Source organism: Scyliorhinus canicula, chromosome 6, assembly GCF_902713615.1.
Source record: "Scyliorhinus canicula chromosome 6, sScyCan1.1, whole genome shotgun sequence".
In the NCBI taxonomy this organism is placed as follows: domain Eukaryota; kingdom Metazoa; phylum Chordata; class Chondrichthyes; order Carcharhiniformes; family Scyliorhinidae; genus Scyliorhinus; species Scyliorhinus canicula.
In genome coordinates this window covers 161,394,141-161,538,319 of record NC_052151.1, presented here as the reverse complement: position 1 = coordinate 161,538,319, position 144,179 = coordinate 161,394,141, and the positions used below count along the sequence as shown (strand labels likewise).

Here is a 144,179-nt window from a genome sequence, read left to right as displayed (position 1 = left end):
TAATTTTATTGTCTCAGCAAATTGTGGGGCTCACGTGACCATAAGCACCAAGATAGGAGGATGTACTCTATGATGTGCATGGAAAACGTGTATGGGAAGTTAAACCTACAAGTGTCTAGTTGACAGCTGCAAAGGAGCCAAACATCGAAGGAAGATGTTTGTCTGCAAAGGGAAACCTTGCCAGAGGCAACATTTGGTTTAAGATGTAAGGCTGGAGGGAACAATAAAAGAGCACAACTGCTCTTTTTGATGAAGAGACCCTGAAGTACCTCATGCAATGTATCGCAAAGGAAAAAAAGCACTTACAGGGCCTCCTTACTGTAAGCCTTGCTCAAACTTCCTCAGCAACAGAAGACAGAGGGTGGTCTGTGAAGGAGAATCATCCTCTCCTCGAGATTTCCACTTCAAAGTATTCCCGGGGAACTATTTGGGACCTTTACACTTCTTGACATAGAGAAGTGACCTTCGCAACAAATTCAAAAACAGGATGTGACTATTTGCAGCTGATCATGTGGTTTACACATCAGAGAAAACTCAAGCTCATTTTAATTCTTCAGAAGATTATCTTCTGGAATTGCAGGAATGACACAACCAATTAAAGGTGACATTCCGTGCCATAAATGATATGTTATCATGTGCATCACCAAGAAAAAGGATCCACCAACAGATAGCTTTCAGTTCTGAAATCAAATTCTCCGACAAGTAAGGTAAGGTAAAGTCGCCATAGTCCCAGATGACCATAGGCTGCTTTCCCCTTTCAGGGGGTGAGCTGACTGGTGGTGATTCAACCTGAGGATCACCACACCTCAGGCGAGGGGCAAGATTGAGAAGGTGGGGTCTTCGTGAATAACCTCGGCCGGTAGAGGAATTGAACCAGCGCTTGTGGCGTTGCTCTGCATTATGAACCAGCTGTCTAAGCAAGTGAAATGAATTGGCCAGTAGGGGTGGCACGGTGGTACAGTGGTTAGCACTGCTACTTCACAGTACCAGTTCAATTTCGACCTTGGGTGACTTCTGTATTGCGTTTTCACATTCTCCCCGTGTCAGCGTGGATTTCCGCCGGGTGCGCCAGTTTCCTTCCACATACCAAAGGTATGCGGATTAGGTTGGGTTACAGGGTTTAGGGATAGGGCAGGGGAGTGGGTCTAGGTAGTGTGCTTTTTTGGAGGGTCAGTGCAGACTCGATGGGCCGAGTGGCCTCCTTGTGCATTGCAGGGATTCTATTATTCTATGATACAAACATATCTAGGAGTTCATCATAAAAATAGTCTTCAATAGGGATTCCACATGAATCAGATAACGCCCAAAGCAAACTCTGAGGAATTTTAGGTATCAGAGTTATAGCTTTTCAAACGTTTCTTCCTCCAGTCCTAGAGTATACAACTGATGTGTGAGGTTGTTACATGGTGAGAGATACAAATATGACACAAATATGATTGGAGCAATCCAAAAGTGTCCTGCTTAGTCCTGCTTGAATCAGGGAGGGGGGAGAAAGTTTGTGATGTGAGGGGCAGGGCCGTGGGGCTGCGGTGAGCCCCCCCCCCCACATGGGACTGGGTTGGCCCACGTGCCACAGGGAACCGCAACTCAGGGGAGGTCCCACTTTCTTCTCACGGCTGATCTCCACCCCAGCACCCTCCCATTCCTCTGGGCTGACGACCACGTTCAGGGCCTTCTGCTTCGCCATGGTGAGGAGCCGCAGGACAGCAGTCCCCCTCCAGTTTTTCCCTGGTCCCGGCGGTTATGGGGGGTCTTCTCCTGTGGGTGGGGGGGGGGGGGGGGGGGGGGGAACAGAAAGCAACAGTGTTAGGCAGTATGACGATGCATGCAGCCCAGGGGGTAGGTAGCTGGTAGCTTCAGTGGCCAGGGTACCAAGTCATGCCAGCAGGTATGGATGCCGACATGTGATGTAGGGTGCGGGTCCACCCACCCTCCAGATGGGGGGGGTGTGGATGGTAGGATTAAGGGTGTGTAGATGGGGATTAGTGCTAGGGTCCACTCACCCTGGCCGCCCTGAGGCGGTTGTGCTGTTTTTTCCAGCACTGCTCGCCGGTCCGGATAGTGTTGCTGGAGGCGCTGACTGCCTCTGCCACTTGCACCCATGCACGGTGAATGGCGGCAGCTGGCAGCCTCCTTCCCGGGCCGGGGGACAGGGTTGCCTGCCGCACCCAGCAGGGTATTCAGCTCGACGTCCGTAAATCGTCCACGAATACCGCGGCAGCGTCAACGCTTAGTTTCAGGAATGAAGAATCCCATCCAGAGTCTGACATCATAGGCTGGATTCTGCGATTTTGTGGCTAAGTACCGACGGCAGTGTGGAAACAGTGGCGCTTTACGACATCACAATCGGCGCTGGACCCTCGCCGATTCCGGGACCGGTGAGGGGTTAGCAGCGGTGCCGGGTAAAACTCCCAGCTCCCGTGCCAAAAACAGCTGGAGGATGGCCGGGTCCATGGCCATCCACGTGCAAGTCGATGACCTTCAGAGGTCGCGCTGTACAACATGGCTGACCGCGCGTGAACCCGACATGCCAGATAGTGCCTCGCTGAACCTTCGCACGCCACACCGGACCACCTCACACCAGTCCCCTCAGCCCTCCCGGAAGCTCCCCTGGCCAGTGACAAGGTTTCCCTTGACTGTGGCGGAGCTGGACAGAACCCGCAGCCACCACGCCAGTTTGACAAAGCTGAGAGCACAAATGATCCACGCTGTCATGACCTCGACCCATCAGGGGTGGAGCATCGGGGGAGGCTCTTCAGATGACCTCCTGAGGCCATCCTGATGGCGTTCGGCAGACTACTCGATGACGCTGTTCTGGAGGGGGCGGAGCATCTGAAAACAGGCAACGCCCCCGATTCGGTCATAAAGAGGGATTCTCCGCCCGATCGCCGATTACGATATTCTCGTCGGGCAAGAGAATCTTGCTAATAGTGATCCTGTCCTCAGGATTAGATTAACAATCAATAAAAGATTATTTGCAAGGCTCACAATTTGGATCAATCATGTTTGCAAGAAGGTACATGGATTCATCCACAGGGAACTTCCCTCTGCAGGCTAATGGAATTTGTCCGGACATTGTGCCTATCTTGAATAAACAAGAGCATGACCTGAAACTCAACTGGACTAGCCATATAAATATTGTGGCTCCATGAGCAGGTCAGAGGCTTGAACATCTGCAGCAAGTAACTCAGTTCTTAACTTCTCAAAGCCCGTCCATCATATTCAAGGGATAAGATATAGGAGCAGATTTAGCCCTTTGGTCCATTGGGTCTGCTCTGCCATTCGATCATGACTGATATGTTTCTCATCCCCATTTTCCTGCCTTCTTCCCATAACCCATTAATCAAGAACCATCTATCAGTGTGATGAAATATTCTTCACTTGCCACGATAAGTGCAGCTCCAACAAGACTTAAGAATCTTGACACCATCTAGGATAAAGCAGCCTGCTTGGTTGACACCTCATACACCACCCAATGGCTCTCTCTGCTTGACTGAATAGATCAGTATGAAAATGGACATATAGACCGGCCCTCCTTTAATTGGCATCAGTCACATCGATATACTGATCTGCTGCAGATTGGGAGATTCCACAGGTGATTCTATTAAGTTCCTGAACAGAACCAGAGGCTTAGAGGTTTAGTGCTACCGTGACCTTTACAGGCACTGCGTGACCACCAATACAATAGGGGCTCACCTCCTTTGCCATCATGGTCCATGTGATGGCCTCCATGGAGAGGCACTCTTAGACAACACTGCTGCTTGGACACCTGAAGGTGGCTTATCCTCTGATGGCAGATCTGGTCTCAAGGGTACCTTCTTCTGCATGCAAGAGGCTGCTCGCAGGCCTTTATGAACCAATCTCCTTCCTCCAAACCCAGGAGGTTTGTGCTCATGTTGGCCTTAAGGTTACTGCTGTGGCTGCAGCTCTCTCCCTCTCTGCTGCTCACCTGTGACGGTTCTGCCTCTTGAAGGCACAATGCCAGTAGCAGGTAGGCACTCCCGAGTTGACAGGGCCTGTTTCAGAGCTAACACTCTCACATCACACACTCCATGGCATTCCCTCTTCCTTCTCCTCATTTGAGCCACACAAGTGCCAGTTCCCAGGTGGTGCTCTGGCAGCACCTCCCACTGATTCGGCATCTTAACCCCCATTTCCAAACCCCATTCCTTTATTTTGGATTCAACCAATTTTATTTGTCAGTTACCCTTCTTAGACGATTCCAAAACGATACTAAATGATCCCAAGATTCTTAAGACTACCTGAGCCCATGGACTCAGTCTAGCTGCTAGTCGATTCTTTGAATCTCAATACCTCAGGGCCTTCGTCCGTGAAGATGGGTCTCGCTCGCTGCTTCATTCCGTCTCTGGTCGGTCGTCCAATCTTCTCTGCAAGGCTTCGCTCCTTAACCCCCCCATTCTTGATGTGCAATATCTGATTCCCTCACTGCTCTACTCCCACTCCCTGTTTCCAAGGCATGCTGGCATATTTGATGGCCATCAAGTGAAGCTAGCCCTCACCCCTCCTGCTTCTTTCCGCCTTCATTTAATCGCTTGGGCTCTGATGGCCTTGTAGACTTTTGTGCATATTTGGTAAGATTCAAACAAACAGGCAAGGTGCCAGAATGTGGCGATGAGGAGCTTTTCACAGTAACTTCACTGCAGTGTTAATACAAGCCTACTTGTGACAATTATTATTATTAACTTTGAGCTATGCGAGTGCGCCTTCTGTGGCTAACAGGTCCTGGAGTAAAATGGAAATGGAGGGCCTTCCCGTTCAGAAGTGGGACTGCTACCAATGGAGCCACTCTGGCTCTGTGAACCTTGACGATGATTGACAACAGACTATTCCTTCGGGGAACATCGTTCAAGCTGCAAATTAATTTACATTTCTTCCACGGTCACCTACAGGTTTTTAACGACACAACCCCAGTGGCGATTCTTCATGCAGTATGTATTGATGTGACATTTGGCTGTGTTGGGCACCATCTCAAATTCCGATGTTGTTCTCACCTAAAAATCTGTTGTCATTCGTCAATAATTAGAACAAGGAACTCTGACTGATTTTACCTCCCAACCCAGGAACACTGAAACCAATTTCAGCAAGCACTGTGTGAACCCCAAGTTGATGATTTAATGGACTGAATTAAGTCTACATTCTTCACATGCTAATGGCTGGAACATTTATTCCTTATCTTCAGGGCAGATGTGAATATAAATTAAAGTGCAGTGTTAACCCTGCAGCACGAGCTGATTATGTATTGAAAAAATGGGGAAATTGTGGTGTATGTTTGTAATCCAATGTTTCCACCTCCATGTCCTTTTGAGAAAAATGTTGTTGCAGTTTTCTCTGCTAGCCTTCTGCAGTTGCACCCTGATATTCAAATGTGGAGAAACAGTGCTAAAGGTAAATTTTTATGTTATTTGTGGCAAAATTACAAACATGTCCTTTATACTACTGCTGTCAGTTGTCGCACATTATTAAAATAAGAGGCAACTTTCCATAGAAACGTGGCAGTAGTTTCAGAAGCCTATTTGATTTCAGCTTTTTGACGTATCAGCAGGAAGCCTTCGTCTCAAAATCTAGTCGCAAAATAAATTGTGCACAACCAGTTTCACATCCGAATGACTAATCAAAGACTCTAACACAATTCAAAAGAAAATAAAACTCTCCTGCATTTCGAATGGAAGCAGCAGCTCTCAGATGACAGAATTTTCATCAATACTGCCTCATGCTTACAGGTAATAACTCTGCATATTTATTAAAGAGCTATATTTGTCTATCACAGTCAATTAGGTGTGAAATCTGACCTGACTTTATTTTGATGCACAACAAATTAACTTTGCAGCATTTACACACTGACCTTTATGCACGTTCTCTCAAATGATAGCACCACTCACAGTCAGCTCAAACACTTCACGCATGAGATAAATCAAGTTAAGGAACAAACAAATCATGATGAACATATTATTACTGCCGTTTAATCTGATCTGCAATGTTTACATTGAGACAAATCGTATTTTAATTTCATGCATTTTGAATCTGTTGCAAGTGATTAATATATTAGGGAATAAAGATTATAGGCAAGCTCATTTGATTTCATTACTTCGATACCTGGGCTCAATATAAAGCATTAGACAACTATGTCACCAGTTATTTACATTCACCACTGAATTGCCATCACCAATGTTCATACCTACATGATTTTCCTGTTTATTTGGATTCATTTCCATCAGTAGTAATTTAACATGTTTAGCAGTGGTCCAACATAACACCTGCCTGTAAGTTAATCAAGTCCAAGAGGACCTCCATTTCTTAAATACTGAAGAAATGGCCTGAATTCATTCAGTGGAACGAGGGTCCAGGAAGGCAATGTGCATCTTTTGAATGCAAGCTCTAAAAATATTTATTCCATTATCCAGGTCTCGGGATAGCAATCCCAAATGGACTTCCATGTGATACTCTTCAGCAAAGTTGTTTCCCATACAATAATAGCAAATCAAGGAAAGCTATTTTATCTTTGGAGCAGAAAGCATTATGAATGGGCATGCTTGCAATTTCTATGATCTCTGCAGCTCTGAAACAATTTTTTATTTCCTGTGGATCTCCTTCTATCCCTAAAATCATTAAAAAGTATATGAACATTGAACCTCATATCAGATATGTATGTTCTTCAACTGTTTTTTCTTTACATCAGTGTAGCCATTTGTTCTCCCAACTTCATCCAAAGCCCTTGTATTTTCAACAAGATGGTAAGCTTTGTGCTTTAGCCAAAATGGTGCTGGAGCCCTGAATCCTGAAACCCCATCCCTGTATCGGACAATCAGCGTTTTCACTGGGGGGGGGGGGGGTGGTTGGGGGGGGGGGGGGGGGGGGGGGGGGGGGGAATGGGTCCAGGACATATTTCATACATGCAAAGTTCACAGAGGCAGTAACAGACTTTAAAATGCAGCTGTTTTCCTGAAACATGATTTGCAAACTTTACAAATTTGAGCATAAGGCCAGAATGTACCAAAGTTCTTTGGTGAAGTTAAGTACCTTGTTAGAGAGGTCAGGCACCTTTTGGAACCTTTTTAAGAGTATATGTGAATGTGCACTAAACAGGGGGGCATGTTATGTGTAACTGTTGAGCTGCAAGTTATTTCAATCCCCTGTTCTTTAAAATTTGAAAAAGTCTGCTGTGCCCTCAGTTGAACAAAATAGTGCTTGCAATTGAATGGTTCTGTGTTTCTCTTTGTTGATATATGACTTAAGGCCATCATTATAGTATTAGTAATGCTTGACTGCTTCCACACTCATTACTATCATAATGGGGTGGGGTGGGGTGGTGGGGAACTGTAAGTTCCCAGTTTGATTGATAGCTCCAAGTGGTTATAAAGTGATTAGTTTATGTGGGAATGAGAATACAAATGTTTGTTTTTGCAAGGTATTAAGTACCTGACGGCATTTAGATGTATTGAGTGGGCTTATATATAATATATGAAATCAGTAATAGATGCTGAGAAATGCATTTTATTTTATCTCAGCATCACTCCCGGTGTCTGCCTATGGTAGTTACTGGATGAGTTGCCATGGAGATTTTAAGGGCAAAGAATGGTGGGTGGGTGCATGGTTTAGCACCTATTTGTCATAAGGGCTATAAGGGACCATGGGGTTGAGTTGGGGTGATGGGTTTGCATCGGGGCTGTGAAGGGTAGGTAGTGAGGCATAGATTGCCATTGAAGGTGGAGGGATCATGGGGTATGGTAGGGCATAGGTCAGCATGAGTTGGCATGGATGGTGTTTTGGAGGGGATGATAATAGTTGATAACAAGTGAAAGAGCAGAGGAGAATAAAAAGGAGGGTCTGTGATAGGGTGAAGGGCAAGAAAGATTAAATGAAAAATATTTTTTGATAATTGGTGAAGTAAAAAAACAAAAACTGTGGCCAAATGGTGTGAGAGTAACTGGATAGCAACAAAAGAAACAAGTAAAAAATAAATAAAGAAGACAAAATGGAGCAAAGATTAAGATGTTTAAAAAGTATTGAACTCCAGTATGGAGTCCAGAAGTTTGTAAAATGTAAAGTTGAAAACTTATCAGGTTGCCATGGGGAGAGAAATTCAAACCGAAACCCATTGAGGTTTCAGGTGCCAATTTTTCCACCCCTTTCATAATAACTTAAAAAATACTACTGCTGTGAAGAAGCAGATGCAAAGTTCTGTGTTACCAATCAAGCAGAATGCAAGAGGGAGTTTGTTTTTAAAAAAAAAATGGAGCACAACATATGGGGCTCCTGTAGGTCTAAGGAATAGACTGTCACCAAGGTGTACCTGGTTGGTGTTATCGTGTCTGGGAAATCCCGGACTGAGTGGAATAATTGTCAAAGAATAAGAGAAGTTTCTTGTGTGATGGGGAGAAATTAATCCGCTATAGCGCCGAGAGTGACTGAGAGACTGTTCTTGTAATGCGACATGTCTACCTGAAACACAACACACAGCAAAAGGTTTTTAAAGACCTACAAGGGTTATGTTAGTTCGTTAATGCAAAACTTACCTTTTTCTTTAGTTTGATGTATTAATTGCCTGTTAATTAATGTTTGATTTAAGTAGATTTTGTTTTGTTTGTTGCAGTGAAACTCTTATGAAATCCCATCCTCTGGTTCCTTGAACAACTGCTGGGATTTTTATCTTTTTCTAAAAGTTATTAGTCTCTACCGAACTGCATCAAAGCCATAGTAATAATAGTTACTACTGTAGCAAATGCACTGGCATCAAGGTGGAGCAGTGAATTGCATGACATCATCATTTTCAACCTCTTTTAAACTCATTACACCTGCCATTGATATAAAAATAAACTGGGCAAAATCAATACTGGAGTAAGAAAGTATAAAAGTTTTTACAAACAACCTGTTGAGTGTGATATTTTAAGTAGGAAACCTGCTGTGTCGAGTATAATGATGCCTAACTAATCATGCAGCTTTATGACTGGTAGATAATGTGTGTAAAATACTTTAAACCAATATACTAATGCATCTTGTAGCCTTTGCACCTCAAATTATACAGCAAAGCCTCCAAGAGAAATTCATTAAAGATTTATGATTTGTTTTATCTGCGATTATTCACAGTTACCTCTGTGAGCTGTTCATCACACTGAATTTTAATAATCTGTAACTAATGTATTCATAGTTTTGCATTTTTGATCTATCAGATTAATGGCATGAAATTAAATGTTGCCTGAGTTAAATCTATCACTGTTTGAAATAAGTAAACTGTTGAAAAGGAGATGGTTGTTCATTCTGTTATTCGATAGCTAAATATTTATGATGGTGACAATGAGAGCTTTTGACTATTCTATTTGTTTAGGTTTCAAAAGAAATGGTACAGTATGTTGTTTGATGTATTTTGTTGGAACAAATAAAATATGACATTAACTCTTAGCTCTATCTCCTAGCTATCTTGTTGCATATTTTAGTTTTTTATTGCACTCTCACAAAAATAGTTTAAAGTCTGCTTTCTGTAATACTTATGTTAACGCCAGAACTTATATTTCCAACCTGACTTGTGCCTTATTTATGCTGGAGAGGCTTTTGGGAGTTGCCCCAGCTCCTCACCTACTCTAGTTGCTAAGTCATTTGTGTAGCTGGTCAATGACTACCCTCTCAGATGGGTGACGCTGGGGGAGTCAGCGACGATATTCTCATTTTTGTCGAGAAGGGCAGGTTGTGCTTTATCTTGTATCATTATCTGACACTTGCACAGTGCAAATGGTATTTGTCACTTATCACCTCAAACTTGTCTAGGACATGTTGCAAGTGGCCATGGATTATCTGAGGAATTGAAACTGGACTTTAACGATCATTAGTGAACAGCGCCATGTCTGATCTTGGAATGCAGTGAAGGTTATTGATTTTCTGAAGATAGGTGCACGTAGTAATGTTCTTTGCTAAGATGATTGGCCTCTAACAAATAGAAGTAAAAGTAAAGTTGCCATAGTCCCTGATGACCATTGGCTGCTTTCCTCTTTGAGGCGAAGAGCTGACTGGTGGTGATTTAACTGAAGGATCACCACACCAGGCAAGGCTGAGGAGTCAGGCTCATGAATAACTCAAGCCAGTACAGGAATTGAACCTGAGCTGTTGGCCTTGCTCGGCATCACTGTCCAGCTAACTTGCGTAACCCGGTCCCCAGAACCACCTAAAAGAACAGTATTACAGGAACGAGGAGCTGGATTCTCCTTTTTGGGACTATGTCCTCACGCCGGCGTCAAAGCAGTGGAGTTTTACTCCTGAAAATCCTGGATTAAAGGGACACGAATTCCCAGCCCTGCAGGGGACTAGTAGGGAACCGAAGTATATCTCGCAGCTTTTGCTACAGATACAGGCCCCCGCACTTCCGAGTCGGAGGCCGCACATGCGTACAGTGGCCACGCCGTGCTCTATAATGGACTCGGACTGCGGAGATAAACCCACAAAGGAGGCCCCCCGATCAGCCGCGCGCCTGACCCTCAACACCCGCACGAACATTCCCCAGCTGCCTATTGTTGCTTGTTCTGGGTGAGTGTGCTTAACACTCAATTTGGCTCTGTTTCGTTACTTAGCTTTGGAGTCGCCAGGTATCGTTAAGATACCGCCACAAGTTTCAAGGTCAAGTTCAAAGCAATAAATCCATACACCAATTAGTAAATTCAAACAAGACACGTTTATTATATTACAATAATCTACTAATCATGCATATAAACTATAAGACGAGACTAATCCTACCACTACTAGGCCAAATACTTATCTGGATAAGGGACTGCCTGATCAGGGAACAACAGCTTCTAGCTTTGTCCTGGGTCCGCAGGCTTCCAGTGGTTATGGTCTAAAGGGGTCAGGAGTGTCTATTCCCGTAGCGTGCGTTGTGAATTACTTGCTGGCGGCTTCTGCTCAGACCTCTACTGCACAAGGTCCTTCTGCTGCAACGGTGTTCTGCTGGGAGAGCTAGCTGCTCAAGGAGAGGCTGACAGAGAGCTAGTCGAGGAGAGGCTGGCAGAGAGAGAGAGAGCTGGGGTCGCGTTCTCTGTCTTATACTCCTCTCAGGATCTTGCGCCCACCTGGGCGGACCCTCTATACTCTTGTAATCGATTGGGTCTCTTCCCAATTGATTGATTTGAATTCCCCAATAGCTGGGCAGTTGCTCGATCACTGGGGCGGTTCTTGGGGCTCATAGTTTTGGGCTTCTTTGGCGCCGAAAAGTCTGGCCTTCCATCCAATGTATTGATCAGTGTTAACTTGTGTCTTTTGTGCCTGGGGATCACCCGGTATCGCCTCATTAATATGCCAACTATTTCTTTTCATAGTGCTGTCAGGTTTCAGCAACAGCCAAACTGGTTTCTGCAGCAGTCCAAATATACAAGCACTCTGCAAGCTGCTTGCTTTTTACAACCTGTCCAATTTTCCCTGCATTCCTTGCAATCTTCCATTTTGTGTTTGGGCAGTGGTCACCCCAGGTGGCTACACTATAAGGCCCACCCTGGCCTCCAATCCGCCCACCCCCATCCAGGGCGGCCACGGTCTGAGTCCGCAGCTGCCACACGAGTATCCCTACCAGCTGGACCAGGTTAATTCCATGGCATCAGGACTTCGGGTGGTTGGTGGCAGAGGATTGTGTAGCCAGCTGGGTTGTCCACTTCCCGACTTTAAAATGGAGATTCGCTAAGAATGCAGGGAAATTCAGCCAAGGACAGAAAAACAAGCAGGTGCAAGGTTTCCTGTGTATTAAGACTTGCAGAACCCAGACAAAACCGAAACCAAAAGCCATCTACATATTAATGAGCAATCCCCAGGAATAATTAGATACATTGAAGTAATCATGACCAAACCTGACCCCTCGGCGCCAGCAGGAACCACGACAAAGGAAGGTCAACGGACACATAGGAACCGCCCAGCGATCGGGGAGCAGCTCCAGTATTGGAGAAATCGATCCAAGCGATCGGGACTTAGTCCAATCAATTGGAACCAGGGACGGGGTCCGCCCACAAGCGAATGAAACCCCTGGGGACTATAAAATAGAGTCCCCAAGTTCAGTTCATCCTTGGCAGGGTCTCCCAGCAGCTCGAAACAACCCTTGACAGAGACCTGCCTAGCAGCTGCACCAACAAGTAAGTGTCCAGTCAACGCACACTACGAGATAGGCGCTCCTAACCCTTAGTCCATACCAGCTGGAAGCCTGCAGTCTCAGGATCGAACGAGAGGCCAATTGCTCCCCTGACCTAGTGGATCCCTTTTCCAAAGCTAAGTATTGGCTTGTTAGTGTTAGTGATAGCCTAGGGAATAGTATTTTATGCATGAGTAGCGATTGACTGTGTATATAATAAATGTGTTTTGATTTGAACCTTACTAACTGGTGTATTGAGTTATTGATCAGCACTTGAACTTGAACCTCGTGGTGATATCATAAAGATACCTGGCGACTCTAGAGCAAGGTTATAAAACAGAGCAATTAAGTGTAAAGCACACTTAGCAACATTTAGCACCATTTAGCGGCGACTCTGCCGGGACTCGACTTAGAAGTGGCCCCCCCACTCCGAGAGAACCCAGAAATTTGAAATTAGAATCCAATTGGGAACAGAAATAACCACAAGTGTTCAAGCAGTTCTGACTCATAATTCGGAAGTGTGTTAATGCATGTGTAACTAACAGGGTTCTAAGGTAATACTGATAGATGTTGTTGCGAAAAACTGTCGGGAGTTTGTATTCCGGAAAAAAGTGAAAGCCGTACCCGTGTTCACAGCACCGCCTTAGTACCCCTCTTTCCAAATTTTAAAAGAGAGCATTCAGATAGGAAAAATGGCAACGAAGGCAATGGAACGCCTCATGAACCCTCAAGAATTCGTGGTCGCAGCGACCAGCAGCAGAGGAGGACAGTGTCCCGTTTGGAAAGTTGAGATTAGAAGGTACATCAAAGGGAAGGGATGGCCCCATTGGAGTGACTTTTGTTTAAATGAGGAAACAGGTCCCGGGAGTATAGGACATACTTGGTGGGAGAACCTGAGCGAAATCCATAAGAAGAGCTTAGGGAAAGCTCGTAAGCCGATGGCAATCGTGTCCTGTCTGGCACAATTGCGAGGCACAGAGTAGGTCGTTCGGACGCTCTGCAAAGAGTTAGAAGAGAGAAATCGAATGAGTAAAGTTGATGTTAGTGAGATAGAGAGAGAGAATATAGAATTGAGAAGGAAGTTAGCAGCAAAGGACGGAGAGGTGGATGATGCCAAGAGGGCACACCAGTCTTGTCTGGCGCACCTGAGCAGCTCCCAAACCCAATACGATAAGGCCTATCAGGACACACAATGTGCAGTCCTGGTAAGAGAAGAGACAGAGAAACAGGTAGAGGCATTGCAAAAGCAGTGCAGCGATCTAAAAGCAGTGTTAAGAGCACTCCATGCTGCCACCAGAGAGCAGAGACATAGCTCAGTGGATCATGCAAAATGCCGGAAGCAGATTGCAGAACTGCAGTCTTTGCTTTCAGTACAAAATGGTTTCAAAGCACCTTTGGATCCCAATTAGATGAAGAAGACGGCCCTTATTGGCAAGAGTTAAATGAAACAGCGCATAGATATGTGCAGGGAACATGTGCGCAAGGAAAGCCCCAAAAGAGAAAAGCACCCCAACCCCCCACAGAGCAGATAGATCAGGCACCCATGAATCCAGTCACCACCCACCGCACAGCCACAGCAGACGGAGAAGCGCAATTCCTGTACACGGCCCCCTTAACCATGACCCAATTACGTGACGCGTGTGACAAGATCACACCGTTCCTCCCCACCTCAGACCCCCACCAATTCTTTGCTAGAGTAAAGCAACAGGCGACCATGTACGGCCTGGATGAGAGAGAGCAAGTGAAGCTCACAGTGTTAAGTTTAGACCCTTCCGTTGTAGCAGCCCTTCCCGACCCACAGAACGTAGGAGGAAGCACCCTTGTAGAAATCCACATGGCAATCCTAGACGCAATCGGTTATAACAGAGGTGACCCAGTAGAAAGCCTGAATAAGTGCAGGCAGAAGAAAACTGAACACCCCACAGCGTTTGCTGGACGCCTCTGGATCCATTTTGCAGCAGTATTCGGAAACTTAAACCGTGCCCATTTGATCCCCGATGACACGGCCAAATGGACCCGCACCCTTATCCCCCATGCCACAGAGGCAGGAAAAAGAGCTTGTACTAATTATGACCCCTCAGAAGAATCACACAATGAGAAATGGGTTTGAAAAAGGTTGTCCCGCGCTTGGGAGCAATCTGTTCACAATAAACACGCGTTCAGAAAACCCGAGGAAGCACAGGCAGAGGCAGATATCCAAGCAGTTAGAGCGCACCAGAACCCCTCACGGGTGAATGAAGGCAGGAACAGCCCGCCCCAGAAACCACAGGAGTGTTACAACTGTGGACAATTAGGTCACTTTGCACGAGAGTGCAATGCCCCACAAAAAGCACAGAGAGCCCAACAGATAGGCACTCTAAATAGGAATAGGGTAAAGCCTATTCACAGTGTTAGCGCCCGTTCAGACCTGTCGGACATGAACGGAAAAGGCTGACGGTGTTCGGGCTCCCCCACTTGGGTCTGCGACACCCTTTGGGATAGATCCGGCCGACCGGTCGTTGCAGCGAAAATACGGGGACAGCCCATTGAATTTCTCTGGGATACAGGAGGGTCCTTCACCACAATTAATTCCTCCAACACGTTCCAAAAAGTACGAAGTCCCACCGTTCCTTCCCACCTGGGAATGTGAAAGCCGACGCATTGGCTAAAGCAGGTTCCAGGCAAGCAGGTTCCAGGCATGGTCATTTTTTGAACCCCCCTGAAAGCGCCCCAGTAACTGCAGTTCAGGTCTCACAGACAAATATCGAAGATTTAGTGCAGGCCCAGAAGCAAGATAGTAATCTCAGGGAGATTATAAAAGGAAAATTTCCAGCCCCATATGATAGGGCAGCACGGTAGCATGGTGGTTAGCATAAATGCTTCACAACTCCAGGGTCCCAGGTTCGGTTCCCGGCTGGGTCACTGTCTGTGCGGAGTCTGCACGTCCTCCCCGCGTGTGCGTGGGTTTCCTCCGGGTGCTCCGGTTTCCTCCCACAGTCCAAAGATGTGCGGGTTAGGTGGATTGGCCATGCTAAATTGCCAAGTGTCCTAAAAAGTAAGTTTCGGGGGGAGGGGGTTGTTGGGTTACGGGTATAGGGTGGATACGTGGGTTTGAGTAGGGTGATCATTGCTCGGCACAACATTGAGGGCCGAAGGGCCTGTTCTGTGCTGTACTGTTCTATGTTCTATGATAGGTTTAAAAATGCACTGACCACACATGACGGTGTGATCCTAAAAGACACCCTTTATGTGGTTCCTGAACAGGACAGGAATCAGCTTATTTGTTTGTTCCATGATAGTCATGGACATCAGGGAATTGACCCCACTACAGCCCACCTCAGGCAGCTCTGTTGGTGGCCGAATTTAAAGGAAGACGTCACGGACTATATAGAAAATTGCCTTATCTGTGCCCAAAACAATCCGGACAGATATGCGAAGAAAGCTCAGCTTAGCCACACCTGCCCCGTTAATGGCCCCTGGATTAACCTCCCGATTGATTTAAGGACCGGCAAAGGTCCTATATAGGACAGCAAAGACTACAGCTAAGATTTTAACCCACCACATCTTTACGAGATGGGAACTCCTCCGCAGCATTGAGTCCGACCAAGGTTCCCATTTTACGGGACGTGTCATGAAGAACGACCTCACGGTATTTGGCATCACCCAAAAATTCCACATCGCATTCCACCCCCAGTCAAGTGGTATCGTGGAGCGAATGAATCGGACCCTAAAAGCAACCCTCAGGAAAATGGAACAACAACATAACACCACTTGGGATTCAGTCCTCCCTTTTGCACTAATGTTTTTGCGTAATACTGTTTCAACTTCCACAGGATACACCCCACACACTCTCATGACCGGACGCCCCATGAAAGGCGCAGAAGTTTAATTAGGACTTGACTTGACCCGAAGTGACACCCCTCACCCACGAGAACGCAGTAAGACAGCTTGTTGAGAATGTAAAAACGGCTCAGCTATCAGCCGCAGTAAAATTGGGCACAAGAAAGAAACAGAGCAAGGCCTGTTTCGACAAGACAGTGCATGCGACTGAATTTGATGTAGGACAGCAGGTCATGCTATCCCTGTACAACCCCAGCACATTCCTGTCACCCAAGTATTCGGGTCCGTACTCAATTGCAGACAAAGTAAGCCCCTCAGTTTATAAGATTAAGTACCCCAACGGGAAGACTGCGTGGTTTCATATAAACCAGCTCAAGGCATATGGCTCGCAGTCTAACCACGCACACCGTGTCATGCTTGACGCAGCAGACCACGCCCCGTCCACAACCAACGTATCCCTACCCTCCCCCAACACGTCTAGCCCATCTACGGACTCGACCTCGACTCCGCCCCCCAACTCCAGACTCCGCCCCGGAATGCCCACAAGCAGCAGCAGCAGAGACAGCGACTGTGACACAGACTTCAGCCACAGCACACCTCCCTACTATCCCCACGCAACAGGCCCCACACCCGACGAATCTGAACGCAACTCGAGTGATCCCTTCCTGATCACATTCCTTAACAGCCCTCACCAAAGACCACTGCCCTACGATGACAACCCCGACTCTGTCTCCACAGAACTAGACACGACTATTTGGCACCGTGACACTTCGTACAGGCTCGTCCGGAACGATGAGATGGACCCTAAGTCACATCACGCAGCTTTGGCAACCCTTATCCATACGAGAGTATGGCATCCGGGAGAAGAGGATGACATTGAGTCTGACTCCCAACACGAGAATCCCTTTGCGACCCTGTTCGCAACAGATAACTGAGGTGTCCAGATGATGTTTTAAAAAGGAACCGCTTGAGAGAGAAACGGTGTCCCTTCTGATGGAACCTGCACGATATTCGTTGCATGTTTGTTTGTTTTGTGTTTGTATGTGTTCTTTGTTTCAGTTTCATCAGCTCCTATGGCCACACGCCCCATTTGTCCGCGGATACCTACGGGAACTTGGTGGCATGCTGATCAGCTGCAACCGCTGAGAGCTTGCCAGATCCCTACTCGTAACTGCTCTTCTGATTTGAGGATACACTTATCAGCAGAAACCACTGAGAGCTTGCCAGATCCCTATTCGTAACTGCTCTTCTGATTTGAGGATACACTTATCAGCAGAAACCACTGAGAGCTTGCCAGATCCCTATTCGTAACTGCTCTTCTGATTTGAGGATACACTTATCAGCAGAAACCACTGAGAGCTTGCCAGACCCCAGTTCATAACTGCTCTTCTGTTTGACGGTAGAATCTTTACAGGAACCCCCACGATGACTACATTCTTGCCCATTCTTGTCGGTTACTCAGGCAGTGGAGAAACGGCAGTGGTACCCGCCCTGTCTGAGGACCCCCCTCTGGTCAGCCAAGCTCGGGTAGTGCACAGCCCGCCCTACTCGGGGATTCCATCCAAATCTTACCCGTCGCGGCCCATACGCACCTCATTTCGGCACTCTTGGTTCAAAAAGTTTTGGTTTGTTTTCAAGTGACCCTTCGGTTGCCACCCCTCATGCTATTTACATCCTCAAACATTTGGATGGTAAATCGCACAGCCTGCGAGACGGCTCGCAATGGTTCAGTATTTTTGAGTATGTCTGGTCCTGAAATTCGTTTTTTTAACAAAACAAAATGAGGGAGTCACAGATGGTGACCAATTATAAAGGGAAATTGGCACTAAAGGACAGACATGCTAACGTACAAGATATTAAACAAGGCAGTAACAGACACTATGCTTGATCCACAGAATTCCAGAAGCTCCAGGAAGAGAACAGATGAAGAGAAGAGAGAAGACAACAATGAAGACATCTGCAATGTTTTTAGTTATTATATTTTATATGTGGTTGCGCACGAGCCCCCTCACCCCCTACTCCACCGGCCGTTAATGATTTACTTCCCCATAGCACCCAGAGCCCAGTGACAAGTAACAACACACCATCATGGCGTGATAGGTTTATAACATGGTACTCCTTTTCATACGTAATTGAATCCCTTCTAGCATTGGCGATACTCTGCAGCATCATGCAGACGATCCACATGAGGAAATGGCGAAGGAGAGCCTACCGCTCTCGCACCCCGGTATACAGGATGAGATCCCCTATTTTCGGTTTCCACCAGGCCCCCGAACCCCTTGAGATGTAATAAAGAACTTTGGTTTTGTTTGTGCATCATTTGTAAATAAAGAAACGTGTTTCGTTTGCGACTGTAAGATTGTACAACTCTGTGCTTGACTGCCAAGCCAGAGAAAAATGTGAATGCTGCCATTATTTTTGTACTGTTAGGAAGTTAGAATGTTGGATGATTTAAGTGAGAGTAGTTTATTGAGGATAGTTAGAGGTTCCATTCTTGTTCTGTAATGCATGTCCCTTATTTGACATAGCGCCACTTAGAATTGTCAGTTAAAATTTCTTGCATAGTTATGGTCAGTGTAGAGGCCATGGAAGAGTGCTCGCTGGGTCAGGGAATGAAGATGACACAGATACGTGTTCCTTCACGCTTCGCGTTAGGGATCACAAGGAGGGAGTGTAGCCACCTGGGTTGGCCACTTCCCGGCTTTAAAATGGAGATTCGCTAAGAATGCAGGGAAATTCAGCCAAGGACAGAAAAACAAGCAGGTGCAAAGTTTCCTGTGTATTAAGACTTGCAGAACCCAGACAGAACCGAAACCAAAAGCCATCTACATATTAATGAGCAATCCCCAGGAATAATTAGATACATTGAAGTAATAAAGACTAAACCTGACTCCTCGGCGCCAGCAGGAGCCAAGACAAAGGAAGGTCAATGGACACATAAAAACCACCCAGCGATCAGGGAGCAGCTCCAGTATTGGAGAAATCGATCCAAGCGATCGGGACATAGTCCAACCAATCGGAACCAGGTAGGGGACCGCCCACAAGGGCACAAGACCCCTGGGGACTATAAAATAGAGTCACCAAGTTCAGTTCGTCCTTCTTGGCAGGGTCTTCCAGCAGCTCGAAATAACCCTTGACAGAGACCTGCCTAGCAGCTGCACCAACAAGTAAGTGTCCAGTCAACGCACGCTATGAGATAGGCGCTCCTAACCATTAGTCCATACCAGCTGGAAACCTGCAGACTCAGGATCGAACTAGAGGCCAATTGTTCCCCTGACCTAGTGGGTCCCTTTTCCAAAGCTAAGTATTGGCCTGTTAGTGTTAGTGATAGCCTAGTGAATAGTATTTTATGCATGAGTAGCGATTGACTGTGTATATAATAAATGTGCTTTGATTTGAACCTTACTAACTGGTGTATTGAGTTATTGATCAGCACTTGAACTTGAACCTCGTGGTGGTATCATAAAGATACCTGGCGACTCTAGAGCAAGATTATAAAACAGAGCAATTAAGTGTAAAGCACACTTAGCAACATTTAGCAACAATTGCTGTGCGGGCCTCTGGCAATGGCCCCAGGTGGCATGGCATATTCACCGGTGATGCCACTTTTCAGTGCCCGGAGAGTCAGCGCTGGTCCCGATTTCTGTGTTAAACTGGATTCTCTGCCCCGGTGCCACCCGCGATTTTGGCATTGGGGTGCGGAGAATCCAGCCTGAGGTACAACAACTACTTGGGAATGTTTTTTCCACTGATTCCTATCGACTTTAATTATGCTAGGGCTCCTTGATACCAAACTGAATCAAATGATGCCTTGATATCCAGCAAACCTTATTTCAACTCTGGAATTCCATATTTGGACCAAAGGTATAATGATGTAAGCTGTTCTGATGTGAGTAAAATGCCTGCTTTTGTTGGAATGACCTACATTTGTTCCTATGTTTCTGTGTTTCACTTGGTAGCCCAGCTGCCTTCCATTACTGTGCCAATGATTAATAGCGGGCTGGTGGAGCAGCCATTAGCTAAGTTGGATTTGTCCTCAGTTTCATGGATAAATCATATGTGACTGATTTTTCTATATTTCTGGGTAAACGCCAAAAATAAGTTATATCAATATAGATTGACTGAGAGCATACTAGTTTACAAGTTGCTGTGACACCCTGGGTGAGTGTTCGGTCAATGTCAGCCCCACGAGTCCCAACACAAGTGAATTAATGAATAATTTGTGTATTTTCTTGCGATCTTTGACCCTTGACTGCTCCAATGAGTTACAGGCTTGTAAGCAAAATATTAATAAAACTGTTTACTAACAACAAGAGTAAAAGATTAACATCTAATGGTAAGAATGGAACAATGGTCTGCTAATCTAATTATTCCCAAAACTCCATCCGACCCTCCACCCAGATACAGGGCAAACATATGGTGAGGTAGGGAATGGATTGAAAATAACAGGGATTAAAAGACGTGAGGTGATTCTTTGCTGCTGAGGTAGTGGTCTTCGTGGCCAGCGATCTTCTAATGGTGGTCGTCAACACATACCTGCAGGCTGTAGAATGCTCTTGCTGGTAAGTCACTTTGACTTATAACAATTGGGTTCTTCACGCTGACAATTCCCCTCTGAGGTCTGTGCAATTCTATCTTGCGTCCACCAGATGGACTATCAGTCGCACTCTCAGCATGAGGGTTTTAAGTGGGCTTTCAGACAGACCCTGTCATTGCTCTGAACCCTCAGGAAGAATCCAACAGGGAAGAGAGAATTTGGAGCACTGACTTCACAGTTCTTAATCAGGATAGAAATGTCTACTTGCCTACAGCTCCTCTCATAGGTCACTTCCACAGACTAGCTGGAAGCGGTTAAATAGATAGGCCTTTCAAACAAAGTTTTACACTTTCACCAACGTGGTTGGAGAAATTCCCAACAGAAGTGACTTTCCCAGGCTGGCTGGAAGCATCCAAATTGCCAGGCCGAAAGCTGATAGATAGAGAGAGAGAGAGTGCATTTTGTTGTGCGCTGCTTTCCATGTCTGCACCCAACTGAGGACAAATTGGAACTGGCCTGGGTTTACAGAATCTGGGTTTACAGAATCTTACACCAACTCCGACAAGCATTACCAATCCCAAACAAGAACAGAAGATGTCCCACAATTTCAGAGGTATCTATTAGTGGTTGCCAAGTCCATCAAAATGACATCACGGGTGCTTCCACAGAGCATCAAGGGGAGATCTGGGCCAATAGGTTAAACCAGGTAATTTTTAGTTTGACGAAAGTCTGCAGTTTAAAGCAAAATGTGCAATGTTGCAGGACAAAAATGAAACACGGGACAGACAACGATTTAGCAAGTTTCTTATAAAGTGCAGAGATTCAGCTCAACAATCATGATGCTATCAGTCCCCGTAGCCTTTGCTGTGCTCAGTGCTCTCAGACATCTATTGATGACGCGTAGAATAAACTGAATTGGCTGACGATTGGCATCTAATACATTGGCTGTAGATTTATTTGTGTCTGTCTTTAGTCTACTACTTCTTTTGTGAAACATACAGTATGCAGTATGGTAGGGGCTGGTTTAGTACAGGGCTAAAGAGCTGACTTTTAAAGCAGACCAAGGCAGGCCAGCAGCACGATTCAATTCCCGTTCCAGCCTCCCCGAACAGGCGCCGGAATGTGGTGACTAGGGGCTTTTCACGGTAACTTCATTTGAAGCCTATTTGTGACAATAAGTGATTTTCATTTCATATCATTTCATTTTATGCTTCATTGGATCTTCACTATATTGTCTACTGGTGCTATTACTGGCATGATGTCTACACTTCTCATGGCCTGCTGTGACTGGGCTATGCTGAGGAGCGGCACTGCAATGTCCAGGTAGAAAGGGCAGCCCTGTCCTAGGCCTCGGCCACCAGCTGCACAGAATGCCCCAGGCCTGAGACACGCTGACCCATAGCCAAAACCATCACCGCCTCAACCGCGGATGCCAACCATGTGGTGTTGGCTGGGTGGCACGCTTGACCGGCCCCACCCCTGCTCCAGCACGCAGAAGGACTCCTCCACCTGTGCCTAAAGGTTCTAGACGCCCTCCGTCATCTTCTCTTGTGGTCTCTGGGTCTCTGACTGCATCTGCACTGTGGGTGGCACTGGACCGTCCAGTAGCCCGGGACCCGTCTCGTCGACAGTTGATTCCTGGAGCCTGTAGCCCCGAAGTTGGCCATTCCCTAAATACAAAATGGAGGAACGCAAAGCTTGCAGGTTAAAATGGACAATGTTTACAGCACAAGCAGGCTGTACCAAGCCAATGTGTATTCTGTCTGCTAAGAGAGCAGACAGCACCGAAACAAACATTCCGCATACTAATGAGGCAATCTCCGGGATAGTTAACATAGTAATGGAACAATCCCAGGGACAATTGACACAAATAGGGAAGTGATTGCAACAGTGTATGGGAAACCAGACACCTCGGCACCAGTGGGGTTTGAAAACAAAGCACCTGAAGGCTCGCCCAGTAGCCGAGAGATAGCCTCAGTATTGGGGGGATTCGGGGACTTCTGGTGGCGGCAATGAGGAGCTAAGCCGCACATTCGGCAGCTCCCGCTGAGAACGGACTTTGGGGCTCTTTTCAGGGCCCCCAACTGAGCTGTAGCGGCAAATCCCGACGTGGGAAGAGGTCAGGAGTCGACCCCAATGGTTCTATGGTCAGGACCAGGAGTGGGGTAAGGAAAAAACCGGAGAAAGCACCCCTGAAAAAACGGGGGAAGGAAGACAAAATGGCGGCCGGTGGAGGCCTTGAGGAGCTGAGGCAGTGGGCTCAGGAACAGCAGGCGACTCTGCTGCGCTGCTTCCAGGAGCTTAAGTTGGAGCTGCTGGAGTCGCTGAAGGTAACTAACAGGGAGCTGATGGAGACCCAGACAGCCCAGGGGGCTGCGATCTGGGAGCTGCAGCAGCAAGCCTCCGAAAGGGAGGATGAGGTCGTGGCCGTGGCGGGGAAGGTGGAGATGCACGAGGCGCTCCATAAAAGATGGCAGGAGCGGTTCGAGGAGCTGGAAAACCGGTCGAGGAGGAAGAATTTGCGGATCCTGGGCCTCACGGAGGGGCTGGAGAGGTCGGACCTAGCGGCCTATGTGGTGATTATGTTAAACTCGCTGATGGGGGATGGGTCCTTCCAGGGGCCCCTGGAGTTAGAGGGGGCCCACAGAATTCTGGCTAGGAGGCTCAAGCCGAATGAGCCGCCGCGGGCGATGTTGGTGCGGTTTCATCGGTTCGTGGATCGTGGGTGTGTGCTCCGGTGGGCCAAGAAGGAGCGGAGCAGCAAGTGGGAGAATACGGAGGTGCAGATCTTCCAGGACTGGAGTGCGGAAGTGGCGAGGCGGAGGGCCGGGTTTAACCGGACGAAGGCGGTGCTCCATAGACGGAGTGTGAAGTTCGGCATATTGCAGCCGGCGCGTCTGTGGGTCACCTACAAGGATTGGCACCATTATTTTGAGTCCCCAGAGGAGGCGTGGGCCTTTGTGCAGGCCGAGAAATTGGACTCAAACTGAGGGTCTAAGATGGGGGATGCTGTATAATACTGTATTTGTATTTGTATTTGCTTGGTTTAGTGTAAGATGTGGGTTGGCCTTAGGGTGGGTGGGGTGATGTCCATTTGTCTTTTCTATATGGGTTTTTCTGCAGGGGTTGGATGGACGGGTTCGGGCAGAGGGATAAACGGGGAGTTCGGGGAGCTGGTGGGGGGGACTGACAATGGGAGTAGCCCTGGAGGAGGTGGGGCCGGGCAGGGCGAAAGCACGGGTCGTTGCTGGCTGTTTTCTTTTCCCGCACAAGAGCGGGGGGGGGGGGGGAAGGACCCGTTGACGGGCACGATGGAGGAGGGGTAGTCCCACGTGAGGAGGAGTCGGAGGTAGGGCGGGAGTCGCTGGGGTCAGCAGAAGTTAGCTGGCTCACGGGAGTGCTATGGAGGGAGGGGCGCGGCTAGGAGGGGTCCTAGCCTGGGGGGGGAGGGGGGGGGGGTACCGGGTTGCTCCTGAAACAGTCAGGAAGGAGCTGGAGGACGCAGGGGGTGCTTGAGGGGGGGAGTTGCCGCCGTGGGAAACTGTCAGAGCGGGGGACGCTGGCCGGGGGTGGGTAAGGGATGGGGTATGGCTAGTCGGCAGGGGAGGGGGGCAGGGAGCCCTCTGATCCGGCTGATAACCTGGAATGTGAGGGGGCTGAATGGGCCGGTCAAACGGGCCCGGGTATTTGCGCACCTGAAGCGGCTGAAGGCGGATGTGGCCATGCTCCAGGAGACACACCTGAGAGTGGTGGACCAGGTTCGGCTGAGGAAGGGATGAGGGGGCCAAGTGTTTCACTCAGGGCTGGATGAGAAGAGTAGGGGGGTGGTGATCCTGGTGGGGAAGAAGGTGTCGTTTGAGGCGTTAAATGTGGTGGCTGACAGTGGCGGGAGATATGTGATGGTGAGTGGCAAGCTGCAGGGGGAGCGGGTGGTGTTGGTGAATGTTTATGCCCCAAAGTGGGACGATGCGGGGTTTACGCGGTGTATGTTGGGCCGCATTCCGGACCTGGAGGTGGGGGGCCTGATCATGGGGGGGGACTTCAACACAGTACTGGATCCCCCATTGGATCGATCCAAGTCCCGGACGGGTAGGAGGCCGGCGGCGGCCAAGGTGCTGAGGGGATTCATGGACCAGATGGGGGGGTGCATCCCTGGAGGTTTGCGAGGCCAAGGGCCAGGGAATACTCATTTTTCTACCTACATAAGGCCTACTCGAGGATCGATTTTTTTTGTCCTGAGCAGGGGGCTGGTGTCGAGGGTGGAGGATGTGGAATACTCCGCCATTGCCATTTCAAATCATGCCCCGCACTGGGTGGACCTCGGGCTGGGGGAAGAGAGGGACCAACGTCCGCTCTGGCGCTTGGAGGTGGGGCTGCTGGCAGATGAGGAGGTGGCCAAGAGGGTTCGGGGGTGTATCGAGAGGTACCTTGAGGCCAATGATAACGGGGAGGTTCGAGTAGGGACGGTCTGGGAGGCATTGAAGGCGGTGATGAGGGGGGAATTGATCTCCATCCGAACCCATAGGGAGAGGGGGGAGCAGAGGGAAAGGGAAAGACTGATAGGGGAGATGGTGCGGGTGGATAGGAGATATGCGGAGGCCCCAGAGGCGGGATTGCTGGGGGAGAGGCGTAGCCTTCAGGCCAGATTCGACCTATTGACCACCAGAAAGGCGGAAGCTCAGTGGAGGAAAGCACAGGGGGCGGTGTATGAACACGGGGAGAAGGCGAGCAGGATGCTGGCGCACCAGCTCCCGAAGCGGGATGCAGCCAGGGAGATTGGGGGAGTGATGGATAAGGCTGGGAAGGTGGTGCGGAGGGGAGTAGATGTTAATGGGGTCTTCAGAGACTTCTATGGGGAACTGTACCGGTCTGAACCCCCGGTGGAGGGGGGTGGAATGGGGCGCTTCTTGGACAAGCTGCGATTCCCAAGGGTGGAGGAGGAGCAGGTGGAGGGACTGGGGGCGCCGATCGAGCTGGAGGAGGTGGTCAAAGGGATAGGGAGCATGCAGTCGGGGAAGGCGCCGGGGCCGGACGGGTTTCCGGCGGAATTTTATAAAAGGTATTTGGACCTGTTGGGCCCCCTGTTGGTCCGGACCTTTAACGAGGCGAGCGAGATGGGGGGCTTTGCCCCCAACTATGTCACGGGCGCTGATTTCCTTGATCCTGAAGTGGGACAAGGACCCTCTGCAGTGCGGGTCATATAGGCCGATTTCGCTGCTGAACGCCGATGCTAAGCTGCTGGCAAAGATCCTGGCCACTAGAATAGAGGATTGCGTGCCCGAGGTCATTCATGAGGACCAGACGGGGTTTGTGAAGGGAAGGCAGTTGAATACGAACGTGCAAAGGCTCCTCAATGTCATTATGATGCCGGCCATGGAAGGGGAAGCGGAGATAGTGGTGGCATTGGATGCGGAGAAGGCCTTTGATAGGGTTGAGTGGGAGTATTTGTAGGAGGTGTTGGAGAGGTTTGGGTTTGGGGAGGGGTTTATCCGGTGGGTGAGGATGCTCTACGAGGCCCTGATGGCGAATGTAGCCACAAATAGGAGGAGGTCGGAGTACTTTCGGCTGTACCGGGGACGAGACAGGGGTGCCCCCTGTCCCCCTTGCTCTTCGCATTGGCGATTGAGCCCCTGGCCATGGCATTGAGGGAGTCAGGGAACTGGAGGGGCCTGGTGCGGGGTGGGGAGGAGCACGAGTGTCGCTGTATGCGGACGACCAGTTGCTGTATGTGGCGGACCCGGTGGGGGGTATGCCGGAGGTGATGAGGATTCTTAGTGAATTTGGGGGTTTCTCAGGGTATAAGTTGAACCTGGGCAAGAGTGAGGTGTTTGTGGTGCATCCGGGGGATCAAGAGGAGGGTATTGGTAGGCTCCCATTGAAGCAGGCAGGGAAGAGCTTCCGGTACCTAGGGGTCCCCAGGTGGCGGGGAGCTGGGGGACCCTGCACAAGCTCAACCTCACAAGGTTGGTGGAGCAGATGGAGGAGGAGTTTAAGAGGTGGGATATGTTACCGCTGTCACTGGCGGGGAGGGTGCAGTCCGTTAAGATGACGGTGCTCCCGAGGTTTTTGTTCCTGTTCCAGTGCCATCCTTATCCCAAAGCCCTTTTTAGTAGGGTCAACAGGAGTATCACGGGATTTGTGTGGGCGCATGGGACTCCGAGGATGAGAAGGGTGTTCCTGGAATGAGGCAGGGATAGGGGGGGCTGGCGTTGCCCAACCTCTGTGGGTACTATTGGGCTGCCAACGCAGCGATGGTGCGTAAGTGGGTAATGGATGAGGAAGGGGCAGCATGGAAGAGGATGGAGGCGGCGTCCTGCGTGGACACGAGCCTGGCGTTGCCGCTCCCTCCAACGAGGTATACCATGAGCCCGGTGGTGGCGGCTACCCTCAAAATTTGGGGGCAATGGAGATGGCATAGGGGAGAAGTGGGGGGCTCGATGGAGGCCCCGATATGGGGGAACCATCGGTTTGTCCCAGGGAGCATTGATGGCGGATTTCTGGGCTGACACAGGGCAGGGGTTAGGAGGTTGAGGGATCTGTTTGTGGAGGGGAGGTTCGCGAGCTTGGGGGAGTTAGAGGGGAAGTTTGGGCTCCCCCCAGGGAACATGTTTAGGTTCATGCAGGTGAGGGCGTTTGCCAGGCAGCAGGTGGAGGGGTTCCCCCTGCTGCCCCCATGAGGGGTGCGGGATCGGTTGCTCTTGGGGGTGTGGGTTGGAGGAGGGAGGATTTTGGACATATACCGGGTAATGCAGGAGGTAGACGAGGCCTCGGTGGAGGAACTGAAGGGTAAATGGGAAGAGGAGCTGGGTGAGGAGATTGAGGAGGGGACGTGGGCGGATGCCCTGGAGAGAGTGAATTCCTCCTTTTCCTGTGCGAGGCTTAGACTCATACAGTTCAAGGTGCTGCATAGAGCCCACATGACTGGGACAAGGGTGAGTAGGTTTCTCGGGGGCGAGGACAGGTGTGCTAGGTGCTCGGGGAGCCCAGCGAACCACGCCCATATGTTTTGGGCGTGCCCAGCGCTGGGGGAGTTTTGCAAGGGGGTAGCAAGGACGGTATCGAGGGTGTTGGGATCCAGGGTCAAGCCAGGCTGGGGACTCGCAATTTTTGGGGTTACAGTGGAGCCGGGAGTGCAGGAGGCGGAAGAGGCCGGTCTTCTGGCCTTTGCGTCCCTAGTAGCCCAGCGGAAGATCTTGCTCCAATGGAAGGATGCAAGGTCCCCAAGCATGGAGACCTGGATCAATGATATGGCGGGGTTCATTAAATTGGAGAAGGTGAAATTTGCCCTGAGGGGATCAGTACAGGGGTTCTTTAGGCGGTGGCAGCTTTTCTTGGACTTCCTGGCGGAACGGTAGGGAAATAGGCCGGCAGCAGCAGCACCCCGGGGGGGGGGGTGGGGGGGGGGTGGGGGGGGTTGGATCGGCGGGAGGGAGAACTGTGTACATGGGTTTGTGGGATGTGGTGGGTGCTATCTCTTTCCCTTTTGTTGTTTGGGTGCTCTTTTGTTTTTTTTTGTTTTTTTGTTTTGTTTGTAGTTGTTCTTGAAGTTGGGTGGGTATTGTTCTTGGGGTGTTACCGCGGTTGTTTTGTTAATAGAGTTAAGATGTTTATATTTTGTAAAAATGTCAATAAAAATTATTTTAAAAAAAGTATTGGGGGGGATTCAAACAAATCGATTGGGAAGAAACTCAGTTGTTTGAACTTACTAATTGGTGTATGGTTTTTTGCTTTGAACTTCACCTTGAAACTTGTGGCGGTATCTTAACGATACCTGGTGACTCCAGAGCTAAGTAACGAAACAGAGCCAAATTGAGTGTTAAGCACACTCACCCAGAACGAGCAACAAGCCAGCCTGCCCTCCGACCGTCTGGCCCCTTGGCTGCTCCTACCTCCACCTGCTGTACCAGAGGTGGTGTGGTGCGCTCGAGATAGTGTCCCAGAAACATGTTGTGCCCAACCGAGGTCATTGTCTTTGGGATGGTGGAGGTTGCAGGAGATATCTGTAACGGAAAGTCAGTGTCATCCTCTGGCGTGTCCAGAGACTCGGGCGGAAGGCTGGTGCTCGGGCTTCTCTCCCCGTCAGCGCTCGGCTATCTGGGGGGCACCGGCTTTGGCACTGGCTTGGGGCGGGGGGCTCTGGATGGACCGACCCCATCTCTGGCAGGTCCTGTAAGACACAAGGTGACATGGGGGGTGGGGGGGGGGCTGCTGAGAGGGGCGAGAGGAGAGAGGGGAAAAGGGTGAGGGGGTGTGGGCTGAGGGGTGTGTGGGATGAGGGGGGTATGGGATGAGGGGAGGGAGAAGGATGGTGGTATGGGGGTCTGGTGAGAGGGCTGAGGGGGGTGTGGGGTGCCCACATGTGTCATGGGGATCCGCAACTAAGCAGGGTCTCACTTCCTTGCCCGCCGCCGAACTCTCCTTGGTGACTTCCCTTTCCTCTGGGCCGCCGACCACATCTGGTACCCTCCTCTCGGGCATGGTGAGGGGCCGCAGTTCTGGTGGTCCCACTCCGGTCTTCTCCCGATCCCAGCCATTGTGCGCGGCTGACTCCCGGGGAGGGGGTTGGTGGGGGGAAACACTTAGACGTTCCGATGCATGCAGCCCAGGGGTTGGGTAGATGGTGGTCTCAGTGGCCAGGGTACCAGGCCATGGCAGATGGCAAGGGTGCTGACATGTGGGGCAGGATGTTCGGCCATCCCCCAGAAGGGGTGGGGGGGGGACTGGTTAGTGCCAGGTGTATGAAGCAGCCAACTCACCATGGCCACCCTGTGGAGGTCGTGGAGCTTCTTCCGGCACTGCATGCCAATCCGGACGACGTTGTCCATGGCGCTGACCACCTCTGCCACCTGTGCCCAGATATGGCGAACGGTGACGCCTGGCAGCCGTCCTCCTGGTCTGGGGTACAGGATCATCCGCCTCTCCTCCATGGCGTTCAGGAGGGTGTCCAATTCATTGTCTCTGAACCGCGGTGCTGCTCTCCTGCCAGCCATCTTGTTGGCTGGGACGGTGTGTGTGGGGGAAGGATTATTTAAGTGAGGCTGCGGCGTGTGAGCCTCATGAGCGCCAACCACGGACCCGACGAATCCGGCACCGTTTTTCATGGAATTGATTATGTTCCACGTGGCGATAGTGCTAGCCCATTTAAAGTAGCTGAATCGGTGCTGCCGTTGCACCGTTTTTGCTCTCGTAAAATGCTAGTTTCCATCAGCACTTAGTCTCAAAATCAGAGAATCCAGCCCTCAGTCTCTCATACGCACGCACGCACATTCATGCACAAACATGCACATCCACACACAAACTTTCATCTCTCAAACACACTTTCTCATCGCATATGCGCTCACACACACTGTCATCTTACACTCACGCAGTCTCTCCTCTCACATTCTCTCCTCTCCTCCGCACTTCTCTCGGAGGCCCGACCGCTTTGTTCCTGACCCAGGATCTGACCGCTCTTACCTTTCCCGGGATCTGAGCGCTCTTCCCCTTCCCTGGGCCTGACTGCTCTTTCCCTTCTCTGGGCCTGACTGTTCTTCACATTCCTGAGATCTGAACACTCTTCCCCTTCCCTGGGCCTGACTGCTCTTCCACATTCCTGGGAACGGAGCGCTCTTCCCCCTCCCTGGGCCTGACTGCTCTTCCCCTTCCCTGGGCCTGACTGTTCTTTCCTTCACTGGGCCTGACTGCTCTTCCCCTTCCCTGGGCCTGGCTACTCTTCCCCTTCCCTGGGCCTGGCTACTCTTCCCCTTCCCTGGGCCTGACTGCTCTTTCCCTTCTCTGGGCTTGACTGTTCTTCACATTCCTGGGATCTGAGCACTCTTCCCCTTCCCTGGGCCTGACTGCTCTTCCACTTTCCTGGGATCGGAGCTCTCTTCCCCTTCCCTGGGCCTGACTGCTCTTCCATTCCCTGGGCCTGACTGCTCTTCCCCTTCGCTGGGCTTGACTGTTCTTCACATTCCTGGGATCTGAGCTCTCTTCCCCTTCCCTGGGCCTGACTGCTCTTCCCCTTCCCTGGGCCTGATTGATCTTCCTCTTCGCTGGGCCTGACTGCTCTTCCCCTTCCCTGGGCCTGACTGCTCTTCCTCTTCCCTGGGCCTGATTGATCTTCCTCTTCCCTGGGCCTGACTACTCTTCCCCTTCCCTGGGCCTGACTGCTCTTCCCCTTCCCTGGGCCTGATTGCTCTTCCCCTTCGCTGGGCCTGACTGCTCTTCCCCTTCGCTGGGCCTGACTGCTCTTCCCCTTCCCTGGGCCTGACTGCTCTTCCCCTTCGCTGGGCCTGACTGCTCTTCCCCTTCCCTGGGCCTGACTGCTCTTCCCCTTCGCTGGGCCTGACTGCTCTTCCCCTTCCCTGGGCCTGGCTACTCTTCCCCTTCCCTGGGCCTGACTGCTCTTCCCCTTCCCTGGGCCTGACTGCTCTTCCCCTTCCCTGGGCCTGACTGCTCTTCCCCTTCCCTGGGCCTGGCTACTCTTCCCCTTCCCTGGGCCTGACTGCTCTTCCCCTTCCCTGGGCCTGACTGCTCTTCACCTTCGCTGGGCCTGACTGCTCTTCCCCTTCCCTGGCCCTGACTGCTCTTCCCCTTCGCTGGGCCTGACTGCTCTTCCCCTTCGCTGGGCCTGACTGCTCTTCCCCTTCGCTGGGCCTGACTGCTCTTCCCCTTCCCTGGGCCTGACTGCTCTTCCCCTTCCCTGGGCCTGACTGCTCTTTCCCTTTCCTGGGTCTGACTGCTCTTCCCCTTCCCTGGGCCTGACTGCTCTTCCCCGTCCCTGGGCCTGATTGCTCTTCCCCTTCCCTGGCCCTGACTGCTCTTCCCCTTCGCTGGGCCTGACTGCTCTTCCCCTTCCCTGGGCCTGACTGCTCTTCCCCTTCCCTGGCCCTGACTGCTCTTCCCCTTCGCTGGGCCTGACTGCTCTTCCCCTTCCCTGGGCCTGACTGCTCTTTCCCATCCCTGGGCCTGACTGCTCTTCTCCCTGTTCCGCTGTCCCTGCTAGCTCTGATCTGTACAATTTGAGTTTTGTGTTGTTTCCAGCTTATCCAATCAGGCTGGAACCTGGAGCATCCAGCTTCTGATTGGACGTGTGGAAAACAAAACGAAACTCAACTGGGGAAGCACTCCTGCTCTTCTTGACCAGCAAACAGTGCAGTAAAGACATTTGCCTATTGATTCAGCCTTTCCTGCCCCTTTTTGTACTAATCCTCACGACTGGAAATCTCACCTCTTGTGTGCTTACAAATTTAAAAATCAGTCAAATTAGAGGCCTCTTTCAAATATTGCAGTGATCCTTCGTCACCAGGTTGTCTGCTCCCCCCCACTCCCCACCTCCCCTATTCTGACCCACCCCCGTTAAAATCATAAGTGGATCATGTTTAAGAAATTTTGCATTTTTAATATCCCACTTATACCCATTCTTGGGAGTTAAAATTTCCCTCTTGATTTAACTATACAAAAGTTTGAAAGAGTGAATGAACGGCAGTGGTATTTAAACTGGATGACAAATAGACTTAATGTGGTATTAAATCTTTTATGCTGAGGTTTGAAATTGTCCATTTCGTAAATTATTGGGTGACGGAGAACGTGGCAAATGGATCCAATTAACATCTGTAATTTTGCAAATTGTCTAGTAGATTTATGAGTCACACTTGGCGGGGGGTGGGGGGAGGGGGGCGTTGGGAGGTAATTTTTTGTGTGATAGCGCAACATGAGTGATAGTAAATTGCAATCATTTTTATATCTCTCCCACTTTTTATTTCCATTGACTTCGAGAACCAATTTGTTAGCACTCATTTTATACTATCACATAAAGTCAAAATTACACGCTAGGATTGTGCCTTAATCAATTTTATTATTCATTAAAAAACATATTTCTAGCATGTGCTGTTTAAAACAATGGCGTATTCTATTCTAAAATATTATTCATCATTAGCTAATACTGATGACTTCCACATACACTGGCATTTCAGTGGAAACAATGTGTGCATATATGGCATTAAATTAGTTTATCTTTATGAATACATCTATCCATTGGACATTGGATGCCAATGCAACGTCTGAATGTTGAAATAATTTCTCTGCTGCGACTGGCAAAATGCTAAGCGCCATCTACATGAAACAGGGCCGAAAGAATAAAAGACTGATTGGTGTGCCTGAAGATTCCAGATACTGTTGTACTTACACTCCAGAGAATGAATGGGCAGCATTCAGAAGGATTGCTATCTACATATGAAAGGAATTGGAAGACACTAGAGACAGAAATGTTATAATAAAACTCCTTCCACATTAAGGACTAGTAAAATATTACAGATAAATTGAATATCAAAATATATTGTCAAAGTGCTTTTGATTGAATGCGGCTTTCAAAATATTTGGATGATAGAGGGGATTTTTTTTAATGAACAATGTATGTTCTATACTTATCAGAGTGCTGGGAGTCTGGGGAGGTTACTTTCTTCCTTGTGTTGACAAACAGCTTGGCATTCATGTATTCAGCCTTGCTAAAATTATTTCAACAGCTCAGGTCATTTCCAATGTGCTGAATGTTTTTTGTTTATTGCATGCCACACTGCCAGCTCTTTCTTTCTTTCACTCAGTTTGGTCGTGTTTGAGACATTTTGGAAAATGTATTTGCTTTTTCCCTGGGATTTCAACACTTCTATTCACCCCTCTGGTGTCAGTGGCACTGATGTTGCACCAACCAACTTTCAAGTTTTGGAAATGTTTTCCAAATTCTGATCAACAGTCTTCACTTCTATTCTGAGCCTATTCGGATAAATAATGGAATTGACTCTTATTGATTGAGGATACACATTTGGAATAACTCCAGCCCCTTAATGGTTTGCTATTGCTGGTAATAATTCAGTTATTGTGCACAAGAATCTGTATCTAGCATTGTGTTACCCACAAGCTGAGATATTACCTTTAATTTTGTTAAAATTACATTGTACATGGTGAAACATGGTTCTATACTACAGCAGGGGTTTTCTGCAAATCATGAACAACATGTCTGCTTGGAAAATATTGAAATTTATTTTTCTTTCATAGCTTAAAGCTAAGCGATGGTAATGCTGCAAAATAAAGCACGCCTTATTTTAGTCCTCCAGTGTCAGCATCAAATCAACCCAGTTTTAAATGCGGCATTATTAGGTGAAGTCCCAATGTCAGAGATAACACCCCGTGGTGCTTTTATTACATTTTCCACCCCAGCTTGTGTCCTTTGTGAGTCGGAGTGCCAATTAAAAATTAACGTTTCACTTATTTACCCAGCCAGGACACCAGCTTAACATGTGACACTCCAGCGATGTTGCAATTGACAAATTAGCTGATTTCAGGAAATGACAAATTACAAAAAAAATAGCGTGGAGGGATTGGAAAACAGCAACCTGATTTGTAGATATTAAATCTACTGTGAATTGTTTATAGATTGCTAAATGTGTTAACTTGCGGACAATATGTTTTGCGAAACATTGTAAAAATGGCACGATATGCATCATGTAAATGAGCGGAGACCTTGGTGTCCGCATTCAAAATTCCTTAAAGGCACAGGGCAAGTTTCTAAGGTGGTTAAATGAAACCACATTGATGGGTCTAAAATAGAGGAATCAATTATGAAAAGAAAAGATATTCAGCCTGAGCTGGAGTATTGTGGGCAGATCTGGTCACTGCACTCATCTGGAAAGATATAGGCCTGTAACTTCCTGTATGTTTTGCAACTTAACAATGGACCACCGCATATCCGCAGTGAGACGATCCGAACTTTTGGGCGCATGGGCATGTACGCTGAAAAGGTGCAGTGTTCAAACTCCTGGAAAGCTGTAATTCCTGAGCTGGACCTGCTGAATGAAAAATCCAGGGACTGCGCTGACTTGGTATATTTGTCCCGGTGTTAAAGAAAGATAAATATTTTTTTAAACTTTGAATTGTCATGAGGCTGTTAATTCCATTAAAAGGGTACTTTGCTGTGTGAAGTGAGTTTGGTGTCACAGAAAGCAAAAGAATGATTTAGAACTTTGCTTTATCAAGAGGATGCTATTCCATTAAAGGAACTATAATGGATAGAATGCAGTGAACACTCTCTAACGGGTCTGATTGTCCACACAAGGTACTCCATGTTACTGATCACGGGTTCTGTGGGTCCTTGCGTGGCTGATGAGCCCGATCCTAGAGCCGCATCTTCAATCACTCACTTGGCAGGAGTTTCCAAAAGGTGGCACCTGCCCTTGGAACCTAGTCAGGTATTCCTTTCTCAGGCTCTTTTTCCAAGCCTCATTCTGCCGTAAGAAGCTCTGGAAGAATTGTGTCCCTTCATTCAGGAGATTCCTCCAAGAAGGTCTCTTCTGCGCATTGACGTCCATGTTCCAATTCGAGGTAAGCCTACAAGGTGTCTTTGAAGAGCTTCCTTTGTCCTCCTCTTGTTTGGGATCCTTCTTTAAGCTGGGTGAAGATTTGCTTTGGCAGTTGCTAATCTGACATCCTGAGCATATGGATGGCCCAGCGGAGTTGGTTTTGGATGATCATGGCTTCGATAATGGTGCCATTGACTCCATCACAGATACTAATGTTAGCGCGCCTGTCCTCCCAGCTGATTCAGAGCTAAAGTACGTTTGAATTTTGCAATGTATTTTAAGCTGTAGTATTTCCAAGTCTCCCTGATGTAATGTTCATCCGTACAAACCTCAGCGAATACTTCAAATGCTTGAACAAAGTTTAATGCCTCAGTTGACATAGGTAAGCTAATGTGAACAGTGATAGGTATTGCATGATCCAGTGCAGATTCAAAATCTGTAGTCAGGTTATATCTTCACCTGGTGAGGAATGAATCAATTACCCACCCCTAAGAATGTATAAGGTAAAGGACATCACAAAATCATGTTAGAGGAGATGCCAGGAATGCTTCAACAGCTGCTACTTTCAGGCTTTGAACTTGGAACATGAACAATTTATATCTCAAAACCCTCCCCTCCCTCCTTCCCTTCTTCCTTCCCTCCCCTCTCCCATCACTTGCTTCCCCTTTACAAATAGACGGAATTGTTGTGTTTATGTGGAAGAATATATTTTATTGATTGTTGTGTTTAGGTGATAAAATATATGTTATTGCAAGAAATATGTTAAAGTTGAGGTAATTTTCTGTCATTGTTCAGCTGATAACATTTAATGTTAACTCGTTTCAAAGTTTTGTATTCATAAAATTATTTTTGTTAATAAATGATTTCCATTAAACTTTACAAGCTTCTACAAATATCTCACTGAAACATGAGAATACAACATTTAATTATGAGATAATTATAAATGAATAAGATAATTGAAGTAAACATTGCAGAAACATAATAACACGGGTAACACGGTAGGACACTAGTTTGCATTGCTGCCTCACAACACCAGGGACCCTTGTTCACTTTGGACCTTGGGTGACTGTGTGGTGTTTGCACATTCTCCCCATGGGTTTTCTAGAACCATAGAATTCCTACAGTGCAGAAGGAGGCCATTTGGCCCACAGAGTCACCCTATCTAGACCCACTCCCCCATCCTACCCCCGGAGCCTAACTTGTACATCCCTAGATACTCAGGAGCAGCTTAGCATGGCCAATCCACCTAACTGTGAAAGGAAACCAGAGCACCCAAAGGAAACCCACGCAGACAGGGGGGAGAACATGCCAAGTCACCCAAGGCCGGAATTGAACCCGGGTCTTGGCACTTTGAGGTAGCAGTTCTACCCACTGTGCCACCGTGCCACTGCTGTTTCCTCTGGGTGCTTTGGTTTCCTCCCACAGTCCAAAGGTATGCACGTTAGGTGGATTGGCCATGCTAAATTATCCCTTAGTGTCCACAGGTTGGGTGGGGTTACGGGGTAGTGCAAGGACGTGGGCCTTGGTAGGGTGTTCTTTCGTGGCGTCAGTGCGGACTCCATGGGCTGAACGACTTCCATCTGCGTTGCAGTGATTCTGTGATTCTGTAAACACAAATCAGAAAAAAATCCGATGTTACACGGATAGTGTCAGCAAAAGCCCCTGGGGAACTTTTAAAATCTTATGACTATAATCTAAACTAAAACATACAAACACTTTGAAGTATGCCACATGTAAAGTTATATAATAAATATAATGCAGATTTAAATAGTTTCACAGATTTAAAACATATAACCAGACCTATATTGGCTTATAAATAATCACCTTTAATCACAACATTTTTTAAATTACATTAAAAGAACCAATAACAATATCAATGCCTGTACAAAAGAATGAGTGAAAAAACTGTTAAAAAACTTCTACATACCTTTAAAACACTTGTTAAAAAGTTGTTTTCAATGTAAGTCTACAGTTTAAATGGCGGCCCTCAACCTGGCCCTATCATAAGGGGGCGGGGCCGCACTCCCCCTGTGTCACGTTGGACCCTGCACAGACAGTCCCGCTGAAGGCCCAAGCTGCGGAATGGAAAGGAAGGTTCATCGCGATATCTAAGCGCAGGCAAGTGTGCATTTTCCCTTTTAGAACCGGCAACCTGTAGCCTCCCCCCTGCCAGCCAGAAGCAATGGACCATCGATGCCTTAGAATAGGTACAGTAAGAAGTCTTACAACACCAGGTTAAAGTCCAACAGGTTTGTTTCAAACACGAGCTTTCGGAGCACGGCTCCTTCTTCAGGTGAATGGAAAGGCTTGTTCCAGAAATGTTTATATAGACACAGTCAGAGATGCCCGGAATGCGAGCACCTGCAGGCAATCAAATCATCAAAGATGCAGAGAGAGAGGTAACTCCAGGTTAAAGAGGTGTGAATTGTCCCAAGCCAGTTCAGTCGGTAGGCCTCTGCAAGTCCAGGCTTGTTGGTGGGGGCCGAATGTAATGCGACATGAATCCCAGATCCCGGTTGAGTCCGCATTCATGCGTGCGGAACTTAGCTATAAGTTTTTGCTCAGCAATTTTGCGTTGTCGCGTCTCCTGAAGGCCTCCTTGTAGAATGCTGACCCGGAGATCAGAGGCTGAATGTCCTTGACTGCTGAAGTGTTCCCCAACTGGAAGGGAACAGTCCTGCCTGTTGATAGTCGCACGATGCCCGTTTATTCGTTGTCGCAGTGTCTGCATGGTCTCGCCAATGTACCACGCTTCGGGACATCCTTTCCTGCAGCGTATGAACGCTGCAGGAAAGGATGTCCCGAAGCGTGGTACATTGGCGAGACCATGCAGACACTGCGACAACGAATAAACGGGCATCGTGCGACTATCAACAGGCAGGACTGTTCCCTTCCAGTTGGGGAACACTTCAGCAGTCAAGGACATTCAGCCTCTGATCTCCGGGTCAGCATTCTACAAGGAGGCCTTCAGGAGACGCGACAACGCAAAATTGCTGAGCAAAAACTTATAGCTAAGTTCCGCACGCATGAATGCGGACTCAACCGGGATCTGGGATTCATGTCGCATTACATTCGGCCCCCACCAACAAGCCTGGACTTGCAGAGGCCTACCGACTGAACTGGCTTGGGACAATTCACACCTCTTTAACCTGGAGTTACCTCTCTCTCTGCATCTTTGATGATTTGATTGCCTGCAGGTGCTCGCATTCCGGGCATCTCTGACTGTGTCTATATAAACATTTCTGGAACAAGCCTTTCCATTCACCTGAAGAAGGAGCTGTGCTCCGAAAGCTCGTGTTTGAAACAAACCTGTTGGACTTTAACCTGGTGTTGTAAGACTTCTTACTGTGCTCACCCCAGTCCAACGCCGGCATCTCCACATCATTTAGAATAGGTACAGAGGAGGTTTTGCAGGATGTTGTCAGGAAGAAGGCAGTTTAGTTATGAGAAGTTGAAAAAGGTCAAACTGTTCTGCTTCGAACAGATAAGACGCAAAGGTGACCGAAGAGAGGTTTTCAAAATGAAGAGAGGTTTTGATAAAGTAAATAGGAGTAAGAATTTTCCATCTGGAGAGAGTGGGTCAATAAGCAGAGGTCATGGAGAAGTCATTGGCCAAAGATCTAGATAGAGGTAAGAAACATTTTATGTTATTCAGTGGGTTGGATCTGGAATGCTCCACCTAAAGCTGGAAGAGGAAGATGATTCCACCAATACTTTTGAAAGGGGTTGGACAGGTAGTTCAGGCTGCAGAAATTGCTGCGTTAAGGACAAAAAAAGTAGTAATGCTCTTTCAAAGAGCCAACACTGACATGACAGGCTGAATGACCTCTTTCATTTCGATGATTCTAATCCACATTCAGGACAGAGTAAAATCTAACACCATCGGCAGTATTAGTGTGAACCTGACTCATTTTCATTTGAAAGTTTAAGTTGATGGGGAAGAGTACAGAGTAAGCTGTGCCTGGTTAAAATTGGAAGGAAGAAAGCTAGCAAAGTCAGATGTTGGGTCTGAGACAAATCACTTTCACTGTCAGAATCCAGCAGTCTTTCGAAAAGCAATCGGCCGGATTCTCTGTTCCTGTGACTTCCAAGTGTTGATGCTGGGGCAGGATTTGTGGAGTTCCACAACAGCAAAACTGCACCACACCTGGATCGTATCAGCGACCAGCAAGGGGTTACCACTGGCACCACATGGAACACAATCAGGGGCTGTTTAGCACAGGGCTAAATCGCTGGCTTTGAAAGTAGACCAAGCAGGCCAGCAGCACAGTTCGATTCCCATAACAGCCTCCCCGAACAGGCGCCGGAATGTGGCGACTAGGGGCTTTTCACAGTAACTTCATTGAAGCCTACTCGTGACAATAAGTGATTTTCATTTTCACAATCAATTCCAATGAGTAACGGTGCCTGATTTGCCGGTTTTACGATTGACACTCTGGAGGCTGACAAGCTGCAACAGCACATACACACACTTCACTCCCCACAGACACCATCCCAGCCAACAAGATGGCAGCAAGATACGCAGCCCCTCGGATTCGAGCTCGGGACCTCCTGGATGCCATGGAGGAGAGGCAGGCCACCCTCTACCCCAGCCCGGGAAGGAGGCTTCCAGCTGCCGCAATTGGCAGAAGTGGTGAGCGCCAACAGTAACATCTTCCAGACCAGCCAGCAGTGCTGTAAAAAACTGCCTGTCCTCCTCAGGCCGGCCAGGATGAGTAGGCAGCACTGTGCCCCTAGCACCAACCCCTATCCCACAGACGCATAACTCTACCCCTCCCTCCACCCGGTGGGTGACCGAACCCGGCCAGCACCCATACAGGCCACCATGGCTGGGTGCCCTGGCCACTGAGGACACACACCTGCGGGCTGCATGAGTTCAATTGTCTAACATTATCGTTTCCTATCCCGCCCCCCCCCCCCCTCCCCCAAATGGGAGAAGGCCACCCATAACTACCGGAGCAGGAGAAACTGGAGGGGAACCTCAGACCTGTATCCCCCTCACTGTGGCAGAGCAGTGGGCACTAGACTAGTAGTTGGCAGTCCTGAAGATAGGGAAGTTGTCGGGGTGGAGAATGGCCACGGGTGAGGAAGTGAGACCCCGCTTAGTTGCTGTTCCCCGTGCCACATGTGTCAACACACCCCCCAACACCACCCTCACCCCCACACTCCCGCTCCCAACACCACCCTCACCCCCACACCCCCGCTATCACTTCCAACCCCACACCACTCCCACCCTCACTCCTACACTTTACTCACACCCACCCACACACCACACTCACCCCTCACTCTCCCCCGGCCTCCGGTCTAATCATGAATCCTGTCTTGTGTCTTGCAGGAGCTGGTGATGGGTCGTCTTCATCTGGTGTCCCCTGCCCCTAGCTACAGCCAGTGCCACAAAATGAGCCCCCCCCCCCACCGTGTGCTGAGCAGCAATGCTGACACTGACACGGAGGGGAGCCATATACATGACATCCAGGACACCCCGGAGCTCGAGTCCGAGCAGGACACTAATTTCCCGTCACAACTGTCTCCAACACCCTCTACCGTCCCAGAGACACTCACCTCGCTTGGGGACTTTAGTGAAGAGGCTCCTGGGACACTCTCTGATTGCACCATACAGCTGCTCAGGTACATCATGTGGAGGTAGAAACCTCAGAGGGGGAGGAAGGTCGGAGGGTAGGCGGACCCCAGGGACGAGCTGTCGTCCAGATGGTGTTCGGACTTCTGGAACGGACAGTCCCATCGATTGTGGAGATGCAGCCACAGAGCCATGGACAGCATGAGGGGATGTCGGCGCGCATCCAGCAGGTGCAGTTGGAGGAGTCCAACCACGTGCAGGAGCAGGAGGTGGTATCGACATTGCATGCCACCTAGGCCAACATCGCATGGGTGGCGTCCACGGTGGAAGCCTTGGGGGCATGGATTTTGCCTGTGGGTCTACATGTCCAAGGCCTGGAGTGTGCAGTGCAGGTGCTGGCTGAGGCCCAGGACAGGTCTGCCCTCTCTCAGACAGCCATGTACCAGAGCCACCCGGACATTCCAGCGATGCTCCTGAGCGTGGCCCAGTCACAGCGGGCCATGGGTGGGAATGTTGAGATGAGAGTGCGCATCCAGGACTGGCACTGCCAGGCGGCGGTGGAACCTCATGAGATAGTTCCGCTCGCGGGTTATCAGGGACCCCGAGGGAGGAGGTGGTGATGGGGCCCATGCTGGTGACTCCTCCGCATCCACGCACACACGGTGTGATGGAATGGCCAGCTTGCATGCAGGGATCATCCAGGTGGACGGTGGAAATTGCGATTTCCGTACTTCTGGCCAGTCCTCTCCCCTAGTCGGTGAGACTGGAGGCGATCAGAACATCCCATGTGGTTGGCCTTGGCGCACATGTCGTGTGGCCTCCCTTGCCTGCCCGGACCCCATGTCCTGCCCATCCGCGCCCTCCCCCACATCCTCAGAGGAGGAGGACTGTTGTTTGTCCTCCTCCTTCAGCACTTCACCCCTCTGCTGCGCAATGTTGAGGTGGACGCAGCAGGCAACCACGATGAGGGCAGCTTTCTCAGCGTCATACTGGAGGGGCCCTCCAGAGTGGTCCAGGCACCTGCAACGTATCTTCAGGATGCCAAAGCACCACTCAATCGCTCACCTGGTCACTGCATGGGCATCACTGTAACGTCAGTCTCTGGTCTCTGGATAGGTGCCATCAGCCATGACCACAGTGGGTAGCCCCTGTCACCCAGGAGCCAACCCCCCAGCCAGAGTGGGCATAAGGAATTGTCGAGTGTGTCAAGATGAAGGCTTCATTCACACAGCCCGGATATCTGGCACAGAGGTGAATGATGTGCAGTTGATGGTTACATATCAGCTGCCCGGGAATCGTGCTGGGCTCGGTCCACATTGAAATGGATGTATTGTGCCAACTGGGCATACAGGGCTTCCATGACAACGCGGATGCACCTGTGCGCCAAGCTCTGTGAGATCCCGGACAGGTCCCCACTCAGCGCCTGGGAGGGTCCAGTTGAAGTTGAGGTTGACTGTCACTTTGACAGCCACCAGGAGTGGATGTCCTCCCCCATACCCCCGTCGGTACCAGGTGCCCTTTGATCTGGCAGATATGTCTCACTGTCCCCCTGCTCAGCCGGAGTCTTTCACGGTATGCCTGGTCTGGCGGTCTTCAAATGACAGGCACTGCCGGTACATGTCAGGCCTCAATGCGGCGCCTCCTTTGCACCTCCTCCTCGGCCTGTTGGGTGGCCGGCTCTCCATCCTGAGCGGCTGCCCCCTCTTCTGCCACTGCAGGGTCCGCTGCTGCACACTCCGCAACTGCAGCTATTCGCCCTCTTTAAGCAATTCATTAGCACGGTAATTCATAAGCAGCACGGTAGCATGGTGGTTAGCATAAATGCTTCACAGCTCCAGGGTCCCAGGTTCGATTCCCGGCTGGGTCACTGTCTGTGTGGAGTCTGCACGTCCTCCCCGTGTGTGCGTGGGTTTCCTCCGGGTACTCCGGTTTCCTCCCACAGTCCAAAGATGTGCGGGTTAGGTGGATTGGCCATGCTAAATTGCCCGTAGTGTCCTAAAAAGTAAGGTTGGGGGGGGGGGGGGGTTGTTGGGTTACAGGTATAGGGTGGATACGTGAGTTTGAGTAGGGTGATCATTGCTCGGCACAACATCGAGGGCCGAAGGGCCTGTTCTGTGCAGTACTGTTCTATATTCTAATTCCAGCTCATACAGCCGCAGGGCATCCCCCTATGCTGAGGTGACTAGGAGGAAGGCCACCCTTGCTGGCTGAATTCCAATATCCATTGCCTGCAGGGGGTGAAAGGCTGACGTGTTAGCATGGTGCATATCCCTGTCCCCTGGTGCCCCCCATTCACATGTAGACCTTGCTCCCACATAACACCCCCCCCCCCCCCCCCATCCCCGCACCTCTGAGCACGTTGGAGGCCAGAACTGTCTGGGCCTCTGGCCCTGACTCCTTTCCCACTGCCAGGGGAACCGTTACGGCACTCTGCCCGTGTCAATGTTATGCTCTGCGGACCAAATCTGGAGCCCCCTCTGTGGGGGGTGGGGGGGGGGGGCTACAGTGGCCATTGGGTGGCCTGTCTAATGCCCCATCGGTAGGTGATGGTTGATTGGCAGGGTATGGGGTGCAGACTGTGGTGGTGTTGTGCTGCCCACACTAGTCCCTATCCCCGTAACCCAGTAACTCCAGCTAACCTTTTGTTTGGACACTAAGGGCAATTTACCATGACCAATTCATCTTTGGACTGTGGGAGGAAACCGGAGCACCCGGAGGAAACCCATGCAGACACGGGGAGAACATGCAGACTCTGTACAGACAGTGACCCAGCAGGGAATCTAACCTGGGACCCGAGAGCTGTGAAGCAACTGTGCGAACTACTGTGCTACCGTGCAGCCCCTATACCAGATCATGCCCGCTAATGATACACCAATAGCGTTTACTGTACGTGTGGAGTGGAATGCCTTGAAGCCACTGTCAAGGCAACTGGGAATTGCAATTTGGTGTGAAACCGTGCCCTCCATGATTTCCGCGTCGGAACCGATTCTCTGCATTTCCTGATTCCGCCGCCGGCCAAAGGAGAATCCCTCCTGTGATTTTTCAAGTTTAAGTGTCTGTGTAATATTTCCTTCAGTGTTCTGCATTCTGAATTGCAAGAATGATGCAATCACGGATGTTTCATTTCTTTTCTGGAAAAGATTTTCCCCTAGCATTTGCATACTTCAAATTCTCCTCTAATCACTCTAATACAGAGCCATATAATTACAGTAGTTGGTTCGTCTGCATTTCAAATTGACAAAGCCCTTGCGACTCACTTATTTAGCTGCTGTCAGGTATTGCATATCTGAAAAATTCTAAATACTTTCTTGGCACTTGCATTTTGTTACAATCTCCTGAGATTCATAAAATAGATTTATCTGGATACACCAGCGAGCTGGTAGCAATTTGTTACACTTTCATAAGAAACTACAACAATATTAGAGGAAGTTTGCTACTTATGTTGTTTATCATAATCTACTTGCTGAAAAGATAATTACATGCTTTACTGAGCCACAGCAGTTTGCTTCGATCCCTCATTTTATTCCAAGAGCAGTTGCCAATTTCCTGGGGAAACAATTTCTGCCCCTGACTTTTTCATTAACTTGGTCTCCCGATAGTAATCTCAATCACTTCTAAAAGGTTACCTTCAAACTCATTTTGGATTAGCATTAATTTTACCATTTAGCAGCTTAACACTAGAGTAGTTTGAGTAGTATTGTTATGAGTTGGCAAACCTTGGGTGTTGATTTAGCACATTGCTAAGTGGTTCATGTTACCAAATGAAAAGCACGTACTGAGTCCATTTAGTTGATGTGGAGAGGGTGGTATCTAACTTGGTTTAGAATATGCTGCATATTCCAAATAGGATTGGAGGAAAATTTACTCGGACAATATGTCACATTCAGACCAGCGCTGATCAATTGAACAGAATAGATAGTGTCAGCTTAGGTCTGATAGCATGGCTTCTGCTCTGATTTAAGGAGCCACAGGGCTTTTGGATGGGGACTGGGAAGAAAGATGAAGTGAGCAATACAACAAAGGAAACTGAAGAGAAGGCCTTTGCAGATAGAGACGTAATGGGAATTGGAATGTTCCATGTAGATCTTCCTAACGAGGCTCATTACAGAGGGTTGAACTTTCTTTGTAGTTAATGACAGAAACTGGAGGTTCATTTTAAAGGGACTGTCAGTTACCGCAACTATTACCCTTGGTGGTGACATGTCATTGTCCTTTGCCTTTTGATCCCGAATGGTCCGATGAGTTGATGACAAAGAAACCACCAATCTTTAGATTGAATCAAAACTAATTTATTGGATAACGATTAATTAAATGAAGTTCGCACACACTACTGAACTATAACTAGTAATAAAGTAATATTGAATCTGTCCAGCAATAATCTATAATCTAGTAGTCACTAATGATATCCTCGTGTTAACTCCCTCTAATCTAATCTACTCCTCATGCTGTTCTCAGGCTTTCTCCTTCACTAACTACCCAGCATTCCCTGAGGTCTGATTCATATAGGGGCAGCAGGGTAGCATGGTGGTTAGCATAAATGCTTCACAGCTCCAGGGTCCCAGGTTCGATTCCCGGCTGGGTCACTGTCTGTGTGGAGTCTGCACGTCCTCCCCCTGTGTGCGTGGGTTTCCTCCGGGTGCTCCGGTTTCCTCCCACAGTCCAAAGATGTGCGGGTTAGGTGGATTGGCCATGCTAAATTGCCCGTAGTTGTCCTAATAAAAGTAAGGTTAAGTGGGGGGTTGTTGGGTTACGGGAATAGGGTGGATACGTGGGTTTGAGTAGGGTGATCATGGCTCGGCGCAACATTGAGGGCCGAAGGGCCTGTGCTGTACTGTTCTATGTTCTATATACAGAGAAATGGTGGTGCCCTCTAGTGTTTGAATTACACAGAAATGTAATAATTAACCCTTCACTAGCTTGCCTAGATACATATCATTACACGGCCAAGTGAAGTTTGTGTGAGGGGTGAGAATGGTGAGTCACGATGCTGGCAGTCAGCACTAGTTCACTGGCTTCCACGAGTACTTGGCCTGCACCATCGCAGGGAGGACGAAGTATGTGATGACTACATAAACATGGATTGCAGCATTTTGTTTGTTCTTCAAACTGAGTTCCAAGAAGAAGGCACCAGCAGCAATCACGGAAAATAAATTATGCCTCTGGGGCAGGGCAAGTGGCATTTAAGCACCAGCATGTTAAATCTGTGTGTATGTTTGTAACCTCTGCAATTGCGTCACTATAATGGTGTCTTATAAGTTATCAATCTTCAGAAATACAACTCATGGGGCACCATATGTTGTTTAAAAAAAAGAATACCAACCACATGCATGCCCGCACAGACAGATCTGGTAGTACATCGGCCCGGTGTCCAGTGGGGCAGAATGTCACCTCCTGACATCAGCACACTATCTCAGCACCATCTCGTCCTAATGTGAGCGCACTGTCCCAGTACTGCCTCCTCCTGATGTCAGCCTTCAGTGCCAAGACCAAATTTCTTATTATAAACGGCAGAGTCTTTGCACCAGAAGAGGTGAGAAAGAGCAGGCCACATGCCTGGCATGTACAGTGACGTCATGCAATCCGTGCTTTGCCGCAAAATTCTGAAGGAGGATTTTCCTCCACTTTGTCGGTGTTAGCAAGCAAGCATGAGGAGTGTGTGAAGAGCTGAAGATAGGGTCAGTTTGTAATAAGGAAGAGAGGGCCAGAGACACAAAGAAGCTAGAGTTTGACAACTGAATCTGCTGGAGAAAGCTTCTCAGGAGATTCCACGGCAGGACCAATCAGTGCTGGTGTGCGGGGTCCAAGGTCTCTGATGAACAACCCATTGAGAAGCTGAAATCGGAAACAAAGCAGTATAAAGATGATTTCTTCAGGTATGGCTTTATTACTTGTGGCAATGCAAATCAGAATGCAAAACCCAGGGGCGGTATCCCCCCCCCCCCCCCCCCCCCATACACTGGGTGGGAGAATCGCCGAGGTGCCGCGAGAATCGCGCAATGCCGCCCCGACCCCCGCACGCGATTCTCCCATCCCCCCGAAACCAGCGCCGCATGAATCGCGTCGGGCCGCTTAAAGAAGCCGAGCCGCCTCTCCGACACGACAGGGTCCCGCTGGCGCCGTCCACCCCTGGTCGCTGCCGACGGGAACTCTGCGGAAATGCTGAGGGAGCGGCCTCCGAAGGGGTCTGGCCCGCGATCGGGGCCCACCGACCGGCGGGACGGCCTCTACCCACCCCGGGCCTACGTTCCGACCTGGCCGGTCCCTGAAAACCCACGCCATATTGTGTCGGGACTGGCGTGCGTAAGCAGGCGCAGGATTGAGCTGCCCCAACTGCGCATGCGGGGTTGACACGGCGCCCATTTGGCGCCACGTAGGGATGCTGGAGTGGCATGAACCATTCCAGTGCCGTGCAGGCCCCCTGTGGGGGCCAGAATAGGTCGTGCCGGGCCCTGTTCGCGGGCACTTGGTCCACGGAGCAGAGAATCGCCCCCCATGTGTGTTATGTGCAGGGAAGTACTGGCAAGTGAAAGATTAAACCCTCAAAACTGGAAAAGCATTTGAAGACTAAACATAGCAAGTTCGAGGACAAACCTTTTGATTTTTTCAAAGGATTCAGTGGGAAATTAAATAATCAGCTGACGCCCTCAGCAGAAATGTAACACTGAATGATACATCAAAAGAGTTTGTGAGAACCAAGCAGGCTCACCTGTTGCATTAAAGGTAAGCAAAAAAGTGAGTCGCAAAGTTTGGTCAGCGTGGGTCACGAAGGATGGTCGGTTGGTTAAAAATGCGTTGCAGACCAAAATGTTGGAAAAACATTGGTGAAATGAGAGAAGCACTAATTGCCGCAATGGGTGAGACTACCTGGGTGATCCCCGAAAGCTAATCCGGCAAGACCGTGGCCGGTATCTATCGGCAATTAGTGCCAGAAATGGTGCCCCATGGGCTTCACGGTGGAAATGCCTGGACTGTGCCTGGCAGCTCCTTGCTAACAAGGGCGAGCAGCTTATAAACTCCCTCCGAGCACACTCCAGACAGCACACAGGTGAAACCTGCTCCACACTTCGGGGATGCTGATCTGGCCAGGCTGCTGGACACCATGGAGACGAGAGTGGACACCCTGTTCCCCAAAGGAGTCGGACGATCAGCCGCAGAGCCACCAATGGCGCCTGGGAGGCAGTGGCAGTGGCCGTCAGTTTGGGCAGTGTGCCCAGGAGGACCTCAGTCCAGTGCAGAAAGAAGACCAATGACCTCCACCTGGCTGCATGGGTAGGTTGACACATTGGTCCCTGGCATTGGTTCAGCCTGCCACCGCCTAACCTCCCCTACCACTCCACCCAATGAGACAGTAGCTGGCACCTCACATCATGCCCCCCTCCAGACAACAGCCACGCCTCTGTGCCATACACCCTGGAACTCACTAGGACAACCCACCCATGCCCAGCAGTGATGCCCACACATGCCACCTGCCATAGACCCCCCCCCCCCCCCCCCCCGATGCATCAAGCATGCTGCTCACAATGCCCTCTCTTTGTTCCCGCAGGAAAAGTTAGCACATAATTGACGGGAAAGGGCCCAGATAGGCAGCAGGGTGCCGGACATCAGAGTCGTCACTCCCTGTGGGGAACGGGCCCTGGAGATCGCGGGGTTGACCGAGGTTGGAGCAGTCACAGACAGTGAAGTTGGCCGGTGATGCAGAGGTGAGGATCCATTGCCCCTTCACCCTATCTCAAGTTCATGTCAGGCAAAAATGACCCTTCCCTTTCACTGACCACATGTCCATTCTCTCGCAGGATCTCCATCGGATGGGTCCGTGCCATCTGGGGTCGCCGCCACCCCTGCCTTCCAAGAGAACACCTCGGAGGAGAGCTCAGAGGATGCCACCATTGGTGCATCACAGCTGTCACCACCACCCTCTACCAATGTAGAGATGTACACCTCGGTGGGCGAAATTAGTGGACAGACTTCAGGGGTACAATCTGGTGAGTGCCACACAGTTGCTGAAGCACATCAGGTGGAGGCAGGAACATCCAAATGGGTCATCTATCAGAGATCTGCTGGATCCCAGGACTCAGCTGGGTCCCGGACAGATGCCGAGCCTCTGGACAAGGTTATCACCGAGCTGATGGAGATGCCAGGACGCAGCCATGAGATTCAGGAAGGATATCAGCGACACTCCGGCAAGTGCACAGCCAATTGGAGGAGTCCAAAAGGCTATGGGCACAGGAGATGGCGGCGACGATGCGTGGCACCGAGGCCAACACTGCTAGGGTGATGACCACAGGGAAAGCCTGGAGCACGATGTCAGTGCCATGGCTGGTGGTGTCCAAGGTGTGAATCAGTCAGTGCCGACCATGACTGAGGGCCTTGACAGCATGTACCAGTCACGGGGGATGTGTCCCATATGCAGGTGGACATTTCTGAGGCACTGCAGAGCATGTCACAGTCGGATATTGGCGGGGCACTGCAGAGCGTCACCCCATCACTGAGGAGCATTAGTTAGGACATCAACACCATGGTGCAGACAATGGGGAGCCAGCAGAGCCGGAAGATGCAGGGGCCTCCGGAACTCACTCCCATGGAGTCACCCAGGACCCCACATGCACCATCCAGGAGGAGGGAGTGCCGGAGGCCGACCCGGAGCGTTTTGGCAACGTAGGTCTCCAGTTCTTCCGAGTCTCCCCCGTCTTACCTCGGTGCGTCTCAATGTTAGCTGGCAGAATAGAGTGGGACGCTTGTACATCTTGGGCTGTTGCTGGCTTCCCCCGTTGGGCCACTCCACGGCCTGCTGGGTGGCCGGGTCTTCAGGGTGTGCCGCCTTGATGCTGCTGCTGCCTCTTCCAGCCTCTGGCTGCCTGGGCTGCCACCAGCACTGCGAGGGCAGCCTCTGCGGGGTCGACAACTCCATCCATATTATTATATCTGTAAGGAATTGGAGAGATGGCTTCCACCCTGGGACCGTCAAATCCCCCAGGCCTCCCCCACCCTTATGTGTCCCGTCTTCTCTCAGAGTGCCCTCCGGTGAGCCTCTTGTGCTGGGTGGTCCCACCCAGGCACCTGCAACCGCGGCCACAGCACCCATTAGGGGGACTGAGCTGAGGCACCTTCCCCTGCTCCACACACTCACCCTCTGGTCGCAAGAGTACTCGAATGCTGAAAGCCAGGACTAGAGTGTATGATTGTTGGCTGTTGCCTCTGCGGTGATGACATTCCCGTGATTCAGGGAAGGTGTCCATGCCTCACCGTTTGATTGGAATGCTAGGCAATAAAACTCATCTGACACGTGTCACGTTTACCCACAGGAATGTTTTCTTTGATAAACAGTCAACAATATCTTTATATAGAGCGGCATGTGGCACAGTGGTTAGCACTGCTGCCTACGACACTGAGGAGCCAGGTTCAAATCCCGGCCTTGGGTCACTGTCCGCGTGGAGTTTGCACATTCTCCCTGTGTCTGCGTGCTTTCACCCCCACAATCCAAAAGATGGTATGTGGATTGGCCATGCTAAATTGCCCCATCGTTGGAAAAATGAATTGGGTACTCAAATTATTAAAAAAAACAATAACTTTACACAAGAAGATAAAAACAAACCACTTAACAGTCCATATATCACATTAACCATCATCCAACAAAGAAACAGCACCATGCTATACACAGACAAGTATCTTTTTGCGACAGAATATCGGTGCAAACACAGAGCGACAACAGTGCATTTATACAAAAGTAAACCAAATGCACATTAAACATTAAACGATCAGCAGTGCAATGAAGTCACCAACATCTGACTGAACCAGCCACTCTCTCCCCCTCCCATAGTTCCCAGCAGCAGACTCACATCAGTGGAAAGTCACTCGGGGGTAGTGTAACAATACACAGGAAAGTCACACCAACGCAGAGCATAACATAAGAGCGAAAGAGCACCCCTTCTCCCTCTCCAAAACTGGCAGTAAGTTCCTTTCTCCAGGTCAGAGAAGCAAAAGGGGCTACAGCAGACAAACACACGGCCTCCAAGCATTAAACAATCAACAATACAATAACTCTCCCCCTCCCGTAGCTCCCAGCAGTAGACTCACATCAGTGAAAAGTCACTCGGGGGCAGCACACAGGCACCTTTTCGCTACAGAGTATCAGTACAAACACAAGCTGCAACAGCGTATTAATACAAAGAAAACTAAATTTTATTTTTTCGTAGAATTTCAAAGAACTTACAGTGCAGAAGCAGGCTATTTGGCCCATCGAGTCTGCATCGGCCCTTGGAAAGAGCACCCTACCCAAGCCTACATCTCCCCGTAACCCAGTAACCCACCCCACCTTTTTGGAGACTAAAGGGCAATTTAGCATGGCCAATGAAACTAACTGCACATCTTTGGACTGTGGGAGGAAAGCGGAGCACCCGGTGGAAACCTATGCAGAAATGGCTTCCAGACATTAGACAATAAACAGTCAACAGTACAATATCTCTCCCCCCATCTTCCCCTTTGCTCCAACAGTAGACTCTCATCAGTGGAAAGTTGCTCAAAGGTAGTGATGTACCATCAATTGGACGCGAGACACGATGAAGGTCCAAACTTAGGCTTTAATCAGCTAGATGTTAGCTCGGTGGTCGACTACAGTGAAAGGCCGACCGCCGGGAACTCTGGGTACTTATACCCCGCCTCGTAGGCAGGGTCTACTTGCCTCTCGAAATTGGTGAGCAGTCACATGACTAGTCCCAGCCAATCAGCCGAGAGGCACATGACCAGCCAGAGCCAATGGGAAACCAGTGCTCTGCACCAATGGCAGTGCTCCTATTCATACCACCACAGGTAGTATAACTAAACACCAGAAAAGCCATGCCGACACAGAGCATGGCGGAGGAGCAAAAGTGTACCCCTGCTCCTTTGCTAGCACTGGTAGTACGCTATCTTACTATCACCCTTCCCCTTACTCCAAGCTACAGAAGCAAGAGGAGCGGCATCAGACAAGCTCACAGCTTCCAGACATTAAATAGTAACAATGTAATAGCAAACACATGGCTTCTGTACATTTGACCACAAACAGTCAACAGTACAATAAAATAACCAGTAATCTGCACAGCATTCAGCCATTAACCAGTAAACATGCAACGGTACAATAAAGTCAGCAGCAATAAGCAAAAGCATTTCTTCAAGACCTTCAGCAAGCTGTTCAGTTGAATCGGGCCATCACCATTCCCCTCCTTCAGCAGCAGGTCACCCTTTCCTTGCTCCAGGGCACAGAAGTAAAAAAGGCGGCAGCAAGCAAACACACCTCCACAATCAGGCACAGCAGAGGCTTGACATTCTGGAGGAAGAGGAGGAGGAGAAGGAGTCGTACTAGGAAGGGCTGAAGGACGAGCCCAAGGAGGAGCCAGAGGAAAGGCTGCAGAGACGGTCTGACTTGCCAGGAGGACGAGGAAGGCCCTCATGAAATCCAGATAATCCTCAGACAAGGCTGTGTCCATTAGCTCAACACACCCTCATTCACATTCCCTCCCTCATTCCGCCCTTGTTTCTATTCCTATTCCCCCACATTCCTCCCATTTCCCCGCCCATTCCCCTCCCTTCCCCCCTAAACTCCTCCCACCCAATCACAGCGCCTCCTCCCCAAGCACCTTGTTCCCCCCTCCAACGGTCTGTGTAACATCACTGCAGGGCAATGGGCCTGTGCTGGCACTGCCAGTCACTCACGCTACAAGGCAGGAGAGAGATGACACTCGCTGTGAGGAAAGCTCTGTTGCTCCTCGGGATCTGATAAAGTCTGACTCCTGTCTTTCTGCTGACAGCGCGCTCACACCCATCCCTATGATCAGTCTGCAACGGGGGCTTCTGATCTTGGACCACTGTTCCTGGGGTGGGGGGGGGAGTGCGAGGGGGCGAGGGGTTGGCGGGGGTGGGGTGAACAGGGAGTGCGGGTGCAGGCAGGCCTGCTGTGAAGATTAATAGTGAGAGAAGCTTCACATGAATTAGATGTGAAATATTTTGACAGATTTCCATTCCCCCTAGCTATTGACAGTGACCTTACCTGTGCACACAGTGCTCCTCACACTTCTTTATCTTCTGTGGTCGACTGCTATATTTTGGTGTGCCCCAAGGATGCACATCAGAGGTAAAGGCAGCCTTCTGCTTTCCATGCCAGTGGCCTTTGATGCCCTTGGCAGACATCCACTGGAGAGCCTGGCACCGGATTGTCCCGGCCGAGTTAGCAGTGTCACAGGTTTCACAGCCATGCCACCCGGTTCTGCCCACTGCTCTTGAAATGCACAGTATCAGGAAGGGCAGGTGGCAGAACTTGAGACAGCCGTAGTCTATTTGGTGGCAGCCCACGGGTTGGGCTCCGGCTCCTCCCTGAGGATGTCTGATGAACTCCAGCAGCCTCTGACTCATCTAGCTCTGCCAGTCCTGGAGGCTCCCCATTGTCTGCACCATGGTGTCAATGCCCTGAGCGATGCTCCTCAGTGACTGGGCCACATTCTGCAGTGCCTTGACAATGCCCACCTGTGTGGACCCTCATTGACGGGGACATGATGCCGAGGCTCTCGGGCATGGTCCACACAGACTGAGCCATGCCTTGGACACCACCACACCACCACTCAAGGGGGCGCAGATGTCGTGCTCCAGGTTTTCCACTGCAGTCGCCATCCTAGCAGTGTTGGCCTGGGTGCCACTTTTTGTCGGCACCATCTCCTGCAACTAAAGGCTTTGGGACTCCTCCAAACAACCTTGCTGTTGCTGGAATGTTGCTGACCTCCCCCCCCCCCCCCCCCCCCCCCCCCCGCCTTGCATCTGCAACAGCTCTAGGCGAACCTTGTCCAGAGGTTTGGCAACTTGTTGGGACCAGCTGTCTCCCTCGGATATTCTGACCTCCACCTGATGTGCATTAGCAGCTGCGTGGCGCTCACCTGATAGTGCCCCCGAAGCCTGACGGCTCATGTCACCTATCAATGTATGTGCCTCTGCACTGGTGGAAAGTGGGACATATAGCTGTGATGCGTTGCCGGTGTTCTCCTGAGAGCTCTCCTCTGAGAAGTTCTCTTACTTGGCAGGAGGGCACGACTCCAGATGGTCCGGCCTCATCAGATGGTGATCCTACAATTTTGTGAGACATTAACAACTCACTTGAGACAGGTCATCTGGGTGAAGGGGCAGTGGATCCTCACCTCTCTGGTGCAGGCCAACCTCACTTTTGGTCACTGCTCTCTCCTCGGAGAACCCCATGATCCACATGGCCCATTCCTCATAGGGGGTGAGGACTCGGATCTCTGGGAGGCCTCCCTCCATCTTCACCCTATCCCTCTGATTATGGGCTATCTTCTCCTGAGGGGACAAAGAGAGGCCATTGTGAACAGCATAATTGATGGGTCAGGGGGTCTATAGCAAGTGGCATGCGTGGGTATTGCACCTGGACATGAAAGGGTTGCCGTGGTGGCTGTCAGGGAGCTCTGAGAAACAAGCTTGAAGATCGGATGTTGGGAGGGTGCAAGTGTCAGCCAGTGGATTGGGGGTGGACGAAGGGGGACTTGGGAAATAGAGAGGTGGCAGGCGGAACTCATGCCAGGAGAAGAGTGGTGGCAACTTCCACTTGCAGCTCGTTGGAGGCTGTCTTCTTCTGACATTGGACGGCGGTTCTTTTGGTCATGCTGCCCGCACTAACAGCCGCTGCCACTGCCCCCCAGATGGCATTGCTGACCCTGCCCCTTGAGGGACGCCTCTCATAGACGACATCGAGAAGTCTGGCCAGGTCGGCATTGCCAAAGCGAGGAGCACGTCTGCATGCTGCCATACTCATGTGTTGACTGGTGGTGAGTGGTGAGGGAACGTATAAAAGCAGCTCCCCCTTGTTAGCAGTGAGCAGCTGAGGTGCGAGTTGGGTGGATCAGGTAGGAAGGAAGCCAGTCAAAATTCAGGTGGGAGCTCATTTTTGGGACTAAGTGCGGTTGAATACGGGCCACATCTCGCCAATGCAGCCATTGCAAAACACTTGCCAAACCTGCCCAAAATGACACTTAGAAATGTTCCCGCTGAGCCACACCCAGTATCAAAGATCACCCTGTGCGTCTTGTCACCCTCAGCCTTTCACTTGTTTCAGGTTTGTTTTAACAGAATGGCTTGCTGAAAACTAGGTTCAATGAGTTTACAACTCCCTTGCTCTACTCAGGAATGTCAGTTGGAAGCAGGTACACTAGCCATCCAAAGTAACATAGGCCAATGTTCTTGGATGAAGATTTGGTGCCCAGGCTGCCAGCTGTATTCAAATTATTTCTGGTATTCCCAATGTTGCGTAATGTCCACCATTGGCAGCAGCATCAATTGAGATGTAAAAAAGAATGGCCTCTTGAAACCATTCAGGATAAGATTTCAACCACCCCCGCTGACCGAGAGGGTGAAACAGAACTGAAATATCTATTCAGTTTGGTTGAGAAAACATCTCTGACCGATAAAATTACAGTTGTCCTTGGATGTTCCTGGTTTATGACCTCTCGGTTACTTAATAACTATTTAACTTTGCTGAACTTCCACTCCTGTGCATGTTATATGCCAGGCATGTGGCAAGGAAAACATTGGTGTGCCCAGCCTTGTGCCCATTTAACATTTAAAGTGCAATGGGAATGAACAAGGCTGACACTCTTCTATTTCATAGGCCTGGGGCGGGATTTTCCAACCTCATGCCGGGTCGGAGAATCGGCCGGGGGGGGGGGGGGTGGCAGCGTGAATCCCGTCCCCACCGGCTGCCGAATTCTCCGGCACCAGGGAATTGGTGGGGGCGGGAATCACGCCGTGCCGGCCGGCGGCCGCTGGCAGCAGCACCCCCCTGGTGATTCTCCGGCCTGTTATGGGCCGAGTAGCCGCTCGTTTTTTTGCCGATCCCGCCGGCGGGACCTGGCGGTGTGGGCAGCCTGCCGGGTTCTCGGGAGGGTGCGGGGGTATTTGGCCCCGGGAGGTGCCCCCACGGTAGCCTGGCCCGCGATCAGGGCCCACCGATCCGCGGGCGGGCCTGTGCCGTGGGGCACTCTTTCCCTCAGCATCGGCCGCTGTGGTCCTCCGCCATTGCCGATGCGGAGACGAACCCTTCCGCATGCACTGGGATGATGCCAGCACACGCTGGCGTTCCCAGTCATGCATCAACTCGCGCCGGCCGGCGGAGGCCCTTCCCCAAGCCCATGCCACCAAGTCTCTTCCCCGCCAGCTGGCACGGCGCAAACCACTCTGGGGCCGGCCTAGCCCTTGAAGTTGCGGAGGATTCCGCACCTTTGGGGCGGTCCGACGCCGGAGTGGTTCACGGCACTCCTTTCCGCCGGAGTTGCCCGCCCCGCAGATTACGGGAAAATCCCGCCCCTGAATAGTGCTACTAATCTTCGATTTGGAATGATTGTTACCCCACAAAATTCAATTGTGTTGTGTCAATGGCACAGGATCATCTCTGTATGTCAGGGATAAAATTTCCTCTGGTTACTATATCAACATCATAAATGCACTCAAAAAGAACATAATTACGATTTCACTGCGCATAATAACCAGAACAGTTATTCCATCGTAGCATTAATTTGGATCAATTTCATGCTGAATAATGTGCTGCCTGTCTGTTCCTCGTTATCGGGCTGGCTAATAAATAAACAAAATGTGTAAATTAATCACTTTAAGAACTCAGGCTTTCAAAGAATAATGGTCATGTGCAACTTTCCAATTAATATTCTGCTGAAATACACAATCTCTGAAATTAGACACATCGAACACGATTCATACAGAGTGTTTATGACAGGATTGTACTTTATGCTGCTCGCTTGCTTTGGTGATAACACTCTTGCCTCTGAATTAGGAGCTAATGGGTTCAATGTATTTCAGAAATTGAGCACAGACTCTGACCCTCTTTTCTTCTCTCACCGTCTGATTCTCTCCATTTCCTTTTCTTGTTTTCTGGTTATTTATCCGTGCTATTTTCCTTTTTCCTCTCTTCTGTGGGTAGCACAAGTGGGTTGCACTGTGGCTTCACAGCACCAGGGTCTCAAGTTTGATTCCCCGCTGAGTGACTGTCTGTGCGGAGTCTGCACGTTCTCCCCGTGTCTGCGTGGGTTTCCTCCCACAGTCCAAAGACGTGCAGGTTAGTTGGATTGGCCATGATAAATTGCCCTTAGTGACCAAAAAGGTTAGGAGGGGTTATTGGGTTACGGGGATAGGGTGGAAGTGAGGGCTTAAGTGGGTCGGTGCAGACTCGATGGGACGAATGGCCTCCTTCAGCACTGTATGTTCTATGTTCTATGTTCCTTTCAAGCCTCAGGAGCCTTGGGGATCCTTGAAATACTGATGCTGTAGTAATCTCTGGATTGGTCTCAGTGCCACATGAAGTGAGTACAGAAGTAGGAGGATAAGGCAGATGAATAATGGTCGGAAAGCTGGTGCAGGATGGGAGGCTTCCTGGGACATTGGGACTGACTCAGGGGAGGTGACACCTGTCCAAGCCAGATTGGTTGTACCTAAACAGAATTGGGATTGAGTTCCTTGTGGGGCATTTTGCTAGTGCTGTTAGGAGTGTTCAAAACTAACTCAGCAGGGGTGTGGGAACCACGAGGAAGTATTACACAGGAATACCAGGATGCACAAAATATTGGGAGGGGCAGAATACCAGTATAGTGAATAGTAAGTTAACAGGTGAATTCAGAGTACGGGAGAAAGTAAGGATGTTTAAATCAACTTTACTATTCATATTTTTAAAAATTCATTTACAGTGTCACTGGTTAGGCCAGTATTTATTGCCCATCCCTAGTTGCCCTCCAGAAGATGGTGATGAGTTGCCTTCTTGAACCGCTGCAGCCCCTGAGGTGTAAGTACACCCACTGTGCTGTTCGGGAGGTAGTTTCAGGATTTTGACCTCACGACAGTGAAGGAACGGCGATATATTTTGCGTTGGTGAAACTTCTAGATGGTAGTGGTCAGGAGTTTGGAAGGTGCTTTCTACGGAACCTTGGTGAGTTACTGCAGTGCATCTAATAAATGGTGCACATGGCTGCCATTGTTCGTAGGTGGTGGAGGGTTTGAATATTTGTGGAAGAGGGAGTAATCAAGCGGCTGCTTTGTCCTGGATGGTGTCAAGCTTCTTGAGTGTTGGAGCTGCACTCATCCAAGCAAGTGGAGAGTATTCTTGTGGTTTGTAGATGGTGAACAGGCTTTGGGCTCAGGCGGTGAGATACTCACCATCGGATTCTGAGCCTTTGACCTGTCCTGGTAGCCACAGTATTAATATGCTAGTCCAGTTCAGTTTCAGCTGGCCTTACCATTGCTGAATCCCCTGCCATCGACATCCTGGGAGTTTGCATTGATGGGAAACTGAACTGGACCAGCCAGGCCAGCACGGTAGCACAGTGGTTAGCACTGTTGCTTCACAACATCAGGGACCTGGGTTCTGTTCCAAGCTTGGGTCACTGTCTGTCCGGAGTCTGCATGTTCTCTCCATGTCTGCGTGGGTTTCCTCCAGGTGCTCTGGTTTCCTCCCATAAGTCCCGAAAGACGTGCTTGTTAGGTAATTTGGACATTCTGAATTCTCCCTCAGTGTACCCGAACAGGCGCCGGAATATGGCAACTAGGGGCTTTTCACAGTAACTTCATTGCAGTGTCAATGTAAGCCTACTTGTGACAATAAAGGTTATTATTATGTCCATCCAAAGTTTTGACAAATCGTCACGTGGACTCCAAACGTTAGCTCTTTTCTCTCCCTACAGATGCTGCCAGACCTGCTGAGATTTTCCAGCATTTTCGCTTCTGGTTTCAGATTCCAGCATCCTCAGTAATTTGTTTTTATCCATTTGTTGGTATTGGGACCCTTGGTTTTTTGTATCTATATTAGTGATTTAGATCTTGGTGGATAGGGGACAATTTCAAAGTTTGCGGATGACACAAAACCTGGAATTATTATAAACCATAAAGAGGACAATGTAAGACTTTTAAAAGGACATAGACAAGGTGTTGGAGTGGACTGATGAAGATCAATGAAGATGAATGGGCAGCACGGTGGCACAGTACTTAACACTGCTGCCTCACAGCTCCAGGGACCTGGATTCAATTCCGGCCTCGGGAGACTGTCTGTGTGGCGTTTACACTTTCTCCCCGTGTCTGTGCAGATTTCCTCCGGGTGCTCCAGTTTCCTCCCACGGTCCAAAGATGTGGAGGTTGGTGGATTGGCCATGCTAAATTGCCCCTTAGTGTCCAAAGGTTAGTTAGAGTTACTGGGTGGAGGCGTGGGCCTAAGTAGGGTTCTCTTTCCAAAGGCCGGTGCAGTCTCGATGGGCCGAATGCCTCCTTTTGCTCTGTAGGGATTCCATGATTCTATGAAGTTCATTGCAGAAGTGAGTGAGCATTTTGAGAGGAAGAACATGGAGAGTCAATGGGTTGGATTCTCCATATCACAATGCTGGAAGGGCGATTTCTGGTCAGGCGGAGAATCCAATATCAGGCAAAAAACGGGATCGGTGGTGTTTCGGTCCCCCGCTGGTAGAGGCATTGAAGTTGCACCCATCAGTGATAGGGTGCAAATAGGTAGTTCAGACCCATTTGCATCCTATTAACAGGTCGGACATCAAATTCTCCAAGTCCATGGAATTTTACATTCCTCACTTGGGCAAGAATGGGTGCAGGTATTTACAAACATAGCCCTGATGTGGTAGACCGCTCATTTGGCCAAGGAGGTAACTTCTAAAGGGAGTTGCCCCAAAGTCCATCAGAGGGCCACTCTCCCCCCTTTCCCACAATACAAGATCTGCCCACCCCACCAGAGACCCCCCAATTATAGAGACCTCACAAGCGACCCCCATTTCTGAAAGCCCCCAATTACATATTCTCCTACCAGAGACCACCATTACAGAGACCCCCACCAGAGGTCCTCAATTAGAGACCCACACTAGAGACCCCCTTTAAGGGAGACCCCTGCCTGAAGGCTAGAGAGTTTCTTTAATTCAGCTCATGCTTGAGTGACTTTCCTCTTTTTCTCTGCAGAAAGCACTTAATTGTTTTTGATGTGATCCAGGAACTGTCAATCATAGATATATGTTTATAAACATTAGTTAATTTCACAGCTAGGTACTCCAAAACCATTCAAGTGGGAAGGGAGATGATTTAAACAATGCAGACGGTTGGGTGTGTGTGTGTGTGTGGAAGTGTTAATTCCAGCCGAGGAAAAGCAATTGGTATGAATGATAGGATTACAGATCAAGCCGTCTAAGGTGGTTTAAACCCAGCTGACCTTTCCTCTTTCCAGGAATTGACAGGTGCTGCTTCCTCTGCCTCTGTGAGGGTTACCACAACACAGGCAATGATAGGAATTACAGCGGTGCTTCTAAGAGTGGCCCAGTCACAGCAGGCCATGGCTGGAAACATTGGCGGCATTACCAAGGCACTGGTCAATGTGGCACAGACACAGAGAGAGGTGGCCCAGTCCCAGAGAGAGATGGCACAATCACTGGCTGATGGGACACAGACCCAGAAGGTGGTGCAAAAGTCAATGGGTGATGTGGCACAGTCCCAGACAGATATGGTCCACTCCCTGTGCTCCATGGCTGCGAGCATGCTGACCCTGGTCGAGAGAGTCCTCCAGGACTGGCAGCACCAGGTGGCGGAGAAGCCTCAGCGTTTAGCTCCGCTAGCATCCCCGCCTCATAGAGTAGCCCGTAGGCCACAGGGCACCCCGAGGGAGGAGGAGGTTATGGAACCTATGACGGTGACTCCCACATGGGAGGTCTGGAACACCGCAGCACCTCAGACACCCCCACCCTCCTGTCCCTAGTGCATCTGGTGGGCAGCGGGCAGAACAGGGCGGCACCAAGCCTCCTGGGACACCCGAGCAGCCGAGCCCCTCCAGGCCTAGTCATCCCCGATGACGCGCGGCAACTGGGACCCAAGTTGCAGGGCAGGATTCACAGCAATCACCTCCACTCCTGCTGTACCATCTGGGGATCCACCTAGATGTGGCATTAGAGCCCGTAAAGCCAGAAAGTTAGACACCAGATAAGTTGGCACAGGTGCAAGACACAGTTTAGTGATAGGGGCCAAGGCACAAAGCTGTATATACTTTGTCACATTAAATACCTGTACATGCTGTTACATCCTGACTCGGTATTCTGTCAGATAGGTATGAGGGGTGGGCTTGTCTAGGCTAGCCAGAGAGGTGATACATGGGGGAAATGGGCAGTCATTGTGGGTGGGCTAGACTCCCAACCCTGCCCCACCCCCCGACTGACCCACCACCATCGCCCCAGGGATTCAATGCGACTGGGTAATGGGATAGCTAGCATGCATGCATGGATCGAGAAGGTGGACGGTGGAAAGTGCTACCGTGGGCAGGAGTCAGACATTGTCAAATAATGCAGAGCACCAGAGCTCAACGCAGAGCGGGTTGTCATCATCCTCCATCTTATGGACCATACTCGCTGTTACTGCCAACCCAGGGCCCACACCCCGTAATGTGCCAGGTATGTATCAGGCCTCCCCATGTCCTGCTCATCTTCCCCCTCCCCCGCAGCATCCTCTTCCGAGGCTTCATTCTCCTCCTCCAGCACGTCGCCCCTCTGCTGCGCGATGTTGTGGAGGATGCAGCAGGCCGCCATGATGCAGGCAGCCCCTTCAGCATCTTCCTGGAGGGGCCACCCCAGAGCGGTCCAGGCACTTGAACTGCATCTTCAGGATGCTGAAGGATTGCTCGATCAATCTCCTGGATGCTGCATGGGCATCGTTGTAGCGGGTCTGTGGCCTCCGGATAGGCATCATCAGCCATGACCGCCGTGGATAACCCCTGTCACCCAAGAGCCAACCCACCAGCCAAGGGAGCATTTCAAACATGTCAGGAATTATCGTGTGTGCCAGGATGAAGGCGTCGTGCACACTGCCCGGGTATTGGGCGCAGATGTGCATGATGGGCATCTGATGGTCACATATCAACACATTCATCGAGTGGAACCCCTTTTGCTTGGTGGAGAGAGGCTGATCATCCACAGGTGCCCGTAGGGGGCATGCATCACATTGATTACCCCATGGACCCGGGGCATGCCGGCGATGGCAGCCAACCCCGCTGCCCGGCCATCTTGGTGGGCTCGGCCTACATTGGAGTGGATGTATTGTGCCGAGTGGGCACATAGGGCATCTGTAACAGCATGGATGCACCTGTGCACTGAGGTCTGTGAGAGTTTAGACCAGTCCCCACTCGACGCCTGGAAGGATCCTTGACGGCCACAGGGAGTGGGTGTCCTCACCATTACCCCTATGGTGCCAGGTGTGCCATGATCTGGCAGATATGTTGCACGGTTTCCCTGCTCAGCTGGAGTCTTCGACGGCATGTTAGGTCCGGCAGTTCTTCGAATGACAGGCAGTGCTGGTACACATAAGGCCTCACGCGGTGCCACCTTGGCACCTCCTCCTCCTCGACCTGTCGAGTGACCAGCTCGCCATCCTGGGTGGCTGCCTCCTGTTTCTCTGGGGGTAAGCTCCGCTGCTGCTCTACTGCTGCACCTTCCGCCTCCTCCTCGAGCAGCGCGAGCTCGTACAGCCTCAGGGCATCCCCCAGACCTGTGGCGACGAGCAGGAACACCATCATTGCTTGTTGAATTCCAATATCCATTGTTTGCAGGGGATGAACGGCCGATATGTTAGTGTGGTGCGTACCCCATGCCCAACCAGGTCCAACGAGCTACATGGTGGCCCCAGTTGACACTGCGGCTCTGCCCCCACATGTAACCTGGCAGCAGGAACGGGCACAATTGACTGGCACTGCCCTTGCCAGACTTTGCTCTGCGGCCCCTGCCCGGCCCTCTCTTAGGAGCTATAGTAGGCGTTGCCCTGAGTGGGCCGCCTTGTGTCCATGTGGTGGGTAGCAGCTGGGAGGGGGGATATGGCGGAGAGTGGGGTGCGGGGGTAGGGGGTTCAGGGCACCCATTTGGCCGGTGTCACTCTGAAGTACTAGGGGACAAGGTGAGTGGTCAGTGGGATGCGCAGCAAGATGGCTGCCTTGAAGGCTGCAGCAATGGCGGTCCATGATTGGACACCGTCCCAGTCCCGTAACTTCTCCAATTTATCTTCATAACAAGTTCCTCAGCCCTGGAACTATTCTTGTGAGTCTTTTCTGTACACTCTCTCATGCCTTTGCACCTTTTCTAAAGTGCAGTGCCCAGAGGTGGACACAATGCTCCAGATGAGGCAGAAGTTGCTTCTTATTCAAGTTCAACATAACCTCCTTGTTCCATGCCCTCATAAATGAAACCTAGGATATTGTATGTATATTAACTACTCTCTTAACCTCTCCTATGCTGATGTATGCCCATGTCTGTATGCTCTAGTTCCCCTTTTAGAGCTGTACCTTTCATTTTCATTGTCTTTCATATTCTTCTTACCAAAGATGAATCACTTTACATTTCTCTACATTGAAGATCATTTGCCACTTGTCCACCCATTCCACTAACTTGTTCATGTCCTTTTGAAGTTGTACACTATCCTCCTCATAGTTCAGAATGGTTCCAAGCTTTGTATCAACTGCACATTGTGAAATTGTGCCCTGTACACCAAGGTGTAGGTCATTAATATATATCAGGAAGAACAAAGATCCCAACATTGAGCTCTAGGGAACTTCGCTGCAGATCTACCTCCATGCTGAAAAACACCCATTAACCACTACTCTCTACTTCCTGTTACTCAGCCTATATTGTGTCTATGTTGCTCCTGTCTCTTTTCTTCCTTGAGCTACAACTTTGCTCACAATCCTGTGGTGTGGCACGTTAGCAAATGCCTTTTGGAAGTCCCTGTATATCAAATCAACAACATTACCCTCATCAATCCTTTCTGTCACCTCTTCAAAACATTCCAGCAAGTTAGTTAAACATGATTTTCCCTTAATAAATCCATGCTGGCTTTCCTTAATTAACCCACACTTGTCCATGTGACTGTTAGTTACTCTTTCTAAAAGTTTCCCCACCACTGAAGTTAAACTGACTGGCGTGTTACTGTTCACACTCTTTGTTGAACAAGGGTGTAACATTTACAATTCTCCAGTCTTCTGGCACCATCCCTTAGTCTAAGAAATATTGGAAAATTATAGCCACTCTTACTTTCCTCAATACCCTTGGATGCATCTATGCGGTCCTGGTTTCTTATCAACTTTAAGTTCAGCCTGCTATATAACTCTTCCTTATCAATGTTAAACCATCCAAGTGTATTAATTACCTTCCCTATCACCATGTCCTGGGTACAACAGCAATGCCCCCTGTCTCCATGTATAGATTCCTTTTTGGTCTCTATTCCTTTTTCCACCCTTTTTGGAACATACAAAATCTAGGAACTTAGGAACAGGAGTATGCCATTTGGCCCATCGAGACAGCTCCACCATTTAAACACATCCTGGATGCTCATTTACCTCTATGCCATTTATTTTCCTACTACCCCCATATCCCTTGATGTCTTTATCTATCCATTTCTATTGATTGAGCTTCCACAACCCTCTGGGGTAGAGAATTCCAAAGATTCACGGCCCTCGAGAGTGAAGAAATTCCTCCTCACCTCACTATTAAATGGCTAGCCCTTAATCTGAGACTGTGGGGGTGAATGAGGATGGGGTGCCAGTTAAGCAGACTGCTTTATCTTGGCTGGTGTCAAGCCTCTTGTTGGAGCTGCACTCATCCAGGCAAGTGGAGAGTATTCCATCACACTCCTGACTTGTGCCTTTCGGATGGTGGACAGGCTTTGGGGAGTTGGGAAGTGAGTTACTCGCCTTAGGATTCCTAACATTTGACCTTCCCTGGTAGCCACAGTATTAATATGGCTAGCCCAGTTCTATTTTGGATCAATGGTAACTCCCAGGATATTGGTAGTGGGGGATTCAGTGATGGTAATGCCATTAAATGCAAAGGGGTAATGGTTAGCTTCTATTTGTTGGAAATGGCCATTGCCTGGCAATTGGCATGGCACAAATGTTACTTGTCACTTGTCAGCCCAAGCCTGGATTTGAAAAAACAATTTAGGTTGCCCAATTCTTTTTTTTTCCGATTAAGGGGCAATTTAGCTTGGCCAATCTACCTACCTTGCACATCTTTGGGTTGTGGGGGTGATACCCACGCAGACACGGGGAAAATGTGCAAACTCCACACGGACAGTGACCCAGGGCCGGGATCGAACCTGGGTCCTCAGCACCATGAGGCTGCAGTGCTAACCACTGCACTACAGTGCAGCCTCAAGCCTGGATATTATCCTGGTCTGGCTGTATTTGGACGTGGATGTCTTCAGTATCTAAGGAGTTGTGAATGGTGCTGATCATTGTTCATTGAACATTGTTAATTCTGACCTTATGATGGAAGGGAGGTGATTGATGAAGCTAAAGGTAGCATGGCTCAGGGCATTCTCCTGAGGAACTCCTGAAGTGATGTCCTGGAACAGAGATGGTTGACCTCCAGCAATCACAGCCATCGAATATTGTGCTAGGTACGGCTCCATCTCATGGAGATTTTTCCATTGATTCTCATCAAATTCAGTTTTGCGACGGCTCCTTGATGCCACACACTGACGAACACTGCCTTGTTGTCAAGGGAGGGCAGAGACTTAAACATCAACTCTGGAGTTCAGCTTTTTTGCCAAATTTGAGCCAAGCCTGTAGTGAGGTCAGGAACTGAGTGACCTTGGCAGAACTCAAACTGAGTATCAGTGAGCAGGGTATTGCTGAGTAAGTGCTTCTTGATAGCACTGTTGATGATCCCTTCCATCACTTTACTGATGATTGAGAGTAGACTGATGTGGCAATAATTGGCTGGGGTTGGATTTGTCCTGCTGTTTTTGTCCAGAGCAGACCTGGGTAATTTTCCACATTGCTGGGTAGATGCCAGTGTTGCAACTGTACTGGAACAACATAGTTGGGGGCGTGGCAAGTTCTGGAACACAGTGTTTCAGGACCATTGCAGGAATATTATCAGAGCCTATAGCCTTTGCCGTATCCAGTGCCTACAGTTGTCTCTTGGTATCACATGGAGTGACTCGAATTGGCTGATGACTGGCATCTGTGATGTTGGGGACATCCAGAGGAAGTCTTTTGCACTAATGCGCTGGGATCTTCCATCATTGAGGATGGGGATTATTGTGGAGCCTCCTCCTACAGTGAGTTGTTTAATTGTTCGAAACCATTCATGCTGGTTGTAGCATGAAAACAAAGCGCAGTCCTGGTCAATTGGCTGTGGAATTGCTCAGCTCTATCACTTGCTGCTTATGCTGTTTGGCATGCAAGCCGTTCTGTGTTGTGGTTTAATCAGGTTGACACCTTTTTATGTATGCATGCTGCTGTTAGGGCACCTGGTACACCCTCCTGCCCTCTTCATTGAGTCAGGGTTGATCCCCTAGTACGGTGGCAGTGGTAGAATGAGAGAAATGCTAGGCCATGAGGTTACAGATTATGGTTAAGTACAATGCTGCCGTTCCAGAATACCCATGGGTTCCCAGTCCTGAGTTGCTAGATATGTTCAAAATCTATCCCGTTTAGCATGCTGGTTATGACACAGAACATGGTGGAGGGTATCCTAAATGCGAGAATGGAACTTCGGCTTCACAAGGACTGTGTGGTGTTTAATCTTACGAATACTGTCACGGACAGATACATCTGCGGCAGGAAGTTGATGAGGATGGTTCCCTCACCAACTACCACAGAACCAGTCCAGCAGCTATGTTCTTTCGGACTCAGCCACTCTTGGTGATAGACATTGAAATCCCCACCCAGACTACATTATGCACCTTTGCCGCCCTCAGTGCTTGCTCCAGGTGATATTCAACATGGAGGAGTATTGATTCACCCGCTGAGGTTGGTAGCCCGGGGGGGGGGGGGGGGGGGGGGGGGGGGGGGGGGGGTGTCACTGTATCCTGCAAACCCAGAGATTAGTCTGGTGAGCCTCCGTTGCATTCCCACTATACGGCTACAGAGGATTTGGGGATGCCTGTTTATGTCGGGTGCAAGTCTCGTTTTGTACTCTCTCTTATTTACTTGTTCATTTCCTCTCACAAGCTTCTATATTCAGTCTAGTTCTCCATTTTCCATCTGTCATAAGCACACTTTTCTTCATCTTAATCTCTATCTCTTGTCATCCAGGGGGCTTTGGACTTGTTTGACCGACTTTTCACCTTCGTGGGTATCTGAAAGTGGAAAGATGGGGGAGCAGGGGATGGTGGGGCTGGGGTGTGAGAAGGGGGGGTGGGTTGAGAGAACGAGATCCATGCCTACTCCAGCTGCAGTTTGTACTTTAAGCCAAACGGTAGGATGATTGTGGAATTGGATTTGAGAAGGGGCATAAGGCAGGAACACACTGGAGTTATCCCGGATGGCTATAACGATACTGGTGACAAAGTACTCAGTGGCTGCTGGTCCAATAATTTTCTGAATCATCTATTTCAAAGAGTTCAGGAGTTGCAGGCATATCTGTCTCCTGCCACTTCTCTACAGCTGTCTCCTGTTATAGGCTAACCTGCCCGGCAATAGAGAGGGAAGGATGTATTGCAAGGTGCTGTCAACAGTGGCTGTACGTGTAAGTTTTTAGTTGGGAGTGTGAGGCTTGTAGCAGTCATAAGTATGTGACAGAGAGCATCTGATTAATAGACTTGAGTTTTGATTGGTAGAGATTACTGATGGGTGAGTGCATTGAGCAGTATGTGAGCTTGGTGCTTGTGCCGTGGGCTGGAGATGGCGTTTCAAACTGCATTCTTTACCCTAGGTCAATTATGTGAGGTGACAGAACTTCTTCCATCTCTGCAGCTCATTGTATTGATCTCCGTGGTTATCATTTGCTTCACAGTGTGTGCCTGGAGAGCCTTGTGCTCCCCCTGTGGAAACATAAGCTCTCCCCTGCTTTCCACCACCTGGGCCAAAGCCTGCAGTGCCACCACCTGCTCAGATATTGGCACTGTGCTTCAGAGAACCTGGCAGCCCTTTGCTGAGCCAAATGCTCCATTGATATTTCGATTCCTTTCCTGAAACACTTATAGAGATGGTGTCAGATGCTGCGGCAGCTTGAATGTTCATCCCCTTTAAGAGCTCGAGGTTGCCTTTTATAAAGTGCAAGCTAACAGTCATTCATGTTGGGCTTGCATGTTGGGCCTATTGCTGAGTCAGTCAGCAGCAGGGTTAGCGCTGAGCTGCACTCCAGAATCATTGTGGTGAGCAGACAGCAAAAAATTTGCATGCATCACTTTGACACCCCCCCCCCCCCGTGTCACCCCCCCCCCCCCCCCCCCCCCCCACCCCCCCCCCATTCGTCTTTTTGGAGGTTTTAGTCCTCCATCTTTCCAACTCAGATTCAGAAGGTGCAAGAGATCACAGATGGGAGCTTGGGGATTTGTTATTTGTGAGTAACTTCTATTCCATTAAAAGATAACGAAAGCTTTATATTTGCCTGAGGATAATGAAGTCGAGCCTCTCAACTCAAAAGTACTCAAGTATTAAAGAATAAATAGGGTCACTTATCAATTTTAAATGCTTTCTCTGCATCACAGCAGATAGCAACTTCAGAATCTATGTGAGCAGAACGGGTATTAAATAATGTTTTAAGAATTTCAATGATAGATCATTCCCACTTGATGCCAGTTAATAATGAAAGATTTCTTTCAAATCTAATCGCTGAAAGCAAGATAAGATTTTACACTCCACGCTTTTTTTGGAAATGAACCTGACTGTACTCTTAAATACATGAAATTAATCCAGGCAGAGTGTTTATGGACATTCCAAGCCATAAGGGCTTTATTGTACATCTATAACAATAAAGCTGTTAGCTTATTGCAGAATATTTTGTATAAATTTGATGAATAAGGCATTTTGTGAAAGGAGAGATTTTTTATCTCTTTAATTATAATAGGATGCACAATGGTGTTTTTTTCTCCTTCAAAAAACGTGCTAAAGTTAGTTTATGAAATTAAATATCAGGTAGGTTCGCATGGGAGCGATCATTTTTAACTGTACAGATTTTCTTCTCAGGTTTTTAAAAGTATGTTTAATATCTTGGGGTCAAATGCGACATTTTATTGAACTTTGCAGTTCGAAGTTGTCACGGCAGCTGATCCATCTTGTATAATTATGCGTATCAATAACGTGTCCAAAATTTTCACTACATTTGAAATAATTTGGCGTGCCCAGTTATAAATGTTGATCTTGGTGTTGTTATTTTTTCTCCAGTTCTTTATGTTCTAAATATAAGAATGTAATAAATAGGGATGTGAGTTGGATCCCCGAGCCTGCTTCACCGTTCAGTAAAATCGTGGCTCATCTGGTTGTTTCCCCCTTAACCCTTGAGGACCAAAACGTTGTCAACTAAGCCTTGGATATATTCACTGATCCAGCCTGCACATCTACCTGGAGCAGGCAATTCCAAAGATTAATGACCATCTGACAGAAGTTATTCCTGCTCCTCAACTCAATCTTAAATGGAAGACCACCTATTTTCAAACTGTGCCCCCATGTTCAAGATTCTGCCATGTGTGGAAATATCCTCTCAGCATCCATCCTGTCAAGCTCCAAATCTTATATGTGTGATGTCGTCAGGCATTGCGATAAGTGGGGTGGAGTTCTCTCAGTTTAACAACTCCCAGTTTCCAGAAACAATGAGCCGGATTCTCCGTTTCAGAGATGGCGTGCGGCGTACGCCTTGAGTACGCCATTGTTGAGGGGGCGGAGCATCGGAAAAATGGCGCCGTCCCCGATTCCAGCGTAAAAATGGATTCTCCTGCTGATCACAAAGCACGATTTTGGCATCGGCAATCGGAGAATCCCGACCTAAGTGCTGATGCCGTGGCTGAATCGGTGGTGTTTTACGATCCCGAGACCGAGCAATTCACGATGCATTAATTGGCTACGCCCCAACCTAGAGGGTGACCGAACCCCACCCACCGGCACTCTGCTCACATCCCACATTGCATCACATGCCAACACCCATACCACCTGCCTTGGCCGGATGCTCTGCCTCACACCGTGCATTTTCTGATACTCCCCACCCCCCTCAATGAGAAGGTGGCACATAACCGCAGGGAGAGAGAGCAGACTAGAGGGGCCCGCCGGACCTATGGCCCCTCACCGCCGTGGACCGTCGGGCATGGAACTTGGTTGGTGGGCCTGGAGAGCGTGCAATCATCAAGTGCTACCCACTGTGCTATTGTGCTGCAACAATGCAGGAGATTGGCATCGGGGAACCAAGTGAACCCCGCTGAGTTGTGGTGTTCCTATGGCATGCGTGGTACCAGCCCAACACCACTGCATACCCTTATACCACTTAGCCCCCCTCCCCCAGGATCCCACCACCCCTCCACCTTCTTGCACCAGCACGATCATCACCACCACCTCCACTTGTGATCCAGCCATGTGTCATCTTGTGTCTTGCAGGATCACCTGGAAACAAGGCAGGCCCTTCTTCTGTCCCCCCCACCACTCAACCCCAGGACACATCGACTGCCAAGGAAGTCTACTCGTGACAATAAGCGATTTTCATTTCATTTCATTTCACGAGATCAGCCATGATTGAATGGCGAAGCAGATTCATTGGCCCAAATGGCCTAATTCTGCTCCTCTATCTGATGAACTTATTAACTTGGGTGTCTGTGTGGAGTCTGCATGTTCTCCTGGCCTTCATTCCGTCCTGCCCGTTCTCCTTAACCCTTCAACCCATTACCAATTCAAAATCTGTCTAACTCCTCCTTAAATTTACTCACTGTCCCAGCATCCACCGCACTCTCAGGTAGCGAATTCCACAGATTCACAACCCTTTGGGTTGTTTCTCCTCAAATCTGTTTTAAATTTGTTACATCTTATCCTAAGCCTATGAGATAATTCAAGAATGCACCACAAGAGGAAGCATCCACTCCATGTCTACTTTATCGATACCTTTTATCATCCTGTATACTTTAATCTCACCTCATTCTTCTAAACTCTGGTATAGGCCTAAACTGTTCAATCTCTCTTCGTACGACAAACCCCTCGGGCGGAATTCTCCGCTCCCCACGCGGCCTGGGAGAATCGTGGGAGAGCCTCCCGACATTTTTTACGTCCCCTTGGCCCCCCCGCGATTCTCCTCCCACCTCCGAAAAACCGCCGCTCGCCGTATTTCACGCCAACGGCGATTCTCCGAGCCCGATGGGCCGAGCGGCCGGCCCTTCACGCCTGTTTCACCATGGCAGCAACCACACTTGGTCGCTGCATTCGTGAAACGGGTGCCAGATGCCCTTTTGGGGCATCCAGGTGCCCGATTTGGACGGGATAACCGTGACTGTGCTCCGGAGGGGACAGGCCCGCGATCGGTGCCCAGCGATCGTCGGGCCTGCGTCCAAAATGGACACACTCTTTCCCCTCCACCGCCCGGCAAGATCAAGCCGCCACATCTTGCCGGGCGGCGGTGGAGAAAGACTGCACCGCGCATATGCGGGTTCCTGTCGTCTGCGCAGTGATGAAAAGCGCCATTCGCACGTCACTTCTGGCGGCCGAGGTCACGGCCGGGAACGATGGGGGCCCGCTCCTAGCCCCCCGATTGGGGGTGAATTAGGTGCGGGGAGCAGGCCCCGAGGCCGTCGTGAACCACGGCCGAGTTCACGATGGCCACCCTGATTTTTGGCCTTAGCGGAGAATACCGCCCCTCATCTCTGGAATCAATCTCGTGAACCTCCTCTGAACTGCCTCAAATCCACTACTTCTTTCCTCAAATAAGGGGACCAAAACTGTGCAAAATACTCCAGGTGTGGTCTCACCAATTCCTTATATAGTTGCAACAACACTTCCTTAACTTTACATTCAATTCCTTTAGCTATAAATGCCAACATTCCATTCTCTTTCTTTATTATCTGCTGCATGCTCGTCTGTGACTCATGCACGAGGACCCCCAGATCCCTCTGAATTGGAGCACCCCAAAGTCCCTCCCCATTTAAATAATAAGTTGCCTTTCCATTTTTTCGACCTTACACTTATCCATGTTAAACTCCATCTGCCACATTTTGGCCCACTCCCCTAACCTATCTATATCCATTTGTAAGGTTCTTATTTCCTTATTGTAACTTATTGTCCCACCTATTTTTGTGTTTCATGCAGATTTTGCAGTTGAACCTTTTATCCCTGCATCCAAGTTGTTAATATAGATTGCAAATAGTTAGGGCCCAAGGACCGAACCCTGTGGCACCCCACTAGTTACATCTTGCCATCCAGAGAAAGACCCATTTATCCCGACTCTATCTCCTGTCCATCGCCAGTCTTCTATCCAAGCTAATCTCATGTGTTCTAACCTTCTGTGAGGCACCTTATCAAACGCCTTCTGGAAGTCCAGATAGACTACATCTACAGGATACCCTGATCTACTTTGCTTGTTACATCTTCGAAGAACTTTAGCAAATTAGTCAACCATGATTTTCCCTTCTTAAAACCATGCTGACTTTGATGGATAGCGTTTTGACTTTCCAAATGTCCTGATGTCACTTCCTTGATAATTGATTCCAACAATTTCCCAACAACAGATGTTAAATTGACTGGCCTGTAATTTCCCACATTTTGCCTCCCTCCCTTTTCAATCAAATCTGAGTCTCTGGTGCTGTGGGGCACCAGTGCTTACTGCTGTGCCACCATGACCTAATTTTAGCGAATCAAGATAGCGTATTAGATATCAGTGGGGTACCATTTTGGTGATAGTAACAACTCAGTAATGGAAAAGAACAAAGATGTGCTGGAAATAAGGGAAAGCATTCTCTGAAAATGCGACTATGTCCCCACCTCCGCAGGAAAACTGGCGTCAACAACGCCGGCGTCAACAGCCCCCAAAAGTGAGGAATTCTCCTATTTCTTGGGGGCTAGGTTGATGCCGAAGTGGTTGGCGCCGCTCCAGCCGGCGCGAGTTTGCACATGCGCGGAACGGCCGGCGTGATCTTGATCATGCGCGGACCAGCAGGCATATTTCCTCCCAGGCGCAGACCGGCTGGCATATTTCCACGCATGCGCGGGGGTTCCCTTCTCCGCGCTGGCCCCCGGGCAATATGGCAGAGCCCAACAGGGGCCCGGCGCGGAGGAAAGAAGGCCCCCCCATGGAACCAGCCTGCCCACTGATCCGTAGGCCCCGATCACGGCCAGGCCACCGTGGCCCCCCCCCCCCCCCCCCCCCCAGGGTCGGATCCCCCCGCTCCCCCCCCCCCAGAACCCCCGCACACTTACCCGCCAGGTCCCGCCTGCGTGAGGTGAGTAATTCATGCTGGTGGGACTGGGCAAATCTGGATGGTCACTCGGCCCATTGGGGCCTGGAGAATCGCTGGGGGGGGCGCTGTCAACGGCCCCCGACCGGCGTGGCAGGAATCCCGCCGGCCCCCGATAAACGGCGCAAGAGAATAGGGCAGCTGGCATCGGGGCGGGATTCACACCTCCCCACGGGGATTCTCCGACCCGGTGCAGGGTCGAAGAATCCCGGCCAAGGTTTCTGAATTGGGGAAGGCCGAATTTAATAGGATAAGACAGGATCTGGCCAAAGTGGACAGGGAGCAGATACTTGTAGGAAGATCCACATCGGAGCAATGGGAGTCATTAGAAAGGAAATAGAGAGAGTACAATGCCAGTATTTTCCCGTAAATGAAGAACTCATTTGTTGAACTCTGGATGTCAAGGGATATATGGATAAGGGCAAAAAGGGACGTTAATGGTAGATACAGGGGGTTCAAACAGTGGATGCCCTCGAGGAGAATATAAACTGCAGAGAGGTAAATAAAAATTAAATTAGCAGAGCAAGAAAAAATCATTGGCAGGCAAAATAAATGAAAATCCCAAGGTCCTTTATAAGTATATTAATGGCACACGAATAACCAGGGAAAGAGTAGGGCCCATTAGGAACCTAAGTGGCAACCTGTGTGAGGAGACTAAAGGGCCAGGATTCTCCCTTCTGGGGACGAAATCCCCACGCCGGTGGGAAAACCGGTGCCAACCACTCTGCCGTCAACAGCCCCCGAAAGTGCGGAATTCTCCGCATTTTCGGGGGCTAGGTGGACTCGAAGGGTTTGGCGCCTATCCAGCCAGCGCTGAAGGGCCGGCGCGAGTTTGCACAAGCGCGGAATGGCCGGTGTGATTCCGCACATGCGGAGAGCGGCCGGCATATTTTCGCGCATGCGTGGGGGGGTTCTCTTCTCCGCGCTGACCCCCGGGCAATATGGCGGAGCCCTACAGGGGCTCAGCACGGAAGAAAGAAGTGCCCCCAGGGAGCAAGCCCACCTGCAGTTCAGTGGGCCTCGATCATGGGCCAGGCCACCGTGGGGGCTTCCCCCAGGTTGGATCTCCTGTGCTCCACCCCAAGGAACGCCCCTGCATGCTCACCTGCCAAGTCCCGCCATGTGTGAGGTGAGTAATTGACACCGGCGGGACTGGCTAAAACTGGACGACTGCTCCGTAACCCAGTGACTCCACCTAACCTTTTGGGATATAAGGGGAAATTTGGCATGACCAATCCATCTAACCTGTACATCTTTGGACTGTGGGAGGAAACCAGAGCACTCGGAGGAAACCCACGCAGTCACCCGAGCCAGAATTGAACCCGGGACTCTGGGGCTGTGAGGCAGCAGTGCTAACTACAGTGCCACTGTGAGGTATTAAATGAGTATTATGCTTCTGTGTTCACAATAGTGAAGGACAATGTAGGTACAGGAAGCAGGGAGGGGGACTATGATATAATTGAGCACATTTGCATTGAATGGGAGGGGATATTAATGGTTTTAGCAGAATTAAAGATAGATAAACCCCCAGGCCCAGGCTGCTGCGGGAGGGAATTCTCATTGGTCACAGGTGAGGTACCAGAGGACAGCTAATGTGGTGTCATTATTCAAGCATGGAAGTAGGAAAGAAACAGATAATTACAGGCCGGTGAGCCTAACAGTAGTGGTAAGGAAATCATTTGAAAAATATCTGAGGACAGACTTAATTTTCACTTGGAGAGGCAAGGGTTAATCAAGGATAGTCAGCATGGCTTTGTCAGAGGGAGATCATGTCGAAAAATTTTCATTGAATTTTTCAAGAGGTGGCGAGGGGTGAGATTATCTTGTCTCCTCGCAAAGTGTTTCTCGCCGGCAGGAGATGGCCTGCCGTTAGCCGATAGTAGGAACTCTAGTCCTGCTGCTGTCCATTGAATCCACCCCACGCTACCGGGAAACCCATGGCTGGGTGCGCCGTTCGTGGGACTGGAAGATCCCACCAGAGTGAACAGCCGCACAATCTTGCTCCAGGTGTGTAGATGAGGGCAGTGCAGTTGATGTAGTCGACATGGATTTCAGCAAGATTTTTGTTACGGTCTCACATGGGAGACTGATCAAGAAGGTAAGAGCCCATAGGATCCAGGCAATTTGGCAAATTGGTCCAACATGGGCTTAGTGGCAGGAAGAAGGGGATAATGGTCGAAGGTTATTTTTGTGGCTGGAAGCCTGTGTCCAGTTGTGCGCTACAGGGATTGGTGCTGGGCCTCTTGCTGTTTGTAGTGTACATTAAGATCTAGATGTGAATTTGAAGAGTATGATCAGTAAGTTTGCAGATGACACAAAAGTTGGTGGTGTGGTAAAAAACAAGGAGGAAAACCTTAGATTACAAGATAATATAGACAGACTGGTCAGATGCGTAGAACTGTGGCAAATGGAATTTAACCCTGAAAAGTGTGGGGTGCTGCCTATTGGGAGGACTAACAAGGCAAGGGAATACACAATACATGGTAGGACACTAGAAAGTACAAAGGATCGGAAGGACTTTGGGGTAGATATCCATAGGTCCCCAAAGGCAGCAGAACAGGTAGATAAAGTGGTCAAGAAGGCAAATGAGATGCATGTCTTTATTAGCTGACATACAGAATATAAGAGCAGGGAGGTTATGATGGAGCTGTGCAAAATGCTCGTTAGGCCACATCTAGAGTACTGTGTGCAGTTCTGATCGCCACAATATAGGAGGATGTGATTGCACTAGAAAGGATACAGAGGAGATCCCCAGGATGTTACCTGCGTGGGTGTTTCAGCTGTGAAGAGAGGCTGGATAAGCTTGGTTTAATCTCCTTAGAGCAGAGAAGGCTGAGGGGGGAACCACAGGTGTACAAAATTATGAACGATCTAGATAGGGTAGAAATGAAGAAACTTTTCCCCTTAACAGAGGGGTCGACAACCAGGGAGCACCAATTTAAGTTCAGGAGCAGTACATTTAAAGGGGATTTGAGAAAAAACGTTTTCACCCAGATGCTGGTGGGAATCTGGAACTCACTGTCTGAAAAGGTGGTAGGGTTAGGAACCCTCACACCATTTAAGAAGCATTTAGAGGAGCACTTGAAATGCCATTGAATACAAGGCTATGGACCAAGTGCTGGAAAATGGGATTAGAATAGTTAGGTGTTTGATGGCTGGCACAGACATGATGGGCTGAAGGGCCGCTTTCTATGCTTTGAAACATTATGCCTATGAGAAGCTGAGAGGGAAATATAACAACACGTGCAGGTCTTGTAACCTACTACAATGTCCTTAATAGTGGATCCAGCATTTTTGCAAAGACAGGTGTTAGGCTAACTGGTCTATTGTTCCCTTGTTTTGTGCTTCCCCCCGTTTCTAAATAGAAGTGTTAAATTTGCAATTTTCCAGTCTGCTGGGACCTTTCAAGAATCTAGGGACATTTCAAAGATTGCAACAGTACATCCAGTAATTTTGCTTTTGTTGCCAATCTATTTCTTTCCATTTAGAAAGGTATTTCATGTGCTCTATATTTACTGAATAGCAGATTAATCTTCAACTTAAAGAAAGCTTTAATAATTTACCAAGAGTAGACAGAGGTACAGCTGTATCATTAACAATGAGTAATTATTCTAAGTCTTTTAATAATTTGATGGTCTATCAACAATGATTCATTAAAATGCCACCTTGGAGATCTGAGGTTCTGATATGCATATAAGAGTTCCATCAAAATGTAATGTGATGTCAGCTTTGACATGCATCATAGATCTATAAGTGTCAAGGAAATTATTTTTTAAAACATTTAATTATGAATATACATTATGAACTGTGGAATCGTCTCTCCATAGCTTGAATTACTCATTCCCTGAGCAACTCAAATTCTTGCCATTATGGTAGTCTCTATATATGTAACAATCTGTTTTACACTGCATTCAAGGCAGCTAGCAAGGTCAACACAAAATTACTAATCAAAGCCAGAACAGAGACAATGGATATTTTTTAGGAACTTTATGTATTTACACTGACATGCAAGTTCAAAAAATCTCTCTTCAAAATCCATGAGCGACTGTTAAGTTACGACAGGTTCATAGTTTTGGGAATTATATGATGCGTAATGATCCTGTACTTTCAAAGCCGAGTCAGAAGTTTTACTTCATTCATAAAATTTACATGAAACTAGAGGAGGCCGTGCCCTCAGACGTAAAAGAGGGACAGCGAAAAAAGATTTCGATTAAATTAACCTATGCAGAAGCTGATGAACATATGGAATAGAATGTCAAGGCTGGCATTGGGAGCTACCTGTAATCTGTGGATTCAAAATAAAGATAGGAGCAGAAATGGAGCTGGCAAAACCTGCTCTGTTCTCAATCAGATCAAGGTTGATCAGTACCTTAGCTCCATTTACCTAACTTTGGTACGTGACCCTTGATGCTCTGACTGAATGAAGATCTGTACGTACTTGGGCAAACATTTGAAGGAAGATGTGTTTGAGGAGTATCGAGGAATATGACATTTCCCAGACATAGGGACCAGCCAGGTGGACCAAAGTGGTCTTTTCCAATCCTGCGCATTCCAATGTTCCCATGCCACAGCAATGTTTTTCAAAATTCCCCTTGCACCTTTCTCACTTTAGTAAAATTTACCCGAGGGCAGTGATTCTTGCTGAGACACAGTTTCACATGGTGACTTTCGTTTGGTACCTGACCCAAGAGATGGATATTTATTCATGAGAGCCTGAACAGGGACTGTAAATATACTGATAAAAGCAAATTACTGTGGATGCTGGAATCTGAAACCAAAACAGAAAATACTGGGCAAACTGAGCAGGTCTGCCAGCTTTATGTCCTACTCGGTGTTTAGTTTAAATTAGTATTCTGAATTCACCTTTTCCAGTTTCTTATCATTAAAACTACCGTAAGATGTACAGAAATCCTTTGGTGGATAAACCCAGAAAACAACTTCATGATCTTACTCTGAGAGCTAAGCCATGTAGGAATGTGAGGAGGAAGCAATTTCTCAAATGGAGGGCTGTGGAAATCTGGAACTCCCTTCCCTCAGCAGGTTATGAGTACTGGGTCACTTTTCTTGGTACATAAATATATGTTTAGAGTTCTTCAGAAACAATGAACACATTCAAGGAAAGCTTCAGGCTGTGACCTTTCTGCTCCATCTCACCCTTTATTTTTAATCTCCAAAACGTTTTTTGTCCCACTGCAAACCTTTCCCCTTCCCCATCTGTCACATTCTTAAGTTTTGCTTTCGCTGAGCACTGACCTCTGTTCTCCCATTAAAACATTCTGATATCTTACCTTTATACAACTGCTGGCACCTTCTCCCGCCATTAACGCTCCCTGTGTCTTGTGACCTGCACACCTTTGTTGCAATCTCTCCGAGCTCCCACCAATCACTGACCCTCCAGTTGCTCCACCCCATCTTAAGCAGTGTATATTCCATCATTATTCTTCCTCTCTTTAACTCTGAAGAAGAGTCATACAGGCGCGAAAAGCTAACTCTGCGTTCTCTCTCCTCAGATGCTGCCAGACCTGCTGAGTTTTCCCAGCATTTTGCCGGCCATAGTCAAGATGTAAACATTTGTTTTCTTCGCCTGGAGCATTGTGACACAGGGACAGCACAATAACTCCGAAATTAACACAACAAAGCACTCTTTTTAAAAAATAAATTTAGAGTACCCAATTATTTTTTCCAATTAAGGGGCAATTTAGCGTGGCCAATTCACCGAACCAGCACATCTTTGGGTTGTGGGGGCGAAACCCACGCAAACACGGGGAGAATGTGCAAACTCCATACGGACAGTGACCCAGGGCCGGGATTCAAACCCAAGTCCACAGCGCCATAGGCAGCAATGCTAACCACTGTGCCACCGTGCTGCCCTCAACAAAGCACTCTTGAAGTGAACAGCAGCTAGTCTATTAAATGATCTTTCCTGTGGTCAAATATGGTCTCAGTTGAAAAGTCTTAGTTGAATGTGAACTGCGAAGGTTTAACTACATCCTAATCCTGATTGAAGACATTCTCTTTGTTAGCTTGAGCACATTATTTTCACTTTAAATATGAATCTGCTCGAAGCCATTCAATTATAAAGCTTCATTATCTTTCATAAGAATGCAACATCTAATGCATTAGACTTATTTTAATGAATGGCTGATCTTAAAATTACAATTTGTCTTTGACTAAATGGTGTACTTGATTTTAAAGAACAATTGCAGTCTGATATTTTTTCCAGATTTCACACTGTCCAATTTTTTAAAGGAAATTAATTGACACCAGGTGAACCACTGTCTCCTTGAATGTATTGAAAAACTCTGAGGATATGTGGCAGGAGCTTGTGTGGCAGGTTCAAGAAAGTGAAAATGATGAACGCAAGTCTATAATACAAAATCGTCCGTCTTATTTTGAAATATAAACCAGCAAAATATGCCTGAATTAAAGATTTGAAAAATTTAAGACTGATGGAAAAATGAATTACTTCTCAGTTTTGACACTTAGAGAGAAAGTATTCAACTGGTTTGACTATAAGTCTTATTTCTCTGTATCCTGGTGAAAGTTGTTGAGTTTATTCCAGTTGTGGCCTGGCTCGGGGGTGCAACAGGCCTGGGCCAATTTCTGAACATGGACACCTCCCCTGAATCTGAATGGACAGGAGTCTGATCTTGAAGCTAGTTGATTGAAAATGGAACCAACCTGCTGCTCTTAAAGGGCCTTGTCTCCCGTTTAAAACAATGTAGAGGAGTCTGCATGGTCTCGGTGAAGATTCCAGGTCTCGGATATCTTGCTGAAGTTATTACAAAAGGTGGTGACCCTATTTTGAGCTGAAGATTATTCCCATTCTGAAATCTGAGGCCCACACTGCCATGTTCTTGTCGGATGGCCTGATTTATATTACAAGAACATTTGTAGCTAAAGCTGTAAATGATTTATTAACAGTAACTGGATAAACTAAAAATAAAACAATAGTTGAATAACAGTAAGATCAGGCACAAGCAACCTCTCCCCAGCTTCCTCCAGCCAGTCTGAGGTCACCTGACCCTGATATTCACTCATATACTAGTGAGACTCCTAGTGGTCAGGTGGTGAGTCACAACACAACCATGATATCACTATCACACTCTTCCTGGGAGGATTTCATATAATCTTCGACTGATTGACAGCAATCTTGGTCAGATAGTAACTGATTAAGGCTTGCTCAGCTCAGGCATGGTGAGAGGATGTCGTAACTTTGTTATGGGCCAGAGTTTAGAGAACCCCAAAGAGTATCATGGAGTTAACCTGACCCACAACCTTTACTAGATTGTGGTATGGGGAGCACATGGCCCACTCTGCAGGTTTGGTGCAGCAGATATGGAAAAGTATTTTTTAAAGCAAAACAATGGTTATTCTATGAATCTCAAATGAACCTTTTTAAAACATACAGTGAACATCTTAGCAACCATTAATTCAAATACAGCCCCCAAAGACTACAACACAAAGTGAGCCTTTAAGCTTTTCTTTTTAACATCCATACGACTTAAAACACCTTTTACCAGAAGCACATCAGGTTAACGTCACTACTGTTATTAATTTTAAATCACCAGGATCGATTTACAGTCTTTCAATTACAGAGAGAGATTCATACACCTACTGGCTGTAATTGCAGCTATCCAGCTCTGAAAAAGAAACTAAAACACACACTGCAGCCTGCTCAAAAACGAAAGTAAAAAGCTGACAGACAGCCTAGCTCCACCCAGTCTCTGACATCACTGCAGTAATAAACACCCATTTCTTAAAGGTACTCTCACTACAGATATTTATATACACACCCATTTATAAACACCCATTTCTTAAAGATACTCTCACATGACAACTTCTAGGTTGAGAATCAGAGCATGTCGATTGGGCTGCCCACCCCCACCATCTTCTGGGTTGTGTGAGCCCATAAAACCTTCCAGTTACACAATACTAGCTATCTTAAAGGCTGCTACAAAGATTTCTGTGGCTGCCTGTCAGACTACACCCTTCCATTATCCCCCAGGAAAGTGTGCAAGATAAGACAACACCAACAACATGGAATAATTTAGTACAGTTGCTCCAATTCAAAGAATCTGGGACCAGGTGAGGTAGAAGCTCAGTGGCATCAAAAGTGTAAAGGATAATGTAGTATAAGCAGCTTTGCAGGCATTCCTACTGTTCCTTATACAAAGTATGTTGCCAAAGTGTCCATAAACTGCATCCTCCAAAAGATAGCAAAACTCTGATCGATCAAGGGAAAAAAATAGTTCACAAAATACCACAGTATAGATACATTTTAACCACCAAGATTAGGATGGGGGGTTACATCAGCTCTGCTTATGGATCACAGCTACCTAAAACTATTGAGAGAGATTAATCGCCAAAACCTTTGACGAGATGGCACTCACTCTGTACGAGCAGAATCCATAGAGGGCAATGTAACTGTAACTGTGCCATTGTCTATCAAAAGGTCTCTCCTTCCTCCAGCTCGACATATTGGCATTCTACTTTGGAAGCAACAGGATCATTGTTGCTAATTTACTGAACAATCTTACCTCCAGTCTTGACAATTACAATACTCTTCTTGTCGATGTCCACCCTCTATAAACTTGGGCTCCTCCAGTACTCATCGATTGCCCCTGTTTTGCTGATCCTACATTGGATTCTGATTGGGCAATACCTCAATTTCAAAAATTCCCATCCTTCTTTTCAAATAGCTTTCACGCCCTCATCTCGTTAACCATCTCCAACTCTACAACTCTCCACGATACCTGTGCTCTCCCAATTCCAGCTTTTTGCGCACCCACTACTTTAATTTCTCCATCATTGTGCCTGTGCCTACGGCTGCCAAACTGGCCTAAACTCTGGAATTCCCTCCTTAAACATCTCCACCTCTCATCCTTTAAAAGCTATCTCTTTGACTCAGCCTTTCTGTCCTAACGTCACTTCATGTGCTTTGTTGTCAAGTTCTATTTGATAATACTCCTGTGAAACAGGTTGGGATGTTTTATTTGAAAATGAAATGAAAATGAAAATCGCTTATTGTCACAAGTAGGCTTCAAATGAAGTTACTGTGAAAAGCCCCTAGTCGCCACATTCTGGCGCCTGTTCGGGGAGGCTGGTACGGGAATTGAACCGTGCTGCTGGCCTGCCTTAGTTTGCTTTCAAAGCCAGTGATTTAGCCCTGTGCTAAACCAGCCCCTTTTATTTCATTAAAAGTACTCTATTAATGCATATTTTTGTTGTTGTCTTGCAATTTGCCGATGCGTTATAAAATGTGTTTAATTTCTTCCCCTGTAGGGTCAAATTGAGGATACTCAAAGAAGTGGGAGCTTCAAGTGAAAGCTGGAATGGTGCACAAGGGAAAGGAGAATAGAAGGTAGCTGGAATGGATCGAGACTTTTGTAGAGTATACTAACACTAGCACAGACTGGTTGAAGCAAATGGCCTGTTTCTCTGATGTCTGTTCTATATAACCTATTTAACTGCATGGCCCTGGACTCAGATGTTAGGTGAGCTCAGTTGGCTGGATAGTTGATTTCCGATGTGGAGAAATGCCAAAGGTGTGGGTTCAATTCCCCTACTGGCTGAGATTATTCATGAAGGCCCTGCCTTCTCAATCTTGCCCCTTGATGAGTTGTGGTAATAATCAGGTTAAATTACCACCAGTCAGCTCTCTTTCAAAGCAAGGAAAGCAGCCTCTGGGACTATAGCAACATTTTACTTCCCACCAAACTAAAACCCCAGGAGCTTGATTCTCCTTTTGGGAGACTAAGTGCTGACGCCAGCAGAGCATGTGTGGTCTTTTACAACCAAAATTGTGGCGTGGAACCCTCACGGATTCCGGTACCAGTGAGAGGCAAGCACCGGTGCCGATTGAAACTCCCGCCTCGAAAATGGATGGAGAATGGCTGGGTTCAAGGCCATGCATGCGTACGGTTGACAACCTACAGCGATCGCGCTGTACAACATGGTAGGTTTGCGCGCGAACCCAACCCGCCACCCACGACCTCGCAACCCACCCCCCTTGCCGCCCCATACCAGTCCTCCCAGCCCTAGCGGAAGCCATCCCACCAAGCAGCTTGGATCCCGGCAGAGTGTGGCGCCGCTGGACACAGTCCGCAGCCAGCACGCCAGGTTCCCGACAGCTGGGGCCCACACGTGGCCCACGCCGTCAGGAACTAGGCCCATCGGGGGCGGAGCAACGCCAGTGGACCGGCCGATGATTTGCCACCGCCATTGAAACGGCTTGTGTCATGATGATGCCAGTTTGAAGGGAGTGGAGCATGGTGGACCCACGTCAAACCAGTGCCGGCCTCGATTTTGACGCGAAAATCCATTCTCCGCCTGATTGCCGAACATTATTCCGGCATCGGGCTGCAGAGAACCCGTCCCAGGTTATTGGCCCTTAGATTCTCCAGGGAAGTCAGCAGAAACCCAGAGAGAAACAGTAAAAATGGCCACCCATTGGCAGTTCCATCAGTCTTCTGCCAGCGTTACAAATTCCCAGTAGAATTTCAGTGCCACATATTACTAATATTGTGAACTAGATACCATGAAAACATGGTGCTCCTTTCAATCAGTTTGTTTGCAATATTCTTCTACTGCGAGTGGCATTTAAAATCACAGGTCAACTCAAATAATAATGTGAGAAGCTGACATTTCGGTAATTGTCCTTTTCACAATGCCTCCTGTAAGATCCACAATTCAATGATTCTTTTAAATCAGTCACCATCACTACTACTCTTTTGGGGGCACTGATTTAATCCCATTATTCCCTACCTAGTGCTGTGGAACAGTTAATAGCTATTTTCCTGTCCTATTTTGGCATTTTATGTGATGGGAGGTTTTTTTGATTCTTTGCTCGCTGATTTTTTTTTGTAAAGTTTAAGCATCGGTCTCTTTCACATGAATTGCTGCTGTGTAAAGGGCACTGGGGATCATTCTGCCTTTGCGCGATACAGTGTAAAACGAGTGATTGCGAATCAGCGGCCTGTTTTATGTCTCTCCTGGTTTGTAATTCCATTGATTTCAATGGAAAGAAAAATTGACAGATGTAAAGCCGGTTGCCGATTCACTAAAGGTTCATTTTGCACTATAAAACAGTCAAAATTACCTCCACTGATTATTATATCAGTATTATTAATTATCTCAGATTTCTACCCTTGTGTTTTAGATTAATCTTTTAACTGTTTATGCACCTAAACTTTCAAAACGGCACAGTACAGTAAAATGCAAAACAACTGCAAGAGGTCTGCCATGTTTTCAGTGTGGAAACCGCTCAGAATCAGAGCATTACAGGTTAAAGTTAAACAGCAAATAGATATAGATCCTAATGTATTTTCTCATCTGCAGGAATGTGCTTTATAATGCACCTGACAACCATTCTAACTGTTAATGAGACATGTCTTTTTCACTATTTCATTAACAAATGTTTCAAGCTGATAGAAAACCTCATTCTTGACGCAATAATTGCTGAACTAAATGATTCCAAGCAGCTCTATATGTATCTTGCACCCAGCCCCATTCACCAATTGCCCCTGTGCTTGCTGAGGTACCTTGACTCGCATTCCCCCAACACCTCAAATTTAAAATCCATAAACTGTGAATGACAATCTTTTTTTAAATGTGACAAGCGGTGAGTATCTGGAGCACACTACGTGACTGGGTGGTGGAAGCAGAGTTTGTTGTAGCTTTCAATGGGGAACTGAATAAATACGCAAAGGAGAAAGAAACTGAAGGGATCTGGACAAAAAGCCAGGGAGTTAGACTATAACTTGGATTGCTCTTCTTAAGAACCTGTGCAGATTTGTTCAGATGAATGATCTGTGTTGCACCATTTTGTGATCCTAAGATTGTGCTCTTCTGCCTGTCGCTATAATTTCTTCCAGATATATAAACATCGAAAACTCTTTGCAACTCTATGGTCTCTTATACATCCCCTCAGCTTTTTGCCCCACCATTGATCTCCATGCCTTCAATTGACTAATTGCTGAAACATTATGCTCTGGAATTCCCTCCCTAACTTCTTCTGCTACTCTGGGAATGTGGTATCTTATCAGAGATGTCCTGAATGAGCAAGTATTTTCTTCATTGAACATTGATAGGACTGAAGTCATTGGACAAGATTATTGGGATGATGGGGTTTCCTGTCCTTGACCACTTAGGGGCTTCAATTGGGGCAAACTTGCCCTCGGCCTCGCCAGCACCCCAATACAATTACGGGCAGGGCAAGAGGATGGCAGTTGTAATGAACTCCAATTGGCTTTATTGGTTGGCCAATTGGAGTATGAGCTCCCTCAATGATAGCTCATTGAGGGGCCCATATAATCACCTGTGTAGGCTTTGTGAGCCAGTCTTAAGTTGACTGGACTGCTAGCAGCACTGTTTGTAGCTGCTCCTGTAATATTGTTATTGTAAATAAATATTGGTGTGGTGACGGAACTCCTGCCTCCCATGGATTACTACAGTGGCAACGAGGTAAACTATGAATTTTGCGGAGACCAGCTGCCGCACTCGGAGGGCCTTGCCATTTTAAAAATGCCGTTTTTTGGGAGGTTAGAGGTATTCGACCCGGCTATTGAGGACTGGTCCCAGTATGTGGAGAGAATGTGTTACTTCTTCTGGGCAAATTATATACTGACGAACGAAAGGTCGCCGTGCGGACCCTCCGCTTTTGCCATTATACGTAGTCTGACTTATCTCGATGCGCCGGACATGAAAACTTTCCAAGAAGTAACGGAATTGGTGAAAGAGCACTACGACCCAAAACCACCCCTCATTTTGCGTAGGTACAGATTCTACACAGCGAAGCAGGAAGACAGGGAGTCAGTCACGAATTTCTTGACCCGCCTGAGAAGGCTGGCGGAAAAATGTGAGTTCGGCCCGACGCTAAATGAAATGCTTCGGGACCGGTTAGTGTGTGGTATAAACGACCTCACAATACAGAAACGCCTGTTGGTGGAAACGGAGCTAGACTGCACGCAGGCGTTACAGCTCGCACTGTCCCTAGAAAAGGCAGCAAGTGGGGCGCAGGAACTACAGGGCACACCAATGGCGGTAGATACCTGTGAGAGGGACTACCACAACGGGTCCTGCTACCAGATAGCCGCTCTCAGGAAAAACCTGAGGAATAGAGGGAAAAAGGAAAACCCCAGAACTGCCCCCAAGTCTGCCAGGACTAACTGGAGACAGAGGGAAGTACCGGCTGAGGCTCCCCCAACAGAGAAGGACCGTTTCTGGCACCAGACAGAGTGGGGTATCAACGACAGAAACCCTAGAAGGAGGTGGCAAAAGAGGAATAGCAGGTGGGGATGCAGGGAAGTACACAACCTAGACGCCCCATCCTCCTCCGAAGGGGAACAATTATATAATATTACAACGAAGAAAGCCGAACCCATTAGGATTACTCCACGGGTGAACGGGCGGCCGACAATAATGGAAATAAACACGGGTGCGGCCGTATCAGTAATGGGAGTGGCAGCATTTAGAAAAATCAAAGATGGACTCCAGCCACTAACCCTAACAAAAACATCGACGAAACTTAAAACCTACACGGGGGAACCCCTGGAAGTTCTAGGCACGACTCATGTACCTGTGGAATATGAGAAACAATTGCTCAGATTACCATTGACGATAGTAGAGGGCTCCGGACCGAGCTTAATTGGACGGAACTGGCTGAAAGACCTAAAATTAGATTGGATGAAAATTTTTCAGAGTGGAAGCGGGCAGTTGAGTGGAGTACTCCAAAAATACATGGAGGTCTTCCAGGAAGGTTTGGGGGAAATCATAGGCGCCAAAGCAACTTTGCACGTGGACCCAGAAGCCCTTCCAAAATTTTGTAAGGCCAGTCCGGTACCTTTTGCATTAAGAAAGAAAGTAGATGACGAAATAGAAAGGTTACGGCGCGATGGCATTACCAGACCAGTACAATTCTCGGAATGGGCAGCGCCGGTGGTACCAATTTTGAAGCCAGATGGCTCGATACGTCTCTGTGGAGATTTCAAACAGACAGTAAACAAATACGCACTGCTGGACAAATTCCCAATCCCGAAAATAGACGACCTATATGCCAAATTGGCAGGTGGGCGTTTGTTCACGAAACTAGACATGAGCCACGCCTACCTGCAGTTAAAACTGGACAAGGGCTCCCAGAAGTTTGCTACGATCAACACCCTGAAGGGCCTTTTTCGTTATACTAGGCTACCTTTTGGAGTGTCATCAGCCTGCGCTATATTCCAGCGTACGATGGAAAATATTCTGCAGGGACTACCGCAGGTGGCGATTTATTTGGACGATGTCTTAATCACGGGTAGGACAAACAGGGAACACTTAAGGAACCTGGAGGAAGTGCTCAGGCATTTCGCAAAGGCAGGCGTATGGCTAAAAAGGGAAAAATGTGTTTTTCTGGCCCCACAAGTGACGTACCTGGGATATAAAGTAGACGAGTCAGGCTTACATCCATTAGAAGCAGAGTAAGGGCAATAAAAGAAGCCCCAGCTCCCACCACAGTCCAGGAGTTACGATCATTTCTAGGGTTAGTAACCTATTATGGAAAATTTATTGAAAATAGGGCGTCCATCCTGGAACCCCTCCACCAGCTACTAAAAAAGGGGCAAGAATGGAAATGGTCCACCCGCCAAAACCGAGCATTTAGGGACATTAAGGAACAGCTGTCATCCGAAAATGTCCTAGAGCATTATGACCCAAGGAAGGAGTTGGTGGTCACTTGTGATGCATCCCCCTATGGGGTAGGAGCCGTCTTAGCCCATAGAGGAGGGAATGGGGAAGAACGGCCAATAGCCTTTGCTTCGAGGACCTTGGCGATGGCTGAGAGGAAATACGCCCAAATCGAGAAGGAAGGACTGGCGAGATATTTGCAGTAAAAAAATTTCACCAGTATCTGTACGGGCGGAAATTCACCATAGTGACGGACCATAAGCCGTTATTAGGGTTATTAAAAGAAGACAAGTCAATACCCCCGATTGCATCAGCTAGAATCCAAAGCTGGGCGTTGCTACTGGCGGCATATAGATACGTTCTAGAGCACAGACCGGGAACGCGAGTAGCAAATGCAGATGCTTTGAGCAGACTTCCCCTCCCAGACACTCCGCCGCAAATACCAAAAGTAGAGGAGACATTAATGACTCTAAATTTTTTGGACACCCTACCAGTAGACGCACAACATATTCGGTTGTGGATGCAAAAAGACCCAGTTTTAGCCAAGATGAAGCATTTACTGCTAACAGGGGAACTGGAAAGACCAGTGGAGCCCCAGATGCACCCATACTGGAGCAGAAGGGACCAAATAACCGTAGAAGATGGTATCCTATTATGGGAAGCCCGGGTAATCGTCCCAGCTCAGGGCCGTCAGGCAATCTTAACTGAGTTACATCACGGACACCCAGGGGTGTCTAAAATGAAGATGCTAGCTCAAAGCTATGTTTGGTGGCCAGGTTTGGACACAGACATAGCAGCCTTGGTACGTCGGTGCTAGGAGAGCCAACAGGGGCAAAGAGTGCCACCAGCGGCGCCATTGCACCCGTGGGAATGGCCAGGCAGACCGTGGACCCGCCTGCATATTGACCATGCTGGCCCTTTCATGGGCTCAATGTTTTTGGTGATAGTGGACGCCCACTCCAAACGGTTGGACGTCCACCGGGTAAACACGGCAAGCACAGCATCGACAATCGAAAAGCTCAGGGCCTCATTTGCAACACATGGACTTCCGGAGGTATTGGTGTCGGACAACGGAACGGCATTCACAAGTGGGGAATTTGGAAAATTCCTGAAGGAAAACGGAGTCCGTCACATCAAAACGGCCTCTTACCATCCAGCGACCAACGGCCTGGCAGAGAGAGCGGTCCAGACACTTATAGCGGGACTCAAGAAGCAGCCGGCAGCGTCAATAGACACAAAGCTCTCCCGCTGGCTGTTTGATTACAGGACCACACCGCATTCCACAACGGGCATACCGCCAGCTGAACTCTTAATGGGAAGGCGGCTGCGAACGAGGCTGTGTCTCCTTTTCCCAAATTTAACGGGGAAAGTGGAGAAACATCAGGAGGCCCAACGAAGGGGGCATGATAATAGTCGGCAGCAGAGACATTTCCAGGTGAGGGCACCGGTTTGGGTCAAGAATTATGGGAATGGACCAACGTGGGTCAAAGGTACGGTAGAGTCCCAAACAGGGCCCATATCCTATGAGGTTTCAATAGGAGGTAAGGTGCTGAAGAAACACCTAGACCAAATAAGGGCAGCGGAACCACACCTGGAGGCAGGTGAAGCAGGACCGCCTCAATCTGGGATAGCCCAGACGGAAAGGATACCCACACCCCAGCCCCGAGCAATTTCTCCAGACCCCGTCATCCAGTCATCAGAGTCGGAGATGGACAACTCGACGAGGCTGCCGTGACACCTCTCCCCGAGGAGGAGGAAGAACAACTTCCAAGGAGGTCGTCAAGGAAAAGACGGGCACCTATAAGGTACACCCCACCCACTTCGGAGATCGACCAGGCGGACGACGCAGAGGTGACAGACCCAGACATGAGGAGCAGGAAGAAGCTCAGAGGAATGCCAGCTGGCAGGAATTCCTCGGACCTTGGGGGGGAGGGGTGTAATGAACTCCAATTGGCTTTATTGGTTGGCCAATTGGAGTATGAGCTCCCTCAATGATAGCTCATTGAGGGGGCCCATATAATCACCTGTGTAGGCTTTGTGAGCCAGTCTTAAGTTGACTGGACTGCTAGCAGCACTGTTTGTAGCTGCTCCTGTAATATCGTTATTGTAAATAAATATTGGTGTGGTGACGGAACTCCTGCCTCCCGTGGATTACTACAGCAGTAAAGCCATCTGGGGACATAATAATAATAACCTTTATTCTTGTCACAAGTAGGCTTACTTAACACTGCAATGAAGTGAGTGTGAAAATCCCCTTGTTGCCACATTACGGCACCTGTTCGGATGCACTGAGGGTGAATTCAGAATGTCCACTTCACCTAACAAGCACGTCTTTCGGGACTTCTGGGAGGAAACCGGAGCACCCGGAGGAAAACCATGCAGACACGGGAAGAAAGTACAGAGTCCACACAGACAGTGACCCAAACTGGGAACCAAACCTGGGACCCTGGGCTGTGAAGCAACTGTGCTAACCAATGTGCTGACTTCAAATTTGAAGTGTTAGTGATTTATTGAACAGTACAAGTACCTTGAAATTAGAACTGTCTTTTAACGCCACCAATTGGACTTATTACGACTAAAGAGCCGCAACGTCCCTCGTGATGTAGTTTGGACAAGGGAATACCAGTTTGGCAACCAACATGCTTGGCATTTAACCACGACGAAAGGGACACATTTAATCGACCCGCATCCTCCCCTTCACTCATCTCAATCCAACTACATTGCAAGTTCCTCCAACCTCACTCGCTGCTTGCATTCCCCCTTGGATAGGTCACCCTAAATATAACCTTGTTCAATCCGAATGCTGCACTTGACCATGATTCCATGTTTGCAATGAGATCAACCAATTTTGGATTGAAATGCACAATTATGTTACCCAATTTGATGTAATACTTGTTTATATACTGGAAGGGGATTTTCAATGGCGAACGTAATGTAATGCAACCACTTTTCAAAATAACACATACAGATGATAATGATTTTATTCTGCATTAATTTCATACAGAGGCACTGAGGTCAGCAGGAGCCTTGCACCAATCTACCTCCAGCATGACTAAACCTTTGCTGTCATTTAGACTTTTCCTGGTTTTCTGATCAAATGTAAAAAAATTGAAATCCAGTTGACTCTGAGGGAGAAACAGTTTATTCGAATTTTGGATCAGGAATTTGCTTTCCAATCGACAATCTAGCTCACTAATCACTTGCCCTGATCTGATCCTCGACCCATGCTACTCGGGCCTATGAACAGAGGTGACTGTCAACCAACTCCCCAGCTGGAGGATCCACGTTGGAAGTCCCTGCTGGTACTGATCCATGTCCTTCATCCACCACCATTACCGCTCTGAGCCCAGCTTTCCCATTACAGCAATCTAGGTCTGTCAGAAGATGAGCGAAGCATTCTGAAGGTCGGGCTACTGATCCTTCCCACCCACATTCCAGCCCTGCCAGAGGAAGAGAGGATCATAATTCTCCCCACTGCCCAAGCTGGTTTCCTGCCTTGCTTCGCCCTCTCCTCCCCAAGTACTAATTCCTCCCAATGAACAAATATACCAGCCTCTCTGCTGACAAACCAGCCGGTGAGAGATTATGATATTCTGCCCATTGTGTTTGAATCTTAAATAATATTACCAGCAGGACAACAGGTGAACATAGTCCAGTTTTACCAATCTTAGCAAACTGAGGTTTTTGACTGAGAGATTGGACCTGACTAGCGTGGCACTGCACTGAATAGCTAACGGTCTTGCACCAAAATAATGGGCAGGATTTTCCACTCCACCCACCTCTCTCAGCATGTTTCACAGTGGCCTACGGCATAATCTTCTTGAATGCACCCCCCACTGCTGACGAACCAACAACAAGGGTTCGGTATTGGTGAGACCGGAAGAAGATCTCGCCAGTGGGAATGGTCGGAAAATTCCGGCCATAAGTTCTGTTACTAAGGATGTAGCTACCTTGTGGAACAATACCCCAACCATGAGGGGCCATAGGGGGTAGATAGAAGGTCAGAGCTTGACAATGCGGGGGGTGGGGGGGGGGGGGGGGGGGCTGAGGGGCCATGGGCAGGTGGTCAGAATTACACATGGCATAAAATGGTATGGATGGGAAATGGGGAGTATTTGCATGGTGAGGGACTGTGAGGGTTGAAGGGTGGAGGGTCACTGTGCTTTTATTTTAACTGGGACAAAGCCCCAGAGCAATGAGGTGGAGCTTTTAAACAGTCTGGCTCTGCAACTAACAGCCCCTGTGGCCGGGTTGGCTGGCCCGACTCCGCTCATTGGAAATGAAGTACCTGCCTCTGCGGATACTTAATAAGAATAATCTTTATTAGTGTCACGGGTAGACTTACATTAACACTGCAATGAAGTTTCCCCATGGTTGATTTTCCTCACTCATCCTACCTACCTTGAGGCCAGGCCAGTGAACCTGCCATTTCTAACCACCTTGATTTCTCTCTCCAGTTTTCTCCACTTATCACCTGAATGCACCTCACACATAATAAAGTTTGGCTAAGAATCTAGACAACCATTCTGCTTGTTTAAACAACTATGCCTCAGAAAAAAACATTGTTTGATTAACAACTCAGGCTCTCTGATCTTTGCTGTCAATTTCACAATGTTTCTTTACACACTGTCAATAGGTTTCTACAGCTTCTATAGGATTGATTGGACCTAGACGTATATAATGGGTCATGAGTAAGGAATGCCATAACTTGGCAATAGGGGGTGGCTGCAATGTCAGAGCTTGGTATAGGGAGCATGAGGGCCATGGCGGGTGCATGAATGGCTAAAATGTCATGTGATGAATATCATACTGACCATAGAATCAGATGAAGTAAAAGCTTTAGTAAGAATCAATCTCATGGCCGAGAGTTGAAACTGGTGCACAGCATGTGTAACCATGCACTAGGCTACTCACATCACCAGTTTCCAGATAGCTGAACAGTGTAAGTTAAACCAATATCCCACAATTGTCATTCAGGATCCATAACACACATTGAAAAAAAAGTACCAAACATAAATTATAAATCAGACTTAGATGAGTTAAACTGCCTCAGACAATCAAAGTAATATGAAGGGAAGAAATTATCGGAACTTGGATTGATAAACATAAATACCTTTGAATTAAGAAACTTCAGCAGCAAAATGACAAGCTTACAAAGATAACAACTTATAACCACTTTACAAGTAACCATCTGTTCGACCATACATTAAACATTTTGGCATTGGGGTAGCAGTGGAGCCGGGAGTGCAGGAGGCGAAAGAGGCCGGTATTCTGGCCTTTGTGTCCCTGGTAGCCTGGCGCAGGATTCTTCTACAGTGGAAGGATGCGAGGCCCCCGGGGGTAGAATCCTGGGTCAACGATATGGCTGGGTTTGTCAAACTGGAGAAGGCCAAATTTGCCTTAAGGGGGTCGGTGCAAGGGTTCTTCCGGCGGTGGCAACCGTTTCTAGACTTCCTGGCGGAGCGTTAGTTGGTGGTCAGTAACAGCAGCAACCCGGGGGGGGGGGGGGGGGGGGGGGGTGGAGGGAGAAGATTGGGGGAGGGGGGGGTGGAGAGGGTTTGTTTGCTTTTTCCTTCAAAGTTTCAATTTCTCCCTGTTCATCAAACAAGTCAATTGGCCTTGTATGGCTTTCTTATTATTTTGTTGATAGCCTTTGGATATCCACGATCAGTATATTTCTCTTTTAATAATGACAATCTGCTGACAGACTTACATTCTATAAATTTTGTAAATCTGTTTTATACTTTAAAATGTTTATAATAAAACCCCACTAAAAATGTAACTGTGTATGTGATACAGTGAGTAAGGTTAAGTTCCTAGATGCTCATTATGAAGTCCGAAGGGGCAAGGACTCACCCTGAAAAAGTAACGATCCAGTTTGAGCAACATATCTGGAAAATCACCATTGGAATGTAACTGATCGTTGTTTGCCAATTCGGGGCTCTGAAGGTTATCTCCCCATCATGTGAGCCGCTCATTTTTCTCTCTGAGAAGATAGCTTTCCCTCTTTCGGTGGCTTAGTCCTAAACAGGCTGGTTAGATTAATCATCCAGGTCAGAAATCCTAAATCATTCATAGTCATGGGGGCATTTGGGGCCAGAGGGAATGGGTGGAAAGGCATAATTTGGCATGGAGGAACTTGAGCAGGCCCTTTCGAACTTACCTTCCCACATGCAGGCGAGAGTTCACGATTCCTGTGAGGATCCATCAACCAGAACTTTTAAAAGCCTAGCCCGACTTCATGAAAATTGCAATGGGGCAGGGTGTACCTATTTGCAGAATGGAACCAGCCAGGTCAGGACTGCCAGATGTGGGATTTTTGACAGGAGCCAGTCCCACCCTTTAAAGTCACCCCCGAAAATCAGACATCCCGGGAATGGGGTCAGGAATTCCGGAATTGGGAAAAGTTCTGGTTCATGGCCCCTCACAGGAATCGTGAACTCTCACCTGCCATTTTTAACGGGCTACTGAGTCATCTCGTCTCAGTGAAAATCCAGGCCATGATCTCAATATTTCAGATTGCCAGCATCCACAATACGCTGCCTTTTGAAATAAGGTTCAATCTTTTTTTTTTAGTAAACAATTTTATTGAGGTAGTTTTTGGCTTTGTAAACAGTTACAAACATCAACAGAAAGAAAGCAAAAAAGGCAAAAATGTGCAATCATCCATGTACTTTCAATACTTCAATCGTAACATACTGCACAAGCCCGCTCCTCTCCCACCTGTACTACCCGCCATTTTATCCCTCCTACTCTACTCTACTCTACTCCCCCCCCCCCCCCCCTCCCCCCCACCCCCACCCCCTGCTGACGCTCACTCTCCCGCAAAGAAGTCAATAAATGGTTGCCACCTCCGGGCGAACCCCTGTACAGATCCCCTCAAGGCGAACTTAATTTTTTCCATACCCAGGAAACTCGACATGTCCTCAAGCCACAACTCAGTCTTCGGGGGCTTTGAGTCCCTCCACGCCAATAGTATTCGTCGCCGGGCTATCAGGGAAGCAAAGGCCAAAACATCGGCCTCTTTCTCCCCCTGGACTCCCGGGTCTTCCGAAACCCCAAGAATTGCCACCCCTGGACTCATCACCACCCTTGTTTTCAGCACCCGGGACATGATCCCCGCAAATCCCTCCCAGTACCCCCTCAGCTTAGGGCATGCCCAAAACATGTGAACGTGGTTCGCTGGTCCTCCCGCGTACCTAACGCATTTGTCCTCTATCCCAAAGAATTTCCTCATCCGAGCCACCGTCATATGGGCCCGGTGAACAACCTTAAATTGAATCAGCCAGAGCCTAGCACATGTCGCGGTCATATTTACCCTACTCAGGGCCTCTGCCCACAGCCCATCCTCCATTTCCCCGCCTAGCTCCGCCTCCCATTTAAGTTTCAGTTCCTCTGTCTGGGACCCTTCCTCCCTCAAGAGCACCTTATAAATACCCGGGACTCTACCCTCCCCTTCATCCCCCCTAGAGACTATTCTGTCTAGGATCCCCATTGGCGGGAGGCGTGGGAAAGATGGGACCTGTCTACGAACAAAGTCCCGCAACTGTAGGTACCTAAAATCATTTCCCCCTTACCGGCCCAAATTTCTGCTCCAAGCTCCTCAAACTCGCAAAAGCTCCCTTCCAGGAACATATCACCCACCCTTCCCACCCCTGCCCGCCGCCATACTCGGAACCCCCCATCCATACTCCCGGGGGCAAACCGATGGTTGTCGCAGATTGGCACCCAAACCGACGCCCCCGTCTCCCCTACATGCCTCCTCCACTGGCCCCATATCCGCAGGGTCGCCACCACTACCGGGCTGGTGGTGTACTTGGCCGGCGGCAGTGGTAGAGGAGCCGTGACCAGGGCTGCCAAGCTGGAGCCCCTGCACGAAGCCGCCTCCACCCGCTCCTAGATAGACCCCGTACCCACCATCCACTTCCTTATCATAGCGATGTTGGCCGCCCAGTAATAATTAATCAGACTCGGCAAAGCCAGCCCTCCCTCGCTGCGGTTCCTCTCCAACATCGCCTTCTTCACCCGCGGGGATTTTCCCGCCCAGACAAAGCTCATGATCATCCTGTTAACTCTTTTGAAGAAGGACTGTGGAAAAGATCGGGATGCACTGAAAAACAAACAGAAATCTAGGGAGGATTGTCATCTTTACAGTCTGCACCCTCCCTGCCAGCGACAGCGGGAGTGCATCCCATCTCCGAAACTCTCCCTTCATTTGCTCCACCACCCTGGCCAAATTTAACTTGTGGCCTGCCCCAGTCTCGTGCCACCTGGATTCCCAAAAACCAGAAATTTTCCTCAACCAGCCTAAACGGTAGCCCTCTCAATCTGTTCTCCTGGCCCCTTGCCTGGACCACAAACATTTCACTCTTGGCCGTATTTAATTTGTATCCTGAAAACTGGCCGAACTTCCTCAGCATTCCCAGTATACTTCCCATCCCGGCCACTGGGTCCGACACGTACAGGAGCAGGTCGCCTGCGTAAAGAGAGACCCTATGTTCTATCCCGCCCCTCACCATCCCCTTCCAACCCTCTGCGGCTCTCAGCGCAATCGCCAGCGGCTCTATGGCCAGCGCAAACAGCAGCGGGGAGAGCGGGCAGCCCTGTCTGGTCCCTCGGTACAAGCTAAAGTACTCCGACACTTCTCTGTTAGTCCTGACGCTGGCCCTCGGGGCCTGATATAATAATTTGATCCAATCCACCAATCCCTCCCCGAACCCAAACCGTCCGAGCACCTCCCATAGATAATCCCACTCCACCCGGTCAAAGGCCTTCTCGGCGTCCATTGCCACCACTACCTCCACCTCCACCTCCACCTCCCGACCCGCCGGGGGCAGCATTATCACATTAAGTAATTTTCTCAGGTTGGCCGCCAGCTGCCTACCTTTCACGAACCCAGTTTGGTCCTCCCCAATCACCTCCGGTATGCAGTCCTCCATTCTAACCGCCAGTACTTTTGCCAGGAGCTTGGCGTCAACATTAATCAGGGAGATTGGCCTGGAGGACCCACATGCCTCCGGGTCTTTACCCCGCTTCAATATCAGTGATATAGTGGCTTGCGACATTGTCAGCGGCAGGGTCCCTCTGTCCCTTGCCTCATTGAAAACCCTTGCCAAGACCGGGCCCACCAGCTCAGAGAACTTCCTATAGAACTCTACTGGGTATCCATCCGGCCCCGGGGCTTTCCCCGACTGCATGGCCTTTAGGCCCCCCAATACCTCCTCCACTCTAATCAGGGGCACCCAGCTCATCCACTTGCCCCCCACCTATTGTTGGGAAGGTTAACCCGTCCAGAAACCTTTTCAACCCCTCCGGTTCTTCTGGCGGCTCCGAAATATACAGCTTGCGATAGAAGTCCCGGAATACCTTATTCAATCCTGCCGGGTCCTCCACTTTGCGCCCCTCCCCATCCTCACTCTACCTATTTCCCTGGCCGCCTCCCTCCTCCTGAGTTGCTGCGCTAACAGTCTGCTAGCCTTTTCCCCATGCTCGTACACCACTCCCCTCGCCTTCCTAAGCTGTTCCACGGCCCTACTCGTGGATAGTGCCCCAGTTCCGCCTGTAGTCTCTGCCTCTCCCTGAGTAAAACCTCCCCCGGGGACTCCGCGTGCTCTTCATCTATCCGACCCATTTCCCTGACCAATCTATCCATTTCTGCCCTGTCTGCCTTGGCTCTGTGGGCCCAATTGAAATCAACTCTCCCTGCACTACTGCCTTTAGCGCCTCCCACAGGGTCGCCGCTGAGACCTCCCTTGTGTCATTCACCTGCAAGTAATTTTGCATACACCTCCGAAGCCTCTCACAGATTCCCTCCTCCGACAGCAGTCCCACGTCTAGCCTCCATTGCGGGCGTTGGTAGCTCGCTCCCCCGATCTGCAGGTCTACCCAGTGCGGGGCATGGTCTGAGATAGTAATTGCCGAATATTCCGGGTTCTTTACCTCCCCTATACAATCCTTAGTACGAAGAAATCTATCCTAGAATATACTTTATGGACGTGCGAGTAAAACGAGTAGCCCCTTCCTGTCGGCTGTCTATCTCTCCAGGGGTCCACTGCCCCTATTTGCTCCATAAACCCTTTCAGCTCCCTTGCCATTTAAGGAGCCTACCCATTCTGGGACACAACCGATCCAAAGCTGGGTCAAGGACCATGTTAAAGTCCCCCTCCCATTATTAGCCTGCGAGACTCCAGGTCCGGGATCTTCCCCAGCACTCTTTTAATGAAGTCTACGTCATCCAAGTTCGGGGCACATATATTCACCAGCACCACCCTTCTCCCCTCCAGTCTGCCCCGTACCATCAGGTATCTGCCCCCCTTGTCTGTGGCTATGCCCTCCGCCTCAAATTGCACCCGCTTGTTGATCATGATTGCCACCCCCCTGGACTTCGAGTCCAAGTCCAAGTGGAAGACCTGGCTAATCCAGCCCTTCCTTAGCCTGGTCTGGTCAGACACTTTCAGGTGTGTCTCCTGCAACATAATTACGTCCGCCCTCAGAGCCCGCAAGGGCGCGAACACCCGCGCCCTCTTAACCGGCCCATTCAGTCCCTTGACGTTCCAGGCGATCAGCCTGGTCGGGGGGCACAACCCACCCCCTCCACCACGCGGGTCAACCATAGCCTTTCTCGGGCCGGTCCCCGGCCCGTGCATCGCGCCATTCCTGGCCCGCCCGTTGGCTGCCTCCATCCTCGACCTCCTTTCCAGTGCCTATTTCCAGTCCCTCCCATGTCAGCAGAACAACCCCCACCCCCACCCCCTAACCACATCCCCCGATACCCCCACCCCTGCCATCCACTGGCTGTGATCTCCCCCCCCCCCCCACCTGACTCCCTTGACTAGCCAATCTGCTAGCCCGGTGACTCAACACTCCGGTGCCTTCCTGTCTCATTCCCATTGTTTCCCCGTCCCCCTCCCCACTCCCCAGCGCCCCATCCCCCTCTCCAACCCACTGGAGCAAACTCACTGGCACAGGAAGGCATGGACATCAACGAAACAAAAACAAAAAAACCCCCAACCCACGTCCTTGGCCTCCCTTGCTGACCGCCCCCCCTTCGTTACCGTGCCGGCTCCAGTGTCCTCCGCGAGCTGCACAAAAAGTACAAATCCGGCCAAAAAGGAAAAAACACAAAAAAGAGGAAAAAACAAAAAACATGAGAAAAAAGAGAAAAAAAGAAAACCCCCCAAACCAATGTCCGTGAACAAAGGAAAGAGTCCCAAATGTTCCGCTTGGTACCTTTGACCCAGCAAACTGTTGAACAGCAGTCCAGGCCCATTCGGCGTACCTTCCCACGGTAGTCCTCGGGCCCTAATTCGCGTCCGTGAGGCCTCTTTTCGGAACTAGCCCCTGATCCTTTGCAAAGTCTATCGCTTCTTCAGGCTCGGAGAAGTAGTGGTGTTGACCCTGGTGCGTGACCCATAGGCGTGCCGGGAACAGCAGACCAAACTTCACGTGCTTCTTGAACAGCTCCTCCTTGACATTCTTAAAGGCTGTTCGCCGACGAGCCACCTCCTGGCTTAGGTCCTGGTAAATGCGGAGAACACTGTTGTTCCACATGCTGCTCCTGGCGCCCTTTGCCCACCGCAGCACCCGCTCCTTACCCACGAACCTGTGGAACCTATTCACCATCGGGCTGGGGAGGGGGGGGGGGGGGGGGGGTCCGCCCGGCCGCCCCTGCCTTGCCTGCACTCTGTGTGCCCCCTCCAGCTCAAGCGGTCGCGGAAAGGCTTCGGCCCCCATCAGCTGCATCAATAGGTCTGCTACAAATGCTGCGGCATCAGCTCCCTCAGCCCCCTCCGGGAGGCCGACCATCCTCAGGTTGTTCCTGCGGGCTCTATTCTCCAGCTCCTCCACTCTGTCCAGCAGTCTTCTCTGCCGCTCTTTCAGCCCGTCAACTTCTAGCGCCGCAACCGTCTGCGCATCCGCCTGCTCCTCCACCACCTCTCCCAGCTCCTTAACTAATATCTTGCGCATCCAGCCTCTGGTTCAGCTGATCCACCGCTTTCTGGATTGGGTCGAAGCTGTCCTGCTTCAGCGCTTCAAAACTGGACTTCATTACCTGGAGCATGTTATCCAGCGCCTGCTGGATTGCTGAATCCGGGGTCCGTGTGTCCGCCATCTTAGGTCCCAGGTAATTTTCTTCAGGTCCTTGCCTCTGTCCCTTTTTCTCCTTTTTCTTCTGCCTTCTGGACTCTCGCTGTTCCATGTGCCGCAGCCCGCTCCTCAGCGCCTTCGCTGCCGTCTTCCTCCTCCCAGCTCCTTAACTTTTACCTCTTGAGCATCTGAAGTGGGTCCAAGTTGTCCTGCTTCAGTGACTTCAAACCTGTTTTTCTTCTCTTGGAGCAAGAAAGGTCCGTGTGTCCGCCATCTTAAGTTACAGGTCAGCTTCCTCTGCTCCTTGCCTCTGTCTTTTTCTCTCTCCTCCTCCTCTACTTCCTGGACTCCCACGGTTCCATCGATTGCAGCCCGCTCTCCAGCACTTTCGCAGCCGCATTTTTGCCACTCCGTGGTCCCGCTATCGCGGTGAATCAGCCCTAAAGCCCCGCCGGAGTGAGAGCCCGCCAAATGTGCGGCTCACTCGAGCATCGCCGCCACCGGAAGCCAATAAGGTTCAATCTTTGACGAGTGAAGTGTAAATGCATGATGCACAGGGAGAGACTGAATGCATCAGAGATCATTAAAATTAAAGGTGAGATAGATTTAACAGAATGAAAGAGCAAACTTTAACCCCTGCCATTTTTAACCATTGAAATAATCTCTTTGCAAAAGTAGGTCTGTGTGTGAGTGGAATAGGCCTGGGTATACAGTGTGTGAGTGGAATAGGCCTGGGTATACAGTGTGTGAGTGGAATAGGCCTGGGTATACAGTGTGTGAGTGGAATAGGCCTGGGTATACAGTGTGTGAGTGGAATAGGCCTGGGTATACAGTGTGTTAGTGGAATAGGCCTGGGTATACAGTGTGTTAGTGGAATAGACCTGGGTATACAGTGTGTGAGTGGAATAGGCCTGGGTATACAGTGTGTGAGTGGAATAGGCCTGGGTATACAGTGTGTGAGTGGAATAGGCTTGCGTATACAGTGTGTGAGTGGAATAGGCCTGGGTATACAGTGTGTGAGTGGAATAGGCCTGGGTATACAGTGTGTGAGTGGAATAGGCCTGGGTATACAGTGTGTGAGTGGAATAGGCCTGGGTATACAGTGTGCGAGTGGAATAGGCTTGGGTATACAGTGTGTGAGTGGAATAGGCCTGGGTATACAGTGTGTGAGTGGAATAGGCCTGGGTATACAGTGTGTGAGTGGAATAGGCCTGGGTATACAGTGTGTGAGTGGAATAGGCCTGGGTATACAGTGTGTGAGTGGAATAGGCTTGGGTATACAGTGTGTGAGTGGAATAGGCCTGGGTATACAGTGTGTGAGTGGAATAGGCCTGGGTATACAGTGTGAGTGTAATAGGCCTGGGTATACAGTGTGTGAGTGGAATAGGCCTGGGTATACACTGTGTGAGTGGAATAGGCTTGGGTATACAGTGTGTGAGTGGAATAGGCCTGGGTATACAGTGTGGGAGTGGAATAGGCCTGGGTATACAGTGTGTGAGTGGAATAGGCCTGGGTATACAGTGTGTGAGTGGAATAGGCCTGGGTATACAGTGTGTGAGTGGAATAGGCCTGGGTATACAGTGTGAGTGGAATAGGCCTGGGTATACAGTGTGAGTGGAATAGGCCTGGGTATACAGTGTGTGAGTGGCATAGGCCTGGGTATACAGTGTGTGAGTGGAATAGGCTTGGGTATACAGTGTGTGAGTGGAATAGGCCTGGGTATACAGTGTGTGAGTGGAATAGGCCTGGGTATACAGTGTGTGAGTGGAATAGGCTTGGGTATACAGTGTGTGAGTGGAATAGGCCTGGGTATACAGTGTTAGTGGAATAGGCCTGGGTATACAGTGTGTGAGTGGAATAGGCCTGGGTATACAGTGTTAGTGGAATAGGCCTGGGTATACAGTGTGTGAGTGGAATAGGCCTGGGTATACAGTGTTAGTGGAATAGGCCTGGGTATACAGTGTGTGAGTGGAATAGACCTGGGTATACAGTGTGTGAGTGTAATAGGCCTGGGTATACAGTGTGAGTGTAATATGCCTGGGTATACAGTGTGTGAGTGGAATAGGCTTGGGTATACAGTGTGTGAGTGGAATAGGCCTGGGTATACAGTGTGTGAGTGGAATAGGCCTGGGTATACAGTGTGAGTGGAATAGGCCTGGGTTTACAGTGTGTTAGTGGAATAGGCCTGGGTATACAGTGTGTTAGTGGAATAGGCCTGGGTATACAGTGTTAGTGGAATAGGCCTGGGTATACAGTGTGTGAGTAGAATAGGCCTGGGTATACAGTGTGTGAGTGGAATAGGCCTGGGTATACAGTGTGAGTGGAATAGGCCTGGGTATACAGTGTGTTAGTGGAATAGGCCTGGGTATACAGTGTTAGTGGAATAGGCCTGGGTATACAGTGTGTGAGTGGAATAGGCCTGGGTTTACAGTGTGCGAGTGGAATAGGCCTGGGTATACAGTGTGTGAGTGGAATAGGCCTGGGTATACAGTGTGTGAGTGGAATAGGCCTGGGTATACAGTGTGTGAGTGGAATAGGCCTGGGTATACAGTGTGTGAGTGGAATAGGCCTGGGTATACAGTGTGTGAGTGGAATAGGCCTGATTATACAGTGTGTGAGTGGCATAGGCCTGGGTATACAGTGTGCGAGTGGAATAGGCCTGGGTATACAGTGTGTGAGTGGAATAGGCCTGGGTATACAGTGTGTGAGTGGAATAGGCCTGATCATACAGTGTGTGAGTGGCATAGGCCTGGGTATACAGTGTGTGAGTGGAATAGGCCTGGGTATACAGTGTGTGAGTGGAATAGGCTTGGGTATACAGTGTGTGAGTGGAATAGGCCTGGGTATACAGTGTGTGAGTGGAATAGGCCTGATTATACAGTGTGTGAGTGAAATAGGCCTGGGTATACAGTGTGTGAGTGGAATAGGCCTGGGTATACAGTGTGTTAGTGGAATAGGCTTGGGTATACAGTGTGTTAGTGGAATAGGCCTGGGTATACAGTGTGTTAGTGGAATAGGCCTGATTATACAGTGTGTGAGTGGAATAGGCCTGGGTATACAGTGTGTTAGTGGAATAGGCCTGGGTATACAGTGTGTGAGTGGAATAGGCTTGGGTATACAGTGTGTGAGTGGAATAGGCCTGGGTATAGAGTGTGAGTGGAATAGGCCTGGGTATACAGTGTGTGAGTGGAATAGGCCTGGGTATACAGTGTGAGTGGAATAGGCCTGGGTATACAGTGTGAGTGGAATAGGCCTGGGTATACAGTGTGTGAGTGGAATAGGCTTGAATATACAGTGTGCGAGTGGAATAGGCCTGGGTATACAGTGTGATTGGAATAGGCCTGGGTATACAGTGTGTGAGTGGAATAGGCCTGGGTATACAGTGTGTGAGTGGAATAGGCCTGGGTATACAGTGTGAGTGGAATAGGCCTGGGTATACAGTGTGTGAGTGGAAAAGGCCTGGGTATACAGTGTGTGAGTGGAATAGGCCTGGGTATACAGTGTGTGAGTGTAATAGGCCTGGGTATACAGCGTGTGAGTGGAATAGGCCTGGGTATACAGTGTGTGAGTGTAATAGGCCTGGGTATACAGCGTGTGAGTGGAATAGGCCTGGGTATACAGTGTGTGAGTGGAATAGGCCTGGGTATACAGTGTGTGAGTGGAATAGGCCTGGGTATACAGTGTGTGAGTGGAATAGGCCTGGGTATACAGTGTGTGAGTGGAATAGGCCTGGGTATACAGTGTGATTGGAATAGGCCTGGGTATACAGTGTGTGAGTGGAATAGGCCTGGGTATACAGTGTGTGAGTGGAATAGGCCTGGGTATACAGTGTGTGAGTGGAATAGGCCTGGGTATACAGTGTGTGAGTGGAATAGGCCTGGGTTTACAGTGTGTGAGTGGAATAGGCCTGGGTATACAGTGTGTGAGTGGAATAGGCCTGGGTATACAGTGTGTGAGTGGAATAGGCCTGGGTATACAGTGTGATTGGAATAGGCCTGGGTATACAGTGTGTGAGTGGAATAGGCCTGGGTATACAGTGTGTTAGTGGAATAGGCCTGGGTATACAGTGTGTGAGTGTAATAGGCCTGGGTATACAGTGTGTGAGTGGAATAGGCCTGGGTATACAGTGTGTGAGTGGAATAGGCCTGGGTATACAGTGTGTGAGTGTAATAGGCCTGGGTATACAGTGTGTGAGTGGAATAGGCCTGGGTATACAGTGTGTGAGTGGAATAGGCCTGGGTATACAGTGTGTGAGTGGAATAGGCCTGGGTATACAGTGTGTGAGTGGAATAGGCCTGGGTATACAGTGTGTGAGTGGAATAGGCCTGGGTATACAGTGTGTGAGTGGAATAGGCTTGGGTATACAGTGTGAGTGGAATAATGTGGTGCTTCAATTAAGTATTTCCTGAGCCACAGACCTTCCAGGATTTTATGAGTGATGCACTTCAAAACTCGATTTTTCAATAAATAGTATTTTATAGCTAATCTATTATTAGAATTACTGTTTATTCTGTGTCTTGTAGCATATTATCTTGCCAAAATACTAACTTGACTCAACTTTACAGATTGAGCTATGTTGACTTTACAAATCAGATACCAGAAATAAATTTAATTGGAAGCAGCAATGTTTGGAGTAAGATTGAAGTTGTTTACCTCAGCATGGTGTCTTGATGTCGACCATATTAACTTCTGTGGTCTTTAATCATGAAACCCAGGAACTTTAATTGAATATAATCTCCAATAAAAATTTAAAATAAAAACTACTGGAGATACTGAGCGGATTTGGCAGCATGTGTAGAAAGAGAAACAGAGGGTGCGATTCTCTGGCCTCGTTGCACTCTCGCTTGAGCGAAACGACACTGGCGAATAGCGGGAGAGGCAGAAAACAAGAACCGCACCAGGTGCCAAACAATTTGCGATGCAACTGGTCCCCTCCGTGGGTGAAATCGGGATCTCGCCGTAGTGTGGCGAGAAACCAATTACCACCACTTAAGCCCCATTTCCATACAATTAATGAGAGCCACCCCTTTTCCAACAGCCTCCCGTCATTCAGCGGCCTCCCCAGCAAGTGGTCATGCTGGCGCCGATTACTACTGCTTTTGAAAAACATGAGCTAAGCGGAAGGGCTTCTGTGGGGAGCAGAGAAGGCTCACAGGCAAGGAGCCCAGGGGCGGGGGCTAGTGCCTGGCGGGAGATGGGGGACCCTCCGCAGGAATGGGCCGCCATGGGATGGGTGGAGGCACTGGGGGTCGACTGGGGGGGGGGGTGGGGCAACCGCTCGCGGCACCAGCATGCCAACCCCTGGATTGTGTTTTCCCATTCCAGGGGCAACCCTTGATCCTTCCCGTCTGGCCCACTGACCACCCATAACCCTTACCAACTACCGAGGCCTCTGGCTATTCCAATCATGGTTAAGTGAGAACGTCTCACAACCCAAGTGGATTCCTGTGGATGGGCATGCCATGTAGCATGTGGGGGGTATTGCCTAGCATCCCAATCAGACTGCAAAGCCTGGACACTGCGGGAGGCAACACCACACATGCAGCAGCCAACAACCGAACACCTAGGGGATGGGGCACAGCTCCGGGGACATGTCCACATCCGAAGATGTGCAGGTTAGGTGGATTGGCCATGATAAATTGCCCTTAGTGTTGGGTGGGGTTACTGGGTTATGTGGATAAGGTGGAGGTGTTGACCTCGGGTAGGGTGCTCTTTCCAACAGCCGGTGCAGACTCGATGGGCCGAATGGCCTCCTTCTGCACTGTAAATTCTATGAAAATTCTATGATATCCGGAGGATGGGTGAGTGCCACGGTGAGGTGACCAATGACAAGTCCAGGTGACATTGTGAGCGGGTGCCGGGGTACAGGGTCCAGTGAGGGATGCCTGCTGTGGCCTAGCGTCTGTGGGCAGGGCATTCCTGGTAAGATGGTGATGGGGAATCAGTGGGGGAATGGAGGGTCCCGGGCTGGGATCCACTACTGTTTGTCAATCTAACACCCTCTCCCAATCCCTTTAAGGTTTTGAAAGCTATGGCAGGGATATTGGATGCAGAGCTTGCCCGAGTGGTGCTGCTGGTAGTGCGGGCGGACAGATGCCGGAGAAGGTGGCAGCAGCGTCTGCAGATGCTCGAGGCAGCGGACTATCTGCCGGATCCCGCTCCACACCCTGAGGACCCGGCTATCCATCAGGCCAGGGAGGGACCCGGAGGGGGAGTCTCACAACGGCCCAGGGTGTACAGGCATCGCAGGTTATTTGAACAGATGACGGACACGCGTGCTGCAGGAGGCTCCGCCTCAATAAGGAGACAGTGTGATGACTGTGCCATGTCCTCGTGGACTTGCCATCAGATGGTGGCCGTCAAGGTCACTGCAGCTTTGAATTTTTATGCCTCGGGATCATTCCAGATCTCAAGCGGGGACCTGTGTGGTATCTCACAGGCCAGAGCACACTGGTGCATCCAATAGGTCACGGATCCTGTATGCCCGCGTGGAAAACTACATCACGTTTCATATGGACCAAGCCCAACAAGATGCTGGAGCAACAGGTTTCTCTGCCAACGCTGCGATGCAGCAGGTCCAGGGGGTAATAGATGCCACGAATGTCGCCCGTGGCTCGCTGGTCATTCTGGGGGTGCCCAATATTAACCAAAAAGGGTTCGTTCCACTTCCTGATAATGCAGGTCATGTGCGACCACCAGATGAAGATAATTCACGTGTGGGCACGTTTCCCAGGAAGTGTCCATGACAGGTACAACCTGGGGCAGTCGGTCATCCCTGGCCTCTTCGAGGTGCACCACAGGATGGGTGGCTGGCTCTTGGGGGATAATGGGTACCCGCTGAGGATTTGGCTAATGAGGCCAGTACAGAGGCTAGTGATCAAAGCAGAGATCCAATACAACGAGCCCCTGCAGCCACCCGGGCAGTGATTGAGCAATGCACGGACTCCTAAAGATGCGGTTCTGATACCTCGACCGCTCCAGTGGTGCACTCCAGTATACCTCCCGGAAGGTCGCACACTTAATGGAGGAGTGATGTTTCCTCCACAACATCGCACAGTAGTAGGGAGACAAACTGGAGGTTGGTGATGAGGAACATGGAGCCATCTCCGAGGAGGAGGAGGACGAAGATGAGGATGATGAGATGGTGCCAGACCAGCAGGGGCTGCAGGACGAGACTGGGAAGAAATCTGAGCGCCGTGATAGCATAGTTGTGTTGTAATTCACCGACTGACCACTAGGAGTCTCATTAGTATGTAAGCGAATATTCAAGTCAGGTGACCTCAGACTGACTGGAGAGCTGGAAGAGATAGGTTGCTCATGCCTGATCATGTTATTCACCTGTTGTTTTGTATATAGTTGACCCACAATTAATGTTAATAAATCGTATATAGCTTTAGCTACAAATATTCTTGTAATATAAATCAGGCCATCCGACACGAACATTACATGGTACCATGGCTGGATGGTATTAAACACTGAGAAAAAAAACAAGCCTGCCACGAGGTCCACAGAGATTTGAAGATTTTGCAGACTGCCAGAATTAACAACATGGAGTCGTTGAAGCCACCATTGAGTCTCAGATTTCATGGTAATGTGGACAGCAACTGGCATGTGTTTAAACAGCAATTTAATCTGTTTCTTACTGCAGTAGATTTCGGAGATCAATCAGATTTGAATAACATAGCAATGCTCCTAAGAGCGACATGGCCTAAAGTAATTGCTGTATTTAATACATTTAAGTTTGCAAACTATGAAGATAGTAAAAATGTTAACAAAGTAATTTGAAGATCTGATGCACATTGCACCCCCAGAAAGAATGAAATTCATGAGGGCTATGCATTTAGATCATGTTTACAGAAGACAAGGGCAGCATGCGGTGCAGTGGTTAGCACTGGGACTGAGGCGCTGAGGACCCGAGTTCGAAACCCGGCCCTGGTTCACTGTCCGTGTGGAGTGTGCACATTCTCCCCATGTCTGCGTGGGTTTTACCCCCACATCCCAAAAGATGTGCAGGTTAGGTGAATTGGCCACGCTAAATTGCCCCTTAATTGGAAAAAAATAAAAATAATTTGGTATTCTTAAGACAGAAGAGTCCATAGATCATTTCATTACTGATTTAAAGCTAAAAGCCAAAACCTGTAATTTTTCTGGGGTAGAATCTTCCATGATTCAGGACCAGATTGTGTTTGGTGTGAATGAAAATAAACTGAGGGAATTCTGGCAGGCTAAGGGAATCAGAGCTGCCTTTCAACAAGCAGTTAAAATTTGTCAGGCTCACGAGCTAACAGCACAGCATTCTAAAATGTTTCTTAGTAATGGCCACGTCTTCTTGGAGGAAAACACTCAGGTTGCCGCCCTTTTTCCAAAAAGGCGAGAAACATCCGAAAAAAGGCGGGAAAGATCCTGCAGCTCCTCGCACATCATTAAACAGGTTAAAGATGAGAATCAAATATTTCTGTGTAAAAGATCTAATCAAAGGCACAAGGCAGTGTCCAGCGTATGGCAAGTTTTGTTTCAGATGCAAAGGAAAAAAAAATCACTTTGCTCAGAATTGGTACTCGAAGCTCAACCCCAGATCAGCCAGCACAGTGGAAGACAGCATTTCCAGTGATGAAACATCATAGAACCTAGAACATACAGTGCAGAAGGAGGCCATTCGGCCCACTTAAGCCCTCACATACACTCTATCCCCGTAACCCAATAACCCCTCCTAACCTTTTTTGTCACTAAGGGCAATTTATCATGGCCAATCCACCAAACCTGCACATCTTTGGACTGTGGGAGGAAACTGGAGCACCCGGAGGAAACCCATGCAGACACGGGGAGAACGTGCAGACTCCGCACAGACGGTGACCCTGCGGGGAATGAACCTGGGACCCTGGCGCTGTGAAGCCACAGTGCTATCCACTTGTGCTACTGTGCTGCCCAACAACCATCACTGTTTGTTGGAGTAATAACAGAGAAGAATATTTTTTGGAGACATCAAAAAATTCTCCTGCACTTAGAAAATGAAAACAGATGGTCCATTTAATATAAATGCGGCTGATGAGGTCAAATGGCTGCTACCACTTGAAGTGAATGGTACAGTGCTCCAATTGAAGTTAGATTCTGGTGCCAAAGCCAATTTAATCAGCATGACTGATATAAAATATGTAAAAATTCAGCCGATTAGAAGAAATCATAAAATATCTCTGCGAGATTATAATGGTTCAAGCATTAAATATTATGGTCCTTGTGGCCTGAGTGTGTTGGCGAATAGCACCGTTTATTCTGTCCCATTCTGCATTGTTATCCGAGGGCTTGGATACATTATTAGGTGATCAGTCCTGTGAAGAATTAGGTCAAGTACAGTTGGTATATCGCATCTGCAATGATTCTGAGAACATTAGTAGCAAACTCAGCGACGTGTTCACAGATTTTGGTGCGCTAGCATTCACCTACAAGATATAAATCAAGGAGGATGCAAAACTTGTGATACATGCACCGAGAAGAGTACCTGCACCTCTTCGGGATTGCCTCAACAAGGAGCTAAACAGAATGACAAAATTAAAAGAAATCAGAAAGAGAGAAGAACCTACCGATTGGGTAAATTCCATGGTGTGTAAAGAAAATGAATGGCGAAATTTGCATATGTATGGATCCCAAAGATCTTAATGAGAATATCAAAAGAGAACACTACCAAATAGCAAAGTGTGGAGAAATCACATCTGAGCTGGCTGGTGCACAATTCTTTACCAAACCTGATGCATCTCAAGGTTTCTGGCAGCTAAAGCTGGAGGAACAAAGTACAAAGTACTGCACTTTTAATACGCCATTTGGACGGTATTGCTTTCTGAAAATTACGTTTGGCATAATTTCGGCACCAGAAATTTTTCACTGTGCCATGGAGCACATAATCGAAGGCATCAAAGGTGTACGTGTGTATGTGGATGATATCATCATTTGGGGCTCAACCATAAAGTTCCATAAAGTTCCATCGAGCATCAAGAGAAATGAGCTGAAGCTCACCAAGCAAAAGTGCCAATTTGGAGTAACTGAGGTCACATTCCGAGGTGACAAGCTCTCCTTCCATGGCATTGAACCTGACAAGGACAAAATCCAAGCAATTCTCAACATGCCAAAACCACACAACAAGAAAGTCATCTGAAGAGTAATAGGTATGATCAATTTTATAGGGAAATTCATTCCAGGCCTGTCAGTAAAAACAACACATCTACGACATCTCCTGCACAAGACAACGGATTTCACTTGGACTGAGCAACATGAGCAAAAGTGGAAGAAACTCAAGACTTCACCAACCACCACACCAGTTCTCACATTTTTTGACCCATCTGAGCAGATTAAAGTGTTAACAGACGTGTTGAAAGATGGTCTCGGAGCAGTTCTTCTGCAGTCGGATGTGCATCACAATTTATGATGACAACAGAGCAGAGGTACGCTCAAATCGAAAAAGAATGCATGGGTTAGTTGTAGGTTTGGAGAAATTCCATGGCAACGTGTATGGACTTCCAACTTTCACAGTTGAGATCGATCATCGTCCTTTGATTAACATCATCAAGAACAATCTCAAACCAAATTTTTCCAATAAAAGCCAATAAAAGCCAAGAAAGGTGTACATATTGTCAAGCAATTGTTGAATAAGGCAATGGTTATCCAATATGATCTACAGTGTCACAATTGTCACATGATAGATCGCCAGCAGAGTTACTCATGAATAGAAGGTTGCGTACCACACCATACTTGGAAAAGAAGGAGGAAAATACAGTGGTACTGCAGGAAATACAAAACATTAAAGCAATCCAAAAGCAGTTATATGATAAGAGTCTAGAATTTTACCATCTCTGAGTAGTGAAGACATTGTAAGAGTAGAAGATTTAGGCAATTGGTCGAGAAAAGCCATTGTACTTGAAGAAGTAACCCCTGTTCCTACAATGTACAGACAGAGGAAGGGTTGGTTTTAAGAAGAAATCATTGTGCACTCTTGAAAAGCAGAGAAAACTTTCTCAAAAAAGTGATGGATGATGAATTTACATCAGAATCAACATCAGCTGCAGTGTCAGATAGTTTAGCAGTTTCTAAGAATGAGAATGTAATGGAGAACATTGAATCTACAAGTTCTGAGCAGCAAGGTCAAACTTTCAGAAGATCAACCAGAGTCAGAGGAAATTTTGACGATTTGTACATACTATGCATGTTGTTCTTGTATATGTGCATATATTTGTGAAATTGGTTTTAAAAATTTTAAAGAAAAAATTAATACTGTTGGACTCACAGTCTAATGATATCACAGGTAAATATACCGATGATAATGTGTTAATTTATTCCTTCAAAGGAATGGGGATGTAGCGATATCATGGTTGTGTTGTAATTCACCGACTGACCACTAGTTGTCTCAATAGTATATACCGGTAAGTGAATGTTAGAATCAGGTGACCTCAGACTGATCGATAGCTGGAAGAGAGAGGTTGCTTGTGCATGATCGTACTGTTATTCATCTGTTGTATTGTAAATAGTTGACCCACAGTTAATATTAATAACTTATTTATAGCTTTAGCTACAAGTGTTCTTGTAATATAAATCAGGCCATCCGACAAGAACATTACACTGAGGACCAGCTGCAGGCTGCAGGTCAGGCAGCAGTCGGAGATTCTGGCAAGCCCGGAGGTCCAGGGAGGCCTTCATACTTATCCGATTCAACGAGTATGTGGCCTGGTCTGGCACCCCGCCTTCCCATTTTCCACCCTCCCAGGATATGTGTCACATAACTGCAGGGTGCTGGACTTTGTTGGCACAATCAGTGGGTCACTGTTGAGGACAGGTGGGTGATGATAACCCGCAGAGAGCTGAGTGCTGGTACACCTCAATCTATGCCTGGCGGACGTCTTCTGGGGTCTCTGGATCCGGAGGGCTGCAGCTCACTTGTCGACGGCACATGTACAGTCGTGCTGACCGGTCCCGTGTGCTGGCTGCCAGACGTGGCCATCGGAGGGGTGGAACACGGGGGAGCTGATGGCCACAATCCCCACTCCATGGGATGGGTTCCGGTTGGCACCCAGCGCCACTTCCTCCCAGTCAATGCCCATAAGACTGTGGGCTTCACCTTGGGATGGAGCGGCAACAAGTTTGAGCCCCAGCTGCCCCTGCATCATCTGTCTCTTCCAGCCCTGGCAGTTTCCCATGGTCCGCACCATCGTGTCGACGCCTTTGATGATGCTCCTCAGTGACTGGGACATGCTCTGCAGTGTCTTGGTCATGCCCACCTGAGAGCAGAACATGTCCCGCAGAGCCTCATGAAGGTCAGCCTGGTACTGGGTGACATCCTCCAGCGAGGCGAACATTCTGTCGAGACCCTCAACCATGGCCGTCACTGACTGTGCGATGCCTTGTATACCTTCTCTAATGAAGCCAACATTGTGCACCAAGCTCTCCACTGCGGTCGCCACTCTACCTGTGTTGGCCTCGGTGCCACGCATTGCCGACGACATCACCAGCACCCGTAGCCTCAGGGACCCCTCCAAGCGGCTATAGATCTGTTGGAGTGTCCCTGACATCTCCTCTGAATGTTCCGGCCGCTCCAAAACTGCTCCATGTGCTCTGGGAAAACCTATTCCATAGGCTGAGCATCAGGCTGGAACCCAGCTGGATCCTGGGATCCAGTAGACCATCAACTGCTGTCTCACCTGGGGAGAGGAGGGGGTTCCTGACTCCACCTGATGTGCATCATCAGCTGTGGGGTGCTCACCAGGTTGTGGGCCAGAAGCCTGACCACTAACATTTCTCACCGTGGTGCTTGTATCTGCGCTAGTGGAGGGTGGGGATAACAGCTGTGATGCAACAATTACGGTGGCATCCTCGGAGCCCTCCTCCAAGGTGGTCTCCTGGGAGGCTGGAGAGGGTGCCATCCAGGATGGACCTGCACTGTCGGCTGGAGGATCTGCGGGAGAATGGACATGTGGCCAGTGGGAGGGATGGGTCAATCAGTAAGGCAAAAACAGCCCATGTTTGACAGGTCCTTCGGGTGGAGCCCAGTGATTCCTCCCCTCTGCGGCGTCTGCCAGCCTCTGTGTTGGTGACCACCTGTTCTTGGCCACACCGGTCACCTCCAGGGCACGGTCCTCTAAGTTGGGAGGATTCTGATATCTGACATGCCTCCGTCAGTCTGGACCGTCTCCCAGTGAATTTGAGAGAGATTTTCTGATATGGCACAGAGAGGGCATCGTTAGATACACCCATAGTCCACAGTGGTGGGAGGAGGGGTGTGAAGGGAGGGTTGGTGGGGGTTGGCGGGGGAGGGGGTGAAGGAAGGGTTGGGGTATTGAAAGGGGAAAGGGTGTGGAGCGACGTTTGGAGCTCACTGCTGCTGCCATCTCGTCACAGATGGCACTGGCTGCCTTGTGGCTAACCCTTCTGGAACCTCTGGGGAAGAGGACATCCCTCCCAGCCTCCACAGCATTTAGCAGCCTCCCCAGCTCAGCGCCCCCGAATCTTGGGGCTAGTCTTCTCGCTGCTATTGTTGCGAGCTGGCTGGGGTTGGCTGAGCAAGTGCAGCTTAAGTGCTGCTTGACCTTGTTCACAGGGGGCTGGCGAGCCTTCATTTGCAACAAGAAGCCTGTGAGGCCTCGTTAAGTGGGCCAATTAGCATTGAATTGCATTGCTGGCCTGGCTGGGCCAAGCGCCTTGAAGCTCACGGCTGCCAGACCTGCTGAGTGTTTCCAGCATTTTCTGTTTTCATTTTGCTTTCATGGTTTCTTTTCCAGAGGTAGGGTGGGGGTAAGGATGTCACTGGTGTCAACGAGACACTTTCATATTGCATCCAGTATGAGTATTCCCAGGTCCAGTATTTCTGGAATAGATTCAGATTGAAGCTGGATTAATAAAATGCCTTAATGATGGATCAAAGGAACATATCCCACTGTACCAAAGTAAGTTGTCCATTTCCAACAAGTGGCGGTCTCTCTGAATGAGATTTCCAATTGCTGCCAAATTAGAAGCAGTTTATTTTTTAAAAATTAACTACTACCTGGCTTGCTTCTCAGGCCTCTGTTTGTCATGAATGAGATACAATCATTAAAATTATTTTTTTCCCAATTAGTAAAATTCCGAGTCTCAGCTGCCAATACAAACGAGAAGCTATAATGAAGGTATCTAACCATCAGTCACTGGAGACACCAGTTCAACAGGATTTAATTTGCAAGTTAAAGTAATGGACAATGGTCGCTGCCTCCTGTGTCCGGGTTTACGATCCTGCTCTGTAAATATTCCCAGAACAGTGTGTGAAATATTTTGAGCGCAATTTCTTCTCTGTGCTCGGAAGTTGATGATTAGACTGCCTGGATAAATGTTGCACAAGTCTTTAATGTGGTTGTGCAGCAAGGGATCAATGTGCAGCACAGAACGATCAAAACATCTCAATCTTTGCTTTAGCAGTCCGAAATGTTTCCCACAGTTATTTGATACACGCGATATGGATTCTTCACGGCTTAATTTGGCATATGCTGCAGGTTCATAGACATGGTCGCGTTAAAAGTGAAAGTGTTTTGTGTGGAGCGAGAGGGTCTCCAGGATTTTTCTTCCCTGGTCAGGGCAGCAACGACACATCGTCTGGTCCTGGTTCCACAAACGCCGACCAGGGCAAAAAGTGCCCCATAAGGTTGGATTTTCGTTCTGAGGTGGTAGGATTACTTGGGGGAACCTGAAATGAGTGTGGAGTGTGGGTGGAAGGCCTGCCTTGGTGGAACAGCTCTGTATCAAATTATTAAGATATAAATAAAAAGCAAAAAAATAGCCTCATGTCCACACAAACCCTATGCCACAACCATGTTAACGATGCTTCCTCATGCCTCCTTCCCATCCCCTTGACCCCATACCCTCCATGCCAATATATGTTCCGTGCCATCCCATGACCCTTTATAACTCCCTGTGCTAATTGAGTGGCAATACATGCCGTCTACCCACCACCCTTTGCTCTAACATTATTCCATATAGCAAATTTGGGTCGAACCCGGGTCCTTGGCGCCGTGAGACAGCAATGCAAATCACTGTGCCACCCTGACACCCCATGTGACTCGGTTCTTAAAGAGGTATTGCACACAAATACAATAAGCCAGACATATAAACTCCCTCCCTCTGTTACTTCCAACACAACTAATAACTAGTATTTTAAAATAGTCATTAGCATCTATGTGCAAGTGCAAGCATCTTATTAATAAGCTAAATAACACTATCAGTAAGATAGACGATCAGCTGGTGTCTATTTCTTGCTGGTTGACTGCGCACTTCCGAAACGTTGTCATTCTCGTTCTTAGATGTATTTTCAGTTTCTCCAGTTGATATCTCTACCCTGGAAGTCATTACAGTCTTTTTCTGAGTGAAGACTAGTTGTAGCAGATACACAATCTCTTCTTCAGTAGATGAATGAGAACTTACACAGACAGACGGAATGGAGACCATTGCCTCTTAAGATAGTTCTGGCACAGGTACACACACACGTGTTGACAATAATTGATCCACAGGTGTCTTCACATGAGTTCATCTGTCGTTTGGACCATGTTGGATATTCAACACATTTGAGTCAATACCGTTGCAGGGCCCCATTTCTCACTCGTGGTGTGGCTGCACACTAAAATTTGTTCTTTGTTGAACCAACTGTTTCCTTGAATCACTTTCTCACCTCAAGATCAGTGACTGTTGGTTTCACTCTACTATGTCAGATACCTCCTCTGGCAAGAGTAAATCATAGGTAGTCTTCAGCTTCCTTTTTATCAATAGCAGAGCTGGTGAACTTTGTGTCGTTGCATGTGTCCTATTTCGCTATGTTGCTAAGAACTTGTTCACACTGTGATGAAGTGAACCTTGGTCCTTCGAGGCTTTCAGTGCATGCTTCAAGGATTGGACTAACATTTTGCTAAACAATTCGTGGATGGATGCAAAGGTGCTAGCTTAATATGTTGAACACCACACATCTTTAAGTAGTCTTCAAATTCTGTGAACAGCGCCCCATTGACGCTCATGATCTGTTCTGGTTTCCCGAATCTTGTAAAGATCTTGATGAGTTTCTCAATGGTTCTTCTACAGTCGTTCATTTCATTAAGATCACCTTAGACCACTTTGCGTGTATGTCTGCAATGACCGTGAACTTTTGATCAAAGTTAACGTGCAGACGTTGCCACAACATTTTAGACCACTCTTATGGATGCAGTAGGGAGAACAGTAGTGGGTTCCTTACCTGCGCACATGGCAGGCACAGTCCTGCTTATTGTTCTATTTGGGAATTAATTCCTGGCCTTCAAAAGTAACGTCTTGCAAATTCCTTCATTCGAACTATACCCGTGTGTCCATCGTGTAACCCAGTGTTTTTCAAACCTTTTTTCCGGATCCATTTTTACCAACCGTCTAACCTTCGGGACCCATGCCGGCCAACCTTCGGGACCCATGCCGGCCGACCTTTGCGACCAATGCCAGCTGACCTTCGCGGCCTACGTCGGCTGACCTACGCGACCCACCATTTTCTCTTACCTTGTTTGATGCTGACAAAAATAGAGGAACTATTTTTGAGTTCCTTTGGCCCTCGTACACGCTCCTCCAATGGGACCTGTTGGATGAAGGTGAAGCCTCCCGGTGCCGGAAAGTATGGAGTCTCCATCTGTCTAAAGTTTTGCATTTTTTTTCTGTAACATTTTATCAAATAAAACCTGCCCGAAATTGTAAAAAATAAAATAAAATAAATTTTAAAAAAATGAAAAAAAAAATAAAATGAATAAAATAAAATGACTAAAACCCCCCCAAACATGTAAAAAAAAGCTGCAACTGTTTACAAAAAAAGCAGCAGCACTGCGCATGCAAGTCTGATCATCAGTGCGCATGCACATAGTTTTGCGCATGTGCACTGTATAGATCTTGACTTCCTTTTGAATGTGTGCTGCCAGATCTTTAACTTCCTTTGAGTTATCTGGAATAAAAGTGCATCACTCCGCACCAATCAGGACGCAGGTGCCACCTTTTTCGGCTAGTACACAGTCAAGTGCCATTCGATTTTGTAATGAAACGGTTCAAATTGCTCGCATGTCGTCAGAAATTTTATCTAGGGCTACGGTGTAATCGGCTACATTTTGTTATTTTATTTAATTCATTGGCAACCCTTGTCTCCCAATAAAAAGGAATGTTTAGCATAAATTGCATCTCGTAAGGTTATAGCACGTTTATTTCTTCGAGTGGTTGGTCCTGAAACATAAGGGAGATGAGAAAGATGACGGATGGCAGGTACTATGTAAATAGCAACATCCTGACCAGTATTTTGGGATCCAGGCATATGCTTTGTCATTACAAGTAAAATAAGTCCCATTATAAGCAGAGTATAAGTAAATATCTTCTAAGTACCAACGATCGAAGAATGTTTTATTATTTGTGATGTTATGTATGCCTGTTGTTGTTGAGGACTGTTCAGTTCTTTGTACTAAATTTTGCGTACATTTATAAGCTGTGTTAACATTCAAATAATTAGTACAAACACTATTGCCTACTTTCATCCCTTTAGAATGATTACTAGTGAGGCATATTGATCCTTCTTGGTTAATAGTAGTTGGAAGGCTAATATATCTAGGATTTTTGTTAGGGTTATATTTAAGTTGGAGCCATCCTGAAAAGGTGTTTAGTGGATAGCTAATAAATTTCTTGAGATAAATCTTGTACCTTCCTTTTTCACATGAATATGCTCCAGAACGGACCACTACAGAGCGAGGGACACTTTGATAAATGTAGCATTCTGCTGTTTCTGAAGCATTAAAGGGGATAGTTAAGAAGGGAATACCTTCTCCTGAGTTTGTATGGGTTGCAATGCAAACCCAACAATTGGAAATGTTGAAATTTTTAGCATATATCTTAGATGTGTAAAGGAATGTGTTCTCATTCAGTTCTGGGACAATGTTTACAAGGCCAATTATATAACTGAAAATGAATATTACAGCAAATATTTTTACAGATCTTAATACTTGTACACACGCCTCACATGTGATGCATGGATCCAACTTTTCTTTCCTTAGTATTACTTAAAACATTGATACACTGATTAAAAACTAAGCTGGTTTAGCTCACTGGGCTAATCGCTGGCTTTGAAGGCAGACCAAGGTAAGCTAGCAGCACAGTTCAATTCCCGTAACAGCCTCCCCGAACAGGCGCCGGAATGTGGCGACTAGGGACTTTTCACAGTAACTTCATTTAAAGCCTACTCGTGGCAATAAGCGATTTTCATTTCATTTTCATTTCAATTGACATTATGATTACATCATTCAGTAATAAACTATTGATAATAATAATTTCATGTATACAAATAAAATGATTATACAGTAAAATAACTGAAGTTGAGTATATGATTTAGTAATAAATGGTAAAATGATTATCAACATTGATTATAATTTAGTAATAAATTATTAATAATATTTCACTCATAAATGAATAATAATGCAGTAAATAATAGTTCAAAAGAAACTTTCCATTTTGATGCTATTGGCTAGTGGTGCATATGAATTAACATGAACCATGTGGATTGGTGGGGCACTATGGGTAGGCATTAGCCAAAGTATCTGATATCAGCAACAATAGTACGTAAATGATAAGTCCAAATATGCAAAATAGGAAAAGTCCCTGAATGATGTTAATTCCTGTGCCACCCAACCAATTGGAAAGCGAAACCCAAAGGTTTGGTCAAGTTTTTTTTAACTTTGTATTGGATGTGAATTGCCAAGTCTTTGACATCTTCTGGATTATACACAAAAGCCTGTTGAAAGGGTTAATTTCCCTGCCGAAAAAAAAAGGGGTGTACAGCTTGGAATGATGCCATTCACATCTTTCTCAAACTTTTTTTATATATATATGTTACTCAAATGGACTGGGAATAAAAGTTGGATTGTTGCCAAATTACTGCATATTAATTGTCTTAGAATGGTGTGTTCTCAAACATAGATTTGCTTTTAATCAGAGTTTTGCTTTTCTTAAAAACAGCTTCCACATTGTCTGAAGTTTTAATTTCCAAGCTAATTTTAAACATTTATTTTAAAATATCTAACACAATAACTTATTGAATATACAACTGAACCAATCTTGCGCTGAATTAACTTGGTTTTCTGTAAATGAATTCGTCGGCTCTGTTAAACAGCTAACAAGATTTGTTAATTTCTTAAAACAACATTCAAAATAATGACAGTTTTCTCAAGTTAACAGTTCTTGGCAACTTTTTGGCGATACGTGGCTTGGGGGGTATCCCTATAGCCAGAAGGTGGGCCTTCATCATAGGAGTCCAGTTTGTAATCATGAAATCTGAAATTCGCAAAATGGCCATCTTCAAAACGAGACAGGAATTTCATATATTTTCTGGAATTCTTTTTCGAAGTGAGTACAGGGATCGGATTTGTCGTTAATGGAGGAGGAGAAGCAACAATTGACGTGCTATTTTTAGCAGTTGCTGTTTCGGATTGGGACTGAGGTTTGAGTAGGATCAAGTTTTAAGCTGCAGACAGTTCTGGTCTTAAACCAGTTACAAAATGGGTTTTAGATGATAGATCTTTCAAATGGTTTAAAAGCCAGGCTGTTGTCTCCATCACCCCAACTCCAAGCTGTTTGGTGCTCAATTTGCCAAGCTGTACTACACTTCATTTGCCACTAGGCACGTTGCTCAACCGAATAGACTTTTCTTGTTTAAAAAATTCACAGTCTATTAAAGCTGCCAGGAGAGGCTTTTAGATTGGGGCCAGCAGCATTTCTTGGTTGGTTTCAAAGTAAGATACCGGTTTGTTCTGGGGTAAAAGGGTCCTTGAACCCGGAACGGACAGATAGTTCATTTGGCCAGACTCCCCCTGTGGAACTTCAATCATTGTATTCATTGTTTTCGTGTCAGTGGCAGCTTGCAATAATGTAGGATTTGATTTAGATATCACTGGTACATCTTGGCCTTCGTTAAAATCATTTCAACTCTTCCCGTTGGTGACGCTGTTAATTTGTCTGTCATTAATTTGTTATGACATTTCATGGTGCCCATGTCACTTTCCAAAATACATTTTTCCTCAAGTAACTGGCAATTTTGACTTTTAAGACCATCATTTTCTGATATTAACTGTTGAAGTTTGGATTCTGAGTCAGTATTTTTGTTTTGGAGTTCATCAATTTGTAATAGTAATAGCTGAGTTCTGCATTTTGAGTCTGCCAATAGTGTTTCAGTTTGATCAGATTTCTCGAGCTTAGATTTTCCAGCTCGCAATTGGTCAATGACTGCCACTAGTTTTTCTTTGGCAGCTTTAAGTTCGCAATTGTGTTTTTTGTTTGTGATTGTTTCTTGCTGCTTATGGAGCTGTGCCATTACTGCAAAAGACCATTTCATAGGTTTCTTTTTGGTCAATCGTGTACTTTTTCCAAAACTGTTTTGATGGTGTCAAGGGACCACTGTCCTTTTGCGGTGTCATATTTAGATTCAATTTTTGTAGATACTTTAGACAATCCAAAATGTCTATAAATCAAAGATCTCCCAATATATCATCAACAGAGACATCTGGTACAGTGCGACCTCCCCTTGAAGATGTGGGAAGTTGTTCTCTACCTTTTGAAGGTTCTGAATCTATTTTAGGATTCATGTCCACCATAAATTCAGCCTTACATCCAATTTTTTGGTCGTCAACTATGTTTTTGTGCAATCTTTGATTACACCGCCACGACTATTTACTATTCAGTCCGTTTTTATTTTAGTTTCTACGACCGGCACCCGATTGAATAACACCTTCTGAAAAAGGTCCTTTCTAAGAGGTCAGGCACTATTTGATGCGGCTTTAAGACTTTTAATGGGTGAAAAAGATATTTCCTTACCCCAATCTAAGCCATTTTTTGGATAGATGTCTTTGGATCTTCCGTCCTTCTGGTCTTTCTTCGGTCTTCCGATTTCCTCCAACTCTGCACTCCTCCCCTTTTGCCGACTGCGCCAATTGTAGAGATCTGGCATGCGGATCTAGTGAAGTCTCGCAGCACTAAAACTTAGTAGAAATTTCAGTTAAACTTCTCGGATGCAAATAAGAATCTTTTATTGCCTCTATTTGATTTCAATTGAGAGAAACTTAAATCTATTTTCAATAAAGTCCGGCTGGCAAAAGGACTTAAAGGACTTAATTTATAAAACAATTTAACTTTCAAAATAATGCAGAAATAGTTTCTTGCTTACAGCAAAACAGCTTGCATGAACTTCAAAAGTTAGAGTGGAAAAGTGAAAATATGAAAATAGAGACAGCGAATAGTTAGATCAATGTATAGAGTGATCCTGGAATAAAAATAGCTGTGTGGACCCTCATATTTAAAGAGAATTTTATCAGTCTGAAGCCATCTGTCTATACCTCTATGTCGTCCTAATTGGTTTGGATGAGAATCAAATTTGATTCGATGGTTAACTGTCAATCCTCAATGTGCAAAGTAAGTTCTGAATGTTTCATGTTTGAATTTTTGTGTATGCTATTTTGTGCTATTATCATGACTGGTTTTCCCTGGTTTTCTGCTGACTTTGCTTTATCCATATTCTGGATAATGGTGCCTTCATATTACTATGGTGCTTACTTCGACTTTGATCTCGATTATTGGTACAGCTTATTTCTTAATGTCAAACTGACTTTGAAAATCTGTTTATTAGAACAATAGCTTGTTCTAAAATGTTGTTTTAATCTACAATTAGTTTATGCATGTGTCAGGCTTTTGTGCTTCTTTTGAAGTTATGTGTTCTGTCATGGACTGAGGTTATGAGTACTGAAATGCTTATTTTAAAATGGGTATTAAAACTGGGCTTTAATATTTACATTAAAATAGCCTTCTTACCTATCAGAAAATAGTTGATTATTATCACGCACCGATGATCTGGCACGCATGTACAGTGCGGCCACATTGTTTTGCGTTAGCAGCTATTTTGAAGGCCGCTTGCAGCTGGCGTTATTAAAACCCGGCTGCTGGGGCTGTTTCGTGCGGATTTGCGCAATTGGGAGCCCCTTGGGGATCAGCGACCTTAATATGATAGAATCTTTCATCAAAATTGAGAGTGAAGTAATTGATTCTGAGACAAGGGTCCTGAATTTTAATAAAGGAAATTACGATGATATGAGGTGCAAGTTGGCTGCCATCAGTTAGGAACAGTAAGAAGTCTTACAACACCAGGTTAAAGTCCAACAGGTTTGTTTCAAACACGAGCTTTCGGAGCACGGCTCCTTCTTCAGGTGAATGGAAAGGCTTTCCATTCACCTGAAGAAGGAGCCGTGCTCCGAAAGCTCGTGTTTGAAACAAACCTGTTGGACTTTAACCTGGTGTTGTAAGACTTCTTACTGTGCTCACCCCAGTCCAACGCCGGCATCTCCACATCATCAGTTAGGAAAGTTTGCTTAAAAGGAAGTCAGTGGATAGGCAATGGAAAACATTCAAAGAGTATATGGAGGAACTACAAGAATTTTTTATTCCTGTCTGGTGCAAAAGTAAAATGGGAAAGGTGGCCAAACCATGGCTCACAAGGGAAATTCGAGTTAGTATTCGATCCAAGAAAGAAGCATACAAATTGGCCAAGAAAAACAACAGGTCTGAGTATTGGGAGCAGTTTAGAATTCAGCAAAGGAGGACCAAGGGAAAAATAGAGTACAAGAGTAAACTTGCAGGGAACATAAAAACTGACTGCAAAAGCCATGATTGAATGGCGGAGCAGACTCGATGGGCTGAGTGGCTTAATTCTGCTCCTATGCCTTTTGGTCTTATAGGTACATGAAGAAAAAAAGATTGGTGAAGGCAAACCTTACAGTCAGAAACTGGGGAATTTATAATCAGGACAAAGAAATGCTGAGCAATTGAATACATGCTTTGGTTCTGTCTTCACAAATGAGGACACAAATCAGATACCAGAAATGTTGGGGAATGCAGGGTTTAGTGAGAGGGAGGAACTGAAGGAGATCAATATTAGTAGAGAAATTATGTTGGGGAAATTTATGGCATTGAAGGCTGATAAATTTCCAGGGCCTGATAATCTACATCCCAGAGTACTTAAGGAAGTGGCCCCAGAAATAATGGATGCATCGGTGATCATCTTCCAAGATTCTATAGACTCTGGAATTTCTACAGAATGGAGGGTAGCTAATGTAACTCCACTATTTAAAAAAGGGAGATAGATAGAAAATGGGGAAATACTGATGTCGATCGTGGGGAAAAGGCTTTATGGTAGAGCACTGAAAAAACAGGGGCAGGATCGGACAGAGTCAACATGGATTTACGAAAGGGAAGTCACGCTCGACAAATCTACTGGAGTTCTTCGAGAATGTAACTAGTAGAGTGATGAGGGGGAGCCAGTGGATATGGTTTATTTGGACTTTCAAAAGGCTTTAAACCATGTCCCTGCTGTGTTGTGTGTGTTGATTGGTCTTGCAGTGTGTCAGTCAGTGTGTGTCTCTGCACCATCATATACTGATGTGTATATTATGATAGCCCCTGCTGGCTGGCTCCGCCCACTAGGAGCTGTATAAATATGCGTGTCCTCCATTGATCTGCCATTTCGCCAGCTGCAGTAGGAGGCCACACATCTGACTGCAATAAAGCCACAGTTGTACCCAATCTGAATCTTTGTCCAATTGATCGTGCATCAATTTATTGCAGTTTATTTCAATGAAATGGATATCAGGATCAAATCAGATCGCCTGCAGCTGGATCCGCACTCGCCCGATGCCAGAAAGGACTTTAATCACTGGCTAGCTTGTTTGGAGGCTTAAATCAACCCAGCGACCCCCATGCTGATGGAGGCTCAGAAGATACAGGTCTTGTATTCCAGGTTGAGCTCAAGCGTGTTCCCGTTGATCCAGGACACCCCGAGTTACGCGGAAGCGATGGCACTCCTAAAAGAAAACTACGCGCAGAAAGCGAAAACGATCTTCGCCAGGCACGTACTCGCCACTCGCTCTCAACTCCCTCGTGAGTCCATCGAAGACTTCTGGTGGGCCCTAATCCCACTCGTCCGGGACTGTGCCTGTCAGGCCATTACGGCCACCGAACATTCTAATCTCCTCATGCGCGATACGTTCGTAACGGGGATTGCTTCGGAGCCCATCCGACAACGACTACTGGAAGGAGCCACGCTCCACCCAGCGGAGACAAATCCTTTAACGCTCTCCATGATGGTCGCATCCCGTAATGTCCAGGCCTACCCAGCGCGCTGCGCGGCCCAGTAGTCCTACCCCTCCTGGACCCTTCAAACGACCTCCCCAGCTGGGACCCTGCCTAGCCAATACGCCTGCACTGCACGCCAATCCATGCACCCTGGGGTCCTGGCTGCTAATTCTGTGGCCAAGAGAAGCACCCCCGCCAACGCTGCTCGGCCCGCGCCGCCACTTGCAAGTCCTGTAGCAAAAAGGGCCACTTCGCAGCAGAGTGCCAGGCCCGCGCAGTCGCCGCTATTGCCCCCTCCCCCCTGCCAAATGCACAATGGGCGCCACCATCTTCTCCTCCTGGGGCCACGTGCAGCCAGTGGGGGCCGCCATCTCCTCCCCCTCAGTCCACGTGCGGCCCATGGGCTCCGCCATCTTGCCCAGCGCCACCAACATCCGTCCCATGGGCGTCGCCATCTTGTCCCGCCCCCGCATTGTGCACCCCATGGGCGCCGCCATTTTGTTCCCCACAGGACCTCTGGAAGCCACCATCTTGTCTTCCCCACGGGGCTGGAACGCCAACTACATCCCACGATCTGTGTCGCCGCCACTCTCCATCCGAAACCTCTGACGACCACCCTCAGCTCGCCTCCATGACGCTGGACCAGTCTCGTCCACACAACCTGGCCACCGCTTCGACAATGGTGAAAATCAACGGCCATGTGACCTCTTGCCTGCTGGACTCCGGGAGCACCGAAAGCTTCATACACCCGGATACGGTAATGCGCTGCTCCCTCGCGTCTCACCCCGCCAATCAACGGATCTCCCTGGCCTCCGGATCCCACTCTCTCCTGCTCCGAGGATTCTGTACGGTCACTCTCACTGTCCAGGGCGTAGAATTCAGCGGTTTCCATCTCTACGTCCTCCCCAACCTCTGCGCTGCACTGTTGCTGGGCCTGGATTTCCAGTGCAATCTCCAGAGCCTCACACTCAAATTCGGCGGACCCCTACCTCCACTCACCATTTGCGGCCTCGCGACTCTCAAGTTCGACCCCCTCCCCTTTTTGCCAATCTAACTTCAGATTGCAAACCCGTTGCCACCAGGAGCAGACGGTACAGTGCCCAGGACAAGGCCTTCATCAGGTCCGAGGTCCAGCGGCTGCTTCGGGAGGGTGTCATCGAGGCCAGCAGTAGCCCCTGGAGAGCCCAAGTGGTAGTAATAAAAACAGGGGAGAAACACAGAATGGTTGTGGACTACAGCCAGACCATCAATCGGTACACACGGCTCGACGCGTACCCCCTCCCACGCATATCTGATATGGTCAATCAGATTGCGCAGTTCCGGGTCTTCTCAACAATTGACCTGAAATTCGCCTACAACCAGCTCCCCATCCGTAAATCGGACTGTCCATACACTTTCTTAGGATTCCCTTCTGCGTCACTAACGGGGTCTCGGTCTTCCAAAGGGAGATGGACCGAATGTTCGACCGGTACGGTTTGCGGGCCACGTTTCCGTACTTAGATAATGTCACCATCTGCGGCCATGATCAGCATGCCCACGACGCCAACCTCACTAAATTCCTCCACACCGCCACTCTTCTCAACCTTACGTATAATAAAGAGAAGTGTGTGTTCAGCACTACCCGCTTAGCCATCCTCGGCTATGTAGTCCATGTGTTGTTCCTTGTGTCTTAATAAAGCTCGTAGTGTCAAAGGTGGACAAGATGCTTTATTGTGAATTTGTTCTGTCTTCAGAGCTTAATTTACGGCTACCTCAAAATGCTGCCTGCCTGTGTCTGTGTCTTGCTGCCAAGTCCCCCTTCTGTGAAGTGTCTCCTCACTTCCTGTCCCTGTGTATTTATAGCTCTCCCGTGCTCCCTCTAGTGCTTGCTCAGTTGTATTGCATCTACACTTGATCCACAATCACCACAGTCCAAAACGGACTTCTGGGCCCCAATCCCGACTGCATGCTCCCCCTCATGGAGCTCCCCCTCCCCCACTGCCCCAAGGCTCTCAAACGCTGCCTGGGGTTCTTTTCGTACTACGTCCAGTGGGTCCCAAACTATGCGGACAAGGCCCGCCCACTCATACAGTCCACTCAATTTCCCCTCGCGGCCGAGGTGCAACATGCCTTCGCCCGGATCAGAGCAGACATAGCCAAGGCCGGGATGCACGCAGTAGACGTGACATTGCCTTTTCAAGTAGAAAGCGACGCTTCAGATGTAACCCTTGCCGCCACTCTAAATCATGCAGGCAGACCCGTGGCATTCTTTTCCCACACCCTTCATGCCTCTGAAATTCGACACTCATCCATCGAAAAAGAGGCCCAAGCCATTGTTGAAGCTGTGCGGCATTGGAGGCATTACCTGGCCGGCAGGAGATTCACTCTCCTCACTGACCAATGGTCGTTAGCCCTCATGCTTAACAACACGCAGCAGGGCAAGATCAAAAATGAAACAACCTTGCGGTGGAGGATCGTGCTCTCCACCTATAATTCTGTATCGACCCGGCAAGCTCAACGAGCCCCCAGACGCCCTCTCCCAAGATACTTGTGCCAGCGCACAAGTAGACCAACTCCGGGCCTGTCACGACAGCCTTTGTCACCCGGGGGTCACACGACTGAACCACCTCATCGAGGCTCGCAACCTGCCCTACTCCGTCAAGGAAGTACGGCCAGTCACCAGAGACTGCCAGGTCTGTGCGGAGTGTTGCCGCACTTCTACCAGCCGGACCATGCACGCCTGGTGAAGGCTTCCCGCCCCTTTGAACGCCTCAGCGTGGATTTCAAAGGGTCCCTCCCCTCCACCGACCGCAACATGTATATCCTCAGTGTGGTTGATGAGTACTCCAGATTTCCCTTTGCCGTCCCATGCCCGGATATGACGTCTGCCACCGTCATCAAGGCCCTCAACACAATCTTTGCTCTGTTCGGTTTCCCCGCCTACATCCACAGTGACAGGGGATCCTCATTCATGAGTGATGAGCTGCGTCAGTTCCTGCTCAGTAGGGGTATCGCCTCCAGCAGGACAACCAGCTATATCCCCCGGGGAAACGGGCAGGTACAGAGGGAGAACGGGATGGTTTGGAGGGCCGTCCAGCTGGCCCTATGGTCCAGGAACCTCCGAGCCTCTCGCTGGCAGGAGGTCCTCCCTGATGCACTACACTCCATCCGGTTACTACTGTGCACCGCCACAAATAACACACCCCATGAACGTGTTTTTACCTTCCCCAGGAAGTCCACATCCGGGGTGTCGCTCCCGACTTGGCTCGCAGCTCCAGGACCGGTCTTGCTCCGTAGGCACGTCCGACTCCACAAGGCGGACCCCTTGGTGCACAGGGTACACTTGCTCCACGCCAACCCCCAGAATGCCTATGTGGCGTACCCCGACGGCTGCCAAGATACTTTCTCCCTCAGGTACCTGGCACCATCAGGTCCCAGCCAAACACACTTCCCCACCCATGCACCACCCTCCCCTCCACCGGCGCTACCAACATTAACCTCACCAGGTCCATCCCTCCTTCCCCTACCTACGCAAGAGGACAAAGAAGGTTTTGGCATGCTCCCGGGGTCATCTGACTACAGGCCAGCACCAGCACCACTAGCACCAACGTTGGTGACACCAGCACCGACATCGTCGCCACCTTTATGTCGCTCCCAGCGAATTGTCAAAGCACTGGATCAACTGAACCTCTGACGGGCACCGGTCCATCAAAATGGACATTTATTTACTTCCCCACTCATTTTATAAGACACTGTACATAATTCTCAACACTGTATCTAGTTCCACACCACCTCCGCCGGACTCATTTTAACAGGGGGTGAATGTGGTGAACCACTGTGTACACCTGTATTAGGGGATGTAAGGTAGAACCTGTACTACAGGTTCGCCGGTATCCCCTGCCGGCTGGCTCTGCCCACTAGGAGCAGTATAAATATGCGTGTCCTCCATTGATCTGCCATTTCGCCAGCTGCAGTAGGAGGCCACACATCTGACTGCAATAAAGCCACAGTTGTACCCAATCTGAGTTTTTGTGCAATTGATCGTGCATCAGTGATTTAACCTGAGGATCACCACACCTTAGGCAAGGGGAAGTGTTAAGAAAGCAGGGCCTTCATGAATAACCTGAACCAGTACGGGAATTGAACCCACGCTGTTTTCAATGCTCTGTATCACAAACCAGCTGTCCAGCCAACTGAGCTAAACCTTCAACTATCAAGAATTGGTTCAGGAACATTTAGAATCAGCATTCAAATTGATGTACAGCCATTAACAGGGATCAGGCTAAATTCTTTAAGACGAATTCCGGCCATTTTAATGAAAAAAACGCTCTTCATGCGGTACGAGTCAAGAGAATATACAGGTAATACAGTTTAAAAACAAGCTTAATTAGTGCTTTCACAACTTACACAATAATTTGTACTATTAAAGCTTTTCTTCATATGAACAGCATGTTGCAAATTACCCCCAACTCTGGTCATAGTGATCACAGGGTTAATCTGTTCCCTCCCTGTAAACCACCTGAAAAGATTTACCAGTGCAAGCAGCTGAATGTTTTTCTTCGTACTGCATACTGCTGCATAGTCAGTAAGTAAGCAGTGCATAAAAAATATCTTAAGCTTAGTAGTGTCTGGAATTTTGTAAACATGAGTCACATTATTCATTTACTCCATTTGTACTTTTCATATTCAATTTCTACAACACCAAAAAACTAGAATACCAAGGGATTTTTGTTTTTGCTTTTGCAAAAAAAAGCAGAAAATCATTTTACACGAGCCAATCCTTATCTTGTATAAATTTACGGTTGCAAATCTGGTTCGCACAAGATACAGCTGTGCTTTATTTTCTATTTTTGGCTCGAGCAAAGGAAAATGTTTCTGCATTGAGTTCAATTTTTACTTCCGGATGCAGCAAAAAAGGGTGAGACTGACGTGTTTCTGTCATAGATCTTTCTTTTTCAAAGCAACAAATTACTTACGTCAATGATGCTGGTCGAAGGTTGATTTTACTGCACAGATGAACACCAAAGTGAGTTCAAGCCATGTTTCACTGCTTACAAGTGCAGGAGGTGGGACAGCCTAGACAACAGATGCATTGAGAACATGCACAAGCATAGCAGATGCTGCCAGTCAAAGCCATAGTTAATTATTCCTGGAGAAACAGACTGTTCGGAACCAACATTTGCTGAATTGTGTACAGATCTAAATGTTGAGTACCTTATTGCTGCATTATTCCGTGATAACAATGGTCACTGGCTCATTCCAGTTACCTGCTGAGAATTCTGTGATTCGGAATTGAACTTTTATATTTAGTTACCATGTTACACCTTTTGACTAATTAAGCAAGTTTCTTAATTTTTTTTCCCCCAGGAATAAACAGCTAGCACACAATATACAAATCCCTCCACGGAGTTTGCGAAACAGAAGTGAAATTGAATCCATAACTTACATTTGTGTACAAAGGAAATGTTCCCCAGGAGAGTCCTATAATAGTGCATTTGGCCTTTCCAGGTGTCTGGGACTGTCTGATTCTTTGCAGGTGTACCCGGCAATAAATGGAGTTAAATGAGTAAAAATGTAATTTCAGGGTTCTTTCCTTTTGGGAAATAATCATCTTTATTCAAAGCTGTGATCAATGTCTCCAATCATTTCAGGGACAAATGGATGGCACAATGGGGAGGACAGGATCTCCATAGATGGATACGTTAAGATGGGCTGAATGGTGTTCTCCTCTGTAGTCATTTTGAGAGTATGCCACAATATAGTTCTAAAACAAAAGTTTGATTTGGTCCTGTGGCTGTAACTTGACAAGACTGACCAACAGTCCACTTTTCCCAACCTCAGCACATTCCAAAACAATTGACAGCTATTGAAGTACATTTTTGAAGTGTAACCACTGTGGCCAGGTAAGGAACATGACAGCCAATTAGCGCACAGCAAGCTGTCACAAACAGCAATACGATAATGACCAAATAATCTGTTTCTGGTCACTTTGGTTGAGAGATAAATATTTCATAGAATTTATAGAATTTGCAGTGCAGAAGGAGGCCATTCGGCCCATCGAGTCTGCACTGGCTCTTGGAAAGAGCGCCCTACCCAAGCCTGCACCTCCACCCTATCCCCATAACCCAGCAACCCCACCCAACACAAAGGGCAATTTTGGACACTAAGGACAATTTAGCATGGCCAATCCACCTAACCTGCACATCTTTGGACTGTGAGAGGAAACCGGAGCACCCGGAGGAAACCCACGCAGACATGGGGAGAATGTGCAGACTCCGCACAGACAGTGACCCAAGTCGGGAATTGAACCTGGGACCCTGGAGCTGTGAAGCAATTGTGCTAACCACTATGCTACCGTGCTGCCCTAAACCTGCCCTTGCCTGGACACCACGGAAAATCCAGCCTTCTTTTGAATAGTGCTGTGGGAACTTTAAAGTCCACCGAAGTGAGCAGCCTGAACCTTACTTTAACATCTCATTCAAAAGGTGGCACCTTTGACAATGCAGTACACTCACAGTATTGCACTGGAGTGTCAGCATCGATCTTCTGTTCAAGGTGCTTGAAGGAGACTTAATTGGGGTGGGGGAGCCTAGCCAGGTTGCGCCATGGGGGGGGGGGGGGGGAGGGGGGGGCAGTTGAGTGGTAATGCATGGTCAAGTTGGATCAGGATGATAATTGAGTGGTGTGGGCTTCTCGAGTCGGGGCTCGCCAGGTTATGTCAGGAGGAAGTCAGGGTGTTAGGAGTTGGTGTTGCTAGTCAGGGGAGTCAGGAAGATCAATCATATAGTTATTCAGAAGTCTAGACTAGATTATTTTTCTAACACCTCTTGGGTAAATATATAGGTACGTAAGTCAGTACTGTCCAAAGAATCTGACTCTAGTTCAGTTCAAGACTTTATCGGAGGGTCCCAAGAGTCTGGGGAATTGACCTTTGGAAATTCAACCTTCCCGAGCAATTCCCATGGAGTCCTTACATTGGCATTTGTGAGGGGTCTTGTAATGCATATTCTGGGATATGCCTGATATCTGACCATCCAGAGATGGGGAAGGTCTCGGCTGTTTAGTCTGATTACTAAAAGACTATTAAAAATAGAAACTATAAGACTTGCATTCATACAATGCGTTTCACTGAGTTGGATTTACAAACCAACCCCCACTGGCAGCGGAGGAGGCCCACCAGCGGGAGTTACCCACCCAGCCGTTGTCAATGGGATACCCCGGTGACTGCACCCCTCGTCGCCCGGAAACCCGTGCACCAGCGTAGGACCAGAATATCCCGCTGGCGTGAGCAGCCGGTAGATCACGCCCTTTATCTCAGGGCATTGCAAAACAGTTTGGAAGTGTAGCTTGGAAGTATAGCCACTGTTGGAACGTTGAAAAGCCAGCAGCTGATGGGTTCTTAGCACTACCCCACAAATAGCAAATTTTTTTTTTATTCGTTCATGGGACATGTGCCAGCATTTATTGCCCATCCCTAATTGTCCGTGAGGGGGCAGTTAAGAGTCAACCACATGGCTGTGGGTCTGGAGTCACATGTAGGCTAGACGAGGTAAGGATGACAGATTTCCTCCCCAGATGAGTTTTGATGACAATGGTTTCATGGTCATAATTAAACCTTTAATTCCAGATATTTAATTTGTTTATTTTTATAAATTTTAGAGTACTCAATTCATTTTTTTCCAATTAAGGGGCAATTTAGCATGGCCAATTCACCGAGCCTGCACATCGTTGGGGCGAAACCCACGCAAACACGGGGAGAATGTGCAAACTCCATACGGACAGTGACCCAGAGCCCTGGATCGAACCTGGGACCTCAGTGCCGTGAGACAGCAGTGCTACTAATCACTATGCCACCATGCTGCCCTATTTCCAGATATTTTATTGAGTTTAAATTCCATCACCTGCCGTGGTGGGATTCGAACCCGAGTCCCCAGATCATTTTCCTAGGTGACTAGTCCAGCGTCAATTCCGCTATGCCACCACCTCCCCAATGGAATAAAGTATCAGATAATCTGTTTTAGGCATTGTTTTAGGGATAAATGTTAGCCAGAACACTGGGGGGAACTGGCCTGCCCCTTGAATAGAGCCAGGGGATATTTTATATCGGCCTGGGAAAGCAGGCAGAGCCTCAATTTAATGTCACATTCAAAATATTGGCACCACGGGCAGTGCAGCAGTTTCTCAGTCTAGCAGTGAAGTATCAGTTTAAATTATGTGCTCAAGTCTGGAGAATGAGACTGATTAATACCATTGAGCCAAGACTGGCATCCATAGTCACATAGACAGAAATTCCATGTAAGAGGATCAGTCTCCCAACATTAGCTGAAAAAAATAACAGTAATGGTAATAGCACTCTTTTATTATTTATGCACAAATGCTGCAGTAAACTTCATGAGAGAGCAGATGTGCACTTTCACATGGAAATCCAAAAGTTTTTGTCCAAAGTGTGCTGCTCCACCCTTAGCTTTGCAAAAACAGCCACTCGCCAAAGAAAAGCATTTAGCACTGTGATGTTCCTCTACTTGCTATTTAGATATGATTAAACTCCCCACAGAAAATCAAGTCACGTCCAATCCAATCTTAAATACCATTTTCACCATATACAATGCTAAATGTGAATAACTGTCGATCACCTTCTCTGGCACTGCAAATGCTATTGCACGTGGCCTCCCAGTCAATTCTTCTTGGAGGTTATAAAATGTTAAATTTTAAATGTAAAAGGAACCATTTCATTTATGTCTTCATCCACTCTCTCTTAATCCAAGTTTTATCTCCCTTTCCTTACTTTTCCTCTCTGTACCTGAGTTGACATTTATTGCAACATTCTAATTCACATTTCATTCTCAATCCTTGCAATAATTGTTTTATTTATTTTTTTAAAATAAATTTAGAGTACCCAATGATGCGCGATCAATAACTACTGAAACGAGGATGTAATCCGAATTGAAGGCTTTAATCAACAAGTTGTTTCCCCAGCAGCTCACGTACAGAAAGAGGACGGCTGCTGCGAAACACGGGTTCTTATACCCCGCCTCACTGGGCGGAGCTACCTTACGTTCCAACCAATGAAATGCAAACACTTGGGCCAATGAGCAGCGAGCCTTCTCCACCAATGGTAGCTCACACTCCCAGGTACCGTAGTAACTCTAGTCATACTACCACACCCAATTCTTTTGTTTTCTAATTAAGGGGCAATTTAGCTTGGCCAATTCATCTCCACTGAGCTTCCTTTTGGGTTGTGGGGTGAGACCCACTCAGACACGGGGCGAATGTGCAAACTCCACACGGACAGTGACCCAGGGCCGGGATCGAACCCGGGTCCTTGGCGCTGTGTGGCAGCTGTGCTAACCACTGCGCCACCATGCCGCCCGAATTGTTTTATTTCTTGACCCTGCAATCTGATATGTTAACTTGCTCACTCAGGCCCCAGATGCCCTGATTCCCTTTCTGTGCCAGTATCAATTCCCACATGCCGTACAAACAAGGTAACTGCACAAGGCGAGTCTCACCAACATTTGCTGTTAAATTCCCAGAATCAGCAGATTATAGCCCATTGTTTATTTACTTCTGTCCTTTATTAACTACAGAATTACAATCTTGTTACTGAAAATGGAATACTAATGTCTGGATTCCAAAACATTGCAATAAACACTGTTCATTAATTCCGTATTGAAATGGAGATTTCCTTGCTTTCCTGTACATTAGACATTTGAGTTCACTGCTAGATGTGACACAAAACCAGTTTATCTTTCGAAAAAGATTCAAACCAACCAAATATTAAAACGATAACCTGCAAAGAGACAGCCGTAAGTCTCTCGACCCTGCTTTAAAGCAATAACTGCTCAATAACAAATTTGTGATTCTTCTGTTTGTGACGATGGGCTGAAATTCTGCCACGGAGACAGAAAAATGAGCTGGGGGTTTTTTCAGGTCAGAAAATCACCTCTGGTGAGAAAGTTAAGCAGCAGGACTCTCCGCCTGAAGGATCCTCTGCTTCGCCAGCAGCGCACCCGCACACGTGGGATTCCTGACAGCGTGCGATGGCCACAATGGGAAATTCCATTTCCCAGCTGCTGGAGGGGAGGATCCCACTGCCGGCTTGGACGTGCCGCACCGATAAACAAGGCTGGCGGGATGGAGAACCCCCCCCCCCCCCGAACATTTTTGCATGGTGAAGCCCTATATTGGCATTGGGACACATTGGCCGGGATCCTCCCTTCTGGGGACTAAGTCCCCAGGCCGGCAGGAAAACCGACGGCAACGACTCCGGCGTCAACGACCCCCCCAAGGTGAGGAATTCTCACCTTTCTAGCGGGCTAGGTGGATGCCGGTGGGATTGGCGCCGCTCCAGCCGGCGGCGAAGAGCCGCCGCGAGTTTGCGCATGCGCGGAAACACCGGCGTGATTCCACACATGCGCGGACTGGCCGGTGTATTCACGCGCATGCGTGGGGGTTCTCTTCTCCGTGCCGGCTCCCGGGCATATGGCGGTGTCCTGCAGGGGCCGGCCTGGAAGGAAGAATTGCCCCCACGGAACAAGCCCGCCCGCAGTTTGGTGGGCCCCGTTTGCGGGCCAGGCCACCGTGGGGCTGACTTAACTGCCAGGTCCCGCCATATGGGACCCTACGTAACCCACGCCGGTGGGACTGGCCAAGAATGGACGGCTGCTCAGCCCTTCGGGGCCCGGATGAATCGCTGGGGGGGGGGCTCTGTCAATGGCCCCCGACCGGCATGGCGGCGATCCCGCCCCCCGCCTGAAAAACAGTGCTGGAGAATACAGCAGCTGGCATCATGGCGGCGGGGCAGGATTCGTGCCTCTCCCGGGGATTCTTCAACCTGGCGGGGGTTCAGAGAATCCCGCCCATTACCTGTCTACTTGAGGCAAGCAATAAGGGTGAGAACAGAAGTGGATCAGATGAAGTGAACGACGCCCATTGCAGCCATCACTGAGACTGCTGGTTGTGACGAAACCTTCCACTGCACCAGAGGGAAGTGAAATGTCACATGGTAAATGGATATCTGGCATGTGGGCTGGACAGGCAGCCCCATTCTTCCTTTTTACTGTTACGACTGGTCTCCAGGTCCTGCAAATTAGTATGGTTCCAGACGGGATACTCTCAAATTGTTATGCTCCTGACTGAGGAGGGATAAATTATCTCCTCTTCTTTATTCAAAACCCTTGGTTGGTCACATTAAGATCAATTTAAAAAGGATCCATTCCCTCGTGGATACCTTTTCCCAGTTGTGGTGAATGTAATTCACACTGTATTGTATTGTATAGTATTATGTCCTTGTGGGCTCTGTCTGTGAACCGTTGCGCGGTTCTGCCCATAGGCGCTGATGAGGAGCTTGTATAGGGCTCCACCCTTGGCTCCGCCCTTGGCTCCACCCATGGCTCCACCCATGGCTCCTCCCACTACCGGAAGTATAAAGTGCTGCAGCCGTGTGAGCCTGACCTCAGTTCTTCTGGTCGCAGGCAGGCTCAGTTGTAAGACTATTAAAACCACAGTTTACTTCCAATCGTGTTCCAAGTGAATTGATGGTCACATCAATTTAATAGTCTTAGAAAACTTGAAGAAAATCAATCAGCCCTCAAACCTGATCGACTAGAACTGGACCCGCAGGCTGCAGAGGCGAAGGAAATCTTCCTACACTGGCTTCGCTGCTTCAAGGCCTACCTGGCTGAATCGAGCACCTTCGAGAATACAGAGGAACAGAAACTCAGTCTACTGCATGCACAGGTGAGCCATCGCATCTCTACGCAATTCAATTGTACCAACTCCTATACGGAGGCCCTTGCTATACTCGATCGATGGTATGTACGGCCGATAAACAAGGTCTACGCGCGGCATATTTTCACTACCCGCCGCCAGCGCCCCGCAGAGTTGCTAGAGGACTCCCTGCACGTTTTAAAAGCCCTTGCTCAGGACTGCAACTTTCAGGCTGTAACGACCTCCCAGCATATGGAACTCTCTGTCCGTGATGTATACGTTGCGGGGCTCCGGTCTAACTATGTGCGCCAGTGACTACTTGAGAAAGGGGCCCAGAACTTGGAGGACATGGTAGAACTAGCAACTACTATGGAGGTCGCATTCCGAAGTCTAAACTCATTCCCCGCGGACCAAGCGACCCCATCGTGGGCCCCCGACCAGCGACTGCCCCAGGCCTGCACCGCGCGGCTGCCCACTCACTATGGAGCGCCAGCGTGCCATTTTTGTGGCCAGCCCTAACACCCACGGCAGCACTGCCTGGCCCGCAACGTGATCTGCAGCAGCTGTGGTCCCAAAGGACATTATGCCAGAGAATGCCTGGCAAAATCAAAACCCTCTAACTCCCCCGCAGTCCAGAGCAATCGCTCCCCCAACTCTCAGGCCCGCAGACCCCTAATGCTGCCGACACCTCCTCTGCCCGACATGGGCGACTCATGGGGACCGCCATCTTGGACACCATCTCTCTCGCCGCACACCATGTGCGATCCACCGTGGCGGCCATCTTGGATACCATCTTCTTCATCACCCGCCACGTGCGATCAACCATCTTGGCCATCAACCAAAGTTCACCTCGACGACTACGACCTCAGCGGACAGTCATCACGGGGCCACTCCAGCACTGCTGATCGAGCTGCCGACTACCCGCAACTCAACGCAGTTACGTTGGACCAGTCGCGTCCGAAGCACCTCCAGAGCTCGATGATGTCTGTTAAAATCAACGGGTACAAGACACCGTGCCTCTTCGACTCCGGGAGCACCAAGAGCTTTGTACATTCTGACCTGGTAAGACGCTGTTCGCTCCCTATCTTCCCTGCACGGCAAACTATCTCCCTCGTCTCAGGCTCGCACTCGGTCCACATACAAGGGTGCACCGTCGCGACCCTAACGATTCAGAGCGCCACCTACTCTAATTTCCAGCTGTACGTACTCCCCGACCTCTGCGCCCCACTCTTACTCATGCTCAATTTCCAATGTAATCTCAAGAGCTTCACACTCAGCTTCGGTGGACCACTACCTCCACTCACTATCTGCAGTTTAGCGACTCTAAAAATTGCCCCCCTCCATTCTTCGCTAATCTAACGGCTAACTGTAAACCAGTAGCCACTTGCAGCAGGCGGTACAGCCTGCAGGATAGAGTATTCATCAGAGCCGAAGTCCAGCGGCTCCTACGTGACGGAGTCATAGAGGCCAGTAACAGCCCCTGGAGAGCTCTGGTGGTGGTCGTCAAGACCGGGGAAAAGTTCCGGATGGTGGTTGATTATAGCCAAACCATTAACCGGTTCATGCACCTCGATGCGTACTCCCTCCCCAGAATTGCAGACATGGTCAATCAGATCGCCCAGTACTGCATATTCTCCACGGTGGATCTGAAGTCTGCTTACCACCAGCTCCCAATCCGCCTGGAGGACCGCCACTACACGGCGTTTGATGCAGATGGCCGCCTCTTCCATTTCCTCCGGGTTCCCTTTGGCGTCACGAATGGGGTCTCGGTGTTCCAACGAACGATGGACCGAATGGTGGACCAGTACGGGCTGCGGGCCACGTTTCCGTACTTGGACAATGTCACTATCTGCGGCAATGATCAGCAGGACCACGATGCCAACGTCCACCGATTTCTCCAAACCGTCCAGAAATGCAATCTCACATACAATACGGAGAAATGCGTTTTCCGCACTACCAGACTAGCCATCCTCGGCTATGTCGTGGAAAACGGAGTCCTGGGCCCCGACCCGGACCGTATGCGCTCTTTCAACTCCCTCTCCCTCATTGTCCCAGGGCCCTCAAGAGGTGCCTGGGATTCTTCTCTTGGGTCCCCCAGTATGCGGACAAAGCCCGCCCACTATTTAAGACCACACTCTTCCCACTGTCAGCTGAGGCCCGCCAGGCCTTCAACTGCATCAAGGAGGACATCGCCAAAGCCGCCATGTGGGCGGTGGATGAATCCGTCCCCTTTCAGGTGGAGAGCGACGCCTCAGAGGTCGCTCTCGCCGCCACTTTGAATCAGGCAGGGAGACCAGTCGCCTTCTTCTCCCGAACCCTCTCCGCTTCGGAACTTCGACACTCCTCAGTCGAAAAGGAAGCTCAAGACATTGTGGAAGCCGTACGGCACTGGAGGCACTACCTCGCAGGTAGATGGTTTACCCTCATCACTAACCAAAGATCGGTTGCCTTCATGTTCGACAACTCGCAAAGGGGCAAAATTAAAAACGATAGGTGGAGGATCGAACTCTCCACCTATAATTACGACATCATATATCGACCAGGCAAGCTCAACGAGCCCCCAGATGCCCTGTCCCGCGGCACATGCGCCAGCGCACAAGACGACTGCCTGAAGGCTATCCACAATGACCTCTGCCACCTGGGGGTCACCCGGCTCGCCCTACGTCAAAGCCCAAAATCTGCCTTTTTCCACCGAGGAGGTAAAAGCCATCACCAGGGATTGCCCAATCTGCGCGGAGTGCAAACCGCACTTCTATAGACCATACAAGGCCCACATGCTGCCCACAAGGCAGCACGGTAGCATGGTGGTTAGCATAAATGCTTCACAGCTCCAGGGTCCCAGGTTCGATTCCCGGCTGGGTCACTGTCTGTGTGGAGTCTGCATGTCCTCCCTGTGTGTGCGTGGGTTTCCTCCGGGTGCTCCGGTTTCCTCCCACAGTCCAAAGATGTGCGGGTTAGGTGGATTGGCCATGCTAAATTGCCTGTAGAGTCCTAAAAAGTAAGGTTAGGGGGGGGTTGTTGGGTTACGGGTATAGGGTGGATACGTGGGTTTGAGTAGGGTGATTATTGCTCGGCACAACATCGAGGGCCGAAGGGCCTGTTCTGTGCTGTACTGTTCTATGTTCTATGTTCTATGTTCTATGGTAAAGGCATCCCGGCCCTTTGAATGCCTGAGCATCGATTTCAAAGGGCCACTCCCCACGACCAATCAAAATGTGTACTTTCTCAACGTCATCGACGAATTTTCCCGCTCCCCCTTTGCTATCCCGTGCCCCGATATGACCTCCTACACAGTCATCAGAGCCCTGCACAGTGTCTTCACCCTGTTCGGTTTCCCCAGCTATGTACACAGCGACAGGGGTTCGTCCTTCATGAACGACGAGCTGCGTCAGTACCTGCTCGACAAGGGCATCACCTCGAGCAGGACTACAAGCTACAACCCCAGGGGGAACGGGCAGGTGGAGAGGGAGAACACGACGGTCTGAAAGACCGTCCTAATGACCCTCCGGTCCAGGAATCTCCCGACCTCCCACTGGCAGGAGGTCCTCCCCAACGCGCTCCATGCAATTAGGTCACTCCTATGCACCGCCACCAACCAGACCCTTCACGAACGATTATTTGTTTTCCCTAAGGGCACTACCATGGGGGCTTCGTTCCCATCCTGGTTGAGGACACCGGGCCCGGTTCTCCTCCGGAAGCACGTCCGGACACACAAAACGGACCCGCTAGTAGAGAGGGTGCTACTGCTTCAATCGAACCCCCACTACGCCTTCATTGAATACCCCGACGGCCATCAGGACACCATTTCCCTCCGGGACCTGGCGCCTGCAGGATCCACTACCACCGAGGTACCCCTCACACTACACCCGACCCCCCATGCCCTGCGCCCCCGCGTCTATAGGTTCCCTGCCCATGCTCTGCGCCCCCCCTTTGCCCGTTGCACCGGTCAGTAATGAAGCTCGGACCGAAACACCCCCGGAGTCCACCCTCATACCCACACTGACCGTCACCACCCGGCCATCCGAAGAGGCTGCAACCCCGGTGCTCCGCCGATCCCAAAGGACGATTCGGCCACCAGACCGGCTCAACCTGTAGACCCGTCACCCCCGCCGGACTTGATTTATTTACAGGGGTGAATGTGGTGAATGTCATTCACACTGTATTGTATTGTATCGTATTATGTCCTTGCGGGCTCTGTCTGTGAGCCGTTGTGCGGCTCTGCCCATAGGGGGAGATGAGGAGCTTGTACAGGGCTCCACTCTTGGCTCTGCCCATGGCTCCACCCATGGCCCCTCCCACTACCGGAAGTATAACGTGCTGCAGTCTTGTCAGTCTGCCCTCAGGTTCTTCAGGTCGCAGGCAGGCTCAGTTGTAAGACTATTAAAACCACAGTTTACTTCCAATTGTGTTCCGAGTGAATTGATGGTCACATCAGCAGTCCAAATGTATTTATGTTTTAAACTAAACCAATTTAACCACGCTTTCTTGAGTTAGACTGAATTTATTAGTTACTAAAACAAGAGAAACAAATGCAACACATACGCACAGATTAGAAATAAGAAGTGAATCCAAACATCAAAGTTAAATCAGTCTTTAGCTTGTCCATGACAGGTTTGCTTGTAAGTGCACATGTCTCAATTAAAAGCTCAATATGTTCATAAGTGATTTGGGACTATGATCCGTTGTCGTGACATTACTAACTTGATTTTAATACTGGAGATCATGATGTAGATCCTGGAGATCTTTTTCTCAGAGGGTGGTAGGAGGAAGCCGCCTTTTCTTGCAGCAGAGGCACCTCTCTGTTCAGCATCATCTCCTGCTGTGTCGTCTTCCTCCGACAGGCTCGCCACCTTCTCCAGTCCCTCCCGCTTTTTCCTTCCCAATCCTCATTGTCTTTGATGTACACACATCTCTAGAGGACTGTGGTATAGAGAGTGCAGCAGACCATCACGATGATTAACACCTTTGCAGGAGAGTATTGAAGAATATTGGTCCAGGCACTGGAAGCAGACCTTCAGAATCCCAATGTCCTGTTCAAACGAATGAGTTGGTGAAATTATTTTCTCACAGAATTTACAGTGCAGAAGGCCATTCGGCCATCGAATCTGCACTGGCTCTTGGAATGAGCATCCTACTTAAGCCCACGCCTCCACCCTATCCCCATAACCCTACCTCACCTTTTTGGACACTAAGGGCGATTTAATGTGGCCAATCCACCTAATTTGCACATCTTTGGACTGTGGGGGGCAGCACGGTGGCACAGTGGGCAGCATTGCTGCCTCACGGCGCTGAGGTCCCAGGTTCGTTCCCGGCTCTGCGTCACTGTCCGTTTGGAGTTTGCACATTCTCCCCGTGTTTGCGTGGGTTTCGTCACCACAACCCAACGATGCGCTGGCTCGGTGGATTAGCTACATTAAATTGCCTCTTAATTGGAGAAAATGACTTGGGTACTCTAAAATTTATTTTGAAAAAATAAATCTTTGGACTTCCGGAGCACCCGGAGGAAACCTCACAGACATGGGGAGAATGTGCAGACTCCGCACAGACAGTGATCCAAGCCGGGAATCAAACCTGGACCCTGGAGCTGTGAAGCAACTGCACTAACCATTGTGCCACCATGCTGCCCACCAAAATTTGTTTTATCTCCTCTAAGCCAGAAAGGTATATTCCTCATCCCCAAATATCTATCCGCAAACATTGGAGGTTAGAGTGAAGATCTGAAGCAGCTTGGACTGGTGCAAGCTGAAAGAATCATGGTAGGTTCCAAGAAATTGAACACACATATGATGGAAGCACTTTTTTGTGGTCACAGACCATTTGGGGAAGTGGAGGCCCTTCCATTGATGGAACTCACTGACAGGCCACTGGGTGATTCTATGACATAGGTGCAATCAATGATGCCTTGCGTATGGGGAAATCCAAGGATGGATTAAGCCAAATGCCCTCTGTCCCATTGAGGCTGTCTTTCACACAATGCATTTGCAGTTTATCTCTGTAAAATCGGGCATCAGTGACCAGCAAGATGCAGTGGTCATCGAGTCATATAGTTCTACTGCACAGAAAAGGTCCTTCAGCCCATTACATCTGCGCCTGTCACAAGCATCCACTTAAGTATTCTAATAACAGCAGACAGCACATACCGCAGATGTATGTGAACAACACCACATGCATATTCCACCCCAAGTCGCACCACCCTAAGTTGGAACTATATCGTCGTGCCTTTATTGTGGCTGGATCAAAATCCTGGAGCTCCAATCCTAACAGCACTGTGGGTGTACCTAAACCATATCGATTGCAGCAGCTCAAGAAGGCAGCTCACCACCTCAGTCTCAAGGTGATTAGGCATGAGCAGTAAATGCTGGCCTAGCCAGTGTGCCCACATACTGTGAATGAATAAAATCAAAAATTCACCGACAGTCATTCCCAAACCCACGACCACTACCACCTAGAAGGACAAGAGCAGCAGATACCTGGGAACCCCACCACCTGGAGCTTCCCCTCCAAGTCACTCACCACCCTGACTTGAAAATATGTCACCTTTCCTTCACTGTCGTTGGGTTAAAATCCTTGAACTCCCTGCTTAACACCACAGAAGGTGTACCTATACCTCAGGGACTTCAGCGGTTCAAGAAGGGAACTCACCACCACCTTTTAAAGGGCAATTAGGGAGGAGCAATAAATGTTGGCCGAACCAGCGGTGCCCACATCCTGGAAAGGAATTTTTAAAATATGGCCCCTCAGAAAGCCAGCACAGATATGGTGGAACAAATGGCCTCCTTCTGTGCTGTAACCATTCTATAATCCAACGATTAAAGATGCCAAGAATTATTTAACACTGTGGCGCTAACAATTGCAGTCAAAGACGAGAGACAGGTTCAATCGAGGCTTTATTGCTGTGTGATGCTATTCCTCCAGCTGTAACTGAAGACTAGAGTATGAGTGACTCACACGCATATTTATACACAAGCCCCCTGTGGGCGGAGCTAGCCAGCAGGGGCTTACCGGAGGAACCTGTATTACAGGTACAACCATACATCCCCCTACTGCAAGTATGCATATCTACAGTGGTTATCACCACAAACACATAGCTAATTTTTCTGTTAATCCTGCGACTTTGGTGTATGCAAAACAGTGGCTACATTTCAATTCATGCAGAATAGACTGTAGAAAATACTTTGGGATATTTCTGAAAATATAATGACGTGTATGATCTTCTTCAAGTGAATTTCTAATGGCATTTATGCAGCCGATTCTCATTATTATAGCATTAGAGTTTTGCAAGGCTGTGGTTCCTATTTACAGTTAATACTCTGGTTATCATGGTAACTTTAATTTAAATTATAAGCAAGGTCATTGATTTGTGCTTTTTACAGAAAAAATGGATGGAATCACAAAACCTGTTTGCAAAACATCAGTTAAAATCCCAGAATTTGACTTCTTCGATCCATGTAAACCATTGTCTGGGAGATTTCTGCTCATTCTGGCATTGATTTACAAAATAGCCTGTTGCAACCTTAACAGGAAATAAGCTATTGTTTTACAAAAGGCATTTTGTCATTCATAAATAATTCTATCTACAGATCGATATTTTACCTTCTATGCATTGTGAAAATTTAAGAGCAACCAAAGAAATTAGGAATTTATTTTGTAATCGAGATTTATTTTTTGAGCAAGCTCATTAAATATCACTCGTCTCGTAAGAGAATCCTGTCAGCTGGAAACAGTGGATGTGAGAAAATCTGAAGAAATCTGGCAGAACATAACCAGTGGATGTGCACCAGTATCTCATGTCATTTTTACATAACCCTCATCAAAAAAAATAAATGAAATTACAATGCTAACAAGCTTGAAATATTACTGAAAATACTGCTCTTATTAACTCTGCCATTCATACAGATCAAAATAAACTGCATAAGCAGGAATTTGTAAGCATGTTAATTGTCTCCATATAGCTATAATATTTACCAGACGCCATATATTTTCTGACGATTATATTGTAGTGTCCATATTTTTCCTAATTTTAATGTTGTCTATATGCAGACCTATCGAAATCTCCATATAGGCTGGCATTCTCTGGCCATTCACCCCGGCGGGATTCACTGGTCCTGCTGGCAGTGCACCCTCTCCCTCAGGTTTCCCGGCAGTGTGGGGTGGCTTCAATGGGAATTCCCATTGACAACAATGGGAGCAGAGAATCCCGCTGCTAGTGAATGGCACACATCCTCCTGCCGAAATACACGCGACAGGGAGGCCGGAGAATCCCGCCCATAATTTCTAACATATAGTAGAAGGTCTTGTGGTGTTGGTAGCTTCCCTGCCTCTGAGCCAGTAGCCCCGGGTTTGAGTCCACCCCAGGACATGATGACCAAGGGACATGTGTTCATAACGGGGCCATTATTCTAACACACCAATGCCAGGTGATAAGAGTGAGAGAGACTCCTGGTCAATCATGCTTAATGTGGAGTGGTGTCCCTCGAGCAGCAAGCCTTTGGCGACAGGCTAGTGACCTGCTCCAGGAACAATTTGCTATAGAAACAAACTAAAGTCTGGCTTGTGCACTAATAGGTGTGGGAAGTGAAACAACAACAAACCATATATATAGGACGCAATCTAACGGCAAAGTTTCTAAGTGTGGTAGCATGTGGGAATTGCTGGGTATTTACCGATGGCTGACTCTGCGAGGCCAGCAGCAGTACCTAAAGTTGTTTAGGGTGCTTAATGATGCCCCATTGGCTTCACGCCTGAAATTACTGTCCTGCCAGTTGATTCGTTTGGACGGCAATCAGCAGTTCCCCGCTATCGAGGGGGAGCAGCACTTATACTGACACGCAGAGTAAACCCCAGACCAGCCCTATGTTTCGGTGATGCCGACCTGACCTGACTGTTGGATGCAGTTGAATCCAAATGGGATACCCTATTCCTCCGAGGAGGTAGGAGGGTCAGACACAGGGTCCCCAGTGCCGCCTGGGAGGCAGTGCCAGAGGCCGTCACCTCGGGGAGTGTAATCAG

General features: G+C 48.5%; 1 long non-coding RNA gene across 1 annotated transcript; it reads right to left on the bottom strand.

Annotated features, from left to right (window-relative positions):
* Positions 1–36,249: 36,249 nt before the first annotated feature.
* On the bottom strand, positions 36,250–128,538 carry LOC119966846. The gene is made up of 3 exons (XR_005460858.1): positions 128,438–128,538; positions 120,180–120,343; positions 36,250–36,411 (listed from the first exon to the last, which is right to left on the bottom strand). It is a non-coding gene; the product is annotated as an uncharacterized LOC119966846 (long non-coding RNA).
* Positions 128,539–144,179: the final 15,641 nt, after the last annotated feature.